Here is a 144179-nt window from a genome sequence, read left to right as displayed (position 1 = left end):
GCTTAGTGTTTCCAGATCAGTCTAAGAAGAAAGAGAATAGTCTATTCATCTGGTCAACAGATAATCGCCTGGCATCTCTAAGTCTGAGGATCAGTGCAGCAAAGAAGGTTTGTTATGAACCTGGACCTGGCAGATGAACTGAAAGGGGACTGAATCCTAGTTCTACAGTTTACTTCCTGTGTATCCTTGAAGAGGTTTCCTAACTGCTCTGTTCCTTAGCTTCCTGATCTTAAAGTGGAAGATAATAATAGTTATAACCTCAGAAGGTTTTATGAGGATGAAATCAGTTAACTGTTCATCAATGTCTTAGAACAAAGTCTGATAAAGAAGAAGGGCTACACGTGTATTTAATAAATGAAATAAAATAAAATTTAAATTAATGTGTGTTAGCATATGAAATATGTCAGGAGAATAAATAAGGAAAAGCTACCATAGTATTGAGGGAAAATGCATTATAACAACTAAACAGATATTTTCCCCCAAAATTTAATTTCATGTTTCAACATCTATTATATCTGAGGTTGGCTATAATCTCTATTAAATAGAATATACAACTGACTCACATTATATTAATCAAAATTGTCTGTTACATTTGTGATAGCTTCTTGTGCATTTATATAAATTACATTTTAAAGTGAACATTTTTACTCTGGTAGTAAAATGATCTTTGTTTTGTGCACTTCACTCTTTTAAATTCTATTAAGATTACCAAGAAAAAAATACATCAAATTGTAAAATATTCAATATTCTATTAGAAAATCTTTGAAATACAGAGTCATCTTGCAAAACAGCACTTACCTAAATAGGCTAAGTAGTTATTTTAAACACATAGAAGCAAAGTTCAAGCTTCATAACCAGGCAGGGTTTATATGTGTTTCAAAGAAAGAATAACTATACAAATGTATAAACCTAGTTTAGACCTTTCAATGTAGTATAGTGAAATGAATCCCAATTCTAGTCTTGGTTTCTCAAAAAAGAAAGGGAAAAATATCTAATGTGTTCTCAAATTTCCCAGATAATAGGCAAACAAATAATCATAAAGACTTCTGCAAAGTGAAAGTGCCAAGTATACCTATGCTAGTGTGTGTGTGTATCTGAGTGTGTCTGTGGACATTTGGAGGTATAAGGATTTATGGAAGCTTCTTTGTACAGAAAAAAAATATTAAAATGAGATAAGATGGAAGTCGGAGATTGTAAAAGAAGGCTGTCCTACTTGTGCTTATTATGGAATGCTATTGTATTTAGAGCAAAAGCTGTTTTTTACTAATTACCAAACAGAGAGTCTCACCTTTGATCCAGGGCAGAGCAGATTCCGTTTTTATAAGCAAAGACTATGGATTTTTATCCCTGGACTATGGATTTACCGACTGATCATTATTTTAGTAAAGCTAATAGATTATCCCAGTGGTTAATTTAAAACTGGCATATGGTGAAAGGACAGGCAACTCTCTCTTTTTGACATTCTTCAATTATATAATATTTTCCTTAAAAATTGTCTGACATTTATGAAATCCTAGAATTGAAAACACCACATAAGCCTTCTTCTGCATTCCAATTTCTTTAATATTATGCTAGTGCAAGTTTCGAAACAAGAAAATTTCTTAGATGTGAACTATCACATATTACACAAGCATATGAAAGTACTTGTTTACTTGTACAGTTATATACATACACAGATATTATTTTGAAGTCATTTATTTTGCAGTTATTTCAAACTTATAGAAAAATTACAGGGCCGCGGTGGCTCAGCGGGCAAAGTGCTTGCCTGCTATGCCGGAGGACCTCGGTTCGATTCCCGGCCCCAGCCCATGTAACAAAAACGGAGAAACAGAATACAATAAAAACAAGAAAATGTTTAAAAATGTTTCCCTTTCTTCCTTCCTTCCTTCCTTCTATCCTTCCTTCCTTCTCTCTGTCTTTCCTTTAAAAAAAAAAAAAAAAAAAAAAAAAAAAAATTACAAGAACAATTCAAAGAACCCCTGTACCCCCTCATGTAGACTCTCTCAATTTGTTAACATTTAATCTCTTCTCCTCTCTCTAAATAAATAAGTAAATATAAACATTTCTCCATAATCACTCCCATCTCACCATCCCTTTCTAAATATATATAAATGTAAAGTGCAATATAAATATATAATAATTAGTCTATAATACATAGACTAATGTATTAATTAGTCATTAATTATGATACAATATTAAATATAAAGATATACTTCAATATAATACATCAATATGTTGTATCTTAGATATTAAAATCACAAGCTGTAGCATGATATCTCATCACTCTTAAATGCTGTAGTGTGTATTTTGCCCAAACTAGAGCAATATCTCATATAACCCCCAAACAACCGTACAAATCAGGAAATTAACATTACTACCACATATCACTACCCTCTAAGCCACATAGCTAATGACAGTTTTACCAATAGCTCCAAAGATGTCTCTTTTCCCTTCTGGTCTAATCGAGAATGACACATTGCACTTAGTTATCACATCTCTTCAGATTTCCGTCTGGAACACTTCCTCCCTCTTTCCCTGTCTCTTCTATCTTTTATAATCTTAAAGGGTGCAGACCTTTCATTCTAAAGGATGCCCCACGAAGGGTCTTTCTGATATCTTCTCTGATGAGACTTGGACTGTGCATCTTTGGCAGGAAGCCTTGGGCAGGATGGGGAGCTCTTCTTGGCACCTCACAAGAGGGCCATGACATCAGCCTGTCCCAGGACCACTGGGGACGCAGACCTGGACCAACTGGACACATAGGTGTCTGCCCAGTTTCTCTATCTGCAAGTCACCATTTCCCCCTTTGTAATTTATAGGACTTTTGTGGGGGGGGGGGGGGGGGGCGGGAAATTACTCAATTAGACTAATATCCTGCTCCTCATCAAACTTCCAACCACCTGCCTGAGCATCTATTCAGATGGATGATGAAATAGTGTTTTTTTCCCTTTCCATCATTCCTTCTACATTTATTTATTCTTTATATTTTATTGTTTGTTTATTTATCTATGTCAGGATGGATTCATGGATTCCTTCTTTATTCAACACTTTGTCATCCTTAACTAATAATATATTTGGGTTCTATAGCTATCCCAGATTTGGCCACCGGGGCCTCTTACAAGCTGGCTTCTGTATCCTTTGGATATGCTTTTTATCACTTTTTAACCATTTCCTTGTTTTTTGGCATAACAAGATATTTCAGCCCATCTTGTGCTTTCTCTGTCTTCAACCCTGGATGCAGACATTCTCCACAGAATCAGGGGCATCTTTTAGTTATGGCATTAGATACTCAAATCAGGGTTGCACATCCAAACTTAATCCACTTGCCTGATTATTGCTTCCAGGACTCTCAGGGGACAGGGCTGAGAGATAGAGTTAAGCATGTGTGCACACAAATACACACATGTATCTGCAACTATTTGTATATGCATCTCGGAATCTGTATTTAAAACCATAAGTTAATTAAGGATACCTCCAACTTCAATCCAACATCTCAGAGTGTATTCTATCCTTTTCCCTTTCCATATTTGTAAATCCCTTTTCTGACATGGAGACACCTGGCTCCTGTTCATTACCTTCTAAATACCTGCTTATTTATTCAATGGAATCAATCTCCCAATTGTGCCAGTGGCCTCCTCCACCTTTCTCTTCTGTGTCCCCCTTTTCTTGGCCTCATGCTGAGAAACACCCCTGGCACTCCGATTCTTCCATGCCTGAAAAGGAGAGATAGAAAAAAATCATTTAAAAATTCACTTTAAAATTTTTAAGTCAAAAAATATAAAAATAAAACTATAAACTATCTAAACTACAAACCATAAACTGTATCTGCTGGACAATTCTTCTGGAAGAAATTTTAAAACAGAACAAAAAGGTATTACTTTTGTTTTTTGGGGATATGGTCTTCCCCAGTTTTGAAACTACAAGATTGCACCTTTAAGAACCAAAAAAATATCCATTGGAATTTTAGTCATGGCTTAAGCAAAGCTATATATTGATTTGACCAACTAGGATTTTTTTTTTTATTTTTACTCAAAACTCTAAAGAAGAAGAGGAGTAAATATTACATAATGTTTTACAGGAGTGCTCATAGAATTTCTGGCAGCACTGAGGAAATATTTCATAAATATATTGCCTCCCTCACTGTCAGCCACATCCATACACATACACTGTCCATATTATCAAGCTAAGAAAATGCATAATTCAGATTTCCATAACTTTGCCAAATGCAGAATTTGGCCAATCTAATTTACACTGCTGCTGTGCATGACTTAATCCCCATGAGTCATTTCTATCCTCAGTGTGAGAAAGTTCAGTGGAGCAAGATGAAAATAAAGAAATACCACTGAGTGTCCAAAGAAGATCAGGTAGTTCTCTGTGCATCTTACCATGCAGCATTTTCTCTTGCAACAACTTAGGAGCTGCATTGCCAGTACCCACTTCAAATCTGACAGTGAAAAGATACATGTTCGGCTGCAGTGGGCAACCCGGGGTACAGAAACCAGTTCTTATCTCCTTGGCAAATCTTGTTCCTTTAACAAAACTAAAGGAGGAAAATCTTACTGGGTCATGCCTACAAACCGGGGTGATGTTCAAATATCCTAGAGCCAGAAGGAGCAGTCTCTGGTTAAGCAAGACCATAAATGTGAGAGATTTAATTAATATTAATCATATGTGTATGTATAAACTGGTTTGTTCATTGCATGTAAAGAGACTTACAAAGCAGATCTAATGTGAACTGTGTTCTAGGATGGTTGCTCAACTTGAGGCTTTGTTTTTTTGAATTGTGTTTATACATATATAAATATAAAACAAAAGATTTACCATTTTAACTTTTTTAATCATACAATTCGGAAAACATTACTTTTACAGTGTTGTGCTATCATCACCATTTTCCATTACTTGAACTTTTTCATCACCCAGAACAGAAACTCTCTACCCATTATGAGGCTTTAATTCTTGAACAGTTTAAATCTTCAGTAGCTGAATGGCCTATACTATTTGATTTTGCCAGCATTTATTTTACTCTATGTAACAAATAAATTGTAGTGGGTGTATATAAAATTATAATGGGCATATATACATGTTAATCAGGGATGATTAATGCAAATACTTTCTAACACTTTCACATAGCATTTGATTGGCTACAATTTAATATTGAACATTCCTTCCATTTTCCAGTGCAAATGCACAGTATTACCATCATCACTTCCAATTCAATCCCATGTAAATATCCTATCTGTTACGGTGACCTGCACATTCTCGCCAGAACTGGCTCCTTCCTCTCTCTGCACTCCCATCTCTTACCACTCTGCTTCAGTTGGTAGGTTCTAGCCTTCTGGCTGTTCCTGGGACACACCAAGCACTTTCCTCCTCAAAGTCCATCCTCTTCCTTCTGCGTGGGAGCAATTTTCTGGTGGCTAGCTCCCACATTCAGAGATTCTGAGAGGCCACCCTAGGTGAATAAGCCAATGTCTCCTACCTCCCCATCACGCCTCTCCCAAAGCACTTGTTACAACATAGTCATATTTTATATTCATTTGTTTAATATCTATCTCCTGACCCATTAGGATACTAGCTCCCTGAGGCCAAAGATTTGTGCATGTTGTTCATTGCTCTATCCCCAGTGCCACAAGAGTTGAGGATTGGCATATCATGGAAACTCAGCAAGCATTTATTAAATGAATGAAAGAGACCCAGCACCATTCAAGGATTTCTGTATGGCCTTCATTGATCCAGCACAAGGGAATCTTATGACTCCTGGTTGAGTCCTTTTACTACACATTTTCATATCTTGTCTATTTCTTTAAAACACCCTTTCCCATCAGAGCGTCCTTATACTAAGGTTGGTGCTTTATTCAAGCCTCCTTATAGTCACATTAGAAGGTGATCTCCTATGGACATGTATTTCATTAACAGAGCATTATCTCACAGAGTGATTTAACTTTCAAAAGAAGAGCGATGGTTATAAGAGCCTCTAAATAATTTTGACTGATTAGGTATCTTAATCCAGTTGTCCGTTAATTGTGTTTGCTTGTGATTAAGAATATGATTTTCACCTACTCCCCCTCCACAGTCTCCCTCTGTTTGGTGAAAGCCAATCTTCCTTCCCACATCGTATCTGCAGCGTGCTCTTTGAAGCTGTTTGCAGAGGGGATGAGGCCACAGCTATCGCCTGGAGCCAGGAGCGGGGGAGAAGGAATTCCCTCCCAGCCACCTGCAGGCGGACGGAGCCCGCTGCCTCCGCCCAGGGCAAACAAGCTGCAGATCCCAGGACCCGCGACCCCGTCCGATTCCCGCTCTGTGCCCAGGTCGCTGTTGTAAGGAGAAAATAACCTCAGTCGTTGAAATGCTGAACAAAATGACGTACTCTTTAAAGCAGAGCTTCTCAAGACTATCCGTGGAGAAGAATGGTTTTATCTTTATTTCCAATCTCGTCCCACAATGATACTTTCAAAATGCAATAAAAAGAAATCACCAGGAAAATAAAATAGCAAAAATAGACAAAACGCTAGCCCACTTTTTTTGTTTTTGTTTTTTAATTATAGGTTCAACAGACATAAAGTGATTCTCCAATTGGTATCCCAGTTGCTCTCTGCTCGCTCACGATATTCGTGCCCGCCTTACCCCCACTCCTTGTCGAGTTCCTTCGCTTTCTCAGCTCCTCGCTGAACTGGGGAGAACAGACTTATTTCCTTCTGCAATTTTAGATTCCTGGTTCTTATTCTAAAAACAAGTTAAAAAAAGAAAAAAAGATCAGATCTCAAACTGACTATTAAAATGATGTTAGATCTAGAATTGGCAAATTCATAAAGATAAAAAGTAGATTAGAAGTTATCAGTGAGGGGGCGGGGCGGGGGGGGTTGGAGTTATTGTTGCTTAATGAGCACAGAGTTTCTGTTTGGGTTGATGGGAAAGTTTTGGTGATGGTAGCAGAACATTGTCAATATAATTGACACCACGGACGTGTATGCTTAAAAATGGTTAAAATGGCAAGTACTACGTTTATATATGTTACCGTAATAAAATATTAGATGAAAGTTTCTATCACTAATAAGCACAAAATCAACAATATCATTTATTGACAATATTTAATGGTGAAGGTCTAGGTTAATTGCCTTGAAAATCAGATGGGGTGGCCCTCAGTGAGTGGAGAAGTGAATGTGATTCAGTTTCTCTACCGGGATTTAGTTTAGGTGGAGGTAGCGGGAAAGGTATTGAAAAGCAAACTGTGTGGCAAAGAAGAAGAGGAGAATTGAATTTTTTTAAGATAACTTGAATCTTCCAGAAACCAGCTTCTAAATCAGGGATTTGTATTTTTTTTCTTCTGCTGCCAAATATTTTAAACTTATATTATTAACCATAGCTAGTTCCACACATCAAATGTGTGTGTGTGTGTGTGTGTGTGTGTATTCTGTTTTACTGATGAAGAAACAAAGTGATATTTCTAATAGTCAATTTGGGGTTCTGGTATCAGACAGGAAGGAGTTAGTCTTTATTTAAAGCATTTAGAGCTATGACATCTAAGCTTGCTGCTCAGCTGTGATGTGGTGTGTGCTTGAGACAGGGCTTGTGAGCTTTCTAATGGGATCTTCCTGTTTGGCCAAGCTCTTCTGACCTAGAAATTTTGAGTCATGCCTCCTACCCCATCTCCCAAATTGTTCTAACTTTGTTCTTTATAAGCACCCTTAGAATCTTGCAGTCACAAATCCCTTAAATTCCCAACTCTTTTTTTTCCTCCCACCATCAGCAAAAAGCTGTAGTCGCAAATCTCCATATATGACAGATTAAGATACATAAAATGTTTATTTGGTTGCTTCACTTGTATATTATTATCACAATCCCTTTCATTCTGATTCGTAATTAGCTGTGTTCTGTGAAGTTATATTCCCCCTTCTAAGGGGGAATTCTAAGTGGCTTTCTTGAATCCAAATGATCTCATTCAATTTGAATTACCTTATTTTTACTCTTTCTCATATATTTTGGTGCGCTCTAAGCCAGGCATCAGCAAAGGTCTCCAACTTTTTTAGAGCAAGAACTTTCAGTAAAAAGGAGATTTAAAATTAGGATAATATCAAAATTGCTACATCATGGAGTATTACACAATGCAGAGAAAAAGTTTCTTTGGTTGATTTTCAAATGTGATGTTCTTGAATAATACATTTAAAATGTATATTGCTTTAAAAAATGTTGGTGCAATAGTTGGTATTACATTTTGAAGAAGAGTTATTTGTTTTGTAAAATCTAATCGTTCTTTTAAAAGCATTTTACATGCATAATTCATCTTAATTTTCAAAATAACCCTACCAGTTAGATGATATTCCTACTGCTCCTAGCCTTTTTACAAGAGAAAATTAAATTCAGAGAGGCAAAATGACCTACTGAGTTACAAATCTAGGAAATTAAATTAAATTCTTTAAGTCAATAATCTAGGCTTTCTCTACCGTTCCGCACTGTGAACATGGTTTTATAAATCAAAAAGGACAATGTACCATCTTCCCTTTAGCCACCTTATTCTTTCCCCACAACTGGAGGAAATCCAGTTCACTTAGATTATTTCAGCACCCCAGACTGGCTTGAAGACTTAATTCAACTTGCTTTTTATTAATATTTTTGCTGGGATACTTTTTATGTCCTTCGACCAAGCTTCAGTAGCAAATATGCTAATGCATATCCTACATTTAGCTTACGACATAATTAGTCCTCTGTTCATTAGTTCTGCAGAGGACCTGGGAATCTGCATTCCTAGTGGTTTTGCTCCCTAGCCAAGGGTGGGAAACATTGCTTGAACATATCAAAAGTACTGCACTGATAATCACGTTTGATGGAATTGTTGCAACACAGATGAAAGCTATAATGTATGTTAAGTTTATATTTAGGGATCCCAGAGCACTATATTCCTTAAAAAATGCTACTTTGGATTCATAGCCCGTCGACTATTAGTACAATAATAAAACTTTAAAGGAAGGGCCTTCATAACTTCATCCAACCGATTTTTCCATAAAACATATGTAGCCTGGGCAATCGTTAATGCCTTTGCCCAAAGGAAAGAAAAAAAAAAAAACATGACTCAAAGCTTTCTTGAGGTTTAGCCCCTCCTCTGATTCCAGCGGTTTCTTCCTCCCAGACAGAATTAATCACTTATGTCTTACATGGCTAATTTATCATAATTCTGCAAATAGAGTTCAGGTACCATGTATTACTTGGTTATTCTTGCTAAAATCAACCTCCTGAAGACAGAGACCTTGCTTTGTTCCTTCTTATACCAGCTTTCAATCCAAAGTAGGCAAATAGTCAATTCCAATTGGTTATATTTCCATTTTAATAAGAATGACTGAAAATGACTTGGTTTCACTTTGACCTTATTAAAACCTGTTTTCTACGTGGTCATTTCAGCTACTAGAATCTCAAACTTTCAGTTATCGCAGAACATTGCTGGGCACATATGAAAAATCAATTAGCCTATTTCAAGTGCACATCTAACACAGAAGTTCCATAGCCCCTGGGTTTCAGGTTATTTTATGAGCTTCAAAATGACAATCCAAATTATTTATAAGCAATTGCAAACCATCCATTATGTAAATATAGCCTATTTTTTTAAAAAATGCTTATTGCTCCAGTAACTAAGGCATTACAAAATTTTTAGACCTTAATGAACAATAGATTAATCTTGAAAAAGGATAGATGGTTTTTTGCATGTTTTTATTTTGTAACTCTTCTGCAAATTTGAAATTATTCCCAAATAAAAAGTTTTTTTAAGTAAGACAATAATTAAACTTTGAATATATTATGCTAAGTGAAAGAAGCCTGTCGCAAAAGACCACATACTGTATGATTCCATTTATTTGAAATGGCCATAATAGGCCAATCCGTAGAGAAAGAAAGCAAATTAGTAGTTGACCAGGAGCTGAAAGGTATAGGAAGTGAGAGGTGGGGAGGAAGTGATGGTTAACAGTTATGGGGTTTCTTTTTGGGATGATGAAAATGTTCTAAAATGGATTGTGTTTGGTAGTTGCACAACTCTGACTGAAGTAAAATCCATTGAATTGTACAGTTTTGGTAGTTGAATTCTATGGTATATGAATTTTATCTCAATAAAGTTGTTACAAAACAAAACAAAACAAAAAACAAAACAGTGACAAACTGGGAAAGACATAGGTATTTAAAGTCTTGTCTGCAATTTAAAATTGGTTGAAAGACCCAGCCACTTTAGGTAATACTAATCAGAATATAATTCCTTCCCTCCCCCCCATCCCACTCAGGCACATCTGCATATTGCCAGTAAATGGATTATTCTCTCTCCCAGGGTAGTAAATATAAAAATGTGTTAGCATTTATTTATGATCAGTCATAAGGTAATTTTAACATCTGTTGACTTTGATTTTAAACTTTGTCTACTTCTTTTGTGTCTTATTTTCATAGATACTTTTGAAAGAGCTTTTGCTGAAAGCATTGTACAAATCTATTTCAGAATTCTGAATTAGATGTTTGTATCCTACTCTCTTTCCCACCTCCCTGCCTAAAGTGGATAGAATGAGTTTTCACCCTCTCCTCCTCAGTCTTTTAAAAATGAAATGGCCCTTAAGATTTATTCAAGAATACTGATAAGCTTTTTTTTATTAAAGTTAAGGTAAGTTCACCTTAAGTCAACCCACTTAAAAGTGATACTTGGGCATCTGTGAAGTTTCCCCATGTGAGTTGATTAGAGTATTTTTATCAAGCATCCTTTCCCTTGTTCATGTTGAGACTTGATGAAAAGTTCCAGACTTTTAGCGTAATGTTCAGTGATGTTGAGTAAGGTTAGGGGCTGGGATGAGTCTGAAAAAATATTTGTGTACAGAAAAATTTTCATCAGTATTAGTATTTCATCTTCTTGCATAAAAGCCTAAATGAATTTACAAATGGATGTAAAAAGCACATCTTTTTTGCACATATTCTGTGCAAAAATGCTTTTCTGTAGGTGCCTGAGGACTCAAAAGGGCAAAGAGAGTTAAGTTATTTCTCTACAATTTGAGCTCTGTACTAACTACAGCGTTTTGAAATTTAATTGTGAGTATCTGTAGCAATATGCCAAAGCTTGGAAATAGGTAGAACATTCCATGCAAGCCAGGACCACTATCATTTTGTTGTAAATGTGGCATCAAAGTTGTCTCCCTCATTCTAAAACACCAAGACTCTGCAAATGGTTTTACCAGCTGCTGTTTAAACATCTTATTTGTCCTTCCTGACTCAAAGGAAAATATTCTCTAAAGTTGATTGTGGTGATTTTTCTGATTTGAAACATTTGTTAGAAAAGAATTCTTCTAATGTTAAGCAATAAAACAAGAATTTACTGTAGAGCTTTGATATCCATGTTGTTTAGTTTTTCCTACTAAAACAAGGAGTATATCGTAATCAGAGCAAAGAACTTTTACTCAGTTTGGTTCTATTGCATCTGGGGGAACGTAATCATTTTTTTTTCTTGGCCAGAAAAAGGGGATTGCAGCCTTTGAAAAGGAATCCAATTTCTTTATAGCCATATGGATGATTTGCTTTTACCCACTTTTACTTATGTCTGTTCTTCCCACAAAAATTGAATTCTCTACAGATAATTCCTAATATAAACAGAAAAATATCATAAATATAATTTAAGATCCAAGGGGAAGACTTGAATTTCCTTTACAGTTCCCAAACTAAAAGAAGAAAAAAAAAGAAACCAGAAAAGTCAAATTTGAAATTTTGTCCCAGCTGCCATAATTATTTATATGTACTTTGCATACACAAAGTCTCTCTACTTGGGGATTTCAAAAAGTTAATTGATGGGAAAAGGTTTAGTAATTACTGTTCTTTACACCATTCTGATTATTCGTGTTATTTTTTTAAAAGTTTCCACTGACTTTTAGAAGACAGATCATCTTGGTCCTGCTGGATGACATCTTGAACTCAAATGGAATGAATTTCAATAGAACTTACCTGTTTTATAACTTTGACTATACTCAGTACTTCTGTGTTCTAGTTTAAAGTCCTAAACTTGACTTTTGATCCATCAGAGGCAGGAAAATCTTCTAAAAGGGCCATGTCATTGAGTTTTAGTGGGAATCATCTCTAAACCTGGGACACTCAAAAGTTCTACAAATCTATCCCAAATTATTAGGTAAGCCCCCCTTAAGACTCCTAACAAAATATCATATTTTAGTAAATATATCATCAATTCTATTTCAAATGAATGCCATTTCTCTAACAACAACAAAAAAATACCCTCTATTTTAGAATATAGCCATTTTGACCTACTTTTTACACTGGAGTTACTTTATTAAGTTAGATCAAACGCAAGTTCTTTGCCTCAACTAAGTGGACATGCTAAACTGGCTCCAAAGTTGATTTGTGGAACTCATTATGGACTTCACAAAGTGTTCAAGGTTACTTTTCAATTTGTTTGAGCCAGAATCAATAAATCTCTCACCCAGTTTCTTTGCTGTACGTATTGTACTGGTTAATCATGTATATACGCAGCATAGCACATTAGATTTGGAGAAAGAGCTTTCTGATGGAAGCCAATTTTTAACTACTGTGCTGTTGAAGTTTGCAAACAAAAGAAACCTGCCCCTGTTTATTATTAAGGTGTGATGTGAACTAAGAGCCATAAATAAACTTACTGGCTGATTTCCAGGAACAGAACAAAGAAAACGAGAGAGGGGTGGGATTGAAGAGAAGGGGAGAGAGTACAGGAGAGAAGTAAGGAAACTATCTTCTGAAGTCATTTTGTTGAGAAGTCCCAATATTTAGAAAATTCTTTATATTAACAAGGAGCCACAAGGGCCCAAGAAGAAAAGGGGAAAGCATCACCTCTGCAAATGTAGAAGGATGCTTTCTTATATCCATAGTATTAACTGGGCAGCATGAAATTCTTTCTTAGAGACTAAACATTAAATTTTAAATTTATATGTAAGTGAAAGTAGAAGAGCAGAGAGGACTTAAAAATACATGTTGCTGCCATCCTTTTTCATGCTAAGTCACTCCTCTCCTCTCTACTTTACCTTTTTAGATTCAGAAATAAAAGTAGAGGTCGCATCCAAGGACCAAGGGATACAACACATACTTACCTGGTGCTCAGTCAACCTAATTTCACCTGCCCTGAGTCAGGGACCCTGCTCTGGGCTTCAGAATGCTGAACTCCATCTCCACTGGTTGTACCACTGCCTCACCGTGTGGCTTTGGGCCAATCATGTTTATCTCCCTCCATAAAATGAGGGGCTCTCCGTTTTCACATTTTTGGATTCTATGATTCTCCACATATGACAATGAGATTTCAAAAATCCTACCTCCAAGACGAGGTGGGAATGTGGAATATTTTTTAAACCTATCAGATTCTAGTATGCATAAGAATCACCCCTGGATGTGGTGGGCTTCAGGGAACTTCCATGAATCTACATTTTTAACAAGCAAGGGAGGAAATTCTCACCCAGGTGGTTCATAAGAATCAGACATGGGGCACCCTAGCCCTAGGACTCCTCTAAGCAGCTAAGGCAAAAAAAAAAAAAAAAGGAAAAGGCTGTGACAGTGAAGACTTTTTAAATGAGTACCTAGGGATATCTTTAACATTCTGAATGAAAATGGCAGCTTATGCGTTTTGGAAATTTACATACGTAAATGGCAATCCAAGGAAGGAGGCAACAATAGACACAGCTGGGGAGCAATTTCTAGATTTAAATTTTTCAGGTTGCCTGCTGTAAAGAGTGGGTATAAGAGATCAAAGATGTTAAGTGCAGTGCTTCTATTATCAAATTTAGTGGAAATTATTTACTATAACACAATAAATGTTCAAACTATAGAGCACTGTAATAACCTCACATTCTTCAAATCTGAGCAGCAATAATTTTATTTTCCTTAATATCATTAAGGGTTTTCAGTATTTCTTTTTTTCTAATTTTGCCCACGCTAAAGCTGTTTTTTAATCAGTGTCACAAGTTTATGATGGTTGATCTAATATGGACCCATTTACTTTGTTTTTATAAAAGTTTTTTATTTTGAGATATAATTCACATACCAAACAATTGACTCTTTTAAAGTCTACAAGTCAGTGTTTTTTAGTATATCCATAGATATATGCAGCCATCATCACAGACAGTTTCAAGATATTTCATCATTTCTAAAGGAAACCCATTAACAGTCATTCCTCATTTCCCCCTCAAACCTCTTTATCACTAAACAATTACTAATCTACTTCCTGTCTCAATAGATTTACCTATTCTGGACATTTCATATAAATGAAATGACACAATATGTGGTCCTTTGTGACTAGCTGCTCTTACTTAGCAACATGTCTTCTTGGTTCATTCATATGGCAGCATGTATCAGCACTTCACTACTTTTTACAGCCGAGTAATATTCCATTGTGTGGCTATGCCACATTTTGTTTGTCCATTCATCAGCTGATGGACATTTGAATTGTTTCCACTTTTTGACTATTTTGCATAACACTGTTCTGAACATTTGTTTACAAGTTTTTATACCAACATATATTTCAGTTCTCTTGGATGTATACCTAGGAGTGGAAGTTCTGGTTCATCTGATATCTCTGAGTTTAACCATTTGAGAAATTGCCAGACTGTTTTCCAATACAACCACACCATTTTTCATTTCCACCAACTATGGGTAAAGGCTGTGCTTTCTCCACATGCTCACCAACACTTGTTATTATCTCTTTTTGAGTATAGGCATCCAAGTGAATGAGAAGTGGTATTTCAATGTGATTTTGATTTGCGTTCCCCTAAAGACTAATAGTGTTGAACATATTTTCGTGTATTTACCGACCATTTGTATGTCTTCAGAGAAATGACTATCTAGATCCTTTCCCCATTTTCATTGGGCTGTTTTACTTTTTATTATTTAGTTGTAACAGTTTTTTGCATATACTTAAATACAAATCCCTAATCAGATTTGCAAATATTTTCTCCCAGTTTGTCTTTTCACTCTGTTGATGGTGTCCTCTAAGGCATGAGCTTTTGATTTTGATGAGGTGCAATTTATCTATGCTTTCTTTGCGTGCTTATGCTTTGGGGATCACATCTAAGAAGCTGTTTCTTCTAAAGTTAGCTCTCACATTTAGGTCTTTTGATCCATATTGAGTTAACTGTTGTTTATGGTGTGAGGTAAGGTCCCAATTTCACTTTTGCATATGGATATCCAGTTTTTCCAGTGCATTCACTCTTAGCACAAACAAGAAATTGGATGTAACTAATTTTATTATTTCAAACTCTTAAATGTCAGGGGAAGAAATCTGAAGTTTTTTCAAAAGTTTATTCAGAGTGCTTTGTGTTGTAGATGGTGATATAGATTTCAAGAAAATGATAGACCCAAAGTGTACAGATGTCATGTTCTCTACAATCTTTCCACCTTTTGCTACCTTTTTCCTTTTACTACTGAAAACTATAATCATTGCATATGTTTCTGTAAGGGATATTGTGATACTACATAATACAAGCTTTTATTTAGAAGAATTCCATATTTATTATAAGCAATATTTAAATATAACCTCATCATAAATCATGCATATGGACATATAAATTGGGAATAAAAGATAATCAAAATCATTACTTTGGTCATCAAGAATCTATATAAACTTGACTACCAATAGGTGGCGATAGACATTTAGTCAGGATTTCATTCCTTTTTACATTGCACAAGAGTATGTATATAACTATAAAATCCTCCCCTGGAAAAGAGAAGCAATCTCAAGAGAGGATTCAAAATGGGGGGGAATGGGCTCTCTTCTTAACAGCAATGCAGTTCTATTCAAATTGGCAGTAAGTGAAGGCATCTGTCAATGAAACCAAGACCAACAGCGATATGCTTACTGACTTGAGTTGCTCAAGCATCCTAAAGAAAAGGACTCCTCTTCAAGTGGTCCAAAGGTCTTGGCATCAATCAAACCCCCCTAGGATCTAACAAAAAGTATCTGGGGAAACTTTTTACCTTCTTTCTTTTAGTTTTGAAGGGAAGAGATGCAATAACAGTAAAAAAAGATCTACATCTGCCTTTATTTACAAATCCAAACAAAACAGTTACTTGTTGACAGGACAGGATTCAATCTGCTGTATGGATCTCCTATATTATTACAACAGATGTCAATCTTGATCACTGGTGCTAAAGACCTGAAATAACTTAAAAATTGATCTTTTACATTAAAAACTTACACATTATGACAATATTACATATTGAGCATGCTGTTTTTTATCATTTTTTATTTATGGTGACTTATGCCATGGAGGGATTATCCTATTTCTTTAAAAACAAGTAAATCTCATGTTATCATTTAACATACTCTAAGAAACAGAAGTCTAATATGGAAGATAGAGTTATAAAGCAAATCACCCTTGGCTCTCCAACCCATCTGTTAAGTATGTTCAACTCTTTTTTTATAAATTTCTCAGCTTTGGAAAAACTTGGAATAATACTGGAATTGTCCTTTAATCTTGAACCAAATACTAAACTCAGAGATCTTCTGAAACCTCTCCTTATCCCTAGGTCAATTCAGTTTTCTGAGTAACTTTAGGACAAGGTTAAACTTTTCTAGAGCAAACTTTTTTCATCTATTTTTCCATGTCCTTCATGTGGGTAAAAACTCCTGCATTCATCTCCCCCGAAATACTACTTGGAAATCCATTTATCCTCTTTCAGAAATAATATCAAGCCCAGAATCCTACAAAAGAAAGTACCCATTATGTTTCCTCTCACTAAATGACCAAAATATTTTCACAGTTCCAGATAATGTACAAAGTAAAGATTCTTAGAATTTGTTTCCACCTATTAATAAAAGCTAAGCCCTTAAAAATTCAAATGAACTCAATTTCAATCAAATACACTGAGAATCTCTTGATTTATTAACAATTTTTAATAAAAAATTCACATAAAATCACTTCAAAGCATCTTTAGCAACTTAGATTTGGTCATTTATTTAGCCTTTAAAAGGAACTATGACCCTTCTTGGCAAGAGGTCATTGAATGCTAGGTAAGTTCATATTTTTATCACAACCCAGGGAGCTACCTGAAGACAGGAAAACTATGGGTAAAATGAAGAAATTAATGTGCTTGAATAGCTTTGACATCGTATATATCACTTATGGATTAGCCTGAGTTCTTATCTATTTAGGGATCTTACACATAATGGTAGAGGAATTGTCTAGTACTCTTCAAAGTAGGGGACAGACATATTCTTGGAGATGTATGTATTTCTGACACAATTTTATAGTCTTTGCTCTTTTATGGGTTAAAAAAAGAAATCAACATAGATATGTTCTGGATTGTATGGCCACTCACCTTGGCAACAATCACTGGGTCTTGGTGTTCACATTTCTATTTGTGTTTACAACCAAAGGCACTAAGCAATCCCACTCAGCAGTCATGAGGTCATCAGAAATAAATCAGGAGTAGGGCCAAAGCAGACAAAGTTCTTGATTGCCATGCCTGAGAGCCGGGTTTGATTCCTGGTGCCTGCCCATGCAAAATAAATAAATAAATCAGGGTGTGTGTGTGTTTGGTATGCTTTTTTGCTGGTTGAGATCACACCCTTCTAGGTTTTCAAATAAAGTTAAAAGTGTTTCATGTTTCTTGAATAGTTTTTAAATCTGCCCATTTAAAAATATGGGCAGGTTTATAATAAATTTTTGAATAATTCCCTACAAAAATAATTGATATTTATTACAATTTCAATGTTTACAATGTTATATTGTCTGTATGCTGATTGGGTCTATGTATATTTTATCTACATATGTTTTATTTCATCTACATAGTAGAGGTGGTTGGCTAGCATTTCTAGAACCTGAATCAGAAACGTCATGGTAGAGATGGCTAGTAAGCAGTATATTACCAATATCCAAACCACAAATTAGCAAAAACGTATGCTGAGTAATTCTTTTGTTGGTGAAGGTTGTGGTGCTCAAGATAAGTGGTTGACTAGACAGAGTGCACAGGTCTTTTGCTCTTGCATAATCAAGTTACGAGATCATAATCCATTCTTGGAAAGCTTTGGGTCTAAATAGAAAGAAAATAAAATGCATATGCCATGTATTAATTAATAACCCCAGAGAGGTCTGGGACAGCATTCTGTCAGTAAATGTGTGATTATCCACACTGAGTGATAATTAAAGAATCTCCGCATCATATTTTTCTGCCAAATGAGTCATGAAGATATTTTTATTTATCAGTGTTTCATGGATTTTGGAATTTCAGCTGTGGGATTGTGGGCCTGCAAAAGGCTCAGTGGAGCCTGGGTTGTCTCGATGTCAAAATGTAGTTCTTTCTACCTCAGACTAATGGATAGTAGATTAAACAATACGACAAATGTGGTAAAACATTAAAACTGGTGGATCTGGGTTTCTGGAGGGAGAGAGATATGTTGGAGTTCTCTGTATGGGGTTTGCATTATTTTTGTAAATGTACTATATGTTTGAAAATAGTCCTAAATAAGAGGTTCAAAATTTAAAAATAATAATAAAATTAAATTGAAAAAAAAAAAAATGTAGTTCTATCTATCTCAAAGTGGACCCATCATGCAGGAGGTCTTTGGAGTGACTCAGGACAAAGCAAGGAGTCCCCAGCATCAAAGATCAGAACGTATGATTTTTGCATGTGTGTCTGCTTGTTAAATTTGTATGCCTTTGGAAGGATTTAGTACAACGCTTCACAATTTTGCCTGAGAAAGTCTGTGCAGCCCTATACCTACCTCCAATCACTGGAAGCTACTAATATTGATGAAAATACCATGAATTGGTGCAGGACGATGTGCCTGTAGATGAATAGGTTCAAAACAAAATGGGTAAAGTCTTTAAACACGGAATTTAGAATCACATCACTTGGAATTTCACATGACGTAGTACAAGGCCTGTAAATTACTATCTCAAATACGGCCAGTTTTTGCGGTAGTTTTTAGTGCATAATGGATTTCAGAATTGCAGATAAGGGATGGTGGTCTTACATGGGTTCTACCCCATCTTAGTTAAATGATTTTGAGAAAGTTATTTCCCAGGGCCTCAGGATATTCATTTATAAATTGAGAATAGATTAGTCATGAGAACTAGGCCAGGTGAATTTTCTAAGTACTCCGAATATCTGTGAATCTTACAAGCATTCCAAGCAACAGCAATCAAATCTGGCTAACTTAAAGCAAAAGGGGAATTGAGTGGAGGAATGCAGTTGGCTCAGAAAGCTTGAAAGACAATCATAGGAACCAGCGGCTCTGAGCTTCTGGGATAATTGACTCCTACTATCCCGTTTGTGTGAGACTCCAGTCCAGGACTGGGAGTCTGGGGGAGTCGGTTGCATAGCCCCAAAGGGGCTGCCAGCTGCTTGACTTTAAGTGGCAGAGGGGGTAGATTCCACCCTTCCACCCACAGTTCCTGCACCAAGACCGTGTCCCCTTAGAACCATTTCATGTCTTGTGCTTTTTATTCTCAAGAAACAATGTCTTATAAACTTATAGGGAAAGGACCGAATGGAAGAGGAGTAAGTTATCATTTATGTAATGTAATATTTAAAGGTCTAATTTTGAATCCTGGCTCTGTCATCTATGGGTGATCCTGGGCAAATAACTCTAACCACCCGATCTTTACAAGAGGTAAAACTTGTGCTGGCTCCATAGGGCGGGCGCGAGACTCAGTGTCATGGTGAAGACGAGGAACTCTGTGCACAAATTAAGCCTCAGTCACGTGGGCCCGTGTTGGGCTTCCATGAAGTTGCGCTAACTTGATGTTAATCTATTCCTCGGCAGATTTCAAGCTAAACAACTAACCTAAATCGGCTAGGTAAGGCCATTCTGTGGTATACTTAGCTCCCCTCTGTAGGGAAAGGAGTTCCCGAAGGTAAATACAGGGAGCCTGAGAGAATGGAGAGCTCTACATCAAAGTCGCCCTGGGGAGACTGTCTATAGGAGGAGCTGGTTAAAGTGTCACAGAGAGGCTCACCCAGGGCACAGCTATCAATTTAATTCCTTAGAAGTCCACCGGCCAGAACCTGGGCAGGCTGCAATGTCTGGGGCTCAGCAATGCATTTTAGATAATACTAATTGAATCCCCTCTTTGAATATTATTTTAGTGGCATAACCCAGAAAAAATGTATATTTAGATACCCACTCCTATATATAAAAAAAAAAAAAAAAAAAAAAGCAGAAACTACACCAAGGGACCAAAGCAAAACAAAACAAAAGCCTGTTCTGAAAACACACAAGGTATGTCAGGAAAGCAGTGGTATATTTGGGTTGATAAGAATTATCGATAAGGAAATTCAGCCCTGGCAGTTACTCAGTTACTCCCCACAGCCCTTCCTTATTTCTCGAAAGACAATGCAAGCCAGGAGTTGTACAGTATCACACTTGATAACAAGTTTTGAGGGATAAGGAAGCATGCAAGAAGAAAGAAGGAAAATGTGGCCACGACATGCAGCTGAATTCTTCCAAGAGCAGCAAATTCCTTACCCTTCCCAGTGCCCTTTTCCTGCCAGGCTCAAAGGAGGGCAAGCCACCCGGGTTTGTTTTCTTCTCCTTGCCTCACTCCTTCTGAACTTGCCGAGATAAGACCATCGCCCAACACGGGGTGCAGTCAGGAGGGTAGGAAGACCGGTTCGGGACCGGCTTCCCGTCCCTGGAGGGAGGGAAAAGACCGCAGTGCTCCCAGGCCATTCCGTGAAAACAGGGAATGGAGATTCCAGGTGGAAATGTGTGAGAAAATATCCTCAGTGGCAAGTTCTACTAACCTTGGAGGCATTCTGGCAACCTCATCGTGGCACTGACTACTCTCAGGACTCAGGATTTTGGTTTTCAGCTGAGAAGTTTTCAACTAGGTTAGCTGAGGAAACTGACCACCCTCATTTCCATGCTCGAGGATGGGTTTCTCTACTACTCTGCCATTACTTGCTCTAAAATAAGCAATCAGAGAGAATGTCCAATCTAACCCAGTCCCTTTCTCTTGTCACTGGGTGACAAGAGATCAGCTAAGAGAGACCTTCTCTGAACAAAGTAAAACTGAAGAATGTTTATGTGTCTGTCCAACAGGTATAAACCATCCGACTTTGGAAAGTATGGCAGGAAAGTCAGACAGACGCAGGGCGAGGGGCTCCATGTAAAGCTGCAGGAGAGCCTCAGGTGCCGGGAGAAAGGAGGAAGAAGGGAAAGCACAGTGGATCTAGGCTGGTAATGTGCATGCTCCTAGGAGAGGAGACCCCCCACCTCAGCAAAGCATTTCCTTTGTCCCTCTCTGAAGAGCTCTAGCAAGAGCTAAACTCCCGCCCAACCCCTCCTTGGGGGAGGAATCCACAGAGCTGGGAACAGAAGATGGGCAGAGTGGTGGACCCACTGTGCTGTGACTTTAGGAAGAGCGGGGCCAAACTGCTTTCTCTGTTGCAATTTGTTTTAAAGGCTCCCAGATAGGGGCAGTCCTATATAAGGATATTGATCACAGCCAAAAATAAATCTGAAGTCTAAAACTGTAGCCTATCTCTTGATAAAACAGGTCCCAAACTGCTAGAACTCTCTCATAAAGGGTAATCAAGCTAAATAACCCAAGAACGTGTTCTTTTCATCAAATGATTCTGTTGATTATGTCACTCTCTGCGCCAGTTAAATGTCCTCTGATTTGTTCTGTACACACTAAGAGCCCTTAATGCCCTGCCTTGCCTGGTTTTATTGCTCCTGTAATTAAGATACCTAGTTGAACTGGTCTCAGTTTTTTGGCTCAAACATCCAGGAAGAATGAGCCAGTTGTCTTTCTTCTCTCCTTAGAATTCCAAGCCGGACCCCTATAAAATTAGGCACTGAAGTACATTTTTATTTAGGTAGTTATTACAGTAATATAAAATTTTTATTATATTTATGAAAGGAAAACAAAGTTAATTTTCATTGAGCAATCCAATTTTTTAAATTCCCATTGAGACAAAAGGGAGTTTAGGATTCTGCGCTAGCAAGGAAGATAGCTACTTAGAACACGAGAAACTTGCTCAAATTCAGGCAAGGCATAATTACTTGAAACAGTACACAAAAAAATGCCCCCTTGCTCTGGAAAGGTTTCCCTTGATGCCTCCGAGAAGAAGAATAGCATAATCCACAACTTAAAAAGGTACAGCAATTATGTTTCATCTAGTTAAAATCGAAACAAGTTTTTTTAAATGAATTGGCAATTACAAAGATGAAATAATTTCAATGAACTTGAAGACCTTATCAACACAGCTAAATTATTTTAATAACCTTTTTTTAATGGACCTAGGATTTTATTCTTTCAATATGACTGAGTAGTGGTAGAAATAAATGCATTAGCTGAACACCAAGATGGTTCTTTCTAATATGAACCATCTAAATAGTTGTGCCTTATACTTTGTGCTTAAACTCAGCACTAGATCATCAAAATCAAAATTCTGAGCAGATGCCCTGACCAAAAATTTAGTAAGAAATCAAAGAAGGGCCAGCACTTGCTACAACTTTTTCCTTCCAAACAAGATCCCTGATAGTGCTAGAGTTTTAAATCAAAATGGTTTAGTCAGTTTCAGTGTAGACACTACCCAGGTGTGTATCACACATTACACACCACCTGCAACTCAGACCTGGAAGTGTTATGAATGGTACAGACATACTTGGATGGAGAATCCCCTGGCAACAGGGCTTCAGGCCACTTCCAGCTAGTTAGTACTAGGCGAGATAAGCCATTTCAGACCAACACATCTTTATCCAGCGCTGGAATGCATCGAAAGGAAACATGAACCATCTGACGTCAGAAAATAGCTGTTGACTTTGGAGTTTCTGTATCAGTGATGGGCTGATGGTGAGTCTGTCCCGCATGGCGAAAGGAATGTCAGGTATGAAAAGATCAGGAGGAAATGGGAAAGAGAGTTAACAAATTCCTTTATCTCTTTGTATATATGCCATGATTCAGTTAATTTGGCCTCAAAAACAATTCTAGGATGACATTCAGTTTTCCATTCCATGAAACAAAAATCTGGTTTCAAATATTTAAAAAAATCACTGATCTCAATCCTTAAACTTGGTCTAAAATGTACTTAGAAACCACCCATAATGAATGATAGGATGAGGATATAAAGTCAATTTTCAAAAGATTTAGCAATATTTACCTAAATATTTTTTTATATATTATTTGGAAAAGAAAGTCTTCGAGATGCAAGTTTTAAGTACCCTTTGGATTCACTAAAATGAGGAGAACTGTAAAAGAAGACTTCTGGAGAAAAATCTTAAATTTCTTACCTGAATGGTTAGGTGAAAGCAAAATTAGTATGTTGATTTTCAAAGTCCTCTTTCTCTGCCTGGTGTTAGTATTGCACAGGGGTTTATCACAGGCAAGAATCTTCTCTTCTCACTTTATACAACCTTTCTGCCGTATCTTACCTACTCCCATGAATTGATTCCATCAATTCTTGGCACGCTATTCTCCTTAATATTTCGAATCCATTATTTCTTTACTGCAACTGTCCTGGTTTATGACAGTTTCTTGCCTAAATTTCTGCAAATGGGTCTCCATACTTGCCACTTGCCCCAGCCCATTCTCTGTGATGTGGCCAAAAGGAATCAGCTTTCTAAATGATCGCATTTTAAATTAAGCTAAAACAATGATTACCCTTTTTTCTCCCTTTGAGGTATTCTTTTCTTTCATTCATGTGAGCAAATCTTTATAGTCCTAGACATACAACAGTGAAAAACATTATCTCATCCTTAAGGAGCTGATAGTCTAAAAGGAGCTCCCAAAAGGTAAGCAGGCAATTTAGGTATAACTGTGATAAGTTCTACCAAAGTGTCATGAATAGGAAACTTCAGGGAGTCGGGAGGATCCTCAGAGGTAGTAAAGTCTAAACTGGTTCTTGAAGAATGGGTAGGATTTATTCAGGCGAAGCAAAGAAAGAAAATTCTGGAAAAAGAGATACCATCTGCAAAAGTCTGGAGGTAAGAGAGAGCAAGGCCCTTTATGGGGTCTGCAAATTAGTTCAGTATGCCTGGAGCACAGGGCATGGTGGAAAACCTTGGCCTAAGAGACAAGGAGAGTTCTGGTTACAAAGGGTCTTCCTTACCCAAATCTCTTTTGTTTGTAAAGCAGAAAGAAAACATCAACTCAGATTGACTTTTTTTAAAATGGCTACACAACTTTTTAGACTAAGGGTAAAATTGTTTCAGCAAGACTGGATCTAAGTGCTCTGACAAGTCAGAAATATGTATGGCTCAGTCTATGCCCTGCCGGTCCATGTCCAGATGGCCACAGCTCCAAGCTCTAATTCCACTTAGTTTACAAATCCAGAAGAAGGAGTTCTTGCCTGCAATATGCTATGGGCTGAATCATGAGTTCCAGTTCTAGCCCACTCACCCACCCTGCCCCCATTTTCTAAATTTGACCCTATTTAGAATTAGGATCTTTGAAGAAATGATTAGATGATGTGAGAAAAAACTGGATTAAAGAGGGTCTTAATCCAATATGGCTGCTGTCTTTATAAAAAGGGGAGAATTGGACCCAGATAGAAGAGAAAAGAAGGCCATGTGAAGACAGAGGAGGCAGAGTGATGCATGCTCAAATCAGCAGACATCAAGGATTGCCAGCAAACACCAGAAACTAGAAGCAAGGAAGTATTCTTCCCTACAGATTTTCAAATGGAACATGGCCCTGCTGACATCGTGATTTTTGGACTTTGAGACAATAAATTTCTGTTGTTTTAAGTCATCCAGTTTGTGCTAATTTTATTACAGCAGCCCTAGGAAAACAATAAACAATAGCTCCCAGAAGGTACCCATGGTAGATGCTTCACTGGGTTGAATGAAGACAAATGCCCAACCCTGAATCCATCCCTGGGCCAGAGGGAAGATGCCTGGGAGATGCTAAGCCTTGGAGCTGGCTTAGTGGAAAGAGGTGAAGAGGAATAGGTGGACATCAAAGCCAAAGGAATGGGGTGGGATTTGTTTCCCCATGGAAAACCAGATACTATTTATCAGATATAGGAGGAATGTATGGTGGACAAGAAGAATCAGCAGGTGCCCAGGAAGCCTTCCAGAGGGCAGAGGATCCACCAAACTATGTGCAACAGAGATTCCCATTGTAGGTGACAACTGAAGGCAGCAGCCCTGAAGACAAGGACTCTGTTTTGGAAGCTGGTGTAATGCAATGGTTTGAAGCTGTATGTACCCCAGAAAGACGATGGTCTTTTAATCCATTCCTGTGAGTGAAGACCAATGGTAGATGGGATATTTTTATTAGGTTATTTCAATTCAGATATGATCCACCTCATTTAAGTACTTCTTAATCCTCTTACTGGAGTCCTTTATAAGAGGATAAAACACAGAAGAAATGGCCCAGAGAAGCTGAGAGAGGAAGCCACTGAAGCCAGTAGCTGAAGCAACAAAACCAGGGAGAGAAGAGCTAGCAGACACCGGCCATGTACATTGCCATGTGACAAAAAAGTTCAGATATCATCTGATGATGTCTTGATTTGGACATTTTTCATAGCCTAAGAACTGTAAGCTTGTAAGTTAATAAACTTCCATTGTAAAAGCCAGCCCATTTCTTGTATATTGCATTCCAGAAGTTTCCCCAAACCAAAATATGTATTAATTAAGGTAGCAGGTCACTGTTGCTTGACTTAAGGTAGTGTCAGGACACAGAGAAGATACTGGATACATTTGGAATGATCAGAAGATGATGCAACTCAGGTAACTGATTCGATGTAGACGCAATGGGGCTGGAGGGTTCTAGTGAAGAGGGAGCTGAGTGTGAATCCAAGGCTTAGGCTTGGGTTACTAAAGTCAGTGGTATTACCTTTGTCTGGGGTCCCAAGAGCAGACGCATCTCTGGATGGGGACAAGGGGGGAGTTGAAGTCAGTGTGGGTGTGATGATTTGAAGCTGTATGTACCCCAGGAAAGCATATTCTTAAAGTAATCCATTCCTTTGGCTATAGACCTATTGTGAGTGGGACTTTTTGATGAGGTTATTTCAGTTGAGACACATCCCAGGAAGGTCTTAATCCTCTTACTGGAGTTCCTTATAAGAGAATAAGTGACAAAGAAGCTAAGACAAAAAAAAGAAGAAGAAGAAGAAAAGCCCCACCAAAGCTCAGGGAGAAGCCACTGAAGCCAGAAGCTGGAAGCAACAAAAGCCAGGTGAGAAGCAGAAACTAGCAGACATTGTCATGTGCCTGGCCATGTGGCGAAGGAGCTGAGGATTGCTGGTAGCCAGTCTTTGAGGAGAAAGCACCACTTGTTGATGCCTTGATTTGGACATTTTCATCACCTAAAAACTGTAAGTTTGTAAGTTAAAAAATCCCCATCACACAAGCTAACCCATTTCCCACATATTACATTCTGGCATCTTTAGCAAACCAAAACAGATTTCAATACCAGAACAGTGAGGTGCTGAAACTGCACATACAAAAATACTGGAATGGCTTTATAAATGGATAAGGGAAAAAATCTGAAAGACTCATGAAATGCTTGATAGAAAAGGCCTAGATTGCTTTGAAGAGACTGTTGGTAGAAATAAGTATGCTAAAGGTAATTCTGATGAAGCCTGAGACAGAAATGATGATCATGTCATTGACAACTCGAAAGAATCACTGTTTTAAAGTGGCACAGAATTTGACAAAATCTAATGCTGATGTGAGATAGAAGGCAGAATTTGAAAGTGGCAAGCTTGGATATTTAGCTGAGGAGATTTCTAAACTAAACGTGTAAAGTGCAGCCTGTTTTCTCCTTGCAGCCTATAGTGAAATGCCAGATGAAAAAGATAAGCTGAGAATTGAATTCCTGGGCAAAAAGAAACCAGAAATTGATGGTTTGGAAAATCTGGAACTTCTGGAAAGTGAGTCACCAGAAAATAGTGCTCCATGTGAGAATTTAACTGAATATGGAATCGGTCAGCCATTTCAGTGCAAGTCAGGATTGGAAATGCAGTTATCCAGGAAGGATCTTGGAAGGTCCTACTGTCTGACAGCTGGGACCCCTGTGTGCTGCATGCAAAACAGACAAAGTTTTTTGCAAGATCTGTATGAAGGAACCACTGCCAGCCTGGACTAAACAGGACAGATTGAAGGGAAAATGACTTCAAAAGCAGAAACATGAAAGCTGAGGCATCTTCTCAAACAGAAGATTATATCTCAGGAGAAGAGAGAGGACCCACCCATGTATGTGGAAATGGTGAGTTTGCCCCAGAACTTGCAGAGGATAAGCCTTTCACCTAGCTATTCAAGAAGAATGCTGACATCACAGTCTTCAGAGGGGGTGGAGCACATTCCACAGTTATTGGGGAGAGTCTGGCCACTGCCCCACTGTTCTAAGGGGACTGAGCTTGTGCCCTGGAGATTGCAGAGGGTCCAGTCATCACCCGATGCTTGAGGAGGGTGGGATTTCGAGTTCAGCCATCACCCCAATGCTTGCTGAGGACGGAGCTGAGAACATGGCCATCACTCCAATGTTTGGAGATGTTGGAGCCCTCACCCCAGTGTTTGGAGCAAGCAGGGCCACTGTGCCAGCCCTTGGAAAGGGCTGTCACTTTATCAAGCCCCAAGGATGAAGCATCATTCTATAGGTGATGTTTCTTAGACCTTGAAATCAATGAAGAATGCCCTGTAGGTTTTCAGAACCATTTGGGTCCTGTGATCTCTGTTTTGTTTCCAATTTTTCCCTATGGTAATGGGAATTTTTGTCCTATGACTATCCCTTCTTTGTATATTGGAAACAGATAAAGTAGGTTCACAGGTGAAAAGGAATTTTGTCCCAAGACAGATCATCTGTAACAGAATTTAATGACATTTTGTACTTAATATTGTTACTGAAATGATTTAAGGCTTTTGAGATATTGTGATGGAATGAATGTATCTTGCATATGAAAAGAACATATCTTTTTGGGGTCCGGAAGGTGCAGTGTGATGGTTGGAAGCTGCATGTTCCCCAGGAAAGCATGTCCTTAAAGCTAATCCATTCCTGTGGTTGTAAACCTATTGTGAGTGACACATTTTGATGAGGTTATTTTAGTTGAGGCATGCCCCAGTTGGGTCCTTAATCCTCTTACTAAGAGGATAAAAGACACAAAGAAACTAAAAGAGACAAAAGCTAAGGCAGAAAAAAAAAAAAAAGCCAGAGAAGCTCAGAGAGGAAGCCACTGTAACCAGAAGCTGGAAGCAATAAAACCTAGGAGAGAAGGGAGAGACCAGCAGACATCACCATGTGCCTCACCATGTGGCAGAGAAGCTGAGGATCATTGGTAACCTCAGTCTTTGGGGAGAAAGCATCACTTGTTGATACCTTGATTTGGGACATTTTTATGACCTAAGAACTATGAGTTGCAAGCTAATAAATCCCCATTGTAAAAGCCAACCCACTTCTGGTGCATGGCATTTCTGCAAATTTAGCAAACCAAAACAGTGTGCATGCTAATTTCTAATACTACTTTTTAATAATAAAATTTATTTTAGAGCAGTTTTAGACTTTAAGAAATATTACACAGAAAGTACCCTTCCCCCGAGTTCCCCCTATTAGTAACATCTTGATTAGCATATTTGTTACAAGAGATGAACCAATATTGATAGATTTTTAATAACTGAACACAGCTTGCATGAGGGTACACTCTTTATGTTGACAGGTCTTTGGGTTTTGGCAAAGGCATAATATCATGTATTCTATCCTGTATGATGTATGTATCATGCAGGGTAGTTTCACTGCTCTCAAAAGGTACTGTTCTCCACTTACTCATCCCCACCTCAGGTCCTATAGCAACCACTGTTTGTGTAGTCTTGCCTTTTTTAGAATGTCTTATAGTTGGGATTATATAGTTGCAGCCTTTTTGGACTGGCTTCTTTCACTTAGCAATATACACTTCAGGTTCATCCATGCTTTTGGGGAGTCTGAAATCTCATTCCACTTTATCAGTGGATACAATTCCATTGTAAGGACGTGCCACAATTTGTTATCCATTCACCTATGGAAGGGCATCTTAGTTGCTTCCAATTTTGAGCAGTGATGGGTATCCTGGTTTGTTTTGTTGTGTACCCCAGAAAAGCCAAGTTCTTTAATCCTCATTCAGTATTGCTGGGTGGTATCTTTTTTATTGTTCCCATGGAGATATCACCCACTCAACTATGGGTGGTAACTTTCTTTTTTTTTGATGCATAGTCTGGGAACTGAACCTGGGTCTCCGTATGAAAGGCGAGCATTCTACCACTGAACCACCTGTGTACCCGGGTGGTAAATTTTGATTAGATGGTTTCCATGGGGCTGTGTCTCCACCCATTCAAGGTGGGGTTGCTTACTGGAGCCTTTTAAGAAGGAACCATTTTGGAAAAAGCTTTAGAACTGACAGAGCCCACACAGCCAGAGATCTTTGGAGATGCAGAAGGAAAACACCTCCAGGGAATCTTTATGAAATGAGAAGCCAGGTGAGCAACACAGCAGACATTGCCACATGTCTTTCCAGCTGACAGAAATGTTCTGGACCCATCAGCCTTTCTTGAATCAGGGTATCTTTCCCGGGATGCCTTAGTTTGGACAATTTCATGGCCTTAGAACTGTAAGCTTGTAACTTAATAATTCCCCTTTTAAAAGCCATTCCATTTCTAGTGTATTGCATTCTGGCAGCTTTAGCAAACGAAAACAATGAGCATGTTGATTGTACTGTACCACTGTGATACTGCAGTAGTGATTAGTAAGTAGCTGGAGTTCCCAGTCTGAAGCACAGGGAGAGCCATGCATTCAGGATGGAATCCTGTCAAGCAGGAAAATGGAAGGAGACATTTTCTGAAGTCAAAGAGTTCGTACTCCAATAGGGATAGGGATTATGTTGCAAATGATCTGCAACAGTAGTGATAGAATATGGAGATACACCACATACCCCCTATCCTACTCTAGAGTGACCTCAGGATGGAACGTTAGAGTCCTTTAGTGTAAGACAAAGTTTCAGGAGATTAGGATAAAGAGAAAACACTTGCCAAGTCATGATATTATCAGAAAATATTTATTTTCCCTATTCAATTGGTGTATATATGCATGTATATGTGACCATAAGTTCCTCCCAGGAAGGCCAGAAATAGGACTAGCCCTGCAGGACAGTACCTTGTCAGCTGACTGGGCCATCTGTGGCAGAAACGCAGCTCTTTGCAGTAATGTTTGCAAGTTCAGGCTTCATGAATGCTATATTCTTACCAATTTTGTGTAAATGCCCAGAAAATTCTCTGCCATCTCCCTTCAAGAAATAGATCCCTAGCATCACTGTATAAAAGAGCACAAATGACCAAAGGCCCTGCAAAATGGTCCTGCAAAGTGGCCCTGCAAAGGCCACTCAAGATTGCTTAAAAAGGAACCTTGCTTTTTCCTCTGAGATTTGCACATAGAGTTTGGGAAAATTCTTGCACTGTGATCCAGTTTCCTAAGGCTGCCCAGAATGCAACATACCAGAAATGGATTGATTCTTACAAGGGGGATTTATCAAGTTACAAGTTTACAGTTCTAAGACCATGAAAATGTCCAAATTAAGGCATCCAGAGAAAGATACCTTGATTCTGAAGAAAGGCTGATGGTCTCCAAGATTCCTTTGGCATGTACTGATTCTTTGCTCCCAGGTTACCTTGCTTTCAGCTTCTGATTCCAGTGACATTGTCTCTGAGCACTTGTAGGTCCTTGCTTGCTCCTCCAGGGACACCTCTTTGACTCTGTGTCCTGCAAGTCCTCTCTTACCATCTCTGAGGCATTTCTCTCTTTCTCTCTCTCTCACTGGCTCTGTATTTGTTCTTTCCAAAATGTCTCTGGGCATTTATTTCCTCTTTCTAAATGTTTCTGAGCTCCCTCATCTTTTACTGTCTTTTATCTTTTCACAAAAGACTCCAGTAAAGAGGATTAAGACCCACCTTGAATTGGGTGCATCACACCTCCATGGAAACAACCTAATCAAAAGGTCCCACCCATAACAATGGGTCCCACCCACAAAAATGGATTAGAAGAACATGGATTTTCTGGGATACATAGTAGTTTCAAACCAGCACACATGATAAGTCAGACAGCTGGTCAGTGGCTGGCAATAGAGAAGCCAGGGCAAGTCTACTTCAGGGAGTTATAAAAACAATATTGGAAGTATTAAGTGTTAAAGGAGACTGATGTATGCAATTTTCTCTCAAATGTTTAAGAAATAGATAGAATGATAGAGCAAATGTGGGACAATGTTAAAAGTTGATAAATATGGTTAGAGGGTACAATTAGAGTTCTCTCCAATTATATAGAGTTTTCTCTCTGTATTATATTATTTTTGCAACTTTAAGTTTGAAATTATTTCAAAATAAAAAGTTAAAAAACAAACAAACAATGAACAGTTAACATACCGCAACCCTAAGAAAATTAATTTAATTCTAGAACTTCATGTTAATGTTTCATTTTCAACCTCCAGAAAGATGTCAGTCTAGGGCTTACAAGGTACCCCTTAACCCAATCCAAGATGAAAGTAAAAACAACTTCACTTCAGGGCCAAAAATTTTGCAGAGATCCACAAATGCCAGGCAGGAGGCAGCATGTTTTTGTTGGGTAGAAAGGAAATGACTTTCAGTATTTCCATAGGTAATTGCAACAGCATAAAGGAAATGTGAGAAAGCCATTAGCATTGTAGGAATGCCTGCTAATCTGTTTTTAAATGTAGTTCAATCGAATTCAACCACAATTGTTATATATATTTTTTCAGAGTGTGAATAAATGATATTTTAGTTCCGCTGATTCATTATGAATTTAAGTATGGGATAACTCTTTTGTTTTTATACTTTTATTGAGATATCTTCACCACATACAGTCCATCTAAAGTGTACAATCAATGGCTCAGGGATTACTCTTAAATATTCCATTTCTAACTTATCTTCCACATTACAAGTAAAATAAGTGATACTGACATTTCGTAAAGGAGCTCCAACATTACAAATACTGTCATTAAACAAACATAAGTCCTTGTGATGGGTATGGCTTCTCAGTGTTTATCTGAATAGAGGATTTGGATTGACTCGTAAGCCTAGGATGTTAGAAAAATAAGGAAGCATGAGCGTCCTCTCTTAAGCAAGATCTGTAGGACTGCTATCTGTAGAGTACTCAAAGCTAGGCAAGTCACTTGGATCTATGTATAGCTGTATTGATTTATGTGATTCTCCCAAAAGCACACACCCAGGGTTTTGTTTCAAATTAATAACGTTAACAGATAAATTGTCTCATCACCCTAAAATATTGTCCTGGGGAATAGAGAGAAAGGGAGGAGCTTTGCATGATTTTGGTAGTTAATGCTCTTGACCTTGGAGTCTGTCTCAAACTGATTTAAAGGTTGGGATCTTCTTTTCATTTTCAATAAGTGAATGTGCGGACTACTGATTGGAAGGAGGCAACTCCTAACCCTGGCTTTCTGGTGTCTTACCCTTGAGAGGGTCTGCATAGGTTAGCTGAGCTGGTCCATTTATAGTCCTGAGAAGACCATGGGTTTTATTCCACTATGGACCTCTGAGGGTCACACTAGATCTCTTAAGATCTTTTAGGGGGCAATTCAGTTGCACCAGGGTGACACAGCTGTGATCTGAAATGTGGGCAGTTTAATAGAGCCCAGTGAGAGGAAGAATTACTGAAAAGATCATATGTGTTTCAGACGAATGACTATCCATGACACCTTTGGGTGCCAATAAATGGTGTCGGGCTTCTCTCAATCAAGGGGAGCTCTGTCTCGAAAGTACTATCATAGCTAATCATGTAGTGCTCACTGGGCCAGGCCTGGTTGTAAATGCTTTGGCTCTCTTCAGCCTCACGGAAACTTTATGGCAGGAGCACAGAGGCCAAACCATGGTTAGGACATGTGCAGCTAGAGAAGGAATCCAGGTGGACCAAGACCAGTCTTTGCTCTTAACCTTTCTTGCAAACTTTTTCTCTGTTAAACAAACCTACTCACTGTCCACCTCTGCTTCTCTCTCTCTTATCATCTACAAAGTTTGCTGAATGGCCTCTTCCAACATAGGGAGCCAACACTGCCTCTGAAAAGATGCCCTACACCTTGACACTTTGGGGAATGCCTGAGGTACGATCTTTTTAGTCATCACAGAAACAGTTCTTCTCCAGACCAGCTGGTTGACACTGGGTGAGCCACTGTCCCTCTCTGGCCTTCAGTTTCCTCATGTGTCACATTAGGAGCTGTTCCGAGAGATCTCCATGCTCTCTTCAGGTTCGAATATTCTGTAATCCCATAGTACAAGATCTGTGAGTACTGACAAGCAGGTGGCAGTTGAGGAAGAATGTTGATTTAAATGCAAACTCTGAGGGAAGTATTACGTTTCTCCCTACATTTCCTGCCCATAAATCCACCTTCTCTCTGATTACTAATGATCAGGCAGAACTGATGAAACCTTATTTGACAGGTGAGCACTCTACCACTGAACAGGAAACCTTATTTAAGTTGAAAGAATTTGTGAACTTGCTTGTTTCTAAGTGTTTTGTGAATAGTTTAGTATGCGAAGAGGACTAAAAAGAAAGATGGAGACTAATAATAACTCTGAAATAAAGATAAAAACATGAAGGAAACTTTTGAATAGGTGCTGATAATAAGAAAGTAACTTTGAAAATGAAAGTTATCATTTCCTTTGCAAAATACTTAGTTTTTTTTTAATATTGTGCTGACTTTTAAAACATTATATGTGGTTTTATTTTTCAATATAAGGCCATTGTTACTAATAGGGACAAGAGGAAGGAAAGCATACTCTACATTTTTCTCTTCCATAATTGAGATATTATGGTTGTTTTGAACAACAGCACACAGACATTGTGAACAATTTGTACACATTCCTAATGTGCATTCCAAGAATTTGAAAAGTCATGTAGCTGTAATTTTTTTCTAAGGCTATTCCAGTGACTTTCCAGCTTTAAATTTGGAAGTGAATTTTCAGTGAAGAGGACACCAAGTACCAGTATCCTCAGATGTTGATAAGCTGCTACCTCATAAGTCCCATTAAGTCACAAGTTAATGTCTCATACACCACACACTCACAGCACACAACAGAGTTCATAGGAAAACTGGCTGCCTACAAGAAGGATGCTGCAGAAGGCACACAATTCAGAGAGGGAGAGAGCCAAGATCAGGGAGCGGTTTCCTTTCAGAAACAGTTCTACTAAAAAACAGGGGACTAGAAGTAATTTAAAATGTTTAAGACATACTGACTGCATGAGTGTGGCTCCAAATCACCATTTGTGTTTTATGTGTCGTGTGAGAGGATGTAAAAACTGCCCCTGCCCCATGGAATGTTAAGTTGACATCCAAGATACTCCCATTAGTCAGTACCCCACTATTTTCTGATTGTACCAAAAAAAACCCCACAAAAAATGATTTCACTTCTTTAAAAAAAAGCATTTACACTAAAAAAAAAAAATTATGAGTTGGGGTTCCAATCTCCTTCTTAAAAATGCTGCTTCTGCTTCTATAGCTACTAAAAAACCCTGCATTTGCAAAAAAAAAAAAAAAAAAAAAAAAAGCATAACAAAAAACAGTTGATAATACTTCTCTGGATTGTACAAGAAGGGAGATACTGGATTAATCCAACCTGGCTTCTTTCTCACCTTCATCAGAGGCTCTCCTCATTTTAGTTTCTCCATTTTCTGCAGGTAAAATCGTTGATCTTGGTTCACCACTTTTGGCTGTTTTCCCTTTGCTCCCCTTTCCCTTTTGGTTGCTCCTTTTTTGTCTGAAGGTCTGTCCTCTCCTGCTGTCTTTTTTGGCTTCGTTTCCACTTTCTCAGGAGCATCTTTAGCTGGCAGCCACGCTGATCTCTTCTTGGGTTCCTCTCTCCTCACCCCTTCGGCTGGGCTGCCCTTCCTCTTTGGGCGTCTTTGCGGCAGGGCGCACACTCGATGCTCTGAGCCTTCGCGAAGTTCGGATGCTAGACGCTGCGGCTCCTGCCGCCTCCAACCCGCTGGGACCCACTAAGCATATTTTTACCTGTAAAGTATCGTCGCGTAACACTTTTCTCAACTTTGCATCTATTTCATTTAATATGAATTCAATAAGAACTTATTACTAAACAAAAATCCAAGGCTGCAAAAAGCTTTCATTTAAAGAGAGAGAGAAATTGTAAGATCAACCTTTATGTTCTGCAATTTTTAAAATTACGATTAAATGTATAACTCTATCACTTTTGAACCAAGGCATTTACTGACTGTAGCCTTGATCTGATAAGTTCTCATACAAAAGTTATTTCTGATTTTTACATCAAAGAGTGTTAAAACTTGGTATAGTATTAAAATTGCTGTATAAACCCAGCAGATGGAAGAAACTGATCATAAGGCCTGGGGTTCCATAGGCCTGTCACTCTCATCAAAATCCTAAACCAAACTCATGATTATTAGAGCTGTTTCATCAAATAGTTGGGGGTATCAGCGAGTTCTGTTCCTGTGATGGCCCATATATCCAGAAAGGACAATTTCCTGTCCTAAAGTGGGGCTCTGGCCTTTTGACCCAAGAGTGTCTTTCAGAGAAAACTTGCACGACTCAGAATCAAGGCAAACACACACTTCAGAGACAATGTAAAGAAGCCTGCCTGAGCCGCAGCTCTGAAAAGAATTGTGAAGCTGCATCCTGCCAGAGTTTCCTCTTATTCCTGTATTTCTTTTTCCCTGTGGCTCCTTATTGGCAGGGAATTGACTATTCTTTGGTACCATTTCTCTTGATTCTTTCCCACAATCTTTTTTTTTTTTTACCTCTAGTTTTTAGTGTTCTACCTTCCTCGTGCCCCTTTCCAGAAAGAAAACCTGATTTTCTTATTTTTCTTTCCGTGATTTCTTTCATCCCAACATCTCCTTTTTTTTCTAAGTCCTTTTCTACCTTGCCAGTCTAGAGGAAGCAGACAGAATCACAACGAACAACTGGGGAGAGGGAAACGCCATTTCACTTGCATCCCTAGGCTTGGTGATGCTCTGCTCAGTTGTCTCCACAGTGAAGCAATTCAATGTATGTGGCTTGGTTTAGCTATGAAGAGAACTGCCACTTTTCTAACATCCCTCCACCCACTCTCCATTTGTACACCTGTTGGTGCAAAGGGCACAACTCACACTCACAACCTCGCAGAGATGACAGATGTGTAAACAACTATCTATGGTACAGTGAGATGAGAAAGGGCTTGTGTGTTAGTTAGATTCAGTTGTCAACTTGGCCAGGTGAGCATACCTAGTCTTGTTGCTGCAGACATAAGCCAACGGTATGTGAACCTCATCTGTCAACTAGGAGGCGTGTCTGCTGCAATGAGTGACGTTTGACTTAATTGGCTGGTGCTTAAATGAGAGAATGCAATGTAGCACAGCCTAAGCAGCTCGGCATTCCTTAGCTCAGCACAGGCCTTTGGAGATGCAGAAAGAAGTCACCCCGGGGAAAGTTGTTGGAACCCAGGGGCCTGGAGAGAAGATCATCAGAGACCATCCTGTGCCTTCCATGTAAGAAAGAACCTCAGTGGAAAGTTAGCTGCCTTTCCTCTGAAGAACCAACAAAATAAATCCCCTTTTATTAAAAGCCAATCCATCTCTGGTATGTTGCATTCTGGCAGCTAGCAAACTAGAACAGCTTGTTTCAAACTGAAGAAGCCAAAGGAAATGGAAAATATCAAGCAAACCAAGGTGCTCGGGGTAGAGTGGGGGAAGGGGGAAGAGCTCTCAGAGGACATTGCCTTTAAGAGACCAGGAAAAAAATCAAAACAAAGGATAGACCCTCAGGATGAGTTCCATTAACAGAGGCAGAAAACCAAGAAGCGGAGGCACAGAAATACCACAAAGCATGGCCAGGAAATAGGGTGCAAACTGGGGGTGGCACAACTGAAAAGCTCAGTAGGGCCAAACACAGAAGTTCATGTGCCTTGCTTTGGCTGGTTAGAGAGTATGAAATGGTCCTTTAGGTGAGAAGCCAGCATGGAAGACTTTTAACATCAAAAGTGACAATGGACAGATGTGCATGCTTCAAAAACTCTGAAAGCAGCTGAGAGAAAACCCAGAGGCAGGCAGACCAACAGGACAATGGCAATGGTCCAGGAAAAGGGTGAAGTGGTCAAGAATTAAGGAAAAGCAAGGAAGAGACATGAGAGATGTTCTGGAGAAAGAAATGGCCTTGGAGAATCTATTCCATTTGTGGAGTCAAGGAAGAGAAGTCATCAAAGATAGCAATTTTTTAAAATTATTGTTTTGGATTTTCTTTTTTTTTCATATCGGTGAATAATATTATTAACTGAAATTTACACACAAGTAAGAGAACAAACTTGAGAAGGGCAAATTCATGTGTTTGAGTTGGACATACTTGTGGGACATTAGCATGTATTTGGAAATAGGAGCATCACATTCAGGAAGGAAATGTAGATTTGGAAAGCAATGGTATATTGGTAGCAAGTGAAGCCAAAGACTGTAATAAAGTGGCCCAGGGAAAGTATGGTGAGAAGTAAGAGAGAAAAACCTAGGTTAGAAGGCTGAGAAAAAAATATTACTATGCTGGTTTGAAAGGATGTATGTACCCTAGAAAAGCCATGTTTTAATCCTAATCCCATTTTGTAAAGGTAGCTGTTTCTTCTAATCCCTATTTAGTAGTGTATTATGAAACTGTAATTAGATCATCTCCCTGGAGATGTGACCCACTCAAGGGTGGATTACGTGGAGACATGTCTCCATCCATTTGGGGGGGTCTTGCTTATAAAAGAGGAAATATTTCAGAGAAAGAATCCTATAAAAGAAGAAACATTTCAGAGAAAGAGAGATTCTGAGAGAACAGAGAATGCTGCAGTACCACAAAGCAGAATCCACCAGCCAGTGACCTTTGGAGATGAAGAAGGAAAATGCCTCCCGGGGAGCTTCACAAAACAGGAAGCCAGGAGAGAAAGCTAGCAGATGATGCTGTGTTCACCTTGTGCCCTTCCAACTGAAAGACAAACCCTAACTGTGTTCACCATGTGCCTTCTCACTTAAGAGAGAAACCCTGAACTTCATCGGCCTTCTTGAACCAAGGTATCTTTCCCTGGATGCCTTTGATTGGGTATTTCTATAGATTTGTTTTAATTGGGACATTTTCTCAGCTTTAGAACTGCAAACTCTCAACTTATTAAATTCCCCTTTTTAAAAGCCATTCCATTTCTGGTATATTGCATTCTGGCAGCTAACAAACTAGGACAATTACTTAAGGGCAAGGGGCAAGCAATGGAAAGTTGAACTATAGAGAGGTAGCATGACATAAAGAAAGAGTTGGTGTCACAAACATCAAGGAAAAAAAGATTTTGAAGAAGAGAGTGGGCAACTATGTCAGATGCTTAAGCAAGGTCAAATAAGATAAGGAAACAAAATGTGAACTGGATTTTGAAATAGGAATGTGTAGGTACTTTACCATAAACAGTTTCAGAAAAGTAGTAGAAACAGAATACAGTATTACTGGAGCATTAAGAAATATGTGGGACTTGACATAGTCAGCATGATGTGTTCTCAAACATTTTGGTCTTAATCATGATTTACACTTTAAAAAATTATTGAGAACCCCCAAAAGCTTTTGTTTAAATGGGTTACATCAATAGTAAGCACATGGGCCATGGTGGCTCAGCAGGCAAGAATGCTTGCCTGTCATGCCAGAGGACCTGGGTTCTATTCCCAGTGCCTGCCCATGTAAAAAAAAAAAAAAAAAAAAAAAAAAGTAAGCACATTAGGAATTAAAATTGAGAACTTTAAAAAGATAGTTATCAACCCACTTAAAATCCACAATAACAAATCTATTATACAGTAACATAAATAATATGTTTTTAATGGACAATAACTGTTTCCACCATAAAAGCATTAACAAGAAAATTGCAATTGTTATACATGTCTGCAAATCTTTTTAAAGCCTGGCTTAATAAAAAAGAACTGGATTATCATATGTATTTCTTCATTCAATCTGAAATAGGTTGTTTTGATGAAAACCTATGAAAAATGTCCAGCCCCGCACAGTTAGGTAGTTGGAAATGGGATGGTCTTGAAGCTCTCCTTGAATAGTCCCAGACCTCATGGGTCCTTAGACCCCACTTTGAGAGCCACTGATATAGACTATTCTTTCAAGAACTTGGTAGCCTAAAGAAGGGAAGAACACAGACCATTGTTTGTTCATTTGTTTTTGTTCTTTAAGAAGGGAAAGAATGGGTGTGTTTGTGGCTAAAAAGAAGGAACAAGTGATTTGGGGGAAATTGAAAAAACAAGATAGAAGGGGTATTTGATGACATGAGGTTTAAGAAGAATGAAAAGGGCAGATGTTCATGCACATGAGGTAGAGGGCAGAAAGAAGGGTAAGGACTGAGCTGCCAATGGACCAGGGGTCCACGCAACCAAACAAGGTGACCGGAAGTTAGAATAGTTTAATTTCCTCTTTATCCTGGATGGGAGCATGGACTGAGTAGGTTTTATTCATTGCTGAGTTCACATCCTTAGAACACTGCTGGCACCTGCTATTCAGTAAATGCTTCCTGAATTTAAGGATGAGTGGGTCCCATGGGCACAACTCCATGTTTCTCAGTTGGAGGAAACTGAAGCATCTTCCTCTACATTGCCAAAATTAGCCCTTGGGGTTCACTTGGTCCAAGAACTTGACACTTAAGTCACCTCTCCTGCAATCACTTCCGTGTATTTATCTTCACATCTGGTCAATGGCATTGAGTAGGTCCACATCTGACATGGGAGAGAGCAACAATAAACAACTTTTCAATTAAGAGTTGAGACCCTATATGCTCAATTTATAAAGCACATTGCTAACCTCTGGGTAATTGTGAACCAGTGATTCTCTTGGAGAAAAACCTAACCAGCTCGCTTAATATTTCTCAATCCATCTTCTTCCCAGCTGGCCCAAAAGTAGGAAAATATTGAGATAAATATTTTTATTATTTTCATAATGAAATGCCATATTATAATGTCATAGATACATATACTATCATAAATTTTACTATCTGCTGAGAGAGTGGGCACAAGCTACTAATAAATGCATTGCCAGATCATAAAATTTAGGAAAATCAGGCAAATGCTTTTTCCTAATCTCACAGGCAACGTATCAGCTTGCAAACCTTTGATCACAAGGTTAGGACCAAGACAAAAGTGAAAAATTTTCATCCCAGGCAGCATAGTATTGCTGCATATGTTGCATCCCATTTTTGCCTTAGAAACATCAGTCATATTCTTGAGTTTTTAATCGTTACATTTGCTAAAAAGCAGCATATTTTTTAAATCTTAGCAGGTGGAGTTCTAAGGATGCTTGAGTGTAACATGAGAAGCTCTGTCTGTGCAAGAGATGCTTGAGGCCCAAAAACGTGGAAAGGTTTATCCAGCTGTATAGGATCTTTGTCGGAATTAGAGTTTAAATCTTCAAACTCTCTTCCTAGTCTACTTTTTTCTTTATATCACAGTGCTCCTCTTTGAGTTCATTATGGGATGTTTTACTAACGTTCTCATGGTTACTTATCTCTTCTTTTTTCTGAAAATAGAGAGTCTTCAGAGACTCTTCTATTTTCAGGAAATAGAAATCATTCTCAAGACAGTGTGCTTGGGGAATGTAGCAACATCCCACACATCTTGTAAATCCCCTACAAGACTCAACATTTTCTATTGGACAGCAAAACCCACAGTAATTTAGTTATGGGTTTAAAGAGGTTAGATCATCATGTACCTACTAGACTAGCTAAAACAAAAGACTGGCAATACCAAGTTTTGGCAACTAACCAGAAGTTATGAGAAACTAACCCTCATAACATTGCTGGTGGAAAGGCAAAATGGGACAGCCACTTTGTCAAATAGTTGGCAGTTTCTTAAAGTTAAGCCATCATGTACCTATATGATCCAGGAATTCAACCCAAGGGAAATGAGAAAGATATGTGTGTGCAAAGACTTGTGTATGAATGTTTATATCAGCTTTTTAATAATAGCCCAAAACTAGGAGCACTCCAAATGTCCATTAACTAGTGAACTGATAAATTAAAATGTGTATTTTCATTGATTGGACTATTTCTCAGCAATAAAATTGAGAGACATACAGATATGTGCAAGAACACAGATGAATCTCAAAGCATCATGCTAAGTGAAAAAAAGCCAGATACAAAATACTATGTATTGTATGATTCCATGTATATGAAATTAAAAAATAAATAAATAAAATCTATAGAGACAGAAAGCAGAGAAGTGGGCTCTGGTGGGGGCAGGGATTAATTGCAAATGATACCAGGGAACTTTTTAGGGTGATAGAAATATTTTAAAGCTAAACTGTATGCTGTCTAGACAACTATATATATTTACACAGTCAATGAATTGTACTTTGTACAACTTTTGTACAGTGGGTAACTTTTATGGTGTGTAGATTATATCTCAATATATTGGTTAGGGTTCTCTAGAGAAACAGAATCAACAGGAAACACTCACAAATATAAAATTTATCAAAGTCTCTCATGTAACCATGGGAACACAGAGTCCAAAATCCACAGGGCAGGCTGTGAAGTCAATGATTCCGATAGAGGGTCTGGATGAACTCCACAAGAGAGGCTCGCCAGCAGAAGTGGAAGAAGAGCCTTTCTCTTCTGAATCCTCCTTAAAAGGCTTCCAGTGATTAGATTAAGCATCATTCATTGCAGAAAACACTCCTCTTGGCTGATTACAAATGGAATCAGCTACGGATGCAGCTGATGTGATCATGATTTAATTCTATGAAATGTCCTCATCGCAACAGACAGACCAGCACTTGCCCAACCAGACAAACAGGTACCACCACTTGGCCAAGTTGACACATGAACCTGACCATGACAGTCCACCCCTTGTCAACTTGGCAGCTATACATATCACCTTAAAGCATACTTAATTTCTAAATAAAAACCAATAAAACACACATTTTTTCTTTCACCTAACAATACTCAAGTGTCCTGCATATAACTGGAAACACATTAAATCTCTGCAGAATAGGGTGCAAGTCCTTGGGTAATATTCATTCTTAAACTTGGTATCTTACAACTTAAATAGTATAACAGGAACAAAAAGCATTACAGTCCTCATTTCTGTAACTGATCATGTGGTCGTAGTTCACATTTATCACTACCTTCTTCCACTACCCATTCCATGTTCCCTTTACCCTCAGCAAGCACTTCAGTTGGCCGTGGTTCTTTGCCTGGTGGGGTGACCCAAACCTTCATTCCTGAAGTTTCAGACCTATTGGTAGTTCTGCCTGGATTGGGTTGTTGCACTTTCCCATTGATTTTAACCACAGGGCATGGTAGTACTAAAAGATGCCCTAGGGGATCTCCTATATTCCAAGAAAACTCTTTTTTACCTCTATTGTGTAGTTGCAGTTCTATTTCCCCCAATAGTTAGTGTCTATTACCTCAGCCAATAATGTAATCCCTTTCTTGGCTAGTTGATCCATGAGCATGAGTAGCCCAAAGTGACCAGGTGACAGTCTTAAATTCCAGTTCAATGGAATCATTGTTGTTTCTCCTGGTGGAGCCACTCCTCCTTTTGGAACTAAAACCTGTAGACCAGCAGAGCTCAGGGCCGCAGGGACAGGAAGCAAAAGTTTTCCTAGTGGATCACTACAGGTATTAGTGAGTGGTACCACTCCCATTTCCACCACTTGTTCCTGGACCCATGGATCCTGGCTATGGGAGAAACAGCACCATATAGTGGACACTGATTCAGAGCATATACAGATTTCTGGAGAACATTACCCCAGCCCTTCAAGGTACTGCCACTTAGTTGGCACCATAATTGAGTTTTCAAAAGGCCATTTCACTGTTCTATCAATCCAGCTGCTTCTGGATGATGGGGAACATGGTAAGACCAAAGAATTCCATGAACATGTGCCCATTCTCACACTTCATTTGGTGTGAAGTATGTTCCTTGATCAGAAGCAATGCTGGGTGGAATACCATTACAATGGCTAAGGCATTCTGTAAGTCCATGGGTGGTAGTTTTGGCAGAAGCATTGCATGCAGGGAAAGCAAACCCATATCCAGAGTATGCGTCTATTCCAGTTAGAACAAATTGCTGCCCCTTCCATGAAGGGAGAGGTCCAATGTAATCAACCTGCCACCATGTAGCTGGCTGGTCACCTTGGGGAATGGTGCCATATCGGGGGCTGAGTGTGGGTCTCTGCTACAGGCAGACTGGGCACTCAGCAGTGGCTGTAGCCAAGTCAGCCCTGGGGAGTAGAAGTCCATGCTGTTGAGCCCATGCATAACCTCCATCCCTACCATCATGACCACTTTGTTCATGAGCCCATTGGGCAGTGGCAGGAGTTGCTGGAGAAAGAGGTTGACTGGTATCCACAGAACGGGTCATCTTATCCACTTGATTATTAAAACCTTCCTCTGCTGAAGTTACCCTCTGGTACACATTCACATGGGACACAAATATGTTCATGTTTTTAGCCCACTCAGAAAGGTTTATCCACATACTTCTTCCCCAAACCTCTTTGTCACCAACTTTCCGATTATGGTCTTTCCAAGTCCCTGACCATCCAGCCAAACCATTAGCAACAGCCCATGAGTCAGCATATAAATGCACCTTTGGCCAGTTCTCCTTCCAAGAAAAATGAACAACCAGGTGCACTGCTCAAAGTTCTGTGCATTAGGAGGATTTCCCCTCACCACTGTCCTTCATGGACACCTCAGAAAGGGGTTACAGTGCTGCAGTTGTCCACTTTTGGGTGGTACCTGCATATCATGCTGAACCATCTGTAAACCAGGCCAAGTTTTCTCTTCCTCAGTCAATTCACTGTAAGGAACTCCCCAAGAGGTCATAGCTCTGGTCTGGGGAAGAGAAGGTAATGTGGCAGGAGTGGAGACCATGGGCATTTGGGCCACTTCCTCATGTAACTTACTTGTGCCTTCAGGACCTGCTCTGGCCCTATCTCATATATGCCATTTCCATTTTACAATAGAGTGCTGCTGCGCACACCCAACTTTATGGTTTAGTGGATCACACAACACCCAGCTCATGATAGGCAACTCAGGTCTCATGGTAGCTTGGTGACCCATGGTTAAGAGATCAGTCTCTACTAATCCCAGTAGCAAGCCAAAAGCTGTTTCTCAAAAGGAGAGTAGTTATCTGCAGCAGATGGTAAGGCTTTGCTCCAAAATCCTAAGGGTCTGCATTGTGATTCTCCTACAGGGGCCTGCCAAAGGCTCCAAACAGCATCTCTATTTGCCACTGACACTTCCAGCACCATTGGATCTGCTGGATCACACAGCCCAAGTGGCAGAGCAGCTTGTACAGCAGCCTGGACCTGTCACAGAGCCTCCTTTTATTCAGGTCCCCACTCAATATTAACAGCTTTTATGGTCACTCAATAAATGGGCCAGAGTAGCACACCCAAATGAGGAATATGTTGTCACCAAAATCCAAAGACACCAACTAGGCATTGCGTAGTAGCCATAGACCTGAGATTTCTGAAAATCAGACTCAGAATCTTATTGTTAGAGTAGCAACTTTACAATGTAAAGTGAAATCTGGGAAAGAGAAGATAATGTGGAAATCATATTTTCCTTCAGGATACTCATAGAAAGTTCTACATCTGTCAGACAGCACTTAAGCTTCTCATTTGAAGCCTTAAGCCCACCCCTTTCACTCCCTAATGTTTCCAGTGTATCTAACGATAACCAGCCAACATCTCTATACCCCTTATTTCCACAAAACTCCACGAAGGTGTCAAAAACATTATTCCCCAGAGCCTGGCTTCATACAAGTGAAGCATTAGGAGAATCAAATGGTGATATTTTGACTATCTCTTTTACCAACTCACTCCATGGATTGGAAGTGTCATTCTGATCATGGGAATCAGAGTCCTTAGTGCCTTTGAGTCCAGAAAGAGTAGAAAACCATTCATAAAAACCCATTTTTAAGATTCTGTTTCTTAAGAACCATTCCTGGTACCAAGTTGTATTAGTTAGGGTTCTCTAGAGAAACAGAATCAACAGGAAACACTCACAAATATAAAATTTAGAAAAGTATCTCACATTACCATGGGAATGCAGAGTCCGAAATCCACAGGGCAGGCTGTGAAGTCAATGATTCTGATGGAGGGTCTGGACGAACTCTACAGGAGAGGCTTACTAGCTGAAGCAGGAAGAAGAGACTGTCTCTTCTGAATCCTCCTAAAAAGGTTTCCTGCGATTAGATTAAGCATCACTCATTGTAGAAGACACTCCTCTTGGCTGATTACAAATGGAATCAGCTGTGGATGCAGCTGATGTAGTCATGTTTTAATTCTATGAAATGTCTTCATCACAACACACAGAGCTGCACTTGCCCAACCAGACAGATACCACCACTTGGCCAAGTTGACACATGAACCTGACCATGACACTCAATAAAACTTATCTTACAAAAAGGAGGAAAAGGAAAATTAAATCTTATGCTGCCATTTTTTTTTTCACAGTGAGAAGTAGGAAATCCTTCACTCCCCGTGGTCCACACTCGACTCCAAAGACAATAGCCCAATTTTTTTTTTACTTGTATTCACAAATCTAAAAGGGAAGTGAGACTAAGTAATTTTACTAAGAGTATTCAGTAAGCATTTAAAACTTGGTCCTTTAAATATCCTATAAATACATATTGAGCACCTTGTGCTAACTTTTTTTTTTAAACTGCTTTATTGAGATAGACTTCTCATTCCATACAATTCATCCATTTAAAGTATAGAATTCAATGGCTTTTCGCATATTTTCACAGATGTTCATCAATGACCACAGTTGATTTTAGAACATTTCCATTAACCCCAAAAGAAATCTCACTGTCACCCCCAATCTTTCTATCTCCCCTCCCCATTTCATATAAATGGAATAATATAATTGTGCGTTTTTTGACTGGATCCATTCACTTAGTATGATGTTTTCAAAAATTCATCCATGTTATAGCATATATCGGTAATTCATTCTTTTTTATGGCCCAATAATATACCATTGTACAGATATGTCACAAATGATTTATTCATGCATCATTTCATGGACATTTTGGTTGTTTCGACTTTCTGATGACTACAATGCTGCAAGGAACATCACATACAAGTTTTGTGTGGATACATGTTTTCAGTTCTCTTGAGTATACACTCAAGAGTGTGATTGCTGGGACATAAGGTAACTCTATGCTTAACCATTTGAGCAATTACCAAACAATTTCTCAAAGATACTACACCATTTTACATTCCTAGTAGGAGTGTACGAAGGTGACAATTTCTCCAAATCTTTACCAACTCTTGTTGCTATTTGCCTTTTTCACTTTAGCCATGCGGGAGGGTACAAGGCAGTATCTCTTTGTGCTTTTGCTTTTCATTTCCTTGATGATTAATGATATTGAGCATCTTTTCATGTGGTTATCAGCCATTTATATTTCAGTTTTGGAGTAATGTCTATTTAGAGCCTTTGTCCCTTTTTAAATTGGTTTTTTTGTCTTTTATTATTGAGTTGTTTATATATTCTAAGTACAGATCCTTTATCAAAGCTATGATTTGCAAAAATTTCCTTCCACTCTATGGGATTTTTTTTCTCACTGTCTTGTTAGTGCATTTTGAAGCACAAAAGTTTTTCATTTATATAGACTCCAATATATCTATTTCTTTTCTTTGATTCTTTGTGCCTTTGGTGTCACATCTAAAAACCCCTAATGGTTTCTAAAACAAACTGTTGCCTTATGCAAAGCCACAAAGATTTGCACCTATGTTTTCTTCTACAAGTTTTATAGTTTTAGCTCTTACATTTTGGTGTTTGATCTATTTTGAGTTAATTTTTGTACATAGTGTAAGGTAAGAGTCCAACATCATTATTTTGCATATGAATATCCAGTTGACCCAGCACCATTTGTTGAAGAGAATATTCTTTCCATTGAATGGATTTTGCACCCTCTTGTCCAAAAATCAATTGGCCATACATGTGCGGGTTTATTTCTTGTGCTGGTTTGAAATGATGTATGTACCCTTGAAAAGCCATGTTTTAATCCTAATCCCATTTTGTAAAGGCAGCAATTTCTTCTAATCTCTATTCAGTATTGTATGTTTGAAACTGTAATTAGATCATCTCCCTGGAATGGATCTAATCAAGAGTGGTTGTTAAACTGGATTAGGTGGAGGCATGTTTCCAACCATTTGGGTAGATCTTGATTAGTTTACTGGAATCCTATAAAAGAGGAAACATTTTGGAGAACGAAGGAGATTCAGAGAGAGCAGAATGACATAACCACAAGAAGTAAAGTCCAATCAGGCAGCGACCTTTCGAAATGAAGAAGGAAAATGCCACCCAGGGAGCTTTGTGAAGGGAAGCCAGGAGATAAAACTAACAGATGTTGTCATGTTTGCCACATGCCTTTCCAGATAAGAGAGAAACCCTGACCCTGTTCGCCATGTGTCTTCTCACTTGAGAGAGAGAGACCCTGAACTTCATTGGCCTTCTTGAACCAAGGTATCTTTCCCTGGATGCCTTTGATTGGACATTTCTATAGACTTGTTTTAATTGGGACATTTTCTCAGCCTTAGAACTGTAAACTAGCAACTCATTAAATTCCCTTTTTAAAAGCCATTCCATTTCTGTTATATTGCATTCTGGCAGCTAGCTAACTTGAACATTTCTGGACTCTTAATTCTATTCCATTTGTCTACACATCTATCCTTAGGCCAGGATCATGGTACCTGATCACTGAAGATCTGTAGTAAGTTTTGAAATTGGGAAGTGAGTTCTCCAACTTTGCTCTTTTTCAAGATTGTTTTGATTATTTTGGGTCCCTTAAACGTCTGTATGAATTTCAGGGTCAGTTTATGAATTTCTGTAAATAAATCAGTTGGGATTTTGATAGGGATTAATCAGTTTGGAGAGTATTGCCATCTTAACAATATTAGGTCTTTTAATCTATAAACATGGGATAGCTTTCCATTTACTTAAGTCTTCATTAATTTCTTTTAACAATGTTAATTTCTTTTTTGTTTGTGTGCTTACTTTCACCTACAGCACAATATCTGTGCTATACTTCTAAATTAAGAAAAAAAAGTTTAAGAAGAGAAAATCCAACTCAGTCCAAAACTTATATGTCAGTCTTAAGGATAGAGCTACAGATTTGACCCAAACAGTTTTTAAGATCTCAGAAGAAAAGATTAGGACACATATAAGCACACCTTTTAAGTACACGCATCTGATATTCAGATTAAGGAGGAACAGAAATATGAATAAGCTAGCATGATGATACAGCTTCCTGGAAGTGCTGCAGGAGGAAATTCACGGGTTAAAGGGATCATGGGGTCATAGGGTATGCACAGTAGCAAATAGCCTGCCCACAGTGGTCACTCAGTGTCCTTGGGCAAGGAGCCACACATCTGGATGCCTCGGCTTAAATAGCAGATAAACAGTGATGACAAAGTTGTCTTCAAACTGCGATGTGTATACTCCATGGATAGACAATCCACTGACATGCAAGAAGAGAACATGAGAACATTTATATATGTTTATCTGATGTCATTCCTTAATTCTTATTATCATTTAAGCTCTATAAGTATACTTAATATAATAGTATGGCTGTATATTTACTTTATATTAAATTAGCAAACACTATTTGTTGGTTCATGCTCAAACAACTTTTTACTATAAGTAATGTTTGCTTGACTCACTGCTTAGCATATGGCAAGTGCTCAGTAAATGCTAACTATCATCAAAATAATATTTATAGTTATAATGATATCATTAGTATTAAGTCCAATATTACTTATAAGTCTGGTTTATTTTCTCCCCATCACTGATGAAGTTATTAAGCACACAAAGGTCATTGATCAAAATGACAAGGGTGAATGGCACATCAACTCAACCTCAAATAAATAATGCTTTTCATATTATCATTTAAGAATCTGGGAATCTACTAAGGTCCAAGAGAGAAGAAAAATGGGGTATAGTGTTCACAACTTCAGTATGTAAGCACTAAGCACCCTGAGCAATATATGCTATTGGACGAGAGTTGAGTTATGAAGAATCAATTTGTTTTTTCTATCTTGTTTATATATATATAATATAACTACACTCATCTGGACCACAGAATCCCCAAGTTGTGGGAATTCCAGAGCCTCTGGGGTTCCTCAGAGAGGCAAGGTCCAAGATTTAGGCATCTAATCCGGGAATGGCTCTCGGCAGCCCGGCCTGTTTCCCTGCCATTCTTTAGAAGGACTGTGTGTATGGCACCAAACCGACTTTCCCAGAAGTGCTTCTGGGACCTCATTCTGCACAAAGGGCTTGTTAAATGTGTTTCCCTCCCTTCTGGCTCGGCTGACTCCTGGGCCTCAGGTCACATACAGCTCACAGTTCCTATCAACTTTTCCCCAAGGACCCCTGGGCTCCTGCAGGAGCCAGCACTTCCCTGAAACAGGAAGCTCTATTTACACTGTCTTGGAGCCTGGTGCTCATCCATAAAAGGGAAAAGAGTCCTTTAGGAAAAGGGCAGGGTGCTTGGAAACTCTTTAAAAGTGAAAGCTGCACAACCGATTTCTGTTGGCTTACACAGTTGGTTGGTAGAGTTTTTCAGAATGTAAAAACACATGCTTTTTGGCCTAGCCACATAGTGTATCTGAAAGTGGACATGACAATAAACAAATAATGAGAGAACGTCATGTGAACCCTCTAGAATGCACATCTAGATTAGCTACCTGTGGCTGTAGCCTTCAGAGACTTAATTCTACACAGGCAGATTAGTCTGTACCTGAATTATCCGATTGTACTTCAAACAAGGAAGAAGGATATCTAGACTTTGGAAAATAATGTTGTTTTAGGTCTATGGATGGTGGCTTCTAATTTCCCAAGCTGATGTAGCTCATGTGGATTCTGCTCCATCATCTAACAGACACACTTGGTGAGTAGATCTGAACCCCAAGGGAGCAAAAGATACAACATGAGAAGAACGCAATGGGGGTGTTAGGAATCAGAGCTCTTGGGGGAAGTAATTGTAATGGTCAACAAGTATTCATCATAACTTATATTTTTGTAGTAATTGTTAAATTACTTAGTCACATTGATTATTAATCATAATATGAACAGTTATTATGAAATGCTATCAAGCATTGATTAAATGCTTTACATATACTAGCTCACTTGACATTATTTGAGTCACCTTGTGAGTTAGGTACTTTCTGAATGCCCCTCTACACATGAAGAAACAGACTCAGAGAGATTAAGTAACTTGCCCAAAGCCACACAGTCAGTAAGTAGTGTGCCAGGATATAAAGCCAGGTGTATGGTGCCATAGGTTTATATCCTAACCATTTTGTTTTACTGCTTCTGATACTCTGTGACTAACTCATTTAAATTAAAGAACACAATTAATGTGGCAGAGTTTTATGAGATAAAAGTATTATCTCAAGGAAACACCTCAAGATACTAAAAAGTAGGTTTTTGGACTTAGCAATACGGAAGTTTGGTAACTTCAATAAAAGTCATGATGAAGTGGGTAGAGAAGGAACTAGAAGGGGAACAAGGACACAAGACAGGTATAAACAACTCTTCTGAGAAACTGGAACAGGAGAGGAAGCAATAGGCCAATAGCTGAGGGATGTGAATTTGAAGGATGGTTTTCATCCTTTGTTTGTTTAACTTGCTACTGTCGTCAGGTTGACAGAGACCTTAGTGTATTTAAGGGCTGAAGGGAAAGTCCAGTAAAGAGGAAGAAAAGAAAGTTCTTAGCTTCAGGTTTTGGAGACAGTAGTAATTGATAAGTTGCCAAGCAAGATGGCAAATCTGCTTCTTTCAGAGGAGGGCAGCCACTCCATTGTACTAGGAGAGGAAAGGAGAACCAGGCAGAAATGGCCGATGTGCAGACTTGTTTGAATGAAACTGAGTGAGATTTTGGTTGGTATTTCTATTTTTGTGTGACATATGAAGCAGAACCATTCATGTAGAGGGGGGAATATTTGAGATTAAAGAATACAGAAAATGTTTGAAAAGTTTTTTTTCACAGGGTGAAAGAGTAAGCTCATCAGAGAAGCATAGTGAGATTGCCAAACCAGGGGAGCCAGCTGAGTTGGTGAGCAAGACGGTAAGTAGATTGATGCCAATCTGCTGTGCTGCATGATTGTTCTCCAGCATCCTCAGCTGTCCTGGCACAAGAGCAGATATTGTGTCAAGTTGGGTTTATTCTGATTTCAAGTTTGCGAGGCATGTGCAACAAAAAGAAGCCAAGGGAGTTTAGAATGTTTGTAAGAAAGTGATCAACATGATGGACCACAGAATCCAACCTGAATATAAGTAAAGTTAAGAGAGGAGAGGCTGATGAATAGGGAGAAAGTGAGGTAACATAGAAAAGATACCATAAGGTGAAACGGTGGTCATCATGGGGATACTTGAGCAAGAATCTGCAGTGTCAGGACTTGTGGTCAGTGAGTAGGGTATTTGAATTAATGGTTTTGGAGGTAGAACGGTTTCAAGAGCAGGAGTTTCAGACTTCACATTCTGCACCATGAGAACGTGAGAATGGGATGCTATGGCATGGTGGAAGTTAAGGACATTGGGACAAAGAACAGGAGGTCCAGGTGTACCTTTGATGGGTGTGTCCTTGATGAAGGGTAGTGGAAGGACAAAGAGGAAGAACCAGATTCCAAAGTCTAAGGACCTACGGTGAGCATCCGGGAGAGTTCTTTGCAAAGCTCCATGCTGTTCTGTCTTTTGAAGCTTCATTCTGCAGTGAGCAAGAGGAGATGGAGGAGGTTTCCTTGAAATGCCTTGGCCCTCAACATCTCAAGTAGAGATAATAATTTAAAATTATTATCACTGAGAAATTTGTTATTATTGGTGCCATGAAAAGATTTGGGTGGAATAGATCTTGAGAAAAGCATCAGCGAAAGTTGTACACAGTAAAGTCAAAATAAGTGCACTTACCTTCACAGTCTTTCCTGGAGCCAACTTTCTCCTTGACACTGTGCTCTGAAGGATGGAGCAAGATCATATATTAACATTTCCATTTCCATTTCTCTCACCCCAGCCCTAAAACAAAATGGGTGCTATTGTGCCATACTTGCCAGATCAAAAGATCACAAGAGAGAGTTGCTCTGGGATTCAGCAGTCGGAAGACAGTTAAGTTCCTCAATGCTGCTTTTGGCAAGGGTAGCTACAACAGATATCATACAATGAATTGGCTCAACAACTGAAACTTGTTTCAGAGGCTAGAAGGCTCTCTTACTCCCTGGGTCAGTATCTTTGGACTGGCTGGCCATCTTTGGAGTTCCTTGGCTGCTCTGTCACATGGCAATGCACATGATGATGTCTTCTCCCTTTTCTTCGGCATTCTATTGCCTTCCGGTTTCCCCTGCTCCCCATGACTTCTCTTTCAGTGTCCGATTTTCTTTGCATATAAGGACTCCCACCATATTGGATTAAGGTCCACCCTCATTCAGTTTGGATGCTCCTTACCTAATAACATCTTCAAAGTCCTATTTATAAATGGACCCATACCCGTAGGACTTGGGGTTGACACTTGAATGTGACTTTTTGTGGGGAGACATGATTCAATTCCCAAAAGTGACCATAATGATAACTTAGGTCTTGAGGCAGCTCCTTATAATTTAAAACAGAATTGTACTAACCTAAGCCTTCTCTCTTCTCTCACAGGACTCCATATCTCCCTGGGTTCCCAAAGAACAACAAAGAACATTCACTGAGGATGTGAAACAGGCAGGACTTCACAAGTGTTGTTTCATTTAATCCACACAATAAACAGACAATGCTGCAAGGTTCTGTGTCATCCTCATTTTTAGGTGAATAATCTAAGACACGGTGTATTGACTGATTTTCCCAGGGCCAGGGCCTGGCAAGAGCAAAGGTGAGATTTGGGTGACACATTGTGTGTTTAGCCCTGAGCTTCCTACTCCCCCAGGACATGGTTCTGCGTCCTCCCTGAAGGGAACCTGGGAGCCCTCCTCAGTTCTCTTCCCCTCTTCTCACCTTGTACTACCCATTTCCACTACCTCCCACCACCTCTGCCTCCTTTCTCCCTGTAACTCTTTCTAAAACACAAATCTCAAGTGCCTGCTTATGAGGCATTCCATGACACCTAGGGCATTACGTAGGGTTCTACAAAGGCTCCATGCACTAGGGTAACTCTCCAGAAACCTACAACCTCCAGACGGGTCCCTGGACCAGATAAGTCCTGAAATGCAGAGGGCCCAGCCTCTCCAGAACATCAACTAGTTGCATTCCCCTATCCCATGTTTTTGAAAGCTCCTTTCAACATGAAAAAAACAAAATGGGCATAACCCAAATACCCCTAAAGAGTGGGAGAAAGATCAAAGGTGATGGTGGAGTTATACAGAGAAGGTAGCATTTAACAAACGAATATGATTGCTGAATCACTAAATTGAATATTTCTTTTAGTCTCTAGTATCTTAGAGCAACTAGAAGTAAACACCTAAAATGGTGGAATTGTAACCCATACTGAACTCCGAAATCAGTTCTACAACTAATTGTAATGTATTTTGAAATTTACTTTTTTGTATATGTGTCATTTTTCATAAAAAAGAAATAAAAGTTGATTATGATGATAGACGCAGTTATATGATAATATTATAAACCATTGATTGTATGCTTTGCATGATTACATGGTATGTGAATATATAATTAATTAATCAATATAAAGAGAAAAAAAAAAAAAGAGGCCATCCGTGGTGCAAATTCTTTAGCAGGATAGACACGATGGACTCCCTCCATCTTATCCAATTTTATTTCTTACCTCTTTTCTGCCTCTACCCCACCTCCCTCAGGGCTCACTGTTTCATAGCAGAAGGAATCACTTCATCATACCCCAGAGATTGGCATCTACTCTCTTCCCTCCAAGACTTTGCATCCGAGTGTGAAATGCTCTTTCCATCTTTTTTTTCCATTCTTTCCATACAACTCCCTGCCTTGTACTCATTCCACTGCAGTGTAACCCCCTGTGTGTACATCTATCCCTTCTTCCTCCTCTTCATCTCAGTGTCCCTCATGCCCAGCAGAATTCCTGGCACTGTGTACCCAGGTGTTCAACAGCTGGTGCTGGAAGAGGGAGTGAAAATGGAAACAAGTGGGAAACTAACTGACCCCTCAAAGTCTTCTGTTGTCCTATGTTCTGAGGATAAAGAAAGAGCTCATCGGCACCCAGTTCTATGGGTATCCAGGCATCTATGGATGGTTTACCCATTTTAATCCAAATACTAGCTTCAGTAGTGTAGACATGGCTCCTCCACTAAAACAGAGGTTTGCCCTGTTTGCAGCCATATTATCATATCCCTTTGTACTCAACAAAGTTTTTTTTTGCAATAAATGAATAAATAAAAGATCCCTAATCCTTACAACAACCCTCTGGGATTAGAATTATATTCCCCATTGTGCAGCCAAAGAAACTGAGGCTCAAAGAGAACTGGCATTACCCAGGCTATAAAATAGTAGCAAAACCAGGATTCAACCCCTGACTCCAAAGCCCTTCCTTTCTCAATTATACTGAGTGATTACTATAAACCTTCTTAGCTCTGAGACATAGTTACTCAAATTAAAGAGAAGAATTACACTTAAAAAAAAAAAGGATTCCAAGTGGGGCAGAATTTTTCTGCTTAGTGTCAGAAAACCCAGCGTTTATAGAACTAGATTTGTGTGGAGCCAAAAAATGGAGTCAAATAAATTCAAGAGAGAAATTGATGATGGCTCTTTGCCCCTGGAAGAAAGTGAGATGAGAGATATTCTTTCCAGAGTGATTCAGCTTCATGGGAGTACCAAGGTATGGCATGAATTACAGCACAGGCAGATACACAATGCCATCTCCTGTGCACGGCAGCTCTGTGGAAAATGGTTTGGATGATGGAGCTGCTCATTGCCGGCTGAACCGTTCCTTGACCAGCATCAAAGGACACTGGAGCCGAGCCAGTGTTTATCTCACTGCGGTCCGACAGAGATGGCTGGAGAAAGTCCTCTCTGCTTTATGCTACGCTGGGGTCAAGCAACTCCCAAACAGATGTCTTCTGTGATGAAATATTGAGTTTTCACTCCCTTTTTTTCCTTGATAAAGGACAGTTTCTTATTAAAGATTACTCAGCTAATCCTTATCATAGCCCATGAAGACAGTATATATTTTTAGTTCCATGTTAGCTGCTAGGAAACACACTCACAGCTGTGAAATGATTTTCCCGAGGCCACACGGTGAGTCAGTCACAGGAGCAAGCCGCTCAGATGAGGCACTGGGTCACCACTACTAAACTTTACAGCCCTGCCAGTAATCTTAGCCAAAGAAGAGAAGTCATATAACATCTTCTGGAAATCATTTTAAAGCTGAGGTTTGTTGTATGTTGGTATCTGTCATCAGCCATGAAATTGTGCCGTCTTTCCCACTGAAAAACTCCAAGCAGAGTTCAGCAGTGCTGTTGCAAGGATGAAATGGGATTAACAGATGTAAAGACCCAAGCACAATACATAGGGTAGAGTAGGAGCGCCATAAAACCCTCCCCTCTGCTGCCCCTCCACCCCACAACCATCCCCCATCCTTCCCTGAAGTCTTCTCACCGAGGCTTAGACCCATCTATGTTAAAATGCTTCTCAGTCCTTCTTCCCTATTAGCCTGACGTTTTTCTTAACTCAGCTCTTTCTGTGCTTCTGCCTCTGAGTTTTATCAGTTTCTTGTGCTGTGACAAGGACAGACGTCGATTTTTTTCTTCTGTAGCTACACGTGTAAGAATCTAGTTTGGCCTAAGGGTTCATCTCAGCTACAATTTCATTTAGAAAAAAGCAAAACAAAAGCAAAAGCCGTCGTTTTTGTTTTGTTTCCGTCGGTGTCGACCGACAGAAATTCGCTGCATCCAGTGCTATGAGGAAACTGAAGTTCCCACACTGCCCGAAACTGCCAGCACCTTGCAGCCTGCTTGAAAGGCTGACTCAGATTTGATGGGAATAGCTGATTGGTCGTTGTAGCCCTTTTTCTTTCTTTCCTTTTGAAAACCCTACTTTAATAGCACACACCCCTCTCCAGGCCAACCTGTTACAAGAGCTACTATGACAAGGACAATACGAGGATGGCATTTTCTGAAGTATTCTGTGGTCAATCGCTTTAAAATGAGTTGTTCCTTTATTCTATGCCACATTGTATAGGAATTGGATTGTATGTCCTGCCTTGTTTTTAAAGTCCAATTGTTATCTGACCTAAGAAGATATTACATAATCACTAAAAGAACAAAATTTAGTTATTTAGCTCAGAATCCTTTAATTTCCATAAAACCTTGTTTAAAAGTCTTCTCACATAAGGGGCAATTCAAGTCTCATTTCTGAAAAGCAAAGAAATTTTACGGTGCTTTAAAATGATGGGCAGATTTCTACAAAAAAAAAATTCTAGTGTTTAAGCATAAAAATAGATTGTGAATATTCCTGTTTATTTTTAATACAGCTTCATAAACTAGTGTAAATCTTTGTAATTACTTTTAGAGTCAAATACAATTATGAGGGGCTGACACAACAGGCCTGAAGTTATATACAAACAAACAAAAACCTCCTAAAGTAGAACTGCACGTGTTCTAGTAATATTATCAGCCAAGGCTTCCTAAATATACACCACCTGCCAGGCTGTGGTCTAAGCTCCCAAACGGGTTAATCCTGGCAGGGCCGAGAGCCACCCAGAGCTGTCAATCAGCCAGTAACTCACTGGGGCCGGTGTCAGCTGCCTTGGCAGCTCCAGGCCTCTAGGGCAGGTGGTTGGAGTCTCCCTCTGGGGCCTGGGCAATGAGCTGCAGCAAATCCAATCTTCTCTAAAGGCTTAGGAAGGGCAGATACCTCCACACCCCTGGTCCACATTGAACCTCTGGCTCCTCGTCCTTCTTCCTTTCCAATGGAGCTTTCTGTCTTGCTCCCAGAATCCTCTCCCTTTGTTCACTCCTTTAACATTCCCTGGCCCGACAATTTGGTTCCTGGCTGTCTCTGAGAGCACTTGCTTACCACCAGTTTCACTTACTGCCCAGAGCCAATGCCCTCACATTTTTGCTTTCCCTGTCTGAGCTCTCTTAGGGGCTCCAGACCTTTCCCTCCTATGTTGTTCTAGCTTGCTAGCGGCCGGAATGCAATATACCAGAAACAGATTGGCTTTTAAAACGGGATTAATGAGTTGCTAGTTTACAGTTCTAAGGCCAAGAAAATGTCCCAATTAAAACAAGTCTATAGAAATGTCCAATCAAAGGTATCCAGGGAAAGATACCTTGGTTCAAGAAGGCCAATGAAGTTCAGGGTTTCTCTCTGGAGTGTAAGGGCACATGGTAAACATAGTCAGAGTTTCTCTCTCCGCTGGAAAGGCGCATGGTGAACACGTTCAGGGTTCCTCTCTCATCTGGAAGGGCACATGGCAAACACAGCGTCATCTGCTAGCTTCTTCTCCTGGCTTCCTGTTTCATGAAGCTCCCTGGGATGTATTTTCCTTCTTCATCCTCAAAGGTCGCTGACTCGTGGACTCTCTGCCTCGTGGTGCTGCAGCATTCTCTGCTCTCTCCGAATCTCCCATTCTCCAAAATGTTTCCTCTTTTATAGGACTCCCGTAAACCAATCAAGACCCACCCAAATGGGTGGAGACATGTAGTCACCTAAGCCAGTTTAACAACCACTCTTGACTAAATCACATCATCCAGGGAGACGATCCAATCAGTTTCAAACATACAGTATTGAACAGGGATTATTCTACTTTTATGAAATGGGATTTTGATTAAAACATGGCTTTTCTAGGGGGGCATACATCCTTCCAAACCAGCACATATGTCATGCCCAGACACACCAAATCCAACACATTGCAGATTGAACTCAATGCGCTTTTCTGTCAACCTGCTCCCACCCAAGTGGATGGTGGCTCCCCCATCTACCAACTGCCTGAGCAACTTGGGGGTGCTTTTTTTGTACCTCTATCTTTGTCATTTCACCATGCACTGAGTCCCAACAGTCCACAACCCTGGTGACCCTCCACAGGGTCACACAGAGCCCTCGCTACTGCACAGGACATCAGAATTCCTTGCCTAAGCACTGCCTGGGCTACTGAAGGGCTACCCTTCTCCTGGGCACACCCCCTGATATCCCCTGTCCATGCACCTCATGGATAAATATCACTCTAGACATTTCTTTCTCTTCCTAACACCTTTCAATGACTCTCCATAGCCTTGGGATAATGCCCAACTCCTTATGATAGGATACAATGGCTGTGACCATCTTACTTTTGACTCAGACCCTTTCCACTGAGCTCACACCTCCTTTCTCAACTCCACTTACGCTGGACAACTCAGAATTCCTTGACCTGTCTTGTGCCCTTTCATAAGCTTTCACTCTGCGTGGAACAACTTTCTCCCCTGGGATTGGGCATCCTCTTTTCCAGCAAAATTTCTCTCCTTTCCACCTGCCCCCCAAGCTCAAGCCTGGGTTGGGTCAACCTCCATGATTCTGAGCTTGCCTATGTCATAATTACAATCATGCCTCATTGAACCTGCTGTTCCATTGTCTTTCTCTCTCCATTTGACAGTGGTGAAAATAGGGCTGGAATCCAGGACTGCTTGGTCCCTATTTTTTCTCTCTCCCCTGAACCAGCCTCCTGCCACAGAACTCAGTTATCTGCTGGCAGTCAGGTGAATTTAGTTAAATTCATTTGTGGGCTTTCTGTATCATTTCCCATTTCTCCTGCATCTGATAAAATAAGAGATGTGTCTACTAATTCCCTGGTATCTGCAAAGTAAATGGAAGGTGCAAATAAAACCATGAAGAATCAACTCACTGGACTGTTTCCACTGGGGAAGCTTGAGCTGCTTAAACATGAATAAAATGCATCGGGTTCTTTTGTTGATAACATGCTCTCAAATAGTGCAGGGTGGTTGTCAAAATACATGTTTACCATTTTTGAAAACCTAAAAAAGACAAATAAAAAAGCAAAAATCATCCATAATTCTAACTACAATTTGAAAATGTTTATTTCCTTGGTCCCAAATATATTCTTAATTATTTTATTCACCTTGTGAATTTCTTCTGTTTATTATAGTATAGATGTATTTATAAATACTCTGTTCAATACTTTCGCCGATTTACCTGAGTGTCTAACTTTTCTAGGTTGATTTTCAATCCAAAATTGAAGAAAAGACAGATTTGGAGTCTTGAAATATTTATCATGTTTGTGTGGACAGCTGCCTATATATAAGATGTCTTACTGTATTCGATGTGAGGACGCCTATTAAGAGAAATTTGGAAAATGAGCAAAGAAGATCTAACTGCAACTACTTCTGGTTTCTGCCTCTTAAACTTTTCTTGCCACCAATAAACTAAAAGAATGTGTCATAAATCTCCACTAATCCAAGTGGGGCTACCAAATGAAAGTACCATGTATTAGGATTAAGAAAAATATACTTTTACCTATTATTACATAATCTTGCTTTTAAAAACCAACTTGGCTGGTTTCTAAGTCCTCATGCATGACTCTGTACTCTTTGTCTAATTAAACTGGGAGATCTGCTGTATCTAGATCAGCATACCAGTCAAAAGTCTACAGAGAACCAGCAAGATATATATTACATATTCAGAGATTTATTATAAGGAATTGGCTCACACGATGTGGGTGGGAGCTGGCAAGTTGGAATTCTTATGGCAGGCTGCAGGCAGAAGTTCCAGTGAGAGTGATGTTGAATTAAGTCTGAATTCCTTAGGCTGGAAACTCAGGAAGGAATGGAGGGTGTAGTCTTGAGACTGAATTCCCTTTGATCCCTGGAACTCTCTGTTCTTGGTGTTAAGAACTCCAACTGATTAGATGAGGCCACCACACCTTGGAGGGGAATCTCCTTTACTGAAAGTCAACTGATTGTAGATGCTGATCTCATCTTCAGCATTCCTCCATCTAGGTCAGTGTTTGATCAAACAACTGGAACACCCTAGCCTAGCCAAAGCTGACACGTGAAATTAACCATCACCATTAGGAAATTCATTAAAGAGACAGATGTTTAAACAGTTCCTCTCAGGGAAATCAGAGAAAGAACTGTGTACCTTACCTCAGCTTAACCCAAAGTCTCCCAGGTGTATGCTGGTACAAACCCTTCTGGGCAGATCATTTTTGAGACACAACCCTGATTTTGTGAGAGTCCAAGACTGAAATGCTTATGATTTGTACACTTTTCTGTATAGTATACAAAAGAAAAAGAAAAAATCTTTAACCAGGTCATAGTTTCAATCATCACTTTCTGGAAACTTTAGAAGTGTGGTATTTTTCCATTTGTCAGGCTGGCCCATATTCCTGTTCCATGAAGGAATAAAGGCATTATTCCTGCTTTTTCATCTCCCCTGAAAAATAAAAAGCTTGAACATCTTCAGTGACTCCCCTTAACTTGGCCATTTACCGTTATTTCCTGGAACTCATCTTTGACTACTTGTGTTTCTATTTATATTTCCCTCTTCCAAAATGGCCTTTGCTGACAGGCCTTCAATGATGGGCGGCCGAGCTGTCACCGAGGCTTCCGTTCTGTAAGGAAACCCAGAGCTAGACAGTGACCTGGTGGTGTCCCGTGGCAAGCTTTCAAAGATTCCTTGATTATCAGGAAGCCTTCTTCAGCTGAATGATTTTTCTTTTTTTAACATCCCTGGTAGCACAAATAATTGTCCTGAAATAAATTGCTCACTTTGGGCATGAAAACCAAAGGGTAATGTTAGAACATATTTATCTAAGATATTGCTACTGATAGAACATTATGATTTATTTAAGAAAACATTGATGAGCGACCTCTTTTTCAAAAGAAAAATCACCTGCTCTGGAACAATGCCTGCCAGCTGTGGTGATGGTTTGTAACTATGTAACAATTGTACTAATTATAGAGAATTATTTATTTAGATAAAACTTGGGTTTGGTAGCATTATGATCTGAAATGGCACTACTTAAACAGATTTTAATGTGTGTCAGTGGGTGTGTGCTCCTAGTTCTCTCTGGGGATAGACAATAGAAAAAAATTAACGGTAAATAAATTCTATTTACTTAAATACTGACTCAGCTGTTTCTTATTAATGTGTAAGTAAAAAAATAGCCAACGAGTTAGAAATTCAGACTGTTTAAAGATGAACTCCTTTCATAGTATTATTTGATAAATAATGGCTTTGTGGGTTTACATTTTAAACTTAATTTTTCATGACATTAAAAAAATATTTGCCATGTTGAAACAGCATCACATGTGCTATCTAAATTTTTATTAACTTTTTATTTTGAAATAATGTCAAACTTGCAAAACAGTTATTTTGAAATAATGTCAAACTTGCAAAACAGTTGCAAAAATAATACAAAACGCTTACAGAGAACTCCAACATAACTGCCAACCCAGATACCCAGAGCCACCAACTTTTAACATGTTGCCACATTTTCCAGATCATGTATCTACCTTTCTATCTTCATAGCTATCAATCTATAATCAAGCTGATCTACCTAGCTATTATCTATATATGTCTATTTTCTAAACATTTAAGAATAGGTTGTATATATTCTGCTCCTTGAACACATAATATTTCCAAGTACATTTCCTAAGAACAAGGATATTGATTTACATAACCGCTTTAAGTATGGTTATCAAGTTCAAGAACTTTTACATTGATTTAAAGCTTAAAGTCTATATTCCAATTCTTTCAGATGCCCCCGTAAGTGTCCTTTTGGATATTTTCTCCTCCTTTATTAGGTTCTATCCAGGATTATGTAGTATATTTGTCATTGTTTCTTTAGTCTCTCTCAAATTTTCAATATTAAAATAAATATACAGGCATCCACGGGTGGTTCAGTGGTAGAATTCTCACCTTCCATGTGGGAGACCCAGGTTCAGTTCCCGGATCATGCACACAAATAAATAAATAAGTAAACAAATCTACAGACTATTTATTTATTAAAGCATATGTCCTGAAGTCATATAAAACTATTCAGATTTACAAGACCATCTACTAAATCTTCTAGGTAGCACGTGAAGTTTCTCTTGTTCTTTATGTTCAATTTCGCTCTGCATTGAGCAGACCTACACTGACTCCAGATCTGACTGAATACACATAAATAACTTCAGCAATTTTAAAGGTTTAACCAAACATTGTTTTGCTCCCTCAAGGATTAATTTATTTCTCCCCAACTTTATTGGATGTTATCATAATAATAATAATATAAGAATCATCCTAGCTGACATTTACTAAGTGTTTCCTATTTTCCAGGCATAATTCCTGCACTTTTTGTGTATAATCTCATTTAATCTTCACAATAGCCTTGGGGGTCATGTTATCATTATCCCCGCTGTATGGATGAGCAAACGGAAACAGAGAGAAGTTACATAATACAGAGCCAATATGTGGCAAAACTGAAATGCCGAGCAGATCTACCCCAGGTCTTTGTGTAATTTTATAACTATTTCAGAGGCAGTTACCTCCAGCAGGCCGGAACCACCCGCAGTGCCTTTCCTGTAGAACATCTTCATTTGTAGTCAACTTGCAATATTTTCCCATGTGACATGATGTTCCAAGTCTGGCCAACACCACATCAGTCATTTTGCTACCAAGTTATGACACCACGGGACAATCATTGGCTTGGGAAGAGGAGTCAGCACCTCGCCTCGCCACACCTTGCAGCTCTCCATTTGAGGAGCTTTCATTGGCAAGTTTCCACAGCCACAGAGAGAGCTCTTAGTTCTGCCATAGACATGAGAAAGAGGCCAAGCAAACCTGGTGCAAGTTGGAATATACCCAGTTTTCACTGGAGAATAATTTTGAGGCTGAACTTTAATCTTCTACCACTTCAGTGAAGTAGATTTAGACAGCACATATCAGGATTTCCTGACTATACCTTTTATTCTGAAGTAGAATGCTCCATGGAATGGCTAAAAAGACCGACTCTCTTTAATTACACTCTTGAATTTTCTTGGCTTTTGACACCTTGCAGAAGGGAAATATCCAAAGACTATAAAATTCAGTTTATTTTCAGAGCCAAAACTAATACCACCATCTAAATCTTCAGAATATTCTGGCAAATAGTTAAAGTCAGAATGAGTGAAATAGTAGCTGCCTCCTAGGTTGTCGGTGAGAATTAAATGATATTATAAACACATGTAAAAAGATGAGCACATCAAGCAGATACTTGTCCACTAAAGTTCATAACAGCATTACTCACAAATGCCAACAGGTGGAAGCAACCCAACTGTCCATCAGTTGATGAATGGATTGACAAAACATGGTATATGCATACACTGGAATATTATTCAACCACAAAATAGAATGAAGTTTCAGAATTTATATGCTTCAACACAAAGGAATCTTGAAACCTTATGCTGAGTAAAGTAAGCCAGACACTTAGACGTGTATGATTCCACCTATATGAAATATCTAGAATAAGCAAATTAATAGGGACAGAAAGTAGATTAGAGGTCACCAGGGGCTGAGGACAATGGGAAGTTATAGCTTAATGGGTGCAAAAAGTCTGTTTGGAATGATAAAAGATTTTTGGAAATGGGTCATCGTGATGGTAGCACAACATGGTGACTGTAATTGATGCCACCGAATTGTACACTTGAAAATGGGAAAAAGGCCAACTTTATATGTTGCCACAATAACGTTTTTTTAAAATCTCAGATATGATGAAACTTTTGTAAGGGAGCCTGTTAAAATACAACTAAAAGAGCATTTATAAATTTTTCCCACTAGAAAATTTATAAATTTTTCCCACTAGAAATTTCCTTATTTTATCATTAAATAAAATGAAGTTTTATTCTGTAGATTCTAGATATACATCTGAAACAACAGATCAACACTAAGTAAAAAATGAGCTGGAAAAACATCACCTATTCAAATCTTAGAGCTCACACAATTCGAATAGAAACCTCTCCTTCTTAGTCTCTTTTCAAATCAAACTCTAGTCAGAGAGAAAACTTGATTTGCCAGTAGAAATTTTCTTCTTATCTACATATCATAGTATGTTGAGTTAATCATAACTCAAGTTATCTAAAATATAGAGTACCTGCCAAATTTCATTCTGTTAAAAATGTCAAACAGCAGTACTACAGTGTCCTTAGTTATTTACCTGTTGCCTAATCAGTTATGTAGGTATTATGTAAGTAGAACAGTAGTAACTAAATCTTAAAAGATTAAAAAGTTAAATTCAACTATATGACAAAATGCTAATAAATTGGAATTATTAGAGGCAACACTAAAGGAAGACTGGGGATCAAGAATACGAATGTGATGATATTCCACTTTTACAGGATTTCCAGGGGCTAAAGAATTTGCAAACAGCTTATATTCATAAATTCTAGAACTCTACTTTAGTCAATAGCAAAAAGTTTATATTGCAGATTTAAAAGAGGCTCCGTTCTGAATATAGTTCTAAATAATTGACAAAGTAATGTAGTCAACTTTGACTGCAACAGGAACCGTGCAAACATTTGGCACATTTATATACAGAAAAAGAGAGTCTCCAGAGCTGTGGATGCATGAGAGTATATTATGGAGACAATTTTTTAAACCCTCTGTGCTAAATAACAAAGCAGCCCCAGAAGTTTACCTGTCCTTCAAAGACTACCATAGCTTGACAGTCAATAAGGCTATGTCTTAAAACACCAACAAGAGAATTTCAAGTCTATTTAGAAAGCTACAATTTAAATGTCAAATAGTACCAAGTATTAGCTAACTTACTGCATTGTGTGATCTCTAATATCGCTGGTAAGAAAGCGAAATAATTTTTCAATATTTAACACACATGAATATACACATTCTCCAAAACCCAGGAGATATATTCCAAGGTATTTACCCCAGGGACATTTGAAAATGTGCCCTAGTAGACATACATAGACAAAAGCGTTCACAGCAGGCTTGTTTGTCATTGCCAAATACTGGTAACAGACCAAATTTCCACAGCCAAATTTCCACTAACGGGACCTGGATCAGTAAATTAATCCATATTACTCATACTATTAAGTATTTTATAGGGGTTAAAATTGGTCAAAATCAATGAACTAGTGCTCCATATTTCTACTTGGATAAATCTAAAAGCATAATATTAGGGAAAGTTTCAAAATACTGTATACAGAAAGGACACCATAAAGAAAGCAAAGAGACAACCATAGAAAGGAAGAAAATGTCTGCAAATCATATATCTGATAAGGGACTTATATGTAGAAAATATAAAGAACTCTTACAATTTAATAATAAAAAAGCAACCCAATTAAAAATAGGCAACAATCTGAACAGGCATTTCTCTGAAAAGATTTATTCTGCCAATAAGCACATGAAAACACGCTCAATATTAGCCATTAGGGAAACAAATCAAACCCACAATGTGATTCATTTCAAGCTCACTAAGATGGCAATATAAAAAAGACAAACAATGTCAACTGTTGGTGAGGGTGTGGAGAAACTGGAACCCTCATCCACTGCTGGTGGAAGTGTTAAATGCTATAAGCCACATTAGAAAACAGTCTGGCATTTCCTGAAAAGATTAAACATGGAGTTACCCTATGATCCAGCAATTACATGTCCAAGTATATACCCAAGAGATATGAAAACCAAACTCATACAAAATTCGTACATAAATGTACCCAGCAGGATTTTTCATGATAGCCAAAAAGTGGTGGGAGCAGCTCAAAAAGTCTATCAATTGGAGAATGGACATTAAAAAAACATGGCATATCCATAAAATGGATTATTATTCAACCATAAAAAGAATGATGCACTGATTCATGCTACAGCACAGATGATCCTTAAAGACACTATGTTACGTGAAAAAGCCAGTCACAATATACCATATGGTGTATGATTCCATTCATGGCAAATCCATAGAGGCAGACCAAGAGTGGTTTCTGGGGCCTGGGAGGTAAGTGAGAATGGCAAGGGGAATGGGGAGTGACCTCTAAAGAATATAAGTTTTGAGGACCAAAAAAATGTTCTGAAATTGAATGTGGTGATGGCTGCACGATTCTGTGAATATACTAAAAACCATTGAATCGCATATTTTAAGTAGGTGAATTATACGATAAGCAAATGATATCTCAATAAAGCTGTTATTAAAAATCATTATTACATTACAATGTGACATATTCAAATTTAAAATATGCAAAATGATATTACATATTCTATGTCTAAATAAATGGATGTTGGAAACATGCAGAGTCGAGGGTGGTGTTCAGAATACTGAAAGCTGGTACAGTATGGATGTCAACCTCTGCACAGCCAGGAGAGCTGGAGGGACCTCCACCCCACAGACAGGAGACCCATCAAGGCCAGAGTTCAAAGGCCAGCATTTGGGCTGTGGTCAACCCTGCACAGGGGGAGAGGGGAAGGATGTCAGCAAGGTGGCCCAGCTCCCCAACTGTTTCTTTAAAAGTTTGTTTCTAAAGTAAAATAAAAGAAAAAAAGAAAGAAAAGAAAAGCCATCACTAAATACCCTAAAATGTTCAGATTTGACCAAAATCGGCTGGTGAGTACATGAACATTTATTGCATTATCTTCTCTCTCTCTCTCTCTTTTTTTTTTTCGGTCTGCTTAAACTATTTCTTAGTTTGAAAGAATTCTACATTTCTGTGCACCCACCATGGCAAAGATCCGGGCTTCGTTCCAGAGCACTGGTCCTAAGGATTCACCAACACACCACGGCCCCTGACCAAACCAAGCTGCCATTTCCACCAAAGCAAGGACCAAAGAGCTGCTGCTGGCTCGATTATGAGAGAATAAATCTATTCAGGCACCTTGAAAGTAAACCAAGATTTTGTACGATTTTTGCAACTGTATGGTAAGTTTAAAATTATTTCAAAATAAAAAAGTTAAGAAAGCAAACCAGGAACCATGTTATTTTGAACAATTGTCCACTTCTTGCTGAGAATCTGGTTTGAACTGCAGTGGCAGGATCACGTTAAGTGCGAAAGGGATGCCTGCCCCCAGTGCCTGGTTTTCCACTTGAACCAATTAAGTTCTAACACCGCCCTGCTAGCACAGCCACAGCCCAGTGTGCTCTCCCCTTGGAAGACCTCCTCTCAAAAACTTCCTGACCTTGAACCAGAAGGCTTGAGAGCATTTCTGGTAACTGCTGAATTCCACCTTTGATTTCTGGAAGCAGGCTGTAATAGTTTTAAACTTTCTGGCCTAGGCAAGGACTTTGGTCAGTACTTAATAACCTAACTGCAATATTCCAAAGCCAAAAACAGAAATTGAAAACAAAACAAAACCAAAAGTAGAACCTTCTGCATCTCTCCAGTCCTTTTCCAGAGATTGGTAGCACAGGGTTTAATGGCTGTTTTTTATTTTTATTTTTTATTTTTAAATCCCAGGGATCTGTTTAAGAGCTCCAAATGTAGTCAAAGGATATTGAAAGCACTTAGCTATCAAAGCAAGGTTCTTCCAATACATTCACCCGTATTTTCGTCTTCTCTCCCAGTCTCCTTACGTTACCGGTACAAACGGGAGTCTAGGGATTTAAAAATGTGAAACAGAATGTGATGATAAACCGGCAAATTGCGGGATAGGTAATGTTAAAAAATTGCGTTAAAGACTTTTTTCTCCCCACCCCCATCCCCCACCCTCGGGCGATGCGAAGCTCAGGGCAGTAGCTCCTTTACATCAGTCCTCCCCGCAGGTGACTCATGGTTGCCAGAGGGGATAAAAATACAATGGGTGACGGCATCGCAGCGTCCGCGATTCCCAAGGCAGAAGTGGCGCTGGGTGGCGAGGGTGTGCGCGGCCGCTGCAGATCGGACACTTTGTGCCGCGCCGGGCGCGCACAGGAAGCCCCGCGAGGCTCTGCCGCAGCGCCTGGCTCCAGCGAGTCCATTGTCCCGCCCGGCCCCGCGGCCGCTCCCACCGCCCAGCGCCAGGGCTGGCGTCGGGCCCCCTGGCCGCGGGCCAGCGCCGGGGTCCTGCCGTCTGCGCGCGGGCGTCCCCTCCCGGGCCGGCCACACACCCAGCGCCGGCCGCGCCTCCCCTTCCCGAGGAAATTGGGCCCCGCGAGCCAGACTTGGTGACTTTGGAGCCCAACCCCACCCCCGCGCCCTGCGTGGCGCTGCGGCTGGCACCCGGGGGACAGCGCCCTGGTCTCCAGCCATCGCTGAGCGGGTCCGCAGCCACTGGGCCGCGCCTCCTCCCGGCGAACTCCGGACCCGCCCTTGGGTGGTAGGCAGAGCCCTCTCCCATTGCTGTGACGGGACGTCCTTCTCCATAGCACTGACCAAGGACTATTTTAGACTTATTTAGCAGCAATATTGTTTGATTTTTAACTGGACATTGTTCTGGACACACAAAAGAGTTCAAGGATGTGGCATTGATTTTTGTCCTTCTCCTCCCTCCCCTTCCCGACCCCTCCCCAAGCTGTCAGGTTTCTCTGGGAAAATGCGAGGAAAATGTTTTGGGGACATTTCCACAATAAAACACTCTAATTTTTTTTTTTTTTTAAGATTTCCTTTCTAGTCGTGTCAAGATTATAACTCAATTCTATAGAAGTCAGGAAATTCCAAATTTATGTTGACACTTTCCCCTGAAAACACTCTTCACATGATAAACGGTGTAAAAATTCTGTTGAGATATGACACGGGATGCTAGATTCTCCCAGTGAAAAGGGGCTTCCAGAGGAAGAAGCAACAGCCCTTTAAAAAGCAAGTGTAAGTTTAAGCCAATGCATTTTCTCCATTGTTTCTTAGTAAGAAAGGTGAAATAACCAATTTAAGTAGGTTGGCTTCTTGATTTTCTTTTTGCAAATGGAAAGGAATTCTATTTAAAGATGGAAGCAAATGAAATGCAGTGGCATCTCACCACTAAATGGGAGATTCTCAGGTGGGAATGGGTCAGTGGGGTCCACAGGGGACTTTTTTAGATTCCACATCAGTTCACTCTCAGAGGCTCTACCCAGACCTGGGCCTCTTTCAGGCCTGACTAACATCACCATGGGCCACCACGAGTCCTGAGCCCCGCACTGGTCAGTGTCCCCATGGGGCACTGCAGGTTCCAAGCCCAGCACTGGCACCATGAGTTGAGAGACATGGCTAGTTCACTTTTCAAGCCAGTGACTCAATTTCCTCATCCGTAAAATGGAAAGTGTTAAAGACATCTCCCTGCTGGGTTATTGGAAAGTAAATAAGGTAAGAAAATACATATAACTGGTCTCTCAGACCATACAAATTCAGCTTATTCTGGATATATGGGGAAATATGAAAAAAATAAAATCAATGAGGTAGTTGTCAAACTGTGTTGACTGGTATATGGGTGTTCAATGTACAATCTGCCAACTTTTTTGTACTTTTGAAATGTTTCAAAATAAAATATTGAGAAAACGGAGGGAAAAAAAGTGCATGTAGGGTGAACGGGTGGTTCAGTGGTAGAATTCTCGCCTTCGGTATGGGAGACCGGGTTTGATTCCCAGACCGTGCACCAAAAAACACTCATGTAAGTTCATGTAAAACTTCCTCTACAAACATTAGCGCAGGAGTGGTTATCTAGAATAGTATCCACACTATTGAAGAGAGAGAGAGACCATAATCAACATGAGCTTGTCAAAAGTGTGTTTCAGCATGCTTTCGGTGTGAGCTGAGGGAAACCAATGAAAACCTTAGAGTTAAAATTCTGCAAGAAAATGCAATGCTCCTAAACAGACATTTCAAGGGCCACAGAAATAACAAATGATGCTGACAGAGGACAAGAGAAAAAAATGGCAAAATATCAACCTGTTCCGTCACAATGAGCTGAAAGACAGATCAGCTTCTACATGAATAAAGAAAGCAAAAAGCATAGCTTGCTGTTTCCAAGTCAAAACACAGACACAGAGAGACACACAAGAGACGGGGTAATTAACACCACTGAGTTGTATACTCAAAAGTGATGAAAATGGGAAATTTTATGTTGTATATATAGTACCAGAAAAATTTTTTAAAAACCCCATAGAGGTGTACAACAGAAAGAGTGAACCCTAATTAAACTATGGACTAGAGTTATATTATTTCATCACTTGTAACAAGGTACCACACTAATGCAAATTGTTAATAATACAGAAAACTTGAGATGGGGGGTATGGGAGCTCTGTGTTCTCTGCGTATTTCTATACATCTCAAGAAATGCTTTAAGGGAAATGGACCTTCTAGGAGCTACAGAAGCAGGAGAAAGGTCTGTAAGTTATAGAAAACCAGCAAGGAAGGTCAAGTTCAGCATCAGGCCAAGGGAGAAAACAAGTTCAAGCTCAAGAAGAGCCCGAGTCCCCTTTCCCTGCACCCACCTGAGGCAGGGGGGAGGGGACATGGGAAGTCAAGGTCTCGGAGCAAAGGCAATGGAGATCATAACACCATCTTCTCATGGTTACTAGAAGGACTGGAAGTCCAAGACTCAATAAATGTTCATTTATCCATAATTCTTGATCGCACATCTTCTCTAGCTCTGGGCTTTATTTGGGTCTTACAAGCTTATTGAAATATGTTTATGCTTTAAAAAAAAGATATGGTAATAGCCTCAGCCTCAGGACCCTGCCTTTCCCATAGGGTGGTTTGATTCAGGCAACCAAGCCATGTCCCGAGTGCCCAGGAAGGTTAGTGAAAGGAATTGCCTCTGCCACTTAGGCAGTCAGGCCACTGCAAACACCTTGCTTCCTTTCCTTTCAATATTCTTCATCTCCTTTCTAACTCATTTCCCCCTCTCCTTTTCTTTCCATCCTCATTCTTAGACAATGAAACAAATCTTGGAGGCTGTAAAGGAATACCTGAGCCGAAGATCATTTCCAAGACCGATTATCTGTGGGTCAAGTGACAGCAGTATGCCAACACCAATTTGAATAAAATTGGAGTCCCAAACAGTGACATCCCTCTAGCCTGCTCTGCTATTGTTTCTACAGTGGTGAGAAGCCCAGCCCTAGGACCCTTCGCATCTGACCCCAGGTTGAAGTGGCCTGATTTCACAGTTGCCAGTTGCCTCTTAAGCACTGCTATTCCTGGAAGTCCAGAGCACCAGTAAATATTTGCCTGTGCAGGTGGGAGGAAGTGGCTGTTTCTGCCCAAGCTAGGATGTGAGGCAGCTCATCTCTCTGTGTCAACAGTGTGAAACAGACACCGGTGATGTCGAACGATAGCATGCTATCTGATAGGCTCAGAGAAGGAGCTCCAATGACCATGACCCCCAGACTCCATCTCGGTGTGTTCCCTGGGACCAGTTCAGAGCAGGTGGCTTCCTGTCCTGGCCATCGGCAATTTCTGCTTCATGACACTGCCCACCACTCCCTGGAGGGGCACAACCTAGAGCTCACTGCAGGGACATTTGAATTTTCCCAAATGAGCCTTAAAAGTTTGTATCCATTGTTTTTTTCATGAGTCTCAGTAAGCTTGCCACCTCCAAGCCCTGCTCTCTGCTAAAAGGAGAGAAAGAAGATGGGGGGGGGGGGGGACGATATGGCCAGATGAATACATAAAGAAGCCAATGTGCCCAGGGAGAGCCAGACTTGGCCACTAGCGAGTGCCACAAGTGTAAAATGCAACATTTAGGAAATCATTCCAAAATTGTATGCCTGAGAAAAAAAAAGTAGGTGGCATGTTATTGCCAAGCAATGCAAACAGAGGTCATGACATTGGGATTTTGAGAAAAGAGTTTTATTGCGATGTCAACTGGCAAGGAGACAGGAAGTAAGGCTCAAATCTGTCTCCTGGAACTGAGAATTAAGGGTGATTTTATGGGGATGGGAGATGAGAGATGAGGACAGAAGTGGGAAGGTTTGACTGGGACTAATCCAACTGTTTGACTCTAGAGTTGTTTACCTGCGGTAGAGTGGATTTTAGGCTGGATCTTCCTCACTGAAGGACCTTTCTCATTTTATTTGCTTCTGACATTGTTCTAGTTTGCTAGCTGCTGGTACGCAATATACCAGGAATGGAACGGCTTTCTAAAAGGGAAATTTAATAAGTTGCAAGTTTACAGTTCTAAGGCCAAGAAGGTCCCTTGTGGACCTTCCTGGCAATGTTGGACAGAAATCCTAGAATGAGCTGGAACTCAGCATCAAAGGATTGAGAAAACCTTCTCAACTCAAAGAGGGAAGAGCAAAATGAGACAAATAAAGTGTCAATGGCTGAAAGATTCCAAACAGAGTCGAGAAGTTATCCTGGAGGTTATTCTTACGCATTAAATAATTATCACCTTGTTAGTCAAGATGTAATGGAGAGGCTGAAGGGAACTGCCTGAAAATGTAGAGCTGTGTTCCAGTAGCTATGTTTCTTGAAGATGATTGTATAATGATGTAGTTTTCACAATGTGACTGTGTGATTGTGAAAACCGTGTGTCTGATGCTCCTTTTATCTACCTTATTGACAGACGAGCAAAACATACAGAATAAAAATAAATAATAAGGGGAACGAATGTTAAAATAAATTTAGTAGATTGAAATACTAGTGATCAATGAAAGGGAGGGGTAAGGAGTATGGTATGTATGAATTTTTTTCTGTTGTCTTTTTATTTCTCTTTCTGAACTGATGCAAATGTTCTAAAAAATGATCATGATGATGAATATGCAACTATGTGATGATATTGCGAACTGAATTACTGATTATATATGTAGAATGGAATGATCATATGTTAAGAATGTTTGTGTTTGTTTGTTGTTATATTTTTTTAAAAATTAAAAAATTAATTAAAAAAAGAAAATGTCCCAATTAAAGCAAGTCTATAGAAATGTCCAATCAAAAGCATCCAGAGAAAGGTACTTTGGTTCAAGAAGGCTGAAGATGTTCAGGGTTTCTTTCTTAAGTGAGAAGGAAAATGGCAAACAAAGTCAGGGTTTCTCTCACAGCTGGAAGGGCACATGATGAATATGGCATCATCTGCTAGCCTTCTCTCCTGGCTTTCGGTTTCATGAAGCTCCCCGGGAGGCATTTTCCTTCTTCATCTCCAAAGTTCGCTGACTGGTAGACTCTGCTTCTCGAGACTATGTCATTCTCTGCTCTCTCTCAGAGATTTCTCATTCTCCAATGAGATCTCTCATTCTCCAGTAAACCAATCAAGACCCACCCAAATGGGTGGAGACATATCTCCCCTAATCCAGTTTAACAACCACTCTTGATTGGGTTACATCTCCAGGGAGATGATCTAATTACAGATTCAAACATACAGTATTGAATAGGGATTATTCTGCTTTTACGGAATGGGATTTTGGTTAAAACATGGCTTTTCTAGGGTCCATACATTCTTTCAAACCAGCACAGATATCTCCCAGTCCTCATAATCTTGGGTCCAAGGGAGGTGATCTTTGGTCCTGGTGTCTCAAAGGTCATCTAAAGGGCAAGAGTCAGCGTTTTCTGTGCATACTCAGGTTATATGGCACACAGTAAAACAAGCTCAGAAGAAAAGTTAACAAGAACAAAAAAACCCCCCCAAACTAGTTTTGGTCTGCCATGGTTTCAATGTCAATTATCCAGTTTGGTGTGCTAGAATGATTATTTATCTGTATTTCTGTTCTACTACCCCTTCCAATTTGGGTAAACAGAGCCTCAAAATATAAATGAAATTGACAAACTTGACCTTCAATACATCTGAGGAAATTACTCACCCCTTTTGGGCAAATGAGTCTTCCCATGATGTCATAATATTAGTTTATATTAAAATGATTTCTCATGATAAAGGAAAAATAAGTCAGCTTTTCTAGACATTGCTAGTGGGAAATAAACTCTAATAATGAGAAAAATGAAATAAATAATATTTTGACCTGTAGGTGATAATTACCACCAAAATAGAAACAATATTTAGCTTTGTAATTAATGATATATAAAGGTGGTCTCCTTTCAGAATTTTACTTTTAGGAAGGCAGTCAGGAAAGGGGTGGACAAGATAGCGTTCAATGCCAAGTATTAGCTCTGTTCATTAGGAACTCATCATAAGCCCCAGTCAATTTATTTTATTTGCTATTTATAAAGCAGTATCACAGTCTAAAACAAGTGTCTGGTCAGAGAAAATGCAAATGAAAATATTAGCAGTTATTTCCTAATTGCAGTTACTCTGCAGAAATAGAGGACTAAACCTTGAGGGATGGGAGAACAAATATGGAACTATAAACTTTACCACCAGGGAAACCCCTGATACTGTGTCAAATATTAGAGACACCCAAATCACTAAGCCAAGCCCTTCATCTTGAGGCTTGCTCTTGTGAAGCCTTTGTACATAGCAGAGAAGATTAGCTTACCTAGGGCTATGCCTAAGATTTACTTCCAGAGGACCTCTTTTGTTGCTCAGATGTGGCCTCTCTCTCTCTAAGCTGAACTCTGCAAGTGAAACTATTGACCTCTCCCCTACATGGGATGTGGCATCCAGGGGTGAAAGTCTCCCTGGCAGCAAAGGAGATGACTCCTAAAGATGAGCCTGGCCCTAGCACCATGGGATTAACCATGCCATCCTGAACAAAACGGGGAAGAGAAGTGTAGCAAATAAAGTATCAGGGTCTGAGAGAGTTCAAATAGAGTTGAGAGGCTACTGTGGAGATCACTCTTAATGCAAGCTTCAATTGCAATTCCAGCCAATCCTAAAGAACACCTATAACATTAGATAAGATTCTACGAAGGTTCCAAGCACTAGGGCAACTTTCCAGAAACCTACAATTTCGGATGGGTCCCTGGATCAGAAAAATCCTGAAATGCAGAGGGGTCATCCTCTCCAGAACATCAAATAATTCCATCCCCTTATCCCATATTAGCCAGAGCCCCTTCCAACATGAAAAAGTTAGAATGAGCATAGCCCAAATACCCCTAAAGGGTGGGACAAAGATCAAAGGTGATGGTGGAATTATACAGAAAAGGCAGGGTTTAACAAATGAGTATGATTGCTGAACCATTATATTGATATTCCTTTTAGTCTCCAGTACCTTAGAGCAGGTAGAAGTAAAAACCTAAAATTGTGGAATTGTAACCTATACCAAACTCTGAAATCTGTTCTACAACTAATTGTTGTGATGTGCTTTGAAATGTATTGCTTTTTTGTATATATGTTATTTTTCACAAAAAGAAAAAAAAATATTTCTTCTAATCTCCACTGTTTTGAAGCAGCTAGAAGGAAAAATCTGAAATAGTGGAATGGTAACCCATAACAAATTCTGAAATCTATTCTGTATCTACTTGTTAAAGTGTACTTTGAAAATCATTGCTTTTTCTCTCTTATTTCTGTATTTATGTTCTATGCAACAATAAAAAACATTAAAAAAAATAGAGGACTAAGTTCCATATTTTAAAAACTGAAGAGAAAGACCATTCTTCTTTAATAACACAATCTAAATAAGTTCATTCACTCCCAGCTGAAAACCTGCTTTATCTGGCAAATACATTTGATTGGATGTGGGTTGGTTGTTGGTAATGGAAGAATTTAACACCCATGAAATAAATCACCAAAAGAAGCAGAGAGAAACTAAGACGCCACAATCCCAACTAAAGGAAACCAAGTTAATAAATGTGAAGAGCAATCAGCATCAAAATTAGTAAGCACTGCCATTTAACAATGGATTTCACCACTTTATAATAAGGGAAATATCAAGTGTTTGAAGCATATTCAATAGAAATGCATCCAGTTCAAGAATTAGTTTGTGTATCCTGACTCAGTACGTCTTTGAATGATTGGTCGTTTAAGCTCCTCATTAACCTCTTCTCTTCCAGTTCTCTGTTCCAGAAAATGATGACTTGAAATCACCCATCTTTGAAGCTAAGAAGGAAATAACTATCCTTGTTCTCCCTCTTTGCCTCATCTCTGTATCCTAGCAAATTCCTATCTTTGAAACAAATCTACTTCAAAACATATCCGGATTATATCTTCTCTGCACTCTGCCTCTACAATGCCATGTCTTGTCTGGGCAATGGTGAGAGCTGCTGGGTCTACATCCACCCCTATCTCCACACAGGCGTCAGAATAATATTTTTTGTGGGAGACAGGGGTGGTGCATGGTCCAGAAATCAAACCACTGTCTCCTTCATGAAAGGCGAGCATTATACCACTGAATCACCCATAGACCCCTCAGAATAGTGCCTTTAAAACATAAAAATAGCAGATAATTGAAGGAAAACTTACTATCTGTCTGTTATCCATTCATTTCATCCTTAAAACTTCCACAATCAAGAAATTACATTTACTATTCTCTTTTTTTTTTTTTTTTTGCAGCCAAAGAAACAAGAGAAGTTAAATAACCTGCCCAAGACCCAACAACTTGTGAAGAGCTGAGCTGGTATTTAAATACAGATCGGCTGCCCCTGGGATGCAGTTTTAACCACCGACCATCCTTGGCAAACAAACTGATTTATTCCTCTGCACAGAGCACCTAACAGCATCACTTGACACCAAGCTCCTCATGAAGGCTTCAAGAATCAGACTTGCTGCCTCTCCGATGATAAATTCTACCTTTGCGCCCCTGTTCCCTCTGCTTCCCCAGCTAGTCCTCTTGTCCCAGGCTGGTTTTTCCCCAGGTCCTTGAACTCGAGCTCCCCAAACCTCAAAGAATAAATGAATAAGTGTGCCATTCCTGTACCCTTACAGATTGTTTTAATGTATTCTAACTAGCTCTCTAGTTAGGTTTTTTCGCCGAACATCCATTTTTAAATAATTGAATTTGCTTGCTTTTGAGAACAGTTACTTTGGTATTGTTTAGAGTATGTTTTGATATTTACTTTGGGTATTGAGGTGAAGAGTAAATTTTTAACCACACATTCCTATCCTTTTTCTGATATGAGTTTCTCAGACAGAATAAGCTATCTATCACTGAAGATAAGCTCAGGGTACACGAGTTCTTATTTCTGTTGCTCACAAGAAATATTTGAAGTCTAAGATGATTTTATTTTCTATGTTATTAATTTTTCCTAATATTCACAAATTCTTAGATTTGGAAGGCACACTTCTATTTTTTTTTTGTATGCTGTATGGAAGGGGTCACATTTTATTCTTTTTCCATGTAAGTATCCTGTTATTGCAGCATTATTTGTTGAAGTTTTGTTGTTTGTTTGCTTTTTTCCTTTGTTTGTTTTGTTTGTTTGTTTGTTTTGGGGAAAAGTGCGTGGGCTGGGAATTGAACCTGGGTCTCCTATACAGCAGGGGAGAATCCTACTACTGAACTACCCTTGCACACCCCACCCTTCTATTTAAGTGCTACAGTTTGCCCTGCAATTTACATCACTTCTTGCTATAACCTCAATATACAATGGCCTATCCTCTGTTTGATTACCTCCTATAATGAAAACCTCACTACTTCATTATGTAGTCCATTCCATCAGTGAACAGCTGTATTTATTTTTTAAAAAATATCTATTGAGGACCTACAATGTACCTGAGCTCTGCTCTTGGCTGGGGCTGGACAAAATATAGTCCCTGCCCTTAAAGTATTTATAATGCAGCCAGCATTGTCCAACAGAACTCTCTGTGATAGTGTAAAAGTTCTGTAATCTGTACCAGCCAACCTGGTAACCACCAGTCACATCTTACACTAGTCACCTTCTATGTGCTTAATAACCACATGTGGTATTTAGTGCCAGCCCAGACTAAAGGACAGAATTAGACAAAATGCTACAGCCGCTGAGGCAGCTGTTGGTAGAGGGTACAGTGGGTGGGCCCTGAAGGAGGCAGTGATCATCCTTCCTAAGCATTAAGTCAAAAATGGCTTCAAAGAAAATGTGTTTGGAGGTGAATAAGGATTAATGGGTATGCAGGAGAAGCTGGGAAGGGGAGAGGCTGAAGGAGGGCTGGGAGAAAGAAGAGCTTGAGCAAAGTCACAGAGGCTTAAGGATGTCGGCAATATGGAACTCTCGGAAATAAGAGCAAGGGGTCTGAAGGGGTAGAGATGAGCTAAAAGGCTGGACAATGTACAGCTCAAATGATGGGTGGCCATGGGCTGGTTCATGGAGTTGTTAGAAAAGTCACCCTCTAACGAGTCAAAATCTGTTTTTCTTTAAAGAAATTAAATCTACTGGATTTAATTTGTTCCCCCTTTTTCTTGGAGCAATAAAGAAAAAGTTTACTTCCTTCTATATAAGCTTGCCCTTCAAATATGAGTAGACCACTGTAATGACTAAATTCATGTGTCAAATTGGCTGGGTTATGGTGTCCAGTTGTTTGGTCAAGCAAGCACTGCCCTGATGATTACCTTAAGGGTATTTCATGGGCTTAAATCATCAGTTTGTTGGTTGCATCTATGGCTGATTACATCTGTAATCAACAAAGGAAATTGCCTTCAGCAATGAGAGAAGTCTCATCCAATCACTTGAAGGCTGACTTCTCTAGTTAGAAGATTTTTTCTTACCACAACCAGCCAGCCTCTCCTCAGGAATTCATCTCAACCTTCATGTGCTCCCAGCTTGACACCTGCCCTAAAAAACTCAGACTTTCTCATCCTCATGGTCACATGAACCAAATCCTACAATAAATATCACAACATTTACTTGTATTTATGCATCTCCTATCAGAGATCTCTGACAATACAACCACTACCTTGTTCCTCCTTAACCTTTCCTTATCTACACTAATCACCACCATTCTTAGAATAAGATTCTCCTCAGTTTAGTCACCCAATCTGGTCAATAAAATAACTAAATCAAGAGCTAGACATCTCACAGGTAAAACAAACTGTAGGATACAAAAAATTACACATTTATTCTTTGAATTCCAACCCATCCTGATCAAGTCCCCTTTTGTGAGCCTGGAGAAAGAAGAAAGACCCTGTCCTCATAGAGCTTACATTTGGTGGAAGAGACAGACACAAGTCTGCAAATCTGCAAGTGATACACTGACATTCAGTGCATGGAACCCAAAATGAAGCTGATGGAAGGACCAGGACATTTCCATGGGTGGAGCTCTGTCTTGAGAGAAGGAGTCGTGGGAAATCCTTGGGGAGCACTCAGCTTGGGGGAGCTATGAGAGTGGGGAACAACAGGCAGGCAATAAACAGTGTTGACGGCACCTAACTACATCAGTTTATCCTAATGGGGGACCTTTTACCACCTGTTGACATGGTTTAATGAAGGGAATTTAAATTGCATCATGTACTCATCGGGCAAGCAGAAATTCACAGGCTCAAGTGTTGTTAATTGGTGACCTAGAATTGCCAGACAACTGGGAGGAGGCAGCCTTCAGCAAGATTTAGGAGCAGTAGGGGACAAAGTGACCATGTCTTGATTGACACTGTCTTCAAAGGTCTACTAATCGTCCTATCTGTGGGGATCGTTTTATGGCACAAGTTGAGTTACAACTGGGCCTGATGCTGATGCAAAATACTCTAAAACAAATAGCACTTAGATTTCTTTTCTGCTTATCACAATGAGATTAGCATATACAGAGAATGCCCTGAAACCACCCTAAGTCCTTCGTGACAGAGTTAAATTATCACTGAAGGAGTAGGGAGAAGGAAATGCTGACTCCCTGAGTCATTCTTCCATGGACTTTTCTTGTTTCTGCATCAGGTGAGGTTAGATAGTCAGAATCTAAAATATGCACAGCCAAAGCTTCAAAATTTGAGGATTTTCAAAGAAAAAAAGGTTCACATTTTGATAATGATTGAAATACTCAGGAAAGAAAAATGGACAAAGGAAATATTGACAAGGGACACTGAGCAAATGTGCTTTTGGATCTTAGCAAATGTGTGTGCTTCTCTTTCCCCATCCAGGGCCATGTCATGGCTTCCCTGTGTCCATGGAGTTAATCAGATCTGAAGCTCACATACAGGTGCAGTTACATGCAACCCCAAACATACTTGCTCCTTTTCACTCGTTTGCCAGTACCTGTGAGTAGGGGGAGAGGGTGCTTCTCCTGGGAGTCAGGAAGCAGATTGGGCAGGGTTTGGGAGAGTGCTTGGCAGGTACCTGAAAGGGAAAAGTGCTGAAGGTTACTACTCTGAAACCAAGGAAACGTTTTTATCCTCTTTCCCCCTCACAGGAAAAGAGGAGAGTGCAGAGAGCAGAGAAGAGGCACCAGGAGCGGAGGAGAAACTGTTCTTGGCCCAAATGGCAGCAGCCCCATAGCCATCACACAAAAGCATGAAGGTTCATTTTTATTATTCCACTGAACTCTGCACATTCCTTTCTTCTTTGTAGCTTATTGAACGCATTGCCTTGTCACATGTACGCAGCTCTGAAAGCTAGAGAGAACTCATGAGATATGTATGAAATTAACTTCTCTTATGCAAACAGAGAATACAAAACACTTCCCTCTTTACCTGTGATTGCCCCTGAATCTGGACTATATTGTAGAGGCACCCTAATTGACCTCACACACCAAATTGTTTTCTGTCCTTTCTCAGTAATCTCATTTGCACTAAGGATTTTTTTGTTGGGTCTTGTCCCTTTGAGGGTTGGGGAGAAAAATGAACTCAGGGTTGGAGTGAGCAAGACATCATCCTTCAAGTAGGATAACATAGGGCACTGGTCAGTCTCCCGCCATTCAGTTGTGTGGCGTGGACAAGCGATTTCTTGTCTTTGTCCCTCAGTTCCCATAGCATGACTGGACCTCTTAGGATTGTTGAGAGAGTAAGATGAACTAGTATACCCGACACTCTGATAGAAGTGCCTTGCACATCATCAGCCTCCTGTCTACATTAGCCATCATTAGCATTAAATAAATTCAATTAGATTTTGTAATTAGGTGACATGAGTTCAACGACCACATTTTGGATTTCATTCGTTAATGCGTCTGCATACATTTAATTTGCACCTCACATATGCACTGAGGATTCAGAGATGAAAGAAGCCATCCCTGCCCTCTGGGAAGGTATGATCTGCCATGGAGAATTGACACTAAGTGTCCAGGAGGGGGCTTTAACCAGAATGTCAGAGGAAGGAGACCTCAAGGTAAGCATGACTGAGGGAGCGTGAATGAGGGCAGTATGATTCCAGGTGCTATGTGGCCTGATGCTTATGTGAAGGCTTGCTTTCTAAAAAATAATCCACAATGATGAAACAAAAATTAGGCTCTGGACTTTGGAAGGACCTTTGGAGTGCCCGGCCCTAAAAAGTAAGCTTCCAGAACTTCACAGCCCATTTGCCTCAAGTTGGAGGAACGGGGCTTGGGAAATCGGGCTCCGAGAGAACAGGCACTGTTTGCATGGGGCCAAAAGTGAAAGCTGATGTCAACCATACTGGGGATTTTTAATATAACCCCAAACAGAAGTAACCTGGGGTGCTGAAAGGATTTAAGTAGGGGTATGACTCAAACAAAAAGAGTAAATGAGAATATTGTCATCATTCAGATGGGAAGTACATGCCTGCTTCACGGCAGTCCATGAGTAGTGGATTGGAGAGAATACCCATGAAATATGAACAAAGATTTATCAGAATTTCATGGAGCATCTTTTTTAAGGTTAATTATTGAGTTAACTCTGAGAGGTTTGGGTCAAGCCAAGACCCCTTCTAGAAAACTTTGGTTCCCAGTCGATGGGCTTAGATATGAACCGAGTTCCTCTAGGCCACTTCACGAGCTTGGATAGGGACTGACTTTTTTCTCAGCATCGTGAAATCTCCTTGACCTTCTCTGCTCTGTTTTAACAATGAAATCAATGGCATTGCCACAATGTAAGGCAAGGAAAAGGAGTTTCCACCAGGTTTCCATGTCTTTTTCTGGGCAGAAATTGACTTGGGTGTTCTTTAGTCAATGTCTAAAAGAGTTAAGGATCCTATAATGGATGAAGAACAAGCAGCGAAGGCACTGCCTGAATAGGCCCAGGAAGTGTAAACTTTTTACCAAAAATGCAAACAAGCTTGACAACTAACAATCCATCTCTTCCAATAAAAACCTGTGAAAGATAAGAGTTCTGCTTCACTTCCATCCATGCATGGACCTGGGAATACAAGTTTTCCATCTTAAACTCCAAGGACAGGTGTAAACAGAGGCTCAGAGTTTACTGGTGGGCTGATTACAAAGAATAAATAATCAGAAGCCTTTCATCTCTGACCCTTCACCTCTAAGTCTATTCTGGGGCACAGAGGTGATGGGGCTGGTGTCCTTGTGCCCAAGGAAATTTCAGGCAGCTTATTGATCAATATTCACCTTTGGTGGTGTCTTCACAATTTAAGAGAGGGGCCAGAAAGCAAAGCAGAAATCAATATTCAGGTCTAGTGAGAAAGAGATTATCGCTGCATTAAATTCTTTTCCAAAAAAGAAGAAAATGACAGAGAAAAGTGATTGCCTTTGTGCTCCCTGGAAAATGATCATGCTTTCTAAAAAATCTGATGCTCAAGATGAGGCATGTTTTGATCTTCAGCCTCCGTCACTGTCTGGTGTTACTGGATATACTTCCAACATCACTCAGTTGGATGATAATTTGTAGCAGGAAAACACAAAAGGGAAGAATTTCTGACAACAAACGCAAGACTGTGGGAATGAACAGTTCAATAGATAAATGGGGGAAGTTTGGTAGAAATCAACAAAGCAATTAGGAGAATGGAGGGATTGATTTATGGGGGAAAGATCATTCCTTTGATGTCTAACTTGGATAACCAATGACTCTTTTTTTTTTCCTTTTTGACTTGGATGAGAGGCAGGAGATGAGTAAAGAATTACGATGAGCAACTTACAAATACCTGAAATAAATAATCTTACAGAAGAGAAAAGAATTCCTCTCAAATTGGCCAATATAATTGAAGAGATCTAAAACTACCTTTGAAATTAATTCAAAAAGAATTTGCCCCACAACTTTCTGACCCTCCAGTTAACTCTCTTTTATCACTTCTTATAGTGACTATACACTTGTTGGCTTTGTTAGTTTAAAATAGAAAAAAAAAAGTTAATTGCAATTTGAATTCTTCAAGGGAGGATTTGAAATATGAAAACAATTGCTTTGAGAAGCAATAAAAACTCACCCCAAAGACACTTGAAATAGATGACATGAACGTTCCATGAGATACAGATTAAAGGACTAAATTGTTGTCCAGATTTGTCTCTTCCATTTCTGTTCTATAAAATATCATTTCTTATGGGAATCTTAACTTTAAAAAAAAAAACATTTCACCTATTCAAAAATTTACTCCTCTAACTTGTACTTGGTTCAATTAGGATTTGGGGGGTCTGATTCTGACAACACACTCTCTACTTAGCTTTTATCTGATTTTAAAAAGACAAAGAACATGACCAGATGGGCTGGCCCTTAGCTGCTGTATAGTCACAGAGGATGCTGCTCAAACAGCCCTTGAGATGCCACACCCCTATGTCTTCTAGCCACACCCCTGCCCTCCCTCCTTCTCCTTGGACATCACTGTGTGGGCTTCTCACAGCAGAGAAAGCTTGCATGCGTGAACTATGCATCCTAATCCCTGCCAGCTTGCCCACACATGCACACCTAGATGAAACCCTTACCACACACCTGCAAGGACCCACAAGCCCCAGGAATTTTCCCTGCCTATTCCTCCAACTGTCCCTCCTACCACATCTCCTACCTCCCTTTGGCTCACTCCACTCTTAACACACCAGCTCCACCCCTATTCCCTGGTCTTGCTGTTCCCTGGCCTGGTTGCTATTCCCACGGGCTGGACTGGGCAGTCTCCCATCCTTCAGGTCTTGCTGAGGTGGCACCTCTTCAGAGGGATCCTCCCTGGCTGAACTACAGCAATCAACACGTCATCCCTCACATACTTCTGGGTTTTTTTCAGAGTGTTTATGACTCTCCTAAATCATATTGTTTATTCATTTCTGCATTTATTGTTTGCCTTCCCCATTAACTATTTGCTAGTGTACTTCATGACAGAGTTCTTTGTTCCGTCTACTGCAGAGGGCCCAGTGTTTGGGGTACAGGGTAGGAGCCCAATGTGTGTTTAGAGAAGGAAGGAAGGAAAGGAGAGAAGGAGAGAGGGAAGGAGGGAAGGCAAGTCAGAAAGAAAGGAAGAAGGAAAGAGGGAAGTAATGCATTAAACCAACACCATGGAACTCCAGAAAGAGGCATAAGTACATACTATAGAGTTTCTGAAGACATTCAAAAAAATGTCTTTTTTTCTTTCTTTTTTTTAATCAATATATTCCTTGTACCAAGCACATAATTAGGCATTCAAAACATTAATTCAGACAATTAGCAAGTGAGCAAAAATTGACAATCCAGTTGAGGATGATCACAAGAAGACAGTGATGCCATGATAACCACACAGTGTGGCACTGCTATAAGTTCTTTGCAAATTTAGTACAGTCTTATCCCTAACTACAACCCAAAGAGAGAGCATGACCTCTGCCAGAGGGAGCTGGTCCCCTGGCTCTAGCACCCATGCTCAGGCCCATGTGTGATATGCCACCAATGGGCTAGAACATGGCCAGGAACACAGAGGGGAATTCCCACTTGCTCTGGGAGATGAGGCTCAAGGAGGAGGTGGGGTGAGACGTGGGATCCGAAGGATGAGGTCACAGGGACAGGGGTGTTGCAAGGACAAGAGGGCATGGCAAGGGGACAGGAGAAGAGTTCCCAAGCTGGAGTCCATGGTGGGCTTATCTGATGGGACATTTCCTGGCCTGTCTGTTTTTCCATGTTTCCAGATCATGGTACTCATCCAGTGAATGTTTCTTGGGCTGATCAATGAGGTGACTATGGGAACTAGTGAAAGTAGTGAGAGATGAAGCAGGAAGGGTTGGTTCTATTAAGGGTGAAGGATTTGGGTACAGAGGGTAAGGCAATGATTGGAAATTTTAGGTAAGTTATGCAGGAGGCACATGGAAGGATCAGAAAGAGAAGAATCTTAAGACAAAGATATAATCTAGTAAAATAAGAAGCTGAGGTGTCAATTAGTAGAATAATAATAGCATGAGCAAAGTCTTAGATACGGGTCAGAGAAAAGTGAGAGGTGAAAGTTGGTCCTGAATTTTGGGTTTGAATGAATGGGTCAGGGCAGCGGTGGCAGAATCAATAAGCTGGGAGGGCAGCCGACTGGGGAGAACTGGTGGTGAAGGAGTTTGTTGGGACACGTTGGGTTTGCAGGAGCCCATGGGGTTCCAGTTGACACACCACAGAATTTGGTCATCTTTGCCCAGCCTCAGAGAGTCACAGTTGAAGCCACCAGGCAATAGACTCAAGCCAGAGGCCCAAGGAAGGTTCTTAGTTCCTTTATTTACTCTTTGCCCATTTCTAGGGGAAATATGGGCCATTAAAATGTATCCTGGGTTGTAATCTTTGGGGATGTTACCTCAGACTGTTTGTAATGACTCTGTACCCAGAAGAACATTTATTGGTTTTGTGGGCTAGGTTCGCTATGGGTTGTTTTCAGTATAGGGTGATTCTGCCAGGGCTGAGCTCTAAAAGTACGGAGACTGTGTCTCCTGACTGAACATGTCCACTACATAGGGACTAGAATCATCACTGTTCTAGGGCGCCAGGGAACCGAGAAGGACCAGCCCCTCGGCACCACCCTTAAAAGCCTCAATGGAAGGTTGAGGCGGCCGCACTGTTCCTTTGGCTCAAGGAGAGATTTCCAGATGCCTTATCTGGCCCCTGGAATCAGTAGCTCAGGCCTGACTCACGCCGCGTTGGCCGGCAGGTCCTGGAGTTCCACAATATAAGGAAATCGGCAATACACAATGAGGGAGGCCTTTTGTGTGGCAGCCCAGCTCCACTTTTCCTGGCTCGAAATAGCACCTATGCTGTGGCACCGTGACATGCAGAGTGGTTCTATTTTCAGTTCTTCAATGCCAGCTTTCCACAATTTTGAGTGAAGCTGAATGTGAAGGCGTGTTTCCTTCACTGAACATCATGGTTTCACACACACACACACACGCACAATCCCCTTCAGTGATTTTGAAAATCTACCTATTCCCTTATACACTGATACCTTACCATCCAAAATTTTCACCTTAAATTTAAATCATTGCCAGAGATGTGGCTGTTCAGTGTTTGGGAAATAACTATTTTTGCTAAATACAACTGTTCTATCTCATTTTTGTCACTTTTAAAGACATTCCACGGAATAGAAGCATTGCAATCATTGGTTACCTATTGTTATCTGCTTAAAATACTGGAAGAAGATTTTCAGTAACAGAAATTTTACTTACATCAATCCATTTTTCTCCTCAAAAGATGTCTTTCCATCCCTCTCAGAATTCATCCTAATGTAATGTACTTATACGTTCCAGAGTTTGTCTTACTGATCACCCATCATACGTCCCTAGGGAAAATGTATGTAAATCAAACCTCAATGTTTTAAGAAATTTTTGTGGCCAAACAACTCTGTTACAATATTTTTTTTCTGGATTCAACAATCAGTATGATTTCTACTAGTATATATATGTGTGTGTGTGTGTGTATAATTGAGTAAAACAACACATTTCCAAATATTGATATATAATTAAATATGAAGGTGAAAGTTCTTTGGAAATATGTCTTTTCCTGAAACATGGGGGTTATATGAGCCAGGCCTTGGTTAAAGGAGAGAATACTTCAAATGGCTTAATTTTTTGATCCCCAGAAAATTTTTATACCTTGGGGTAGCATACCTGAATAAGAAAACTTTCCCTGTCAGTTGGGGTCAGGATTCTCCAAGTGGAAGCAAACGTAAGAAGCAACTGAGCGCAGGTCTGGACTCCACTCACTGGCTTTGGGTCAGAGGACGTGTGTAATGTGGAGGTAGGAAGCTGACTCATTGGAGCCACTCAGGCTCCTTCTCAACAACCTTCATCAACCTCCAAGGAGAATGTTCACCAGCGTAAAGATGATTGTTCTAGAAAACCAAATCAGAGCTCTGGAAAGAAATACGGAAAATCACCTTGTTCCCTCTCCCTACTTCCTGATTGTAGATTTAGACTATTTCAAAGTGATGACAGTTCAGTATGTAACCAAGGAAGGTAAATGTGTGCCATCCCCCAAATGTGCTAAGTAAAGCCATTCTGCCATTCAAGTCACTCAGCACACGTAACAGCATGGATGAACCTTGGAGACATCATGTTGAATGAAATAAGTCAGACGCAAAAGGACAAAGAGTGTATGTTCTCACTGATATGAGATAATTAGAATGAGGCAAACTCATGGAGTCAGAATCTAGATAAGGATTACCAGGGACAGGGGTGGGTAAGAATGGAAAGTACAGGGTTCCTAAAAAGAGAAAAAAAAGGTCACTGAGCATCCACTGAGTCAGGAACTGCACAACAAGAGACTGAGAACCTGGCGGTTACAAGAGGGGTCCAGAGAGCCTCCTGTCCCTGGGGGTCTCTATTGGAAGGTTCATATATTAAAAGAATAAATACCAACTCCAAGGAGTTCAACCAAAGTGAACTAGAGGCATACAGGCACACCAGTTCCCGGGCTCTGGTAAGGGACCCGTAGACATGAGCTCGGCTTGAAGGGGTAGTAGGTGCTAGCTGAAATGGGGGAGGGAACGTAGGGGAAAATTAAGAATGTTCTACCAGAATTCACTCAGGGAAAACAGAACAAAAGATGGCCCATATTTAAGAAACATCCTGTTGTCTTCAAAGAACAGTACTGTCTTTTGGACTGGTCTCCTCCAATCCAAGCTGGAAGAATTTTTCCTGTTGAATACACAAATTGGGTAAGGAGAGGTTCTACTCAAGTCATAGGTACTGAATCTCATTTGAGCTGTTTGGGTTTATTAGAATTGCTTCAAGATCAATAATAGAACAGACATGACTTTGTGGCCATAAAGGCTGGTCTCAGGCATCACCGTCACTCTTGGAGTTGGAGGAATTCGGCACTCTGTGATGACCTGCTAAATATGGCCCAAATAAAGGAGGACAATCAGTTTTCACTGCCTATTCTTCTTTTTATATATTTTTTGCCTTTTCCTGGTTTCTTTGCTTCTTCTTCTTTTTATTTTTTAATTGAGAACTCTTCACACACATACAGTCCATACATGGTATACAATCAATGGTTCACAGTATCTTTACATAGTTGTGTATTCATCATCATGATCATATTTAGAACATTTGCATCACTCCAGAAAAAGGAAAAAAAGAACAAAAAAAAACCCTCATACATCCCATACCCCTTACCTCTCCCTCTCGTTGACCCCTAGTATTTCTATCTACCTTATTTTTTACCCTTTATCACCCTTAATATTTATTTGTTTTTTATCCTTATTTTTTTACTCATCTGTCCATATCCCAGATAAAAGGAGCATCAGACGCAAGGTTTTCACAATCACACAGTCACCTTGTAAAAGTTATATAGTTATACAATCGTCTTTAAGAATCAATACTACCGGGCGGGCCACAGTGGCTCAGTGGCAGAGTTCTCACCTGCTGTGCTGGAGACCTGGGTTTGATTCCTGGTGCTTGCCCATGTAAAAAAAAAAAAAAGAACCAAGGCTACCTTTTTAGTCTAAGGTGTTTTAGAAAAGCTAGAGGGAAGTACCTGAAACTGTAGAGCTGTGTTCCAGTAGCCATGTTTCTTAAAGACGATTGTATAATGATACAGCTTTTGCAATGTGACTGGGTAATTGTGAAACTTTGTGCCTGACGCTCCTTTTATCTATGGTATGGACAGATGAGTAAAAATATGGATTAAAAATAAACAAATAATAGGAGCAGCAAATGTTAAAAATAATAATAGATGGATACATGGGGGAAAATGTACCTATTGCAAACTATGGACTATGGTTAACAGTAATATTTTAATATTCTTTCATTAACAGTTAACAAATGTACCACACCAATACTATCAGTCAATGAGTGGGTAGGGGGAGAGGGATAAGGGGTATGGGAGGATTAGGGTTTTATTTTTTATTTTTATTTCCTTTCTGGAGTAATGAAAATATTCCAAAACTGATCGTGGAATATATGCACAACTGCATGATGATACTGTGAGCCAGTGATTGCATACTTCAGAAGGTCTGTATGGTGTGTAAGGGTATCTCAATAAGACTGTATTAAAAAAAAATCAAAAAAAATCAACATAGCTCAACAGTTTCAAGTACTTCCCTGCAGCCACTCTAATACACCATCAACTAAAAAGGGATACATATATAATGCATAAGAATAACCTCCAGGATAAACCTCTTGACTCTGTTTGAAATCTCTCAGTCACTTAAATTTTATTTTGTCTCATTTCTCTCTTTCTTCTTTTGGTCAAGAAGGCTTTTTCAATCCCTTAATGCTGGGTCTCAGCAGGATTCCTGCCCCACATTGCTAAGGACATTGACCTGAGAGTCATGTCCTGCATAGTGGGGAGGGCAGTGAGTTCATCTGCCAAGTTGGCTAAAAAAGAGAGAGGCTACATCTGAGCAACAAAAGAGGTTCTCTGGGGGTGACTCTTAGGCATAATAATAAGTAGGCTTAGCTTCTCCTTTGCAGAATAAGTTTCATACGGTCAAACCCCAAGATTCAGGGATCAGCCTATTGAATTGGTTTGCCTCCATTGCTTACAAGAATATCAGAAATTCACCAAAGAGGGAAACTGAGTATTTCCTCCTTTCTCCCAAGTCCACCAAGGGTACTTTGCAAATACTTTTTTGTTCATTGCCCAAATTACTCTGGGATATATTGCACACAGCCTGTTCTTTTTGCATGGAGTGCCTTAGCTGTCAAAATTCCACCTACTCGGGTATATTGACCTAATTATATTTTGTGCACTATGCTCAAAAATAACCTCCCAATCTAAGAGGGGGAAGAGAGGAAAGACTCCTGAAGGAAAAAGCTATGTACAACCTAGGAGAGGAAAGGAGTAAAGGGAGAAATTAGTTGCACTTTTTGCTTTGTTTCCACTGAGGTAAATTTTACAAAACATAAAATTAACCATTAACCATTTTAAAGTGTACAATTCAGTGGCATTTAGTAAATTTACATGTTGTGCAACCATCACTACTATATAGTTCCAAGACACGTAGGAAGTTGAAAAATCCTGGACACTAAGTGGTAAGTTAACTCGAGATATTGTCCTCAATTTAGCCTTTGCTCTGTGCTAAAGGTGAAAAGTGAAAAGGGAACTCAATGTCAAGTTTAATTTCTCAAGTTGAATAGTGCTGTGTATTGTATCCTCCTTTTGCTTTCGTATGTCTAAAATGTCTTAGAATGAATTTTAAAACCATACATCGCATGTAAATATGCATATATGAGCATGTATGTGTGTGTGTACAATGTAAGTATGAACAGATAGAATAAAGTAGGAGAGGATGTGTGCAAAACTATTAAGAGTGGTAACCCTGGAAAAATGTACAGGGTTAGATGTGAGCAGTGAGAGAGAAGTAATACTTTATTTTTAATTTTGCTTGCATTTTTAATAAGGAAAATGAATACAAGCATTATTTATATGGCTGCAAACTTTTTTTCAAGGGACAAAATAGAGGTAAGCTCTGGGCCCAGCCAACTGCTCACTTACCTCCAATTCAACAACCATCTTTGTATTTCTGGTTTAAAATCCCACTGCTTTGCCAAAATGCTCTCTGGTTAGGTATGAATAACTTCTTATTGCCAGACCCATGGATTAAAAGAAAAAAAAACATTTTATTTTGAAAGAATTTCAAACTTACAGGGAAGTTGCAAAATTAATTCAAAATCCGTATAATATAGGTAGCTTCGACATAAACCGTTCTTCCACAGATACACAAATCCACCAACTTTCCACTTTTGCCACATTTGCTATATCATTCTATCTACTTATCCATCTATCCATCTATCTATCTTTCTATCTAATTATCTATTAATTTCTAAAATTTGACAGTTTGTATGCATCATGCCCCTTGAACACTTAATACTTCCATGAACATTTCCTAAGAACAAGGATAGTCTCTTGTGTAACCACCTTAAGTATTGTTACTAGGTTCAAAAAATTTAATATTAAATATAAAGCATACAACATTTATTCTAATTTTTTTCAAATGTCCTTTTAGGCATTTTCTCCTCCATTATCAGATCCAGATCAGGGCCATGTATTGGCTTTAATTGTTATTGTCTCCTCAAACTTTTTATTTCTTTTTTAATTGTAGAAACATATATGCAACATCACCTTAGACCCATGGCTTTTTTTTTTTTGCAGTTAATAAATATTTGTTAATGATGAGGGTGGGATACCAGACAAGAAATTCTATATTCACTTTACAAAATTAAATGTATATATATATAAAATACAAAACTAATGAATGCAGGTAATTTTCAGTGCATAGCATTGTTTCCTTTTTTTTTTAAACTCTTTTATTGTATAGTATAACATATATACAAAGCAAAGAAGTTAAAAAGCAATAGTTTTCAAAGCACTCTTCAACAAGTAGTTGCAAGACAGATCCCAGAGTTTGTCATGGGCTACCATATGATCCTCTCAGATGTTTTTCCTTCTAGCTACTCCAGAATATAGAAGGCTAGAGGGCTTAAATATTTTTTTATCATAACAATCAACTTTTTTCCTTCTTTTTTGGTGAAAAATAGCATATGTACAAAGAAGCAATAAATTTCAAAATACAGCACCACAGTTAGTTGTAGAACATATTTCAGAGTTTGACATGGGCTACAATTCCACAATTTTAGGTTTTTACTTCTAGCTGCTCTAAGATACTGGAGACTAAAAGAGACATTAATTTAATGTTCAGCATTCATATTCATTTGTTAAATCCTATGTTCACTGTATAACTCCACCATCACCTTTGATCTTTCCATCTTTCTCTTTAAAGGTGTTTGGGCTATGACCATTCTAAATTTTTCATATTGGAAATGTCTGTCACTAGTATGGGGTAGGTTGATGGAACTATCTGATGTTCTGGAGAGGCTGGGCCCTCTAGGTTTCAGAACTTATCTGGACCAGGGATCCATCTGGAGGTTGTAGGTTTTGGAAAGTTACTCTAGTGCCTGGAGCCCTTATGGAATCTTATATATTGCCTTAGGTATTCTTTAGGATTGGCTGGAATGGTCCTGGTTGGGGGTTGGCAGGTTATGATAAGACCCATGGCTTTTTGTGTTCTTGTATCTGGTACTATTTATGAGATTGCAAGTTTCTTGGTGAATATAAATGCACTCATTTGACTTCAAAATCAGAAAACATTCAGCAGGTAGCACAGGTTGAGATGGCAACAGGACCAAGACAAAGATGAGAAAGTAGGAAGGTCTCTTTGGAGTAGGGCTTTCCATAAATGTCAGGGCAGCGGAGTTGTGGTTACCCAGAGATGTTCTATTTGTAGTTTTGTTTATCTGTAAGAAGCATGTAATAAGTTGATGATTATAAATGAACTTCAATATGCAGATTGGTTAGTAATACTTATTTGATCTCATTTGATCGGTTGAAAAAAACACACACATGGAGGGACATGGCGGTTCAGTAGGCAGAGTTCTCGCCTGCCATGCTGGAGACCTGGGTTTGATTCCCGGTGCCTGCCCATGCAAAAAAAAAAGACACACCCACAATAATCTGTAGTCTCATCAGATTTGCCTGCTCAAGTGGCTATTTTATAGCAATGGGAGCAGTCATTCCAGAACCATTAGGAAGGCTCTGACAATCCAGGAGAGAGAAGGTAGGCTCCTAAACAGAGTAGCAGCCACGGGAGTGTGGGAGAGACAGGGTCCATGAGAAGAATGTGGTGATGGTCGAATGATGGGTTGATGAAGGATGAGGGAGACAGAGTCTAAGATGATCACCTTAGCTCTTGGGGCAACTGAAGGGAAGTCAGAAAATAAGTTTGGAGAGGCAGTGATGATTTGGTTTCTGGTGTGTGGGACTAGGCTTCCCCTGGGGGAAATGATAGGAAGAGGCCATTGTCTGTATGAGCCTGGAGGTCAAGTTGAGCATACAACCAATCAGAGCTGATTATCTTTGGAACACTCCCTGAGCGTGTTTCTTGTACTCCATTTAGGGGCTGCAAAGATGAAGAAACAATTCCTTTGTCTCAAGGACCTCGCAGGCCAGCAGGTGATATGTGAGAATTGGGAACAGAGACAAATCCTGGAGGAAGAAGGTTTGAGTCCAGCTCCTACGCCAGACCTGGACTTTGATGTAGGCCCATCAATTGCAGGAGCGGCTGTCAAGGAACTTCTCCCAGGCTCATGGACCATTGGGTTCTGTTCTTAGTTGAAGGACTACTTCATCTTCCTTTCTTCTCATTCTATGTCTTTCTGCCCCATAGCTTCTTATGGCCACACCAGGCTTCCAGGGCCTCTCCCTTTCTTGCAGTCCCTCTCTGAGCATCCTTTCAGGCTCACCTTGCAATCCCAATGGAGTCACTCTTCCAGAAGTTTCTCTCAGAAAATCTGACTACTCTCTATTTACCAATCAGGCCCTGACCTAAGGTCCTGGCATCCTCCGACCCAGTTCCATCAATTCTGGTTTGGGAAGAGTGGGCAGTGAACAAGGTCAGTCTAACAAAAGGGCTTACTGGACAGCACTGGCCATGTGTGGTAGGAAGGGGCCGCCAGGCATACAACACGATTCTCCAACACGACGTCCTTTGGAATCACAAAAGAAGGAATAAAGGCTTTTCCCAGGAGGATTTAGAACAGGCTTCAATGAGGAAGTGCCTTTAAGTCTGGCCTTTAGGAATCAGTGGCATTTGACTGCCAGGGATGGTCAAAATGGATGTAAAAAAGTGCATGTCCTAATGCCATTTTCTTTCATGAGTTTTTCAATCATCATCATTTAAACTAAAGTGTCATTTTAGTGTTTTCAACAGTAGCTTAAAAATACAGAAATATTATTTTACATACGTGCATTTCAAAACACATTCATGCCCTCAGTTATTTTTGCTTTGTTTTGATGAAAGATAAATAGGGAAAAATAGAAGAGAGATGCTTCGTACTAATCCATCTGGGCCCCCCAAAATGCAGAAGCAGATTCACACTAGGGGAAGAGTTCTCTTAAGTATACAACCACTGGTAATGAAAGCATGAATTTATGCTTCCTTCAAAAAGTGATGCAAATATACCCCCATGCACAAAAGCAGTCCCCAAGAGAAAGCAAAGCCAGGGCAGGGCCCGGGTCGCTGGCTGGACTCAGGAAGGTGAGCTGTAAATCAGACTGGGGATGGGAATAATGGGGTCTGTCTTTTTAAAAATGCAAGCTCCCCTTCATACTCAGCTCCATTCTGGGGAGCCTCTCTCTCTGCTCAGACTCTCCCATCTTTCTTTTTTTTTTCTTAATCAATTCACAGAGTCTGTTTTAGCCTTGGCTTGGATCAATCCTACTGAATAGAATCAGAGAGCTGATTAAATCTTAGCGCTTATCCAATTTAATCTCACATTTTTACAGATAAAGGATTGAGGCCCAGAGAAAGGAGTTGTCTTCCCACCCAGCTAGTTCATCTACGGCAAATGCATGTCCCTCACTCTAACTGGAAAAAAAAACTTAATATATATATAAGAGAAAGAATGAGAATAAAGATTATCTGACTCAGATTTGGGAGAATGAAGGTCTGTGTTTATCTAATGGCTGGGAGATGAAGAGGGAAGTAGGCTCAGGAGAGAAGGAAGACTGCCCTCCCACCAGAGTGGCCATCAAAGTGTACAGTAATGGAAGGGCTCTAACCCAGCCTCGGTTGGCTGCTGGGTTCTGGGCTTCCCACAGAGAACACCCAGGAGCTCCTGTGTTTCATTTCAGCAGGACAGACTAACAGTGAGGACACAGGTGCCCTGCCTACAGGGCTTTTACAGGGCTCCTACGGGGTCTGCAAATTCAATCCATCATGCTCACCCGGCCTTCTCCTGAGGGTGTTTTCCAAATGCAACTTCAGTTTTGTACTCTTTCCCCAGCACTGACATTCAGGCACCACCCATCCGATGGGCTTCTTCTTGCAGGTACTGTGAGTTCTTCATCTCAGAATGCCACCTGAGCCACAGAGAAAGACCAAAGGTCATTCTGGGGACAAGTCATCCAAAAAGGGAAAGTCACCTTCTCATCAACTGCATAGAAGTTTTGTGGCTGCACATAGAAAGCAGGTCATTTTCTGGAAAAATATTTCACGGTCCCTTTAAATATTCTCCACACTTGGCACTGGAAGATGTAAAAGAGAATATTTTTCTTTTAGTGCATACTATGTTTGCTTTTTTTGTAACAAAATATAGAACCTTCATCTCAAACAAACCCATCTTTCAAGACAGGAGGTGAGGAACAAACTTCTGGATTCCAAGACAAAAGAAAACAATGTGGCTCAAACTATTGAAATGTTCCTGTCCCTCATTTCACATAGCCTGCCTTCTGCCGCTTCTCCAGTTCAGGACTTCTTCCCCAAGGGGAGTGGAACATTGCAATCTCCAACTCCTTGTTTTCTTCCAACACAAAGGCTTCTTGAGGCCCAGCAACTCCTCCCTCCATCAGTCACTTCATCCTAATTCTCTAAGGTCCTTCACTCACACCTCACTCCAGTGTGGCTCCTCCGTGCTGGCAAGGACACTGGGCTCCTTCTGGAATGGCCACGCTACCATTTTGACAAGGTCAGACAAATTCACCCACATACTTCTCAACAGCCCTTTTCAAATCAGGCCATTTCCCCAAAACATTGGGCACTTCCTTTGCCAGCCCCTGTAGGGGTAGAAACGTTTGTTTTCTTACCTGGCAAAAAGCTGTCACAGATTCGGCTCAAGCAGAATACATCCTTCTGTTTTCAGCAGGGTTTTCCAGCTCTGGAAAACTAAGGCTGGCTACAGAGCCTGAACTTCTCTCCCTGGCAAATGGGTATCCTCCTATCACACTCTTTTGAGTTTCTAAACCTGTTTTAAGGCACCCTCCACGTTCTTACATTTGTTTTAATAATTTAATAATGTAATTTTAATAGTTTAAATTTCTTAATGATTTAATGAAAAAATAATCTGAGGAAGTACTCTCATTCATATACACCACAACCAAATAGCTTTGCTTCACTTTTTTTTCTGAAACTCCTCATTCTCTTTCTCAGGACCTTCTTAAGGTTGCAGAATTGCAAATGTAGAGTTCCAGATTGATTAACTTATCTTCAGTAGACCCAATAGCGATAGAGGGAAAGCTGGAGAGTGCTCTCCAGAAGGTTTGGCAAGTTGTAAGAATACTGGTGGTTTATGATGAACTGAGCCACTTCAACCAGTTACTGAATAACCAATAAGTGATACTCTTTTTTGAATGGATTTCATCAGAAATGCTCACAGGATTTTCCGCATAGCTGGATACATTAGATGCTGAAGGTCCAAATGTGAGATTACACGTACCTGATGACAGGTGCCCTGTAGGTGTAGGTTTTATGTAGAACCAATAACTCTTAAAAACCTTTAACTCTGTGGACCTAATAAAAACCACTGAATTATATAAATACTTCAAATGGGTCAATCATATGATGTGAATTATTTCTTAATAAAGCTGCTAAAAAAGATTCGTAAAAATATGTATCTATATGTTGATATTGTGAACCATTGATTTTACACTTTGGATGATTATGTGGTGTGTGAATATATAACATACATCAATTAAAAATAAAAATATTCCATAACTAAAATCAGTATTTACTTCCATCATTTCTATTTATCGGGAGATCAAGAGAAGTTGATTCCTGCCTCATGAGATAGTAGCCCAAATGTCAGCCAGGGTGGCCATCACCTGAAGGCATGGCTGAGGCTGGAGGATTCCTTTCCATGGTGCTTCATCACAGGGATGACAGGCTGGTTTGGGTGGTTATGGAAGGCTCCTGTTGCTCCCCATCTGAGCATCTCTACAACTTGCTTAAGTCTCCTTACAACACGGCAGCCAGCTTCCTCCCTAGGCAAAAGATTCAAACAAGAGACATCATCTTCTTGAATCAAACAAATGACAGTGACCCCAAGAGAACAGAAGGGCTGATGTGGTGGACTCTAAACCCCTAAGCTATACTGATGGCTTCCGAAGATTCTTACTTCAGTGGAAGGGTGAGAAGGCAGAATTCTAGAGGATCCCTGGGAAATCTGGACTGTTCCCATAGTATTTGAAGGCCTTAGGAAACCAGGTACTCCTTGGAACATGTGAGATACTGAGTTCAGTTTTCATAACAGCCAAAGAGAAAGCTCATCTGCCAGTCTCAATTTGTGGAACCAATGGCACAAACATGATATCAGTACTGTTTCAGTTTCAGGGAGTGGCCAAAGTTTATGTCAAATGGCCAGGCAGTTGTTTCCATGATTGTATTTGTGCAAATGAGAGGTGTAATGGTCTTTCCCCTGGAGATTCTAAATTGATATTTTAGCTAAGAAGTATGCCTCATGTTCTGACTAGCAGTCTAGAGTTGAGATTTAGCCCAAAGTATTCTTTCAAGTTGTCCAGAGGTGAATGTATCTGAAGTAAAGGAAGCTGAAGCTTTGGGATTCCTGCTTGCATAGGCCTCTTCCAAGACTCTGCAAACATTATGTTCAATGAGTATTATGTTTTTATAAAATTTGAAAAAATAAGATGTTTCATAATCATCAGTTAAGAGCTCTGTCTCTTTCAATTCTTCTCCTCCATCCCACTTCATATAACAATGTTGGAGTTGGCCTTAGGCAGTTTGCCATCTGGCTAAAAGTTACCTGATGCACACAAAAACTACATCACTGGAGATGACCTGAAATTCATATGACAGCACTACAAGGAGAATGTCAGTGACGACTGATTAATAAGTGTTGTCAGTTCTAAATACACTTAAAAGTAGTCACTTTAGGGTGCACAGGTAGTTCAGTGATAGAATGCTCACCTTCCATGCAGGAAACCCAGGTTCAATTCCTGGCCATGCACCTAAAAAAAAAGAAAAAAAAGTAGTCACTTTAAAAGAAAACTTGAAATGTCCACAACATTATACTCTCGTACCAAAAAACCTTAGTATGGGTCTTTCCAAATTTGACAACAATCATAAAGATTTACATGGCCTTACAAATAACAAATTGTAAAGCTGAAAGCAATTTTTCTCAACTACCAAAACTTGAAAAGATCTGTCAACCATGCTGAAGACTGATTTATCTTTCTGTTCTCTCTGTAGAAAATTATACTACAAAAATCAGTCTTATAGGAAGGCATGTAAAGAGAATGTAAGACAATTAGTTAATAAGATACACTATTTTCCTGGATTTGGTGATCTTTTGTGATGTATTGTTAACCTTTAAAATCTGTAATTTGTAGTGACCTCTTTTCTTGTTTAAAATAAATATTCATATATAACACTTCCCATAAAGTATTGAAATTACAAACATAATAATAGTACATACCGATGAAAATACTGATAGTGCTTTACTGTAATTATTACTCTTTTAAAACTTTCTTCACACTTTCATTTTCTAATATGAAATTTAATATCCATAGTATTGAGAGCAATGTTTAATAATTGGAAGAGATACAAATTCAAGGTGATAAAAATAGACAAATAACATATCTCTCAAGGTTATTGCCTTTTGACTCAAGCAGAAGGTATAAACACGAAAACATTGCTTCCTTTATTTTGGGCAATGAGGGTCAAAAATAAGATTAGATCTAATGTATCCATCATAGATATTTAGTTACCCAACACAATAACCCACTAACAATGAAAAAAAAGCACACACAAGAACAACACTGCAATATTAAACAACTTCTCCATTTCACACGATATTTTCCCACTGCTACTGAAAGTTTCAGCTTCGGTTTAAAACACAACTTATATGACAGGTCATAAATTGTTTCTTTTTAAAACTTTTGTGGGATTAAATAAAGACATTAAAGTTTTCATTTTTTCTCATATTGTTGGCTATCTCATTGCCATATGGATATATCTATCTGATTTGTTAGTTTAGAGTTAGATATCATGTGTCTCCTCTTGAACTTGATAAATTACCTCTTATTAAAAATACTTAAGTATTTCCTTTAACATTTCTAAAGCCTATATTACTTATCTTGATATCTAGAAGCAATATCAAAATCATCTAATCTAGAAAGGATTTTCAACAAAATAAATTACATTAATTTTATTAATAATATCAGGGCATTAGAATATCCTCTAGTTATAATTCTTACAATTTAAGTTTATGCTCTATTCCTTGTAAATAACTGCACAATTTCATTCTGGTGAAAAAGGCATTTACTGTAAACACAAATTAAGATGTCAGCCCTAGAGGAAATTGTGTATTCAAACTATCTCAGAGAGATCAGTAATTTTCCATAAATATAATTTATTAGTCAGGACTATTTTGGATTGCCACTGACAGAAAATCCGACTGAAATTAACCAGAGCAAAAAACGAAGATTAATGGCTCATAAAGCAGGAAGTGTGCGGTGCATACTGCTGGAGATCCAGGCCAGTCTACACTTGATCTCCATCTCACAGACTTGCTGTCCTCTGTGTGGGCTTCTTTCTCAAACAGGTGGCCCCTTGGGGTGATGGGATGGCTTCCAAGCAACTCCAAGACTGTGCCCCAGCACAGTGCCTCTCTCGGGAGCCCCAGCAAAACCCCAAAGCTCAGCCTCCTTAGCACTGATAAACTTATCCTTATACTACAGATGATGGCCAGAAAAGACCCAGGAGCTAGGATGGAGCCTGAAGTCAATCCAACTACAGAAACTGAAAACAGAGCAGGAAAGACAGGTGAGGTGCTACGTTAGGTAAAAGCCAGGGAAATCAATAATAGGCAGAAAAACACAACTGCTTGATATAATTATGAGGCTGTTAAAGAGTCTTTCTGATTTACAATTTAAGAAAGTGGTTTTGTAGGTGATCCTTTTAAGACACCTTGGAGTGGTGTGGTCCCTACATGGAAAACAAAATGTCAGCCATAAACCATCCATGTTGCTCGGTAGAATTAGAGAGTTCTTCCGAAGCTATCTGAAAATGAAGCTCAAGTGAGATCATGGTTAAATTTTGAAGCATTATAAATTAGATTCAAAAAACCCTGCCTGCCAAAGCTAACAGTCCAGGTGGAGTTAGGAGAGAGAAATGGAGATGACAAAGACCAACGTGGCACGCTGACATTTCCCATGGTTCATTAACTCCATTTGGTTCACTAACTCTCTTCTGTGGCCTTCATAAATTCATCTCAGAATTACTGTCAATGAAATTACAGGCTGCTCAACAAAGGAAGTATCAATCTGTAATGTTCCATTGGGTCGGTAAGACCTCAAGTTGTCGTGGGTACATTTCGTGTCATGAAAGGCTGGACTCCGGGTTTGCTTAAAGCGCCTTCAGGAATTTCATGAAAATTCCATATCCTGATCTCTCTCTAAGCAAAGTTCAGGTAATGTTTGGACCTGGAAGCCCTATTTTAAAGAACCACAAAAAATAAATACAAGCAACTGTAAGTCTAATAAATCATGCTCAATCTCTTTTTTTCCCTAAGACCCTTTTCCAGATTTCTTAAAAGAAGTTTGTAAAACATATTTGTACTTTCATTGTACCAAATAGAGATAATGGAGAGAAGGACTCTTTGAAATATATCATTTCCAAAATTCAAGATGAAAAAGAGTTTAGAGATTTCTGTTTTGTGTTTCTTTCCTGAAAACTAAAAGAAAGAGCAAGTGTGTGTGTGTATCTGTGTACATGTATATGTGTAAGTGCAAATGTACATTGCAGTATATAAACAACACCTAACTTGAAGAGGTTTTGAAGGCAATTCCAATTAGTATATCATAGCCATTTTCCACAATATTAGAAAATGGATTTTTATCTACTTATGTACATGACCCATATGTACTATATGAAACTTTGTACATAGTACATATGGATCCAATACAAACATTGTATGCTCATCCCATATCAAAAGACAATAGCCACAAGAGCAAATTTACACTGGGAATTGGAAATTTTATTTCTTTTGCCAGATTTATAATTCACTACTTAGAAATATAATTCTGGTTATTATTACCCCCTTTTCTTCATACGGAAAATTCTGTTCTCTGGCTAATTATTCTGATACAGAGAACCATCAATTACCCTGGAAAGGGAGAGTTAACATTCCATTCTCACTGCTAAAGACTTGCCATTGCAGTTTATTATAAAGCATCTTTTCTGGGCTCAAGCTACCTTGGATCTTGCCTGCATGAACTCTTCTTTCCATCTAAATCCAGGTTGTACTCCAGACAAAAGCATATTTTTCTTAATAAAACCATTATTTTTTAACAGTATTCCACCTATCTAGTTTTTCTACCATGCATTAGATTTTCTTTCTTTAGACCACATTGCCTTCTTCCACCAAGGAAAGGATGGAATAGTTCATTGAAAGTCAGGTGTCCTATGTTTATATTCACTGTCATCAATGCCAAAGCCCCTCACCTGCCACCATGATTCCTAAAATTATATGAATGACATTTACTTTATTCCTAAAAGCTTAATAAAGTACTTGATTTAATTAATATTTAATTATTTCATCAGCTTGCCAATTGGTTAATTTATTATCAATGATCAATAAATAGACATTTAATTGATCATTAGATGACATTAAATAAAATAACACTAATTCCTAAAAATTGAAACCCCACATGTTGGAGCAAAAGAGTCTGCTTGGCTGCAGGTGCAACTCTCATCAAAAATCCAGAGCTAATGACTGAATTCTTCTTTTCAGAGAGTCATGATAAAAATTGTACTGAAGGTATGGTTTCCTGGATTCAGATTTACCTGACACTAATCCAAGTACTCCTTAGCTTGATTTAAAATAATAGTAATTTTTTTTAAAGAAAGCAATGGAAAGAGGAAGCAGAGAAGAAATTTAAGGCCTACCACTTAGTACCTCTCTATATATCTCTAGACATTCCTAAGCCATTAAAGAGAGTAGCATGCAGCTTAGCAGTACATTCTATTGGCAGATGTGAAAACAGTTCTGAAAATCCAGAATTGTGGGCAGGTGTAGTACTTTTGCATCAGTATTGTTGCCACATTCAGCATCCATATAATGTACAATTACTCTTGTTCATCCATTTCCTGATGAGCAGTGTAACTTGAAAAAGGAATAAATGTTCCTATGGCTACTTTAAAAGTAATTGAATTGAAGCCCAAGAAAGTATTGAATTGAAGCCTGAAAACCCCTGGCCAGCCTGTGCTGTTATGTGGTATGAAATTTAGGTTTCCTTATCCTCAGAACCCCACCTTCAGACCCTACCTTTTTGACTGGACCGTCCACTTGCCATTGGTCATTCAGTTTTCTTACCCCTCAGCTTCCCACCATTCAAAACAGAGCAGATAGTTTTTCTCAAGTTAGCTGGTTTCCAAGAACTTCTCACGTTATACTAGATTCTCATCTACCAGATTTGACCCAAACTAAGTCTTTGAATTTCTGGGTATGTGTACCTCTTGTCAAAAGGAGGAACATTTCAAAAATGGAAATAAAATGTGTACTAATTCAACTAGCAAAACATGGTGTGTTCGTTTGAAGCTGCTCTGTACCCCAGAAAAGTCACGTTCTTTAATCCGTTCTTCTGGGTGCCATCCTAATGTGATTAGGTTGTTTCAACTGAGGTGTGACCCATCCCATTCAAAGTGAACCTTAATCTTTTTACTGGAGGCCTTTATGAGAGGATAAAAGACAGAAAAACTCAGAGAGTTCAGAGAAGCTGAGAAATGAAGACACACTCACAGAAGCTGAGAGAAGTAGCCACTGTAACCAGAAGCTGAAAACTAGGAAACCCAGGAGAGAAGGACCAGCAGACATTGCCATGTGCCTTCCCATGTGACAGATGTGTCCCAGGTATCAGCAGGCTGTCTTCAGAGTCAAGGTATCGCCCTATTGATGTCTTAATTTGGACATTTTCATGGCCATAGAACTGTAGATTTGTAAGCTAATAAATCCCCATTGTGAAAACCAACTTATTTCTGGAAATTGCATTCCGGCAGCTTTAGCAAACAAAAACAGATGGCATTCTCAAATAAATATCATTTTCTTCCAAAGGAATTAACCATTCAAAAATAGTAAGAAAAATTGCCGTTTCTTAGGTAGTGCTGTGAAAATACTTCAAATGACTGTCTCATTTAAGCCACATATCAAGCCTAGGAACTAAGCATTGTTACCCTCAGTTTATATGCAATAAATGGACGGAAGTTCAGAAAAGTCATTTCATTTTCCCAAAGTTAAACAGCTTGCAGACATTACAAAATTGGACTTGGAAGCTCTATAATTTACCTAGCTCCCATGTTATTTCTTTGGTAACTATCAAACTACCTTTGATTACTTTTCATAACACCTCAACATCTAGCATGATAAAAAGATAGTGATTCATAAATCACACTCAGTCCCCATTATTCATATACCCTGGGACACTGAGAAGTCAAAAGACTCACCAAAATCACAGCAAGTTTTTATAAAGATTCTATACTCAGCTGCCTCTGAAGTCCCACTTTTGTCTTTTCTGGAATATTTTAGTATGAACACTTGATGGTCAGAGATTTTATCTGCCAATAACTCTAACTCTCCTTTTCAGTGTGATGTAATTTGTTACTTCTGTTCTAATTTAATTGACAAATTTCCCATTAAACTTATTGACAAAGTACTATAATACCCCTATCCTCAAGGGTTTTAAATCCAGATGAGTTATAAGTTCATAGGTAACTACAAATAAATAACAAGAGCTAAGATTCAACAGTTTTTGCAATCTGGCAGAAGCTATGTTGGGAGTTTTACATACACAAGTTCCTTTAATCCTCTTAGTAACTTTAGGAACTAGATTCTGTTATTATCTTCATTTCGTGCTCAAGGCACATCTTGGAAAGTTGAAATAAGTTACCTAGCATAAAGAAGAATGAAGCTAAAAAAGCAATCAAGAGCAAAGTACTGTGCAAGGTAAGAAATGCTGTGGTTCTGGAAAAACTTTCCGAAAGAAGTGGATTTCAAAGAATGGGTATAATTTTCAAGAAGAAATGAAATGTGTATGTTTAACCTACTTGGAAGTTAAAACCACAACCTAATTATGAGCACTTGGAAAAATATTTTTTATGGTAATACTGCAGGTAAACTAAGAACATGAAAGAAGATGAAGTTTCAACCTCAGAAATAATGAAGCGGAGATCAAAATTCTATTTAAAACTCTAAAATTCCTAATTTGTGGACTTAGACTTCACTATATTTTTCGTATATTTAAAATTATGAAATAATATAATCACAGAGAAATAGAGAGATAAGAAACACTTTTGCATCCATTTCCCAGATTGTGCAATTCTTTCATTTGTTTCAGGTATAAAAATATATGTATATATTTTCATATTTAACATGGTAGATACTGCCCACTGACAAAATATGCTACAGTTCGTTCATATTAGATCTGAATAATTGACAAATAAAAGAAGAGGGGTGGGCAGGCAATGATGGCTCAGTGACAGAGTTCTCACCTGCAATGCCAGAGATCTGGGTTCAATTCCCGGTGCCTGCCCATGTGAAAAAAAAAAAAAAAGAAGAAGAGGGGCATTTACAGCCTCAAAAATAATATAAAGGGAATTTGAAGAAAAGATACAATCACTTAGAAAGAAGAATATGGAAGAAAAACGTGATCCATGAATTAAACAAAGGTGATCGCTAAAAGATACAAGGTTAATTTGCCAAGGTTAATTTGCCAAGGCAGACCCAATACTTGATACCCAGTACTGTGTAGAACTAGAATATAATTAGCATACATTCTCTTAATAGATCACTTTGTTAGAAATATTGACACACTGTACAACTAGACCTCTGTAACTAGTCTATTAAGTTGTAATAAGTACTATCTCTTTATTGAACAAGATTATTTTGTTACAAAGCTACGGGTTAATGAGAGTGTTTGCAGACTCCCAGCTGATATAATGACACTTTTGGACTCTAATAACTTAGAATTTGCCATGATTCATTGAAATTTAACTTGGTCTTTCCTGTGAGAGTATTTGCTAGGGAAATTTTTAAAGTAAACAAAGGAAAGGTGTCGCCTGCTTAGACGTGGAGTTTATAAACAGGGAAAGCTCCCAGAAAACTGTGGAATACAAACATTGCCATTAAACCATAAATGTGAAAACAACTAGGACTTACCTCTTCTTATTATCATGTGATAATAGTATTAATAAAGAATATTACTATATATCTATGTCTGCCTCTACCTACCTACACCTTTATATTTACTAAGCAAAATAATCAAATGTATTCCTACCCTCCCTTTTCTGTTAGTCGAGTTACTCTCTGAACATAAAAGCAATAGAATTGTGTTTCTTTAATATAGTCTACATTTTAAATTTTTCATCAAATCAAGGTGACTTTCCCTCTAGGAAAGTGACCAGGGAAGGTCACATCAATTTTGTATATATATAAAATATAACAATGATACAGTCAATAAAATATGCCCATCTTTTTGCAAATACAATTCTAAATTTATTTCATCCACATACACATTTCTCTTATACCTTTCTTGAATATATATATATATATAGCTATCCATATCTTTATAGATGTGTATTTTGCAAAATTGCTACATAACGGTCCATACCAAAGAATTCAATCAGATGGGTGGTTTCTTGTGTATAATCAATATAGAATACAGATATTTTATGAGCCGATTACTTCGCTCACTGGTTGATTGAACTTGTTTTGGTATTTTTATTAGGCAGAGAATCTTAGCTTGGGCTAATGAGAATCTTCTGAAACTAGAAAGTGGTTATAGCTGCACCAAGGACACCACCTTGAATATTTTCAAATGGCTGAAATGGCGGATTTCATGTTATCTGCATTTTATCACAATTAAAAACAAGGACAGGGTATTTTATTCTGTTCTGCAGGCAGAAGACACTTAATTCAGTTTTTCCGTCCCCCCACCGTCACCTTTTTAAAAAAAATGTTTATCTTCCTTTATTTTTTCCTTGCAGTGAGTGGTATCTGGTCTGAGGTCGATAGCACCTAATTTAAAACCTAATTATAGACCATAGTTTAGAAAATCCTTCCAAGAGGACTGGGAAGCTTGGTCGTTTTCCGGAAGACTGGAAGCAATTTAGCATCTCCCTGTTTGTGGGAATTTGGCTGATGATAGTAACTTTCTTGTGTATCATTGAGCTCCCATCAGGCCAAAAAAATCAGACAGGAGACACTGTCGGCCCTGGACCGCCCTGCAGACACACGTCCCCAGCGGGCCGACCCTCCCTCCCGGGCTCTCTAGACGACACATAAACAAGTGTTTCTGACAGAAAAGCCAGTGGCTCCAGGTCCTGACGATAGCACATGCTAACAAAGCAGGGAAGTCGAGACTCCGGTTTATTTACAAAGCCTACGTGCTAGAAATGACAGAGATAAAGCCGTTCCCAGGAGGCGCTAGCCCGGCGATGCTCTCCCTCTCTCCTGTCTCCAAGAGAGAATACAGGCTGAAAAGAGCTGGCTCAGAGAAGCCAGCAGAAAAGCAGGAACTCACTGCTTAGCCTTGCTCCAGAGTCACGAGATAATTCAAACTGTAGCCCACATGGAATGATACTCTAAAAACTCTGGAGGCTCATCTCCTCCCTCTACAGCTCATCCCAGTACATTTCTTCCTTCTTTTGCATGCATTTGTTAAAATGCAAATAACCTAAGAGTGCCAACACTTTAGACTTCATCAAGGATGCAAAGATAACCCTGCTGCTGTGTCCTGGTGGACAGTGGGGAGCTCAGTGCTCTTTTCCTTTCACAGGGCTCCAGGCCCATGAGTTAACATTTTTTTTTAAAAAGGTGACGGTGGGGGGACTGAAGAACTGAATTAAGTGTCTTCTGCCTGCAGAACAGAATAAAATACCCTGTCCTTGTTTTTAATTGTGGTAAAATGCAGATAACATGAAATCCGCCATTTCAGCCATTTGAAAATATTCAAGGTGGTGTCCTTGGTGCAGCTATAACCACTTTCCAGTTCCAGAAGATTCTCATCTGGTCAAAAATTTACATGGAAAAGATTTGGGAAGCTGAGTCTTGAAAGACTAAACTCCAAAGGAGATCCTCCCAAGAGCCTTAGGCCTTAGGCTCCTGTATATACACGTCTGTCACATAGCCCCATATTTTGTGCATGTGGTCCAAAGTTTCCTTTGGTAGATAGATGAGAAGTAGACTTAGCTCTACCCACACTTTGCCTGAAGTCACTCGTCAATTGCTTTGTGACAAGCTTTGTGTTGGGTACTGTAATAAAATCATGACTAGAACAAGGTCCCTGAGTTTGAGCTCTTGAGGGACGGAGACAAGTAGAGAGGTGAGAAATGGAGGTGTGATGTGGGGTGGTGTGATCAGGGACACCCCTCAAGAGCCCAGGGAGGGCCAGCTCCCCTAACTGGAAGCTTGGCCAGTGGAGCCAAGGGCTGTGGAACATCCCCATGGGTGCTTTCTCTGAGTCTGCTCAGCTGCTTGACCTTTGCCTCCCAAACTCTGGATCCTGAAGATTTGAAATTAATGAGAGGAGAGTAACTAGAAACCCTCAGGCCACTTCAAAGAGTGATTTTAAATATGAAAACTTAAATTTTTATTTGTTCAGTAAGTCAAATTCTCAACTCACAATTAAAGTCCCAGAAATAGCCCCTTTGCCTTTTTCCACTTACAAAAAAAAACAAACATCCAGCTCTCTTGATTTTCAGATTCTAGCTGTGGAAAAGAAGAAAAGGAAAAGGAAGGGGAAGAGAAGGAGGAGGAGGGTGAAGAAAAGGAGGAAAGGAAGGAGAGGGGGAGGAAGGGGGAAGGAGAAGGAGGATGTGGAGAATAGTGAAGAGGGAAGAGAAGGATGGGGAGAGAAGGAAAGGGAGGGAGAGAGGGGAGGGGGTGGAGGAAGAGAAAGAGGGGGAGGAGCAGAGGGACCACCAAAGTAGTGACCTCGCACAAAATTTCTCTCCATTACTCAAAATTCTTCTTACACTCAAAGAGAACTAACATATAATAAGTCCTTAGGCCATGAATAGATTTCTCATATAAAGCTTACATCAAAATCCCGAGTCCACGGGAATAGATGTCATCCACATTAATCTATGGATAAGGAGAGAGACACTCAGAGAGGTGAATGGTTTGCTGAGTTGACACAGCCAATAAGTGGCAGGCGCAACGTGACATTTCCTACAGTATCCCACTGCCCTCAGCAAGCTAAATTAGATGAGTTTAGAACAGAACATGGGTTCTTGGGAAATGGTTTCCATGGCTACACTAAGCTTCAGCTCCCCTAAATGAAACTGAAATGTATGTGCTCCTATCTGGTCTGTCCCCCGGGCCTGATCACCATTCCTTCTTCTTTTGACCCCACACCCCCAAATCCTGACCTTCCTGCCTCCAATCTGGGTCGGCCTCTCCATCCCCACATCTTTGTTTCAGGTAGGGCCCTGGTCTCCGTGGACTGTTCCGTTGCCCTTCCACTGACAGAACAAAGGATTGTGTCTCTTTCAAACTTCTCTGGGGACCCCGTTTGCTACAGGAAGCAAACACAAATGTGAACAAATGTCCTAAAACGTTTTTGGAGCAAGCTAGAAATGAACAGGTGAGGTCCTCAACCGTTTGGCAACAACCTGCCTTTTCTACCTCGTTTTTACATTTCTTGCCCCTTCCCCTCTTCTCATTTAACTCTAAGTTTCTTGTCTTTCTTTCCCACTAAAACGCAAGTTTCTAGATTCAGCCTTATTAACCTTTCTGTTCCCACAGGTCCAGTACCAGGCTCCTACTAAGTGCTCAGTAACTTTGTTGAATGCAGATCAGTACGCATTTAAAATCTCTGAGATTCAGAATCCAGAGTCTCCGTGAGTGAAATAAATGCAGCCAACTGGAGACAGCTTTGCTTTGGGAATTTTAGGATACAGCTTTGACACCCTCTTTACTTACAAAATAGTATTTTAAAAGATGCCCAGGATTCCGATTGCTAATGTTCACTGTCGTGTCAGGGACGTGACTGTTATTCTGTGGCTTCTGGTGTGGAAACTTCAGAAACTTTGGAGGCCACTCCGAGTTGAGGAGAGACTGAATGCATCCCAACAGAGAGCAGCCACACACCCCTCATTCCTTCCCTGAGCCCTCAAATCTTGTAGACAGTGTAAATCAGCTCCACTGATTTACACAAAAGCCTGCTAGCTCCAGTTTCACTTCCTGTTTCCTCTTCTCTTTTCCCTCTGTCCTTGTTCTCTTTCTCCACCTTTACTTCTGTGTTATATATCCATTTCACCTATCTTCTCTTTCTTCCTCTTCTCTCACCCCCATTTAGACTGGTGAGCCCAGTGCAAACAGCATTGTTTGCAGAACCCAGAGGGCTGGGCCACCCTAAAGGACACACTTAACTTCTCTGAACCTCAGTATCCTCATCTATTTAAAAAGTCATTCTAACAGCATCCTTGCTATGTTCCTCTTACTGTCCCAAGCTTCTCTCCTTCTTTGCCCTCATTTATATTTTTCATTATTTCATGTTATGAATTTATGTCAGCCACCCAACCATTTATTTTTAATGAAGTAATCAATAAATATACAAAATAAGCTTTTCAGAGTTAAAAGGTTTTAATTAGTTAAATTTGTAGTGTGCCTAGCAAATGTTAGCTCCCTTTCTGTTGTAGTCATCTTCCCAGCTCTCGGACAATATTAAGTATTTACTTATTTCACAAAGCTATTATAACAACTAAAGGAAATAATATGTGAGAAATGTATATGAAGTTATCTTTATTTCTTGTCAAAAAGCTTTCTTCCTCTGCTCTCCTTTTTTCTTTTTCTCCCTCTTTTTGCTATGCCTTCAATATCTTGTCCTTCATAGTTCTTGCATTCTACCATGGACCAGTGATGTTACTAGCCATTAACCTATACCCAGTGCTTATTCTATGATGGGCAAAGTTGTAAGCACTTTCCAGATACCAACTTGTTTAATCCTGCAAAGGAATCACTTGAGGATCTTCTGAAGGATCACTATTTGTGCCCCCATTTGTACCAGTATGTCAAAAACAAGGCAATCTCACCCCCAAGAGAACCTCTTTTGTTGCTCAGATGTGACCTTTCTCTCTCTAAGCCAACTTGGCAAGTGAACTCACTGCCCTGTCTCCTACATAGGACATGACTCCAAGGGGTGTAAATCTTTCTGGCAATGTGGGACAGAAATCCTGGGATGAGCCAGGACCTGGTATCAAGGGATTGAGAAAGCTTTATTGACCAAAAGGGGGAAGAGAGAAATGAGGCAAAATAAACTTTCAGTGACTGAGTGCTTTCAAAGACAGTCAAGAGGTTATCTGGAGGTTATTCTTATGCATTATTTGGATATCCCTTTATAATTTATAGTGTATTCAAGTGGATGGAGAGAAGTACCTGAAACTGTTGAGCCGTGTTCCAGTGGCCTTGATTCTTGAAGATGATTGTATAAAGACACAGCATTTGCAGTGTGACTGTGTGATTGTAGGAGCCTTGTGTCTGATGCTCCTTTTATCCAGTGTATGGACAGATAAGTCAAAAAATATGGATTAAAAATAAATAAATAATAGAGGGGACAAAGGCTAAAATAAATTGGGTAGATGGAAATACTAGAGATCAATGAGAGGGAGGGATAAGGTATATGGTATGTATGAGATTTTTCTTTTTTCTTTTTATTTCTTTTTCTGGACTGATGTGAATGTTCTAAAAAAATAGGATCGTAGTGATGAATATACAACTATGTGATGATATTGTGAGCCACTGATTGTACACCATGCATGGAATGTACGTATGTGAAGATTTCTCGATAAAAATATTTTAAAAAGAAAATAAAACCAAAGGACTTCCTTTTAATAACTTACCCAATGTCTCACACATTTATTTTACTTTTTTTTGAGTAAGAACGGTTACAGCTTGTTTCATTTTACTGTATCTCCCCACATCTTTGTTTTTTGCTGTAATTTATTTAATGTATTCTGTTTTCTGCATGAAAATTCCTTTTTCATTTTTTATTTACTACTTTGTATACTAAGAATTTCACAATTCTGGTGTAAAAATAATAAAATTCAAATAGCACAAGATTGGAAGAATAACAGACACTTTAGCTACCAGGAAAAAAAAAGTGGCTATCCATTTTGATGTAACTTTTTCTCTTTATCTTAAGGAGTTTCAGTCATAATCCATAGGTTAAAGCTCTAATGGCTGATGAGATCCTTTCCTGGGGATTGAATCTGACAACTCAAGGAGAAGCTGAGAAGCCCCACATACTGAGCTGAAAGCCAACTGGTCAACCACCAACAGGAAACATCTCAGACCTGGGCTGGGATTAGCTCAGTAAGCAGAAAACAGACTGGTGCGTGTCCTCACTGCTGCTTTCCTTTCTCTCTTTCTTCATTTTTATGAACTGAACAGCTTTTCATGCAGTATCCACTGGGCTAGGTGAGCCATCGGCCTCTCTCCAGAGAAAGGACTTTGGCTTGGAATTCCTGGGTCCTTGGTAGAGAATATTGTGTCTCCCACCTCATCTATAGCCCCAGCCTAGCCCTAACCCTGTAATGAAGATAGTCCATTTCAGGTAGAGAAGCAGCTGAAAAAACACTAAAGCTATGTCTGATTGTACAGCCTTTCCATCTCAGAATTGATCCCCTTGCCCTCACAGCACCGGGCTTAACTGTGACCTCATGGGCTCTCCCCCTAGAACCCAGGCTGCGGGGACTAACTCAGAGGAGATTTTTAAGTGGGACCTTTTATTATGCAGAATTGCAATAAATAAACACTCAGAGGAAAGACAAGGCCTATGCACATCATACATCATCAGTGTAATTTGAAATTTGGAGACACAGCTGTCTACGCTGAAGAATTTATTTGTAATTAGGTTTCATAGTTTAAGATTCTCATAGAGCTACGAAGGTCTTCTTACAAGTAAGCCTCTGTGAGACTTCAGGGGTGAGATAAGAGTGATTTGTGATTAGCATCTTTAGGCTTCAGGAGCATGTGCCTGGGCAAAAAGCAATTGACTTGCTTAAAAGGAGGAAACGTTGTTATCTTATTGATCCTATTAAATTGGTTAGCAAACTTCTCCTTAAATTGGTAGGCTGTACACAGATAAAGTTTTGTTTAGCCCCCTACAAATTAACCAGACTCCAAATAGGTAGGATCTTTACTAAGAAATATGCATTATGCTCCAACCATCGTTTCTGGTCATAGCAAGTATATAGAAGTGGAACAGGATTCGATCCTTAGTCAACTACTTAAGTCTGAGTTGTTTTGTTTTGTTTTGTTTTTTACATGAGCAGGCACCGGGAATCGAACCTGGGAAGTCTGAGTTTTAAACGCAGTGAGTGAAAAGCTTGAAAGCTCATTGCACAGAATAGAGTAGATGCTAAATAAATTTCAGTCCTGATGAAAGCAATGTCGATGGAGGGAAAGAGGAGGGAAAGAAGGAGGATGGGGAAAGGGAGGAGGACAAAAAGAGGTGATATTTATGTATGTTCTTAAACCATAAACCGAAAGTAGGAAAACTACTTGCCAGACTCATTACATTTTTGTCTTGTCAGACTCATGACTCATGACATTTTTGACCAAAACGGTTTTCCAAATGTAGAGCATAGACCCTTTTAGATTATGAGGAATCCTAAAAGCATTTTTAAATTCAAGGTATCTAAAAATAAATCTAAATACACATATTAGGATTAAGACATATAACATTTTTATATGGTTAACACAGTTATCAGATAAGGTTATCCAAATGAGGCATCATAAATATTGAATGGAAATATTATGTGATATTGTAATTCTAGAATGCTAAAAATCTGTAAAATAATTACTTTTATAAAGTTCACCCAAAATTCTAACTTTAGAAGTCTAAGATTACCCTTACATGAAAAATTAAATTCTAAAGGCAAGTAGCTATTTAATTTTCACTTCTTCATAAGCATAAATGTATCTTTTTGAAAATCTTATAAAGATACAACAACAGTAACAAGACAAGTAAAAGCAGAAAAACTTTCTGATGACTACTTTATTTTTTACTATTTTTTTAGCAGCATGTTGCTCCAGATAGCTGGGTGATTACATACCCCCTCATGTGTTTCCCCTTCATGTTTATTTTGGAAAGATGGCAGGTTATTTTGAAAGAAAGGAAGAAAAAACAGACTACAGAGGAAATGGAGTTGCCTTGTCTCTCACAGGGCAACGGATTGCTAAAATTACCAGCCTTTAAGAAAGAGAACAGTAAATTCATTTACTTTGCACATTTTTTCCTAAATTTTCAAAAGACTTATTACAAGGTCATATGTCCATGGTACTGAGGAGAACCTGAGCCAAAAAAAATTCAAGGGGGGCCTTAATTTGAAGAATTTTCCCCAAAGCACCAAACCAATGTCAGGGGAACATTATTCTTGAGCTTTAGCTATCAAACAAATCTTTCTCCTAAAATTTTCCAGACTAATCCAGCTTTATAGCTTATGATAGCACTCATTAATCAGAGAGGTTAGATAACAATATAAAAAATATGGTACAAAGATTTCAAGTCAAAGTTTAAATTCCAGTTAATATTCCTGCTTAGTCACTGGATTTAATTGCAGCATTGATTGAGCCAGTCAATAAACAAAAATGTACTAGACACTCACTATGTGCCACAAACCATCCCAGGGATTCAAAAGTAAATAAAAATGTCCCTGCCCTACCATGCTCCTAGTTTGCACATGTGGCTTAGATAAGGCTGTAGAAATCTTGATAAGTATCAATCGAGAACTGATGCCTCTATAAAATTAGCAACTCTCCAGAACTCACTGAGTGCATTTCTAAAAATAGTGGGTTTTATCTTTCTGAAAAGGAGAAAGGTTTTACACTGATTTACCTCTGAAAACAGTGTCCTTCCAACAATGAAAAATGTCTACTGTACAACGTTATTTTAATTGTGTCTCTGCAGGAAGGAAGAAGTACAGAATGACCAAGAAGTTAGTTGTAATCAATGACCTCTTCCAGGATACCTTGAACTTTCTTTTGTTGATGGGGCCTTCCAAAAGCACATAGGGAGTCAAACCCTTCTGGCTTACACCCATTTTAAACATCGCTTGATGGCATGATGGGACAGGGCATTATCAGATGACCCTGTGCTCATGCACAAACACAACCACTATCAGGCACAGACAGGCCAGAATCTGGCAAAACCTTGATGAAACAGAAATAAACACAATGTGTAGTGCATATTAATAAACTCAGGCGTTCTGGCACATGCTAGCATTACAAGCACCCTCAAAAGGAAAGTGCGGGAAGGCTAGATTTCCTTGTGCAAATCTTACCATCTCTATAAACAAGGAGATAAAAGGGAAAGAGGGGACTCTTTTGAAATGGTGTATCTCTTCTTCAATCTTGGAAATAACAACTCCCCTCTTAAGAGCTAATCGTTTCCGTAATGTGTCATTTTCTCAGGGGAGGGACCGATGTACAGTCATACTCTTGCCCTCCGCCTGGGAGCTTATTTATGGAATGGTGATTGGAAAGTGAGCTAGGATAGAGCTTCTCAAACCCCAATTTGCAGTCTACTTCCAGTTCCAGGAAAAAGTTTTTACCGATTAAAGCAAGATGAAAAACAAGGACACTGGAATGGATTTTTCACCAATGTTTACCATTATATTTATCTATTTTTGAAAAGGAATATATGTACTTCAAAAAGAGTAAAAGACTTTTCAATGGAAAGTAAGCCCCCCTCTTCCCCAGTCATTCTTGGTAATCATCCATTATTATGAGTTATTTAGTTCTCATCAGGCGTAACATATGAGCATTTATCTTTTTTTATTTTTTCACACATTGTTCTGCACCTTACCTTTTTTTGTTTGTTTAATTTAATTTATTCTGGGCACCTTTGTCAGTTATGCATAGAGCTACCTCATTCTGAAAACTTCAAAGTGGTCATGTGTTTGTCCTTTCTCTGATTCCACATTGGTGATATAAATGAAGCTTTTGTGAAATAAAAAAAGCTTTTACTTGGCAAAATAAAAAGTTGACCATCCATTTCTGCATGTACACAATACATTCCACCCCAGACACACTCCAAACTCCCCGCAGGTTTTATTTTAATTTTAATAGTTCATAAAATCTAAAACTTTGAGCATCACTGCCTTAGACTGTCTGATTCTTCAATGTTCAATAGAACATTGGACTTGGGAGTCAGACAACCCAAAAATAAAGGTTAATGATAAAGTAATTTTCAAACCCCTATTTTAATTTTTAACTTTAATATATGTAATATATATATATATCATTCTTAAGAATCAACATGCTACCCCAAATGTTTAGATTTCTATCAAAGGATAAACTGATGCTAATAGAATTTGACTCTGTTATCCAGGGCGATTTTATTAGTATGCAGGAAGGCTAACATTCATTTGGATGCAGCAAAATTAAGAGGCACTACAAACCCCAGCATTAAATACATTTTAGATTTTACTTTAAAACATAAGCCAAGATAAATTTTTGAATAATTAACACAAAGACTAAAATACATTTAAAACGGTAAATGTAAAAAAATTAAACAATTTCAAAGCATTTTGGTCAAGCAGGTTAGGTCAGGTTAAAATACCAGAAGATAATTCAACATACGTATTTTTTAATTTTCATAGTTTTGAAGCTTTTTTGGTATATATAATATTCAGTAACTCTATATATCTACTCAAAAGAGTGTCTATATTGAGATAAGATAATTATTTGGTCAAATCTGATCTGCTACAGATCCTTCTTTGGTCTAGAAACTAAAACTAAAAACTATTCTAAAAGTTTCCTTCACCCCAACCTATCCCTCTAGTTAGTCCTCTTTTCCCCTTTATTTGATCATGAAACTTCTTGGAGCAGCTCCAGCCACTGCCTCCACTTCCTTGTTCCCGCCCATCTTCTGAAACTGTCACTACACTATTCACCAGTTGTCCCACTGTTAACAAATAGCATGACCCTTTCTCCATCTCTAAGCTCCTGTACCCTCTAGGTTTTGACTCCCCTTGTTGGGACTCGGGCATAGATACTTTAGCAATGTGTATGTTTCTTGTTGGATTTCTACATACCAATGACTTCATTTCTTCTAGTCTTGTTGGCTCTTTTTCCACCTGCTGCTCCAAAACACCATCATTCTCAAGAACTTTCTTCCTGTACACCTATCTGTAAGACCTGCTGGCATAAAACTTTATCCACAGGATGACCTTACCCACACCCATGGCTCCAACTCTCATCTCCATGCCAATGGCCACCCATGGTATACTTTAATTCTGGAATGCTTTCATGAGTTCCAGCTTCCATGTCCAACCCACAAGTTGCTGAACATACGTGCCTGACAAGCCTTCAGTGAACATGTGCACCTGATGAGTGTTCAGAGAGCAGGTGTACCTGATGAGGCCTCATGACCATGTGCACCTGATGAGCCCTCATGAACAGGTGTACCTGATGAACCCTCGTGAACAGGTGTACCTGATGAGCCCTCATGACCATGTGCACCTGATGAGCCCTCATGAACAGGTGTACCTGATGAACCCTCGTGAACAGGTGTACCTGATGAGCCCTTGTGAACAAGTGTACCTGATGAGCCCCCATGAACAGGTGTAACGGATGAGTCCTCTGTGACCTCAAACTCAACCTTTACTTCACAGATCCCTTCCCACTCCCCTCAGCCACGACCCCACAGTCAGCTGTGGTCTTCCCCGCCCAATCACACGGCACTCTGTCAGCACCCAAGTCATGACAAGTCCTCCTTTGCGGTCCTCCATTCTTGTAGTTAGAAAGCCAGGTACTGCATTGAGTATTCAGAAAGAGAGAAGCTGAAAAGGTCAAGCTGCTACCAATCAACAGCAGAAAGAACATTTATACCTGTAATTGGGAAAAGTCTTATTAAAATGTGGAGTGCCCTCTATTAGGAGCACAACTGTCTTGATTGTGATTGTCCTTTAAAAGCAAACCCATATATATGAGTTTTTTCTTTTCTATTTTTATTTCTTTTTCTGGAGTGATGCAAATATTCTAAAAAATGATCATGGTGATGAATATACAACTATGTGATGATATTGTACAACACGTATGGAATGTTTGTATGTTAAGAATGGTTGTGTTTGTATGTTGCTTTGTCAATAAAAACATTTTTTTAAATCTTCTAAATAAGTATTTCTTAACTGTGACCATTAGAATAATGGATACACTCTTCCCATTTTAAAGTGTGTTTTATAACCAAATCACACACAGTTGAAGCCTTTTTATTATGAGCATATTACTTTTTTTGTTTTTTCTACGTAACAGCAAAACTAAGTGAATGTTAATGTCAAACAAAACAAATAACAATATGTAATATTTTTTTTTTAAAAAAGCAAACTGGTTAGAAAAACTGAAGACAGCCAAGAAAGCCAGCGTGCATGGACTGATAATAAACAAGCCGAACCCATCAGTGGTTCCATCTGTAACTTCTATCAGGAAGGGTTATAGATGGTCAAAAGCTATTTTAGGAAACAGTTAAAATAGCAAAAAGGACATCTCTGATTTCTCAAAGATTCCATGGGACTGCCAATGGCCTGTGTTCCAAAATGTTTTTTTTTCCCGTGTGATTTCACCTGCTAAAAAAGTATACTGTGTAGGAAAAAAGCAAAGAAGAAAAGTTAAAGATAGCTACAATTAATAACAGCTACCATTTATTGACAGCCTACGTTGAACCCAACTATAACTAAGCCCTTTACATGCCTCACAAAATCTCATGAGGAAGATATGATCATACCCATTTTACAAATTAAGGAAGCAGTTCAGAGAGGTTAGGTCATTCCTACCAGGTCACACAGGTCAACTAAGAAGCAGACCTAGAATTCAAACGAAGGTCCTTCTATTTTTGATCTACACCTTTCCACTATCCCCAGAAGGGTGATTCTGTAAAGATGTCATCTGTCCTTATTAAGGAATTCTAGGCCTTAAAGCTATAAATTTATTAGCTGATGCTCCAGGAGTCATTAATTATATGGATAATATGTATATAGAGAAAAACACTTAAAGCGGTTTCCTAATTTGTTCCAATCATTTAACACTATATTTAATTGTAGAAAACTACAATGGATGAAAAGTCTCAAATTGTGAAGAAAAAAAAACTGGCCATATAGAAATCATATTGATGATTTTTATATGAAAAATCATCACATTTCCCAGCTGTAAACTTAGTAGAGTCGTTTAGCTTTTCTCTTTTTGTCACCCTCCACACTAAATAACTACCAACCTATCCTTTCTCTAAAGTGCTCAGCCTGTTCACCAGAGGTGAAGAATGTAATTAACCATCATTGCAACAATGATTAAAAAGCAGCTAGTATTTATTAAGCTAAGCCTTTTCATGAAATGTCTAATCGAACCTTCACAATGCCACTCAGTTACAGGTATTGTTTTTCCCTTTTGCAGAGGACAAAGCTGAAGCTTAGGGAGAGTAAATAAGGAGCCCAAAGACACCCAGCCCTTGAGTGGGTTCACGCTCTTTTCTGTCTAATTCCAGATCCTCTGTTCATAAACTCTGTGCTAATGATTATTCACTTCTGGTCCACCCTCATTAGCATCTTAGCATCTCTCCACCTGCACCCGTGTCAAGTACCAGTCACAGAACTACAGATTGTGGTTTTCTCGTGGAGCGTGGTTAACACACCACCCTCGCCTCCAAAGTCTTTTGGAGGAGAAGAAATAAGTTCATTTCTTTCTGGCCATAGGCAACTGCATATAGAAAACCCTACTAATATAATTTCTAAGAGAAAATTACCCACTTTTCTTTAATTAAAAAAATTTCATTCAATGATTACCTAGCACATTCCAAACAGGTTGTTTTATTTATTCTAGAAAGCTTCTTGTGGTTTGCATTCTAAATTTCACACTTATTCTTAAGTGTCTCCCTTTTACACCAGAGATTTTCCAAAGTGGATAAATGTGGTCACAGGTCCACATTCGGGGAGGCTGATGATTTGCTCCTGACTGGGAGGCAGGGACGCAGAATATATAAGACTGGGACTTGTAGTCAGACAGTCCTGGGTTTGCTCTTGACTGCCACTCACAGTCTTATGCTGTGTAACCTTAGGTCACTTACTTTGCCTTTCTGGGTCAGTTTCCAATTTTCCATTTCCTGATATTTCCATTTGGATGTTTTATGAACATTTGATTTTCAGACCTGGTACTCCTCCAGCGTTCCTTAACTCTGAAAGTAGTGCCACCAGTTGTTTATATGAGAAGCCTGAAAACCATTCTTGATTTTCCTCTCTCTTTCTCTCAGCCACAAACCCCTATCATACAAACCATCTCAAAGACCAAGAGATTTTTTTTCTAAAATGTTTCTTGAGCCTACATCCCTCTCCTACCCGAGCAACTTCATCCCTTTCCTGGACACCGAAATGCCCTCATCCTTGGTCTGCCCACTTGCTTGCTTCTCCCCTCGATTCCTTCTCCATCAGGCAGGCAGAGAAATCTTTTTAAAAAGAAAGGTGATCTCATCCATCCCTTGATAAAGTCATGCGATATCTTCTAACTTAAAATTCTACAACTCTTACCATAACCTAGGCACCTCAGTTTGCTCGGGCTGCTGTGACAAATACAGACTGGTTGGCTTAAATGATGTGAATTTATTGTCTCACGGTTTGAGAGGCTAGAAGCATAAAGTCAAGACTTCAGCGGGCCCTGCTTTCTCTGAATTTGTAGCTCTGGTGGTGGATTGCTGGCAGTCCATAACTCACAGTCTGCCTCCATCACACGGTGAGCTGCCTCCTTCCATCTCCTGCTAGGGTCTCCCCCTCCCACTCAGTCAGGAGGGACATCTGCCTACATTTCCTCTCCTTGGAAGGATGCCAGCCATATGGGATTAAGGCCCACCCTGATTTACTCATCTAAATAAGTTCCTGGAAGATCCAATTCACGCGTGGTTTCACACCCACAGAACCAGATTTGGGAATTGAACAATCTACGGCAGAAGCTGCAAGTTCCTGCCTTGGACTTCACCTGTCACGATTCCTACTCACGGCACTGTAGAGGCGCTGGACCTGTCAGGGCTGTGCTAGAACTATCCCATGCCTTCCTCCCTCAATGCCTCAGCCCTTCCCTACACTCTTCCCAGGCAGAGGTCTTCTCCTCTGTCAGGTCTCAGCTTCAATGACATCTCAGGGATGTTCAACCTTAAGTAGATGCCTCTATTATTTTCTATCATATTCTACTCCGTCATAACATATCCCAGAAGAGTTTTCAGAGTTAGAAGCTTGATTAAAGCTGCCTCATTCTTTGAGAATAAGGAAAATCCCTGAGCGACAGACAACCCACGGGGTACCCAAGGCTTCGTCACGTGAGAAAAGCACCGCTAATTCAGAAATAACTCAGAATGAGCACGCTGAGGATGTTTCACTTGTTTAATGAACTCATCCTAAAAAGAAGACTTTCCACTGTTTTCCCTGACAATTCACGTCACTGATTTCCACAAGAAAACAAAAAGACTCTTCTCTTTTGAAAAATAAAAAAAGAAATACATTTCAAAAGCCTTCTTCCATGATAGAAGATGTTCTCCAAGGGGGCATTCCTCTGAAATTAAATCGGGAAGGTCTCCAGGAGAGTTCACGTTTCACTATCAAGTGTCCTGACTGCCGAGGACTCAGGCCCGCCCACCCTTTAATCTTAGCTGAGGAAATTCCCCTCGCCTGCATAAAAGGTCATGATATCTAAAGAGGGTGGATGAGCTCATGAAAAGCCATTGAATTTACACAGCCAACACACTCCTAGAGACCTCCCCTAAAACTTCCTTTCTTCTTCATAAACCCCTTGAATTTTCTAGGTCAGTACCATACCCCACTTTTCATTATTTTCAAAATAGCTTTTAATTAATACATTGCAATACTTAGCTCAGTCCCTGGTCTACTTCTCTGAAATGCACTGTGTGGCACCACCTTCATCGATATTAAATAGCTCAGAGAATTGAGTTTTGAAAATTTTGCGATGCAGTTTGATCCTCAATGGATTTGGCATTCCGAATGTGCATTTTCGGTGTGAGCATTACTTAACATCCAACTTGAAATTTTATGGGAGGAGAAAATAGTATGAAAGGAAATCTAGCGTTGAGAAACAACAAAGCCTTCTGAATTACTACAACATTTAAAATTTGAGAGGGAAACCAAAGATGTCCATACCAGAAGTTTATTTGATCATATAACATTATTCTCCACCCATCAACCCTCCCTGCTACTTAAAGGTAGAGACTAAATAAAATGAAAGAAATAAAATAAACTATAATTCACTATGTGCTTGGAGCAATTTCCCAAAGCTGTGATAAACGTGGCAGTTTCCTGTGACCTCTCTCTTGCAAATATATATATATACACACATATATGCCATATTTATTATTTATTTCCTTGGCTCATAAAACAGAAGATTAAAATTTCAAGTGAAAATGAGGACTAGAGGTGGAAAGTGACTTTTTTTTCTTCTTTCGGTGTTTTATTAATCCTACTCTCCTAGAGTAAAGAAAGTGTAAATCTGGAAATGAAGAAAGCTGCTTGTGGATGACAGTTGCTAATAAATGTGGAAAGCAAGAGATTTCCATTTATGGACCTTAAGTGCATTCCAGTACAGTGTCAAGTTTTTTGTGGCGATAAGACCTGAAGCAGGAAGCCCGGCAAGGTCAGGAAGGAAGTGCTATCGGGCCTGGGAGCCGCCGAGCAGTGCAGGGAGGCGGGCAGGCTCAGAGCCTCAGCTGTGTAACCACTGCCCTAATTTTAAAAGATAAACAGCATTCACCACACAAAATCAACATGATAGTTGCTTCAAACTCGTACAATCCACACAGGGTGACCACTCTTCCCTTTGACCAGTCTTTGCCAGTCTTCCCAAAATAAGAAGTGACCTTTACCTCTACATTTTCTACACTTACTACATTCTGGGATGCAGAACAGAGATTGCTTAGGGTGATTCATTTGCTTGTGGGCGTTTATCCATTACCTGCAGCTGGCATTGGGGGCTTCTGTTTATTCTAGCAGGTTTCCAAGTGTTCCTTGTTTCACCCATCCACCCTCAACCCACTACCGGCCCCTCTCTGCTGGGAAAGAAGAGAAAGTTCTCAGCACCTTAGTAATGAGCCAGCAAACAACTATAATATGCAGCCAACTGTGCTCTCTTTAAACCAACTCTTCAGGTGAACTCACTACCCAACCCTTTACGTGGGACATGGCTCCCAGGGGTGTAAATCTCCCTGGCAATGTAGGGCATGACTACTGGGGATGAGCCTGGCCCTGGCCTCAGAGAACTGAGAAAGCCTTTTGACAAAAAGGAAGAGAAGTGGAACAAAATAATGTTTCAGTGACTGAGAGATTTCAAATAGCCAAGAGGTCATTCTGAAGGTTATTCTTACATATTATATAAATATCCCTTTTCAGTTTTTGAAGTATTGGAATAGCTAGAGGGAAATAGCTGAAATTATTGAACCTGGTGCTTGAAGATGATTGTATAGCTACATAGATTTTAGAGTGTGACTGTGAAAACCGTGTGGCTGACACTCCCTTTATTCAGTGTATGGACAGATAAGTAAGAGAATAAAGACAAAAAATAAATATATCATAAAGGGAATAAGGAGTATGGGATGTTGTGAGTGTCCTTTTTTACTTTTATTTTTATTCTTGTGTTTATTGTTTTGTGAGTAATGGAAATGTTCAAAAATCAGTGGTGATGAATGCAAAACTATATGATGACACTGTGGACCACTGACTGCAAACTTTGGATGATTATATGGTATGTGAATATATCTCAATAACATTGCATTTAAAACAATATGCATGGGTGGTTCCATGGTAGAATATGCGCCTTCATGGGGGAGACCAGGTTCAATTGCCACACCATGCACCAAAAAAGAAAAAAAAATGCAGCCAACCAACGAAAACTCATTACATTGATGAACTTGACTTTGTTTTTCAGAGTTCTTTTGCAGACGGACAAGCATTGATACACATCATATGCTAGGTGTTGTGCTGCACCTTGGGCTTGAAGTGATTCTTCTGCTGATGTTGTCCTCATACAGCCATAGTTTGGAGTGCTAAAATTTTCAATGCCTTTTAAAAATATTAATACTCTCCATTCATCATCAGAAGGGCAGTGATAATGGTATAGAATGGACACCACAGGAAGATCAATGAAGATCTCAAGCCAGTTTTAGGGTGACCTGGGGACCAGGAATGGTTTAAGAGTGAGAGAACTGTGCAAAGGAAGGGAAAAGAAAGCAACAGAAGGGAAGTGTGTTTATAGGCAAAGTAGCAGCGAGAACAAAGCATACATGCAAGAAATAGTATGCACCGTGTGCTACATGAGTATACAAAAATCTCGAAAATCAATAATGGGGGCTATCATTTTCTTGTTGCTGTGAAGGGTAAACAGCCACCTGAGGCCAGGGAAAATGAGTAATAATTAAGGGTATTGGCCCAGTTGCCCAGATCCACCCCAAGAAGCCCACAGTCAGACATCCTGAGGCATATCACCTACTACACACAGCTGGTACACCCCATGGAAAGGCCAGTCTCAGAACTGCAATAACAAAACCAAGTCAAAGTAAAACTAAACAATAAACACAGTTTCATGCAAGAAAGATTAATACATTTAAGTACATAATTTCAATTTTGTTCATCAAAAGATAACATTAAAAGAGGAAAACTGCTACAAATCAATAAGTAAATAAGAGAAGTAGACATGAAAATGGGCAAAAGAAAATTTCAACGCCAATCCTTCTCAAACTCTTCTGAAAAATTGGAGAGGCAGGATCAGTTCAAAACTCATTCTATGAAGGCAGTATCACACAAATACCAAAGCCAGAAAAAGCACAAGAAAAGAAAACTATAGACCAATATCCCTTATGAATGTAGGTGCAAAAATTCTCGATCAAACCCAACAGCACATTAAAATGATTGTTGAACATGACCAAGTGGGACTTATTCCAGGAATGCAAGGGTGGGTCAATATGTGAAAATCAATCAGTGTAAAAGAACACACTAATAAAATGAACGGAAAAAGTCACATGATCATCTCAGTTGATTGCAGAAAAGGTATTGGAAAAAAATTCAGCACCTTTTCTTGATTAAGGCACTCAGAAAATTAGAAATAGAAGGGAACTTCCTCAATAAGATAAAGGGCATATATGACAAACTCACAGCTAACAACATACTCAATAGTGAAAGACTGAAAGCTTTTCTCCTAAGATGAATAAGATAAGGATGCCGGCTGTCACCACTGCTATTCAACATTGTACTGGAAGTTTTGAGCAGAACAAGTAGGAAGGAAAAAGAAATAAAAGGCATCCAAATTAGAAAGAGAAAAGTAAAATTATCCCTGTTTGCAGATGGCATGATCCTAAATAGAGAAAATCCCAAGAAATCTTCAAGAAAGTTATGAGAGCTAAGAAATGAATTCAGAAAAAAAGTAGGGCAAAAGACCAACATACAAAAATCAGTGGTGATTCCACACACCAGCAATGAAAGTCTGAAAAGAAAAATCAAGCAAGCAATTCCATTTCCAATAACAACTAAAAAACAAAATGTCTAGTAATAAATTTAACCAGAAAGCTATAAATCATCACTGAAAGGAATTAAAGAAGACCTAAATAAATGGAAAGACATTCTGTGGTCATGGATGGAAGACTTTGTATTGATAAGATGTCAATTTATCCTAAAGTGAGTCACAGATTCAACACAATTCAAATAAAAATTCCAACAGCATTCTTTTTGAAATGGAAAAGACTGTCATCATATTCATATGGAACTGCAAGGGGTTCTGAATAGCCAAAACCATTCTGAAAAACAGGAAAAAGTTAGAGGACATACTTCGTGATTACAAAACTTACTACAGAAGACACTTCAGGGCTCCATCCTCCCACAGAAGCTTTGAACAACCAGCAAGAACTGGCAGAAACATCTTTCTCAAAGCTATGGATAATATTTAAAGAATGACAGTGACAGGGTGCACTCTGAATCAAGATACTTCAAAACAGGAGGATTTCATCCATTCCTGATTGCTCACTACCTCAGTAAGGAGCTGGCACACACTGCCAGTGCAGATCCCTGGTCCCAGTTATGGAGGGACAAGAGTACCCTGTGCACTTATTGGGAGCATGTACGTCTAACCCAATCTGTTGGTGGCAGCCTGAGGGACTCCCCATCCCAGAACCTACCCTCCGTGTAGAAGGTAGTTCACCCAGTTCTCCTATAGACACTGTAGGAGAGCACTTAAGTCATGCTGCCTGGAGCAAGGGATTTTTGACTTTAGAGTATATGGTGTTGTTCCCAGAGCTCTGAGAAAGCTGTTTCCTAGGGAAAAAGAGAGTCCAGGGAATCCCTAGGGCCACAAGTACTAGCCAAGACAAGATGTATATTGTGTATAGTTAAGAGTGTGTATATATCTATCTATGCTATAGAATAAAATTCCTCTAATTCAGAATAGAGGTTTAAAAACAGGAATTATAAAACATCTGTTAAATATACATTGTTACTACTTTCAAGCTCAATAGTAAAATTATAAGTGTAATAAATAAATTAAATCAATATATGAAAAAACTATCATTTGCAAAAGAGTTCTATTATAAAGTGGTGTATCTTAAGTAGTTAGATTCTTATCACACAAGAATTCATTATTTAGACATGAAAGTTGAAGGAACATTAGAGATATTTTTATGTCTTGATCCCTTACTTAAAAAACAATTCTGATTTTAGAGGATTCCATCTATTTGTCAGTAAATAAAAATTTTCAGAGAAAGAAATTTTGTGGGACTTTTAATAAGAATATGTAGAGTGTAAAAATGAAGAGAAAAATAAATTAATGCAATTGAATTGTGAAATAAATTCAAATTATTACCAAAAAAAAAGAAGGATCAGGGAGGCCCCTACCCTATTCTCCACATATAAAGGAGAGCAATTGCACAGATCAATCTGCAAGTAGGAGAAAAAGTATTTTCTCTTTTCTTCTTGTATTCTTTCTTAATAAATTCTTAACCTTCAAGGAAAGCTCTGGCATACTACTACCTGGACACCACCTTAAGGAACAGACATCTCAGAGTCTAAATGCAAGCAATAACATTAAAATATCAAAACGTTCAGGTTTCAACAAAAAATTACAAAATGTACAGAGAAACAGAAAGTGGTGTCCAGGCAAAGGAGAAAATTAAAGTATTAGAAATCATCAATGAGGAGGACCAGATTCGGGACATTCCAAAGACTTAATAAAGAACTGTACTAAATATGCTCAAAGAGCTAAAGGAAAGCATGGACAAAGAACTAAAGGAAATCAGGGAAATGATAGATGAGCACAAAGAAAATATGAATATATAGATGGAAATTATGAAAAGGACCCAAACAGAGCTGAAGACCACAGTAACAGAAATTAAAAATTCTCTAGAAGGGTTCATAACAGATTGTATCTGGCAGAACAAACAATCAGTGAACTTGAAGATAAGGCAATTGAAACATCCAATCTGAGGAGCAAAAGGAAGAAAAGATGAAGAAAAGTAAAGAGAGGCTAAGGAACAAGTGCAAAACTGTCAAGCATACAAATATAGACATTATAGGAGTCCCAGAAAGAGAAAAAAGAGAGAATATTCAAAGAAATGATGGCTGAAACTTCCCAAATCTAACAAAACACCCAATCTGTTGAAAGAACTCCAACAGGATAAACCCAAATAGAGCCACACCACACCATATTATACTCAAACTGTTGACTGTCAAAGATAAAGAATTCTGAAAGTGACCAGAGAGAAGCAACATGTCATACGCAAGAGAGTCTCCATAATGTTAAACGCCAATTTGTCACTGGAAATCATGGAGGCAAGAAGGAGGTGGGATGACATTTAAAGTGCTGAAAGCAAGAAACTGCCAACCCAGAATTCTGTATTTGACAAAACTGTCTTTCATAAATGAAGAAGAGATTAAGATATTTCCAAATTAAAAAAAAAATTGAGGGAGTTCATCTCCTACAAGAGATTATAATAGAGTTCCTCAGGTTGAAAAGGAAAATAGGCAATATATCAAAGCCCCATGAAGAAATAAAGATCTCCAGTATGGGTAATGACAGGGTTAAATATAAATGCCAGTACTATTGTAGTTTTGGTTTGTAACTCCACTTTGTGCTTCCTACAGGATTGAAAAAGTAAATGCATAAACTGTAATAAGAAATCTGTGTTTTGGGACTCAGAATGCATAAACATGTCATTTATTATAAGAACTACATAAAGTAGGTGAATAGAGGGGTATAAGAATGGAGTTTGTGATTATTATTGAAGTTAAGTTGGTATTAATGCAAATGAAATTGTTTCAGATATAGAATGTTAAATTTAAGTCCCATATTAATTACCAAGGAAATAAAGAATATGCAAGCTCACAAAGACAGAAATTAGACTACAGGTTTCCAGGGGTGGAAATGGGGAGTTAATGCAAAATACATGTAGGGTTTCAGTTTAGGGAGATGGGAAAATTTAGTAAGGGAAGGTGATGAAAGTCAGTCCTTTTGTGTCTGGCTTATTTAGCTCAACAGATGTCTTCAAAGTTCATCCATATTGTTGCATGTATCAGAACTTCCTTCCTTGGTTTTAGGCGGGCACGAAGGATTGACCAAGAGATTGTACAGAGGGCACACTTTCAATCAAGCAGGTCCCTGGGACCTAGCCTAGGCTTTGCCATGCCATGGTGGGTGGCTGTCTCTGGGACTGCCCGTGTTTCAGTGGAAAGCTTCTGCCCAGGAATGGGCTGAGCCATCCAGAGTTACTGGGAAATCCTCTTCTAATTGCCACTTTCAAATATTGGAAGGTCTGAGGGAACTGGGATATTTCTTGCTGGGTCCCCCAAACCCTGATGCACTCCATACCCAACACCCCATGCACAGCACCCACTTCTGCCCAAAATTTTGTGCCCTGCCCTCCCATTTCAGGAATACTCAGCTTTAGATAGTTTGGGAAGACAGGTCCCTGCTTCCTTGTATGTTTCCAGCTCATTAAACGCAGTGTTTTTTCTCATCTCTAAGCCTCCCAGGGTACTGTTATCTCTGCCTGATTTGTCAGCACCTAACCTCATCTGTCTGCACCTAACTGCCATCCTTTCCTATGGGAAGCATCCCTAGGCTTTAAGTGGAGCCAATTCCACTTAGATTGAGGAACATCTGGAGCTTGCCTTACCTGTAGCTCATATTTTTTAAAACCCTGTTATTGAGCTATGTTCTAGTTTGCTAGCTGCCGGAATGCAATATACCAGAAACGGAATGACTTTTAGGAGAATTTAATAAGTTGCTAGTTTACAGTTCTAAGGCTGAGATAATGTCCCAATTACAAGAAGTCTATAGAAATGTCCACTCAAAGGTATCCAAGGAAAGATATCTTGGTTCAAGAAGGCCGATGAAGTTCAGGGTCTCTCTCTCATCCAAGAAGGCACATGGTGAACACAGTCTCAGTTTCTCTCTTGGTTGCGAGGGCACACAGTGAGCAAAGCATCATCTGCTAGCTTTCTCTCCTGGCTTCCTGTTTCATGAAGCTCCCCGGGAGACATTTTCCTTCTTCATCTCCAAAGGTCGCTGGTTCGTGGACTCTCTGCTTTGTGGTGCTGCAGCATTCTCTGCTCTCTCTGAATCTCTCATTCTCCAAAATGTTTCCTCTTTTATAGGACTTCAGAAACTAATCAAGATCCACCCAAATGGGTGGAGACATGATTCTACCTAATCCAGTTTAACAACCACTCTTGATTGGGTTACATCTCCAGAGAGATGATCTAATTACATACAGTATTGAATAAGGATTAGTCTGCCTTTACAAAATGGGATCTTGATTAAAACATGGCTTTTCTTGGGGACATACATCCTTTCAAACCAGCACATACTACCCTCTGAACCCTAAAAAAGATGTTTTTCCCATATACAAAATACATTTCTTCCATCACAATTTCAGAAATCCTTAAACCATTTCAGTAACAATACAAATGAAATACAAAGTTAGAAACAGCACAAACTCCTATCAAAGTTAGTTACAGGCATAGTCTGTTCTAAGGCAAAGTTTTCCTCTGGCTCTGGACCTATAAAAACTAAAAACAAGTTATTTGCTGCCAACATACAAAGGAGGAACATTCATAGGATACATATACCTGTTTCCATAGGGAGGAAGGAACACAAGGGTCACCAGACCCATACAGTTTCAAAAACCCGCAGGGCAAAGTCCATTAGATCTCAAAGTCTGAGAGTCATTTATCCTCAGAGCTTTAGAAAACGGCAGTCCCACCCTTTCCAATGGCCTATGCAGACGCCTGCCTCTCTCTGAATGCAACCTTGGGGGACAAGGGGGAGACCACCTTTTTGCCGGCTTCACCCTCTCCAAACATTGGGGCCACACCTGGGTTGTCTGCCATCTCCAGGGCACACGCTCAACCCCTCCATGTGGTGGCAGCCAGGCTCTCCCCAAACCCTAAGGAATGTGCTTCACCCTCTCCAAGGCCTGAGGCAGCATGACTCTTCCACTGCAACGAGGTGGAAGGCTCATCCTCTGCCTTTGGGGCAAACTCACTCTCTCCCTGGGCTTGGGTGGGTCTGTTCTTCTGGCTTGAGGCTTCTTGATTTCAGACCTCAGCTTCCATGGTTTTGCCTCTGAAGTTATTTTTCCTCCAATGTGTCCCTTCTCTGAATCCCCCAGTCCAGATTAGCAGAGGCTCTGTTTATACAGGTCCCACAGCACTCTTGTTGGCTTTCTATGCAGTAGCCTTGGATCATGCCCATCAGACATAAGGAGTTTTCCACAAATCCCTCCTAGATAACTCCATGTACAATCCTGGCTTTGTCTGAAATGACTGACTGATTTCACATTTGGCCAAATCCTCACATGGAGCACTACTCTCTGGGGTCTCCCTTCCTGGAAGCCCAAAATTTTCCAGAACATCAATTTCTGGTTTCTTTGTACCCAAGAGTTCAGTTCTCAGCTTATCTCTTTCCTATCGCATTCACTATAACCTGTGAGGAGAAACCAGGCTGCACTTTCACCATTTAATTTGGAGATCTCTTCTGCTAAATATCCAAGTTCACGGCTTTTAAAATCAGCTTTCCAGCCAAAGCCACCAGTCAATTTTGCCAGATTATTTGCCATTTTAACACAAGGGTCACCATCCTTCCACTCTGTAATGACAAACGTCTCATTTCTGTCTAGACCCTGGTCAGAGGTATCTCTAGAGTCCACATTTCTACCAAAATTCTCGTCAACACATTCTAGGTCTTCTCTGTCAAGCTCCTCACAATTCTTCTAGAATCTTCCCTCTATCCATTTAAAAAGCAGTTCTGACATGTTTGGTATCTGCAAACTGCATCAGCACCCCTCTCCTCAGGTACCAAAATCTGTTCTAGTTTGCTAGCTTGGTTCAAGAAGGCTGATGAAGTTCAGGGTTTCTCTCTCAAGTGGAAGGGCACATGGTGAACACAGTCAGGTTCCTCTCTCATCTGGAAAGGCACATGGCAAACACAGTGTCCTCTGCTAGCTTCTTCTCCTGGCTTCCTGTTTCATGAAGCTCCCTGGGAGGCGTTTTCCTTCTTCATCTCCAAAGGTCACTGGCTGGTGACTCTGCTTCTCGTGACTATATCATTCTTCTCTGCTCCCTCAGAATCTTTCATTCTCCAAAATGTTTCCTCTTTTATAGGATTCCAGAAATTTCTCAAGAGCCATCCAAATGGATGGAGACATGTCATCATCTAATCCAGCTTAACAACCACTCTTGATTAAATCACATCTCCAGGGAGATGATCCGATTACAGTTTCATACATACAGTATTGAATAGGGATTATTCTTCCTTTATGAAATGGGATTTTGATTAAAACATGCCTTTTCTAGGGTCCATACATCCTTTCAAACCAGCACATTACCTCATTCCTTTTATTTTTCATGGGTTTTATCATAACAGTTGTAGGTTTAGAGACAAATCATGCAGAATGTTCAGAGCTTCCATGTACTCCTGCCACACATTCACAAAGTATTCTCTATTATTAATAGTTTGTATTCATGACTTATAGGTCAGAGCGGGTCTGAATATTGGCTCTGCTCTTACCTCTGCAATCACTAGGTCCAAAGCTTTGAGACAGTCTCCATCTCGCAAGGCCTCGGTTTCTTCTTTTGTAAAATGGGATTAATCCCCTGCATGATCATTGGGAGGAGTAAAGGAAGATCTTATATCTAAAACCCAAATGTCTCTTACATCAGCCATTAAATCTTTAGCATGCCCCATCTTATAAGAGAAAAGACAACAGTTCTTGGTCTCTTTAGGAGACCCTAGGAGCACTGCTTTGCAGGTCAGCTGGGCAGAGGGCTGGGTTTCTGTAACTGATTGTACCCTGCTGACCTCGGCCACATTGCTTGTCAGCAGGGCTAAGGCTAAGTGGAGCTGGATACCCTAAAGTGGTGCTTTACCCTATGGGGGCCTTGGGGTTGCTCAAGGAGCTTCTGCACCATGTGGTTACAGTTTCCCCAGCACCCTTCATTTCTGGATGAAGGGAGGGTGTCTTCTATTTGTTCCCTCTGCTTTAGAGGCTCCCCACCTGTAAATCCCGAGGACTGGTCATGCCTCCCAAAACATGTTTCCTGTTATGGAATCTGGCCTGGAGCTCCTCCCTTGTTCCCACTATTGATTCCTTCCTCTTCTGCTCCCAGATCCACGAGGCAGTACTACACTTGCCCACACCCAAGTGGGCACAGGGTTTACGTATGTGCCTTCCCAAGAGGCTCCTGGGTTGGTTCTGTGAAAATCAGGAATTGAACCTAGACTCATTCATTTATTTGGTCATTCAGCAAATAGTGGGCAATGCACTAAAAACTGGGGGATCAATCAAAAGGAGATTTGAGAAATATCCTCACAGAACTTGCAAGCTAGTGGCAATACATAAGCAATTAATGAGGGAATTGAAATAATGTGCTGTGTAGTCCATCTAATGAATGGATAAACAAAGTATAGGTATCCATCCATACCATGGAATTTTATCTGGCCATAAAAGGAATGACTATTATTGAGGATGTAGAGATATAGAAACCTTATCGCATTCTTGGTAGAGTCTAAAAAGTGTGGTCTCTGTGAAAAACAGTTTGGCAGTTCCTCAGAGAGTTGAGTGTATTAGTCAGGGTTCTCTAGAGAAACAGAACCAATAGGAGATATCTGTAAATATGAGATTTATAAAGGTGTCTCATACAACCGTGGGAATGGAAGAGTCCAAAATCCATAGGCCAGGCTGTGAGGCTGGTGGCTCTGATGAAGGGTCTGGATGAACTCCATAGGAGAGGTTCACTGGCTGAAGAAGCAGTGAAAGAGTCTCTCTTCATCCTTAAAAGCCTCAAATGATTGGATTATCTTGTTGTGGGAGACATGCCTTAGTTAATCTGTGATTGCCACAGATGCAATCAACTGACTGATGAGTTAATCAACCAGCCACAAAACATCCTTGCAGCAACTGTCAGGCCAGTGCTTGCCTGACCAGACAACTAGGCATCATCATTTGGCCAACTTGACACCAGAATCTAACCATCGCAGTTGATTATAGAATTACCATATGACCTGGCAATCCCACTTCAGGTATATACCCCAAAGAATTGAACAGATATTTGCACATCAATGTTCATAGTGGCATTATTCATAATTGTCAGAAAATGGAAGTAACTCAAATGTCCATCAGTGGACGAACGGATAAATGCAATGTGATACATACATACAATGAAATATTATTCAGCTGTAAAAAGGAGTGAAGTTCTGATACATGTGAAAAAATGAATGAACCTTGGCGACATCAGATTGATTGAAATAAATCAGACAGAAAAGGACAAATATTGTATGATCTTATATAAATGAAATAATCAGAACATTCAAATTCATGAATTACAGTATAGGTTACTAGGGGGTGGGGTGGGGGAAATAGGGGTTTAGTGCTTGGAACAGATTTCCTGTTTGAGGTGATAGAAAAGATTTGGTAATGGATGGTGGTGATGGTAGCACAACATTTTGAATATAATTAACACAGCTGTATTATATATTTGAAAGTGGTTAAAATGAGAAATTATGTTGTATATGTGACTAGAATAAAAATTTTAAAAGCCCAAATAAACCATAGACCTGTACAGCATAAAGAATGAACTCTAAACTGTGGATCAGTAACATAATTGATACTATAATTATAATAATATTGGTTTATGAGTGCACATATCTGTGTTCCCAATAACCAAGGCATCGTCTCCCAAGGTCCTTCATATCTATAATCAGCAAATGCTTCAGGGCATGAGGGTGGCCATACGTTTGTCAAAAGACTCATATCTTTCAGGGTTTTTGTTAACATTTCTGACAATATTTAAATAAGAGAATATGATTTTGGAGGAAACTGATATAGCTGCTAATGGAAGGGAAAAAAAAGGAAGGAAAAATGTGTTCCAAATTCAAAAAGGGAAAGAGGTAGAAGGCACAAAAGCCAAACAAAGCCCAAGAGAAGAACCCAGGAGAAAAAGTGTTCTGATCCTCAAATGTAAGCACAAGTTCTGTGTGACACCATTACCAGATGATAGAACTCTAGCCCCGTTAAAAGCATCACTCTGTTGGTTAGAAAAGGAAAAGAGTTTCCAGAAATGGCCTTTTGGAAAAAAAAAAACCTCTGCCTACTAAGAGGTTCAGAATTTGGGTCCCTTCTTTCACTATATATTTTTATGGTCTCATTGCATGGGTTTTTAAAACATACTTCTGGCAATATTATCACTCATGGATATTTTGGCTCGGAAAATCAAAGTGTATCTCAGGTTTCAAAGACCCAAGAGGGAAAATGTCACTATTGAATATGCCACTATTTATTGTTCAACCAAGAGCATTTAAGCTGTCAAATTAAGCTTTGAGCTATAGGCTGAGCCCCCAGTCTTGGGGTTTGTTTATATGAAATTTAACCCCACAAAGGATAGGTCAAGTCTACTTAAAATTTAGGCCTAAGAGTCACTTCCAAGAGAGCCCCTTTTGCTGCTCAGATGTGGTCTCTCTCCAGCCAACACAACAAGCAATCTCACCACCCTCCCCCTGTCTACGTGGGACATAACTCCCAGGGGTGTGGACCTTCCTGGCAACGTGGGACAGAAATCCTAGAGTGAGCTGAGACTCAGCATCAAGGGATTGAGAAAACCTTCTCGACCAAAAGGGGGAAGAGTGAAATGAGACAAAGTGTCAATGGCTGAGAGATTCCAAACAGAGTCAAGAGGTTATCCTGGAGGTTATTCTTATGCATTAAGTAGATAGCATCTTGTTATACAAAATGTAATGGAGAGGCTGGAGGGAACTGCCTGAAAATGTAGAGCTGTGTTCCAGTAGCCATGTTTCTTGAGGATGATTGAATAATGATATAGCTTTCACAATGTGACTGTGTGATTGTGAAAACCTTGTGTCTGATGCTCCTTTTACCTACCTTGTCAACAAACAAGTAGAACATATGGAATAAAAATAAATAATAGGGGGAACAAATGCTAAAAGAAAAAAGAAAAAAACAGAAAGTCAACTCAAAAAAAAAAAATTAGGCTTTGAGTTTAATATTCCTCAGTGAGGAAAGGGCATATTTTTGGTAAGATTCTTTCCCTCAATATGTTGTAGGTGCTTTTCCTAAGCAACTTAATCATGGTTCAACAGCTCACATTTTAAAAGCAAATGTAGTACATATGTGTAGACAATAGTCAGTCTTAATTTCCCAGCCTGAATTGTTAATCATACATTTGCAAGTTTGGTTTGGATTTACAGTACATTCACAGTGACTGATGTAGTATTGAGGTTTCTATTTTAAAAAAATGGAAGGCACTTCAAAGATTTTATATTATTTTCTTCAAATTCCTAAAAGAGGGATAATAACTTGGTGCAGAAAAGTCTAAAAATTAGAAGACAGTTTCAGAAAATGTTCCATTTACTATAGAAAATAGTTATCCCCCATTTACCTGTCTGATGTAAATATCACCAGTTTACTTTTTCCTCCAGGCTCTATTGGGGCCTAATTTACATATCATAAAATTCACTTCTAAGTGTACAGTTTGAAGATTTTGACAATTATATATCATTGTATATCTACCAATATCATCAAGATATAGAACATTTCCATCACCTGAAATATTTTTTTTCTGTCCTTCTACAATCACTTCTCTCCTGTGACCCCAGAAATAACTGTTCTGCATTCTATCACTATAATTTTTGCTACTTCTCAGGTTTCATATAAATTAAACCATACATTATGTAGTTCTGTGTGTTTAACTTCTTAAACTTTTTGAGATTCTTCCATGCTGTTACATATATCAATATTTTATTCTTTTTTATTCCTGATTAGTTTTCCACTCTATGGAGGTACCACAATTAATTTATCCATTCACCTGTTGATGTACATTTAGTTTTTCCAGTCTTGACATCCCGAATTATTATGAATAGCATTTCTAAGAACATCTGCACAAAAGTCTTTGTGAAGGCATGTGTTTTCATTTCTCTTGGGGAAATATTGAGAACTGAAATCAGTGGTCCATAAATAAATGAATATTAACATTATAAGGCACTGTTATGTTGTTTTCAAAAGTAGCTGTAAAATTCTGCATTCCCATCAGCAATGTATGAGAGTTTCAGTTCCTCCATGTCTTATCCAGCACTTGGCATTGTCATACCTTTTCATAATTAGCCATCCATTCTAGAGGTTATTTAGCAGTATTAGTTTTTAATTTTCTTTTCCCTGGTGACTGAGAATGATAAGCACCTTTTTTACATTTTTTTTGTCCATTTCTTCTTTTTTGAAATATTTGTGATTATTTTCAGTTTCCTATAAACCTGCTAAAATATTTCTCTCCAAGGAAACTGAAAATAATCACAAAAATGTCATGATTATATGACTCACAATACTGATGGAAGAAGAGGATTGATTAATTAGTTGGAAGTAGAATGACACTAAACTAGAAGCCAACAGACCTGTGCACAGGTCCTAGTTCTAGAATAATTAGTTGTGCCTTCTTTCTGAAATGAGGTAGTAGGTCTTAGTGTTTTAAATCCTTACCACTAAGGAGCCCCCTTTTCTTCTTTTCTACAGGCTTTATATTCTTCTAGATTTGGGAGCTTTTTAGAGTGACTGAATCAGTCCACCACCGTTATTACACTGAATTAAAATAATGGCAGCCAACCACAAAGAATATATATCACTGTGTAATTCTCTCACTGTGCCATGACTGACAGATGTCATCTTTGCTGCACCTCTATGGGCACTTAGTAATAATTTTGCAATAACTTAGCAATAATCAAGTTTTGATCAGTTGTTCTAAATTCACTTTACATCTGGAAGGACAAATATTCTCTTAAAACGATTTTGGAAAAATGACTTTGGGAATTGATTGAAAAGAGTTTAGGAGTCTGAATATAGAAACTAGGGGCACAGAGAAAATCTGGGATTATTTGTCCCTGTGGGAAAGGTATTGGGATAATCAGCCCACGAAAGGGAGCTAAGACTTACTTCTGGAGAATAACACAAAAGTCTGAGATTTGAAAGAAGAAGAAAGGGAAAAAAATTAATTTACAGTCCCCTCCATGAGTAAAGGCTGTGGGTCAAGCCCCTAAAGCCATGTGAGTTGATGGACTTACTGTATGGTTAATGTTTAGGCTATGGGTTCTCTCCTGTGGATCTCAGACAAGAGGAGAAGGGAGAGAAGGTACAGAGGGGCACCAGGAAGAAGCCAGTTTTTGGCTAAAATTCTTCTGGAATTGCTGACATTGCTTCAAGCATCTGAAGTCATGTAAATGAGAGAAAGTCAAATCAATATAAGTTTCTCTCCTCAAAGAATGGCCATTTTAAGTTGACTTTTTCCATCTGGGAATTTTAGATTTTTTGGTTTCAAACTCTTCATGTTAACATTTTGGTCCACCCATTAAGTAGGGAAAACAAGAGTTGAAACTTGGCAGAAATAAAGATTAGAGGCCGATTACAAACAGAACAGTCTGTCACTTTCAGGGAACACAACCCAGCACAAAGGACATGAAGTAGTAGATTTAATTGCTCTGCCTAGATGTCAGGAAGAGATCAATGAAACATACTCTTTGCTACGTGAGGAAAATGAGGAAAGGGACCATGCTAGTAAGAGTCTTATATAAAATTAGCATGGAAATGTTTACCCTTATTCTGAATACATCTTTGTTTGTATTAAAAATAAGCAGAAAGCAGTCGAGCAGTGGGTGTCCTGGCTCTATTTTATTGTCAGGAAAGAGTTTACTTGAATGCCAAGAATTCGTTCAATAGATTAACTCATTCTCCATTCAGCTGCCAAGTCATTTTAATGGTCTCTTCAGGTTGAGTCGCACAAATGTTTACATTTGCATTGCCTTATTTATTTTTTATTTTATCTTCCCAATTGATTTTCTTGAAGGTACATGTGTGTATACTATATCTATATATATTTTTAATTTATCTACATATATATGTGTGTTTGTGTATAATACATATTTAACATTAAATTTCTTTACATACGATCCTAATAGACTATATCTCCCATTAGTAAGTATAAATTGCAGATTTTTTTTCTTGGAGAAAGTTTCCAGATGATAGATAAATGGATGCTAGATGGGTAAATAGATAGATTATAGATAGATAGATAGATTATTGTATTCTTCACAACAAGTTCTTTGCAGAATATATTGCATTTATTAAACTATCAATTTTAGGCCCTTTAAGTTTTTTGTTCAAAAAGAGAATTATAGGGTAAAGACTTCAAAGTAGTAACTCCAGAACCTACACTCAGGAACATGAAAATGCCCAGCATATATGAGGCACTCAATAAATGTTAGTTAAATACTGTTGATCCCTTATTCAAGGTCTTCACTATTTTTCTTATTTGCTGTCATTTTCATAGCTTAAATTATTCAGCATATGAATAAGTGCAAAGGCAGGAACTTCCATTTCAGTATATGAGACTGGCATACATCATTCAAGATATTCCACCCTGTACTTCCTAAGAGTGGTTTTTAAATTTTGAATGCAAATAAAAGGAAACCTTAAAATGTACATAACTTGAATGATTTTTCTTAATGTTAAAAAGTAAACAGCAGGGTGCACAGGTTCAATGGTAGAATGCTCGCCTTTCGTGCAGGAGACCCAAGGTTCAATACCTGGACAGTGCACCCCAGAGGAAAAAAAAAGTAAACACCAGTTCCAAATGTCTAAAAAACATAAAATTATTTACAGATTTTGGTTTGTAATCTAGAGAAACATTCATCAAGTTAAAATAATATTGTAATGGGTTAAGACTGTAAGATAATTTTATATTTATATAAGACTATGGAAGAGAGCAAGCCTGTCTGATATTTTGATTTTGGACTTCATCTAACCTCAAATTGTGAGCCAATAACACCGTTGCTGAGCCAGAACTAATCTGTCAGCAGCTCTGTCAAACTAAGATATTATGAATTCACCGATGCCTCCAGAACTGACCACATTAGGTACCCTTGAAAGAAGGGGTAAAGGATAGCCTAAATGAAGAGGATTGACTGAAAGTCTACATAAAAAAACATCAGATTGCCAACTGAGAATTCAGATGGAGTCTCTCAACAGGGTGATCCAAGCCCCACTGAAGGTTGGGATACAATATTGAAACATGGGAATTAGACAAACAAATGCATCATTAGCTGTTGAAATCCCCATTTTTCTTCTCGTAGTCACTTAAAATATAAGCCATCAGGCTTCACCCTTCCATCAGGAGGCTGACATATCTTCTCTAAAGAGTCCAATGAGCTCAGGAGGAAGCCTGTAGAAATATTTATAGTAGAGATCATGTAACTCATCAGCCCAGACCCACTACTCAAAAGCAAAGGCTTCAGGCATCAGTTTCTGATCTACTTTTCTTTCCAACATGCTTTTTTTTTCCCACTTTTTTAGTCTCACCTGCATGATCATGCACTCAGGATTACCCAGCATCTGAGGAAATGAGCTATAATGTGGTCTATCATGAAATAGAGAGGCAAAAGTACAGAACAAACAGAAAAAAAAAAAAAACAACTTGGAGGAAATGAGAAACTATTTAAGGGAAAGCAATGTTCCCCCAAATATCTCTGAGATGGTATCGTAACAATGAAACATGAACTGGTACTATAAAAAAGGAATACATGGGGAAAAGGACTGAGGACAAAGAAAAGATCCTATAAGCTTCCAGAAAGGAAAAATTAACCACACAAATAGGTAGCATGAAAAAGATGGACTCAGACATCCCAAAAGCAGTACTGAGATTAGAAGGAAAATCCAGCCAACTTTATCAATCAAGTATGAGGCTAGACACCCAAACTTTTATTTCCCATGCATTTTTTTTCTCAGAAAGCTATTTGAAAAGCTTATGAATGAGTAAACCCAAGAAAGGAAAACACAGGCTTTAAGATCAGGATATCCTGTTTCTAAAAAAAATGGGTGAGAGGAATCCTTGGGCATAAAGGGCAGCCCATGGAGACTGGCACAGGCCAGAAGGATCCTGAAAAGATTTCATCAGCAATATTAAATTTAGTAGATTTTTGAGGTGTTTGAACACCTTGGGATGAGGTTAATAAAACCAGCGAAGAGTCTGGCATTGTAAGTACATAAAAAATGAAGCCAAAGGAAAAATAGATAAGATTATTAGTTGATGGTTAGTTGATAGGTAGATACATAGTTACAAAGATAGAGAGAAATGAGAGACATGAGAGCTAGACAGATGATAGGTGTTAACAAGGAGAACTGGGTGAGAGTATATGGGAAAATTCTGTACTATTTTTGCAACTTTTCTGTAAATCTAAATTTATTCCAAAATGAAAAGTTATTTCAAGAAAAATGTCAGAAAAAAGGTAAGAGCACTAAGGAAAAAAAAAAATATATATACACACACATACACAAAGAGACAGAGAGAGATAGAAAGGGAGAGGGGAGAGAGAGAAGGGAAAGGAGAGAGGGAGGAAGGAGAGAAGGGGAGACAGAGAGAGAGAGAGAGAGAGAGAGAGAGAGAGAAGGAAGAGGAACAGAGGGAATAAACAGGAAGCCTGGAAAGGGAAAGATCTACTCAGTGTGTCTAGCAGAGTCCTGAAGTTTCAGCAGGATTGGTCCCTGGGCAATGAGGATGCGTGCAGTGGACATTCAACCCACCCACTGCACAAGAAATGGGCTGCAGCCCCCAGGTGGGAACACCTCACCACCTCAGGGGGGTCAGATTTCCTTTTCTGATGCCAGTGAATACAAAGAATTCTCCATCCAGTCCTGTTCTCCAGGGCATTACTCAGAGCAAAGAAGCAGTTGGCTTTTCAAGATTTCAATACCAGGGTCTTCAGAAGTGTCTACCCCCCAGTACGCCTCATCTACCCAGCAGGGAAGCTGAGCTCCTGACTCATCTTGGCTTTGCCCAGAGTCAGGCTGGCAGAGACCCAGCAGCCACCTTCCTAAGTCAGGGCTCCTTAATCACACCTTTGAAGGAAGCCAAATGGCTTACATACCTTGCCTCATTAGGTCATCACTCATTTCCCCCAGAGAACCCGTGTGGTAAAAATTAAACACATTCTTTTTTTAAGTAACATAGAATGGATGCAAAGCATTAAAAAGCGTATAAAGAGAACACCTCCTGTAATCCCAGACCACTGCCCCCAGAAGCAACTGCCCAAATTACCCCCTCCCCAATCATACCCCCATTTCACAAAGGAAGAAACTGAGTCCCAGCAGGTCTTAAGCTAAGAGTGGCAGGACTGGCATTGGAACAAAGCCACCTGAAGCCCACCGTAGGGCGCACAGTTGATCCAGAAATGATCCTGAGGTTGAGGGAGCCATGAAAGCCATTCACTTATGTAAGACATCCATTTTGGCTACAGTAAAACATTTTGCATGTGATTTTTGGTTTTTGCTTTTTTTTTTTTTTCCCAGAGGCTTAACCATAGAAATCCTCACTTTGGGGCAGAATTTGGCTGAATTTAAATAGCACCAGGATGCAGTCATCTTGAGATCATACTATTATTTGTATTTTTCCCGTTAACTTTAGCCTTATCTTCAGGTTTTAAAGCTTCCAAAGTGCAAAAGAAAAGGGAAACTTTTTAACCGTTAAGAAAAGGTATTCTATCCACATATGTGCCCACAGATATTTATTTATATTGTAAAGGGAATGGCTTGCCCCCCCACTTCTTATCAGATCTTTCTTTTAGCTGTATAACTTCTTTTAATTCACAATGAGTAAGGAATGCATAAAGGAAATAGTTTGCTTGTAGGGCCTTTACTTTAAAGGGAAAAGTCTCAAACCCAGCTCTGTTTGCAAAGAAAAAACTTCAAAGCCTTCAGGAAGGCACCTCCCTTTAATTCGGCTTGTTAGACTGTTCCCCTCTTTAAAAGGTAAAAAGATGAAAGAAAGTTAATCCTCCATAAATTCCCCTTCTTGTTATACTCAGGGTTTCAATACAATACCTTTTTGCTTAGCAGTTTTCACAGTGAAAGATAGGCAAGTGCCCACAATTAGCAGAGCTGCAAATAGCTATTGTTGGGGGGGGGGGGGCAGGGGGGAAGTCAATGTCCCAACATTCCTTACCCTCAGGATTTCTATCACATCTTAACATATTCTCCTCAGGATCCCATAGCATCTCAGCTTTGGGTTCTTTCATGGGACACACGCCCCAACAGATGTGTAAATAGAAAAAGTAAGCACAGTCTACAGCATCAATCTTCCTTCTCTGGAAAATCACCACAAAGCAGAAAATATTTCTTTCCTTATGATTTTTTAAAAATTGTTGCCATTTAGGTAAACTATACCTCACTGATATTTAGGATTAAGAGTTTCACCCACAAAAATAAAGAGAATCCGTCCCGCCCCCCGGCCCGTTTCTATTTCTGGTTTAGGAGAAGCTTCCAAAATTCCAAATATATTGGTCTTTGTTTCTTTTAAATTATCAGGAGAAAAATCCCTTGGTTCACCAAGGAGCCCCTGATTCTTGTAAAAGGATACTCTTCTGGGTCTCTGAATGCCTAAACTGTATTCATTCTACGACATTGTAAACCTGTGGGTTTGGAAAATCTTGAAGTTCCATTCCTTGGAACAAAGATACAGTAATTCACCCATGTCCATTGTAGATTTCCTAAAGCAGAATCAGAACTTTTTTAGAGTCTCTTATTCTCGTTGCCCGATGAAAATGCAACCAATTCTCATGCCTTCCTAAAACATGCCACAAATTCTCAAAGATAAATGATAGCTTCATATTAAAAGCTTTAAATCATTCACTGTGGGAAATAAGTTTCCAAATGGTTCTGGAGGCTAAATTGGCACAGATAGATATTAAAAGTTTAATAATGGAATTCCTCTAAGAAATTCCACTTCTATCAATTCTTCCCAAGGACATAATTATGTGCACAAAACTTCTATGTAGAAGAACGTTTGAAAACATTGTTTATGTAAACAAATTATTAAGAAAATGAAATGTTGGGCGGTGCCTAAGTGTCCAGTAATGTTAGTTTACTAAATTCTAGTTAAACTTAGTAAATAAATTACTTTACCTCCAGGCCTCCCCTCCCTAGTATCTTTGTGACTCTTCTGCCTGGACCCTACATTAAATCTGGGCGTCCTTCTGTTTCTTTGTAGTCTCTCTTTTAATTACCATTGTTAGCACCCCAGTGCAAATTCATGCATTCACTCAATAAATACTTATTGGCAACTATTTTTTCCGAGGAACTGCGCTAGCTACTGGAGATAAAGCTTTCTACAACTCAAAGTCTCCTTTCTAATGAAGTTTACAAACTTTGCAGAGAATACAAAGAGGTAAATAGACAATTATAATATCAAGTGGACAGTGCTGGGATGTGTGAAACTCATTATGTCTTGGGAGCACATTGGTCAGGCACCCAAACCAGGTCTGGAAGAAGTCACATCTTCAGGATGAATAAAAATTAAGTAGGAGAAGAAAGCGAGTGGAAAAGAAGAACATTCCAGGTAGAGATAATGGCGTGCATTAAAACTACGAAAAAGAGAGCCAAGTATATTTAAGAAACCAGAAGTACTTCAGAATAGCATGAATGTGGCAAGAAAACATCCATGAGTCCATAGCTTTAAACCAGACCCCACACAGTTTCCAAACCAAGTGCCTCGTTGACGCACCTGTATGTGTCCACAGGAATAAGGCACCACACCCAAATCAGTGCTACGATGCCATCTGCCTCCCTCCCTACAGACCCCCTCTCTCTACATTCTCCATCGCAGCAATGAAGAAACTGGAAGCCACTGAGCGCCCCATCTCTTTCCGGTCCCACAGCACATAGTTACGAGGGAGGTTCTGAGATGGGGGCTATTACCAGGATGTCTGTTAGGAAGGGCCCTTATAAAACCCCACAGGATCATTCAGGAGTTGAAAGGGTCTGTGAGCAACCTTTCTTTCTGCCTCCACCTTAATCCATCATTGAATGTGAGCCACCTCAGAAGAATAGGACCAGGGAAGGTGGCTGTTTGCAGACCTCCCCTCGGTGGAGACAAGTCCTCTCCTGAAGGGGATATGTGTGGTATCTCCATGCCCACCACAACACAAGGCAAGTCCTTTACATTCTACCTCCAAAATAATATTTGAATCTCTCTCTCTCTTTCTCTTCCCCCACCTCCACCCCCCCCCCCCCACTTTCCAAAACCTTACAGAGCCCCTTCCCTGGTGTCACCATCTCCATCTTGTGACCCTCCAAGCCCCTCTTCACAGTTTAGTCAGGGTAATCTTCCCCAAACCCATATCTGATTGCCATTCCCCTGCCCAAAGCCCTTCACTGGCTTCTCAGTGAACTTAGGGTAAAATCTAAACTCTGTGACATATTTTGGGGGGCACTTATATCACATCTGAACTTGGTACATCCCTCATCTTTACCTGCCTCCCTAACTCAATGCACTGACCAGGTACAGGGTGACCTCCACTTGGTTACCTGAACCCCACATACGTTTTCCTTTTACAGTCTTTGCACCAGCTCATCGCTTTGCCTGCAACACTACTCCTGGCTCTTGGTCTGCTTAATCCTGACTAATCTCCAAACCCCATTTAAAGATCCCTCCTTGAAGAAAGTTATACTTCTAGCATATACCTGCTCTTTTACATTATTCTGTAGTGTGTTAAGGTTTCCTGTTTTCTTTATCTCTTACCAAACTCTAAGCTTTCTCACAGGACGGGGTCCATTTTGGTCCATATTTAGAAAGCTGCTCAGAAGCACAGCATTTGGCTGAGCAAACATGCAGCATGTAAAACTATTGCATTCTGGCTGTGGATCTTCTGGCCCAGAAACATGCTTAAGGCACGCTGTTCAAATTTTAGTTTGAAATGCTAGTGATCAATGAAAGGGAGGGGTAAAGGGTATGGTATGTATAATTTTTTTTTCTGTTTTCATTTTATTTCTTTTTCTATTGTCTTTTTATTTCTTTTTCTAAATTGATGCAAATGTTCTAAGAAATGATCATGATGATGAATATGTAACTATGTGATAATATTGTGAATTACTGATTATATATGTAGAACGGAATAATCATATGTTAAGAATGTTTGTTTCTTGTCATATATTTTTTTAATTTAAAAAATTAATTTAAAATTTAAAATTAAATTAAAACACACACAAACACAAAAAGACACACTGTTCAGTGAAAAAAGCAGCTCTCCACCCACTATTTACATTTTGTGGACGAAAATGTTCTCAGAAAAAAAATTCTCATAGGACAAATACCAACATGGTAGCTGAAATTCTCTG

General features: G+C 39.3%; 3 long non-coding RNA genes across 14 annotated transcripts; 2 read left to right on the top strand and 1 right to left on the bottom strand.

The window, feature by feature from the left end:
- Positions 1-48098: 48098 nt before the first annotated feature.
- On the bottom strand, positions 48099-115763 carry LOC143688628 (uncharacterized). 9 transcript variants are annotated; one of them, XR_013178180.1, is made up of 11 exons: positions 115537-115763; positions 97408-97448; positions 96306-96464; positions 94434-94568; positions 90147-90228; positions 85874-85986; positions 58701-58830; positions 51833-51937; positions 51493-51632; positions 49665-49824; positions 48099-48386 (listed from the first exon to the last, which is right to left on the bottom strand). It is a non-coding gene; the product is annotated as an uncharacterized LOC143688628 (long non-coding RNA). The 9 variants fall into 9 exon arrangements; XR_013178175.1 differs by lacking the exon at positions 115537-115763 and adding an exon at positions 107866-107951 and having other exon boundaries at positions 90147-90231; XR_013178174.1 differs by lacking the exon at positions 115537-115763 and adding an exon at positions 107866-107951.
- LOC143688630 (uncharacterized) lies at positions 49471-52750 on the top strand. Its single transcript, XR_013178189.1, has 3 exons — positions 49471-49814; positions 50916-50993; positions 52562-52750. It is a non-coding gene; the product is annotated as an uncharacterized LOC143688630 (long non-coding RNA).
- Positions 107736-114464, top strand: LOC143688629 (uncharacterized). Of its 4 annotated transcripts, XR_013178188.1 has the most exons (5): positions 107752-108080; positions 108242-108336; positions 109332-109520; positions 110640-110828; positions 113409-114464. It is a non-coding gene; the product is annotated as an uncharacterized LOC143688629 (long non-coding RNA). The 4 variants fall into 4 exon arrangements; XR_013178187.1 differs by lacking the exons at positions 108242-108336; positions 109332-109520 and having other exon boundaries at positions 107736-107789; positions 107922-108080; XR_013178186.1 differs by lacking the exons at positions 108242-108336; positions 109332-109520 and having other exon boundaries at positions 107745-107785; positions 107918-108080.
- Positions 115764-144179: the final 28416 nt, after the last annotated feature.

This window comes from Tamandua tetradactyla, chromosome 6 (assembly GCF_023851605.1).
Source record: "Tamandua tetradactyla isolate mTamTet1 chromosome 6, mTamTet1.pri, whole genome shotgun sequence".
Classification (NCBI taxonomy): Eukaryota; Metazoa; Chordata; class Mammalia; order Pilosa; family Myrmecophagidae; genus Tamandua; species Tamandua tetradactyla.
This window is presented reverse-complemented; position numbering and strand designations above follow the sequence as displayed.